General features: G+C 40.1%; 2 protein-coding genes across 3 annotated transcripts; both read left to right on the top strand.

The window, feature by feature from the left end:
- The first annotated feature begins 4,035 nt into the window (after nucleotides 1-4,035).
- QRFPR (pyroglutamylated RFamide peptide receptor) lies at nucleotides 4,036-26,040 on the top strand. Of its 2 annotated transcripts, none has more exons than XM_030027645.2 (6): nucleotides 4,036-4,597; nucleotides 17,901-18,059; nucleotides 18,677-18,738; nucleotides 19,554-19,789; nucleotides 21,349-21,446; nucleotides 23,454-26,040. In XM_030027645.2, exons 1-6 carry the CDS (start codon nucleotides 4,258-4,260, stop codon nucleotides 23,855-23,857), a joined length of 1,299 nt encoding a protein of 432 aa, XP_029883505.1. In that variant the 5' UTR covers nucleotides 4,036-4,257; the 3' UTR covers nucleotides 23,858-26,040. The 2 variants fall into 2 exon arrangements, with proteins under 2 accessions (XP_029883505.1, XP_029883533.1); XM_030027673.2 differs by having other exon boundaries at nucleotides 21,402-21,446.
- A 23,213-nt stretch (nucleotides 26,041-49,253) lies between these two features.
- TNIP3 (TNFAIP3 interacting protein 3) lies at nucleotides 49,254-116,656 on the top strand. Its single transcript, XM_030020783.1, has 13 exons — nucleotides 49,254-49,280; nucleotides 65,209-65,294; nucleotides 74,654-74,786; nucleotides 85,457-85,543; nucleotides 86,921-87,010; nucleotides 88,151-88,216; nucleotides 89,505-89,636; nucleotides 93,493-93,621; nucleotides 99,103-99,219; nucleotides 102,229-102,354; nucleotides 104,401-104,559; nucleotides 107,340-107,400; nucleotides 115,833-116,656. Exons 1-13 carry the CDS (start codon nucleotides 49,254-49,256, stop codon nucleotides 115,862-115,864), a joined length of 1,245 nt encoding a protein of 414 aa, XP_029876643.1. The 3' UTR covers nucleotides 115,865-116,656.
- The last annotated feature ends 14,595 nt before the right edge of the window (nucleotides 116,657-131,251 follow it).

Genomic DNA, 131,251 nt, shown 5'->3' on the forward strand with positions numbered 1-131,251 from the left:
TTCTGTTAGTAGTTTTGTCATCTATTTCTTTTGTCTGAACTAGACAATGTGAATAGAGATTTGGAAGGAAAAGTTTGTTTTAAAATTCCTGTTTTACGATTACACAATAAGTATGTGCTTTCTCAATGTTCAAAATGTGTGCCATTCACAGTTTTTACAAACTTCCTGCTCAGTTTACAAAATTTATGCAAAACAATGTATGCACATTGTTGTTGGCTTTTTTTCACAGCAGCCATACATGGATCTTATTGCTTGCTATTAAAAGGGAAACAGACTGGAATTATAGCTTCTTTTAGCTTTGTAAGAAAAAAGGTTACCACCTGTGCACAAACTTACTGGCAGTATTTTTCAGTCTGCAGAAAATTCACTGTCCTTTTTGAATGAGAATAAAGTGTCATACTGATGAATCATCTAGGCCAAAAAAAAAAAAAAAAGCATACGGTGGCATGAAGAAATGAGTGTTTTTGACAGAGTGCAATCTGGTACAAGTCATATTTCACCACTTTGTATGCTTATCAGTCTGTAGGTTTGTGACAAAAGAATATATAATTTCTTTGAAGTCCAAGTGAAATTACTGGCAAACCCAAGACTTGATCAGTGTTCAAGTTGCAAGGTTGTTTCACTGGGATTCTAGATATAGAAGTAAAAGATTTCTAGCCATTTAATTAGTAGGAAGCTTAATTTTTTCAGTTAAGAAAAATGCAGTGTTTCAGTATAGTCATTTATTTGTTAGAATATTTTGGTTTTTTCACACCCTGCTTTATATTTGTAAATGTATCAGTTTCACAAATAATAATCAGAGGAACAGAAAAGTGCCTTGTAATTTATTATCTATAAAGGTGTGTACAGGTGAATAATAGTCTTTATTTTATAGCACACTACAGCTTCTCAAATTTAGAACAGAGATTAATTTGTTAAGTATTACAAAGATTATGTAAAGGCATGACCTATGTCCCATTGATGTAAATATCAAAACTCTATAGACTTCAATGGAAACAGAAGTAGATTTGGAGGTAGATGATAAAAGATATGGAAACATCATTAAAAACTGAAAAAAAAGTCATGCAGGAGGATACAAGATATGTATATATCTATATTTTGGCAAGTGAGGCAGGACTGAAGTTGCTCAAATCTGCAAATTAAGGAAGTCAATTAAGGGAAAAGAAATCTGTTTCAAAAGGCTGCTTTATACCTCTTCTGTTAAGAACCAAGGCAGGACTGCCTTCTTACACGTGCATACGCTCTCTTTCCAGTTCTAGAGAAAACACGTTTACACGACGGGTCATTTTACCGAAGAGCTGAATGACAGTAGGGAGAGTCAGAGCAGCCCCATATTGCTTTGCTTTGTGGACTGCAGGAAGCAGCAGGAGCCGGCAATGGCCACAGGGTGCAGGATAAGGCAGAACACTAGTTGCCTGCCCTGAAAAGTAAGAAACACTTTTCCCTACCTACCAATCATTTGTAGCCCAGGGAAGCAGAGAAGTAATTTCAGTAGGTTTTAGATGAGGTCACCTTTTGTAACTCAACCCTTTTTACTCCAAATATAATTTTATTCAAGGAGCTGGGTAATGCGATTACTAGTGATTTCCCATATCACTTGTACGATGTCCACGCTGTTATTGCTTCAGCCAAGAGGACTGATGATGCTCATAGAGAATGAAAGTTTCTGTAAATCCTACATTTATCTTCTCCATGTGGGTAAATATTCAAGACAAATGTTATCTGTAAAATTATCTGCATCGTGCCCTTCTTTGCATGCAAAAACCAGCTAAATCTGCAGCAGATGTAATGGCACACTTCCATAGCCTACAGCTTCAAGATTTGTTTATATTATGTAGATTAACCATTCAGACGTTTTTAATTTTTAATGCTGTTTGATTACTTGTAATGAGCAATCATAGTAATAAAATAAGGATAGATGCAAAACAAATGTCCATATTAACCATAAACCCTGATTATTTGCAGTATTTAGGTGAGAGCTTATTCCCATTTTTTAAGTTCTTGATAACCTTGGATGCTTTTGCAATGAACAACACAACACTGCAGTCCACGGTGACAAAGACTGGCCTTCTCCACATTTGGCCCTTCTTTATTTAGAATAGAAATGACATCTGCTGAAATGCATTTGGTTGGTTTGTTAACAGAAGAGCTGCTAAATGAGGTTTCTGTTACTAACACAATGGGCGGGGAGAAGAGGCAAAAGGAAAAAGAGGTATAGGAAAGGGTGTCTGAACAGAGTACATGAAGGTGGCTTTAGGGTACACTTGGTGTAGTTAGTGTATGGTCCAAGGGAAGGTGCTGGGAAGATTGAACCCAAAAGAAGTCTGTCTGCACTATGGAGCATAAACCTAGCAGGATCATTATAGGACTAAAAGAGCGAGCTTTTCTAGCCAACAAGGCAGGCCTAAGAGAAGGTGAAAGGGGCTGTCTGAATGTTGGGAACTAAGTTGGTCTGATGAGCGTTTGTCTTCCAGAACAAGGCTTGGAAAGCCTGTCAGAGAGACAGCCTGATTACATTGGTCTCAAGAGGAAAACACAGGGCCATACTGCACGAAGGAAGGGTGACAAAAGGGCCCTTTCACTATAGAATAAGAAGAATCTTAATTCTTTGCCATAGAACTATATATTAAAAGAGGTTTGTCAGCATTTGGAGGGGTGACTTGTGCAGATTGGAATACATACATAACAGCACAGGCACTGGAACTTCTCTCCATTGATTTTCACTTAACGCAAGTATTTTCTTTCAAAGATGACACAAAATATCTTTGCTCTTGTTGAGAACCTTCATTTTGCTGAGAACGACTTGGTAGTGAACTCCTCCCTCTCCAGTTTTCCTTGGCAAGCCAGCAACGTAATACCTAATAAATAGACAGCTTTTGCTAGACTTTTCTTCATTCTGTTTTATACTTCCCTGGTACAGGTAAAGATGTACCCAGGGCACGGAGCACCTTTTCTGTACAATTTTGCAGCATTCTCCTAAGTGATGTTGTTTTCTTATGAAACATCTATTACTGTGGGGAGGGGGAGTTGTTGCCAGAACAGTTTTCCATATTATTGCCTTCTCTGGATCCTTTTCAATAATATATTACGTGACTGATGAAAAACAAGTTGTTGCTATTAAATGTATTATCATACAGTACAAAGAGGGTATGCCTGCGCTAGTGAGAAAGCTGTGCTGTGCAATTTAAAACAGGTTGGATGACAAATCAATGCATATTTTCAACTTGACCTCTCCATTAGGCCTTAACTCTCATTATTATCCACATTTAAATTGCAGTGGCATTTTCTCGACGACTAGCTGTTGCAGCCAGTTAGCTAAGCGCACCTTAGTAGCCTATGTAACCTTACCTAAGTAGCCTAGCCAGCTAGGTTGAGCGGGATGGGATTCTGTCAAGCCTCCTCCAGCAAGAGTGGTTGTACTGCTGGTGAACGTCTGCCAGGGAAAGGAATCTTCAGGAGCCTCCTGGGATCTCAGTGAGCTCAATGGCCAAAACTTTGGAAAATCGCTTTTCCGTTTGAGCTTTGGCTCATCATCACGCGAGGGCCTGCAGCGGCATTGGCACAGAGGGGGCTGCAAGGGCAGATAAAATACCCCCACTGCCTCGTTTGGGCTGGGCACGGACCAGCGGCAGCGTGACACGCTGCGGGTGGCACGAGTCTCCCCTCACGCAGAAGTGCACGGACCCGCTACACCACCTCTTTTATTTCCCTCTCGGCCTGATCCGAACGTGAGGAGAGGTTGAGCTCGGTAGTTTCAGCTCCCGCCTTGGGCATTTCGAGCCTCCGCTGGGCAGACGCCCGCCGCGAACGACGGGTTCCCGAGGGGTTGGCGGGGCAGGGCTGTGAGGGGCGCCGGGCGCTGCCTCAGGCGCCGAGCAGCACGCGCCCTTGGGAGACCCCCCTCGCGGGGCAGAAAACCGTTTAACGGCCGTCACGCTCCACAGTGGCGGGGTCGGGGCGGGCCCGCGCTGCGCGCTGATTGGCTGCCGCCCCCCCCCCCCCGAGGGGGCCCGCTGGCCACAGCAGCCAGCGGAGGTTGCGGGCGGCGGCAGGTTGCCCAGTTCTGTGAGGCGACGGTGCTGTCGCCCCGTGCCCAGCTTACGGCTCTGCGAGCCCCCGCCTCCGCTCCTTCGCCCCGCGCCCCGGTAGAGCGGTGGAGGGGCGGCGGTCCGGCGATGGCGGGGCGCGGGCGGCGGCGCTGAGGGGGCTGAGGAGGGAGGGAGGGAGGGAGGGAGTGAGGAGGAGGAGGAGGGCGCCATGCGGTCCCTGAACATCACCCCGGAGCAGTTCGCGCAGCTCCTGCAGGACAACAACGTGACGCGGGAGCAGTTCATCGCCCTCTACGGGCTACAGCCGCTGGTCTACATCCCAGAGCTGCCGGGGCGCACCAAGGTGGCCTTCGTCCTCATCTGCGTGCTCATCTTCGCCCTGGCGCTCTTCGGCAACTGCCTGGTGCTCTACGTGGTGACCCGCAGCAAAGCCATGAGGACCGTCACCAACATCTTCATCTGCTCCCTGGCCCTCAGCGACCTCCTCATCGCCTTCTTCTGCGTCCCCTTCACCATGCTGCAGAACATCTCCTCCAACTGGCTCGGCGGTGGGTGCCGGGGCCGGGGCGGGCGGTCCCGGGCCGTTACGGGCTGGGCGGCTGCTGGAGGGAGGGGCGGGGGGCGGACGATGAGGCGCAGCGGTGGGGCAGTGGTTGTGGCCAGCCCCGCCGCTGAGACCCTCCCGCCGTCTGTGAGGGACCCCGAGGGGTGTGGGGTGTCCCCCGAGGCGAGCCCCGGGCAGCCCCGGCCGTTGGGGCCGGTCTTGGGCTGAGGAGGAGGAGGGGCGCGGCCGCCCGGTTGTGAGGGAACTGCTGTCCTCGCCGAGGGCAGCGTTATTGCCGCGCACCCCCGCCGAGCTCTTCGCGCTGGCACAGGGCTTCAGCTCCTCGGTGGAAACTTGCAACGTCTGCTGTCCCCGGAGCCGCTGGTCGCGTTCAGGCGTTCGCAGTCTTTTATCGCAAGACTGGGGCGCTGTCTCCAGGTGTGTAGTTCAGTAACCTCAGCCTGCCGTCAGCTGCTTTTCCGCAGAGTTCAGTAATGGCTACACCACTCCCTCAGGTTGTGTTAAACCCAGTGCGCTTTCATGCTTGCATACGTTAAAAGTCGCAGTATGTGTGTGAGAAACTATACGTTGTCTGGTGCTGATGAGGTAGTCTTGCCGTACTTTCTCTTTTTTTTTTGCCTCATAAATAATGGAATTTGTCTGGCAAGTGAAATATCAGTCTTTATTCAGCTTAAGTTCCTCTGACAGCAGTCGACTTGGGAGTCAGACCTCCTTAACCTTTCGTGAGGTAAAAGAATGTGTCCTTGGAGAAATAGGAAAGTAAAAGAACATGCAGAATTTATGTTGAAATTATGCATTATTTTCAAGATATGCTGATATGAAGGACCTTTGGGCAAGGCCTCCCTGATGCCTAGAAATAATAATTATTTTTTTCTTTTTTGTGCACCCCAGTTCCGAAGTGGTAAAGTAACAAAAAGACAAAGGTGAAGTAACACTGTAAATGGTATTTATCTTCCTTTTCTTGGTCTTAAAAGAGTGTTTGACCATTGTAAGTGGAAAAATAAAAGGGATGGTTTTGCAGCAAGTAGCAGACAACATCTTATACAACTACAAATTGAAATATTTGTCAGAATATTTTAATATGAACAGAAAAGATGTTCATAAAGTTAGGTTTCGATTTCCAAGGCTTCCTGTGCTTCCGTTGTTGGGAGGCAGTGAAGGTTACCTTCAAAGCATGGAGATTTAATTCCAGTACATCCCACGGGCTAGAATGCAGGATGGGAATTGACAGGTCAGAGGAAGCTTGAAAAGCACACGGATACCTAACCCAGTGAGAAATGGGCTTTATTTTTGTCTGAAAAACAGGAACTTTCTGGGAGAAGTGATGAATACAAAACTCCAGGGGCTACTGACAGTAAGGACAACTGTTTTATTTTCTTACAAGCTGTCTTTGTGGGGGGTGGGGTGGGTAACCACTGTTTTAAGACAGTACAGATATTGAACCCCCAAACTAATGAGGATGTGTAAATAAAAATAATGGAATAAATTGATAGCTATACTGCTGTGCCTTCCTTGTGGCTGCTGTAGTTCCAGTTCTCCTTCCTCTGAGATGAATACAGCAGAAAGTTACTGGTGGCATCAAGAGATCTCACATAAAGGGGGGAGGACTGAATTGAGTAGCTTTCCCTATAGATAAGAGGTGTGATTCTCTTCACTCCTAAGGAAGACCCTGATCTGTCAGCCTAACCACTCATCTGACCAGAATCAACTAAAACTTAGGTGGGATGAAGCCTCCACTGGAGGTGAATTACAGCAGATGTAGCACAGGCATGTGCAACAGTATGGGGAAAGTATGTATGTTTATACTTACTTTCTGTTACCGAGGACACTTGACAAAAATCTAGAAGTAGCGAGTGCAAAAGGTATAGCATAGTTGCAACAAATATCTTCAGATATTCAGTAGTTGGATACTTTAAAGTATGCTATTCTGTGGGTTTTACTGTACTTTTTGTCTACCATCTTTGCTGTGCTAGAGCATCTTCAGTACAAATAGATCCATAGGTCCTGTTGACTTTGATAGCTGCCTTTATGGTCCTGGTAAGATAATTAGCTTTAACTAACACAGTATTGGGAGGGTGTTACTTTTCACTGTTGGGAGGTGGGGGTGCGAAGTAAAATTCAGGAAAACAAATGAGATGTAAACTGGCGGTATCCTAAGGGTATCTGATTCCTGAGGCTTACACTGTGAAGCATGAATGGTGATTGCAGTTATACTGCAAATCAGAGCCTGCCAGTCTGGGAGGAGTCTTTTCCTTGCTAGTTTTACCGGTTTAATTTGCCTTTTGCCTTTCATTTTGTAGTCTGAAAAAGCTTGTTCTCATCCACCTTAATGCAACATCTCCAAGTAGTGCAAGCTCTAACTCTGTTAAGAAAAAGGTGATTTGACTATGTAATATATCCCTGCTGGAAAAAGTGGTGGATCCTGAGACACTTCATGCTAGAAATATCTTTGGGTTTCTGAGCATTTAGTCACTTTATATCTTGATTTATTTGTACTTGCATCACTAAAACAAGCATCTGTACTAGGTGATGTGAACTGAGATCTGTATGTTTTGTACTTGTCTTTGATTTGGAACTGGTTCTTTATTTCCATGCTTGTATATGTGTGTTTGTTTCTTTCTCTTCTTTTCCCCTTCAGAAACCCACAGCAGAATGTGAAGGTGAGGGGAAAACTGCAAACACTCTAGGCTGTAGAGGCAGAACGTACAAACATAAGAACAGCTGCAGTTTCAGGGTAGCTGTTATCTTTTAAGACATTATGGGATGCTATCAGAGAGGACTAACTACCATTTTGGCCCTTCTAAAGTGAAGGGTGAAACACTTTCACCCCAAAGGGTTCCATGTGTGCATAGTTTACAATAAGACTCCAAGGAGAATGTTGATAGCTGGTGATGTAAAGTAATTCAAGTTGTGGATGGTAAAGTGGCTCCTCTAATTGATAGCGTTTGTCAGAATTCTTTAGAAACAGAAGATTTCTCAGCTTCACTGCATTACGCTTAGCAGAACTTCTGACAGAAAGGGGAAGAACTAAAGCACTGGCATGACTTTTTCCACAGTATATTCATTAATATGTCTTAACTTCACCTACAATTTAGCAACTGCAGTTTCAAGAAACTGAATGTGTGCCTCACTCTGCCTGGTGGTTATGCAACTTTAACACAGACCTGCTAGCTCTACATAGCCAGCAACTGGGAGCAGCAGCATATTGACCAAAAATGGGTGAATCAGTCTCACTTTTGATTCTCTAATCTCTTAAGAATCTGTATAGTTGTGTGAGGCTCTGATAGTGACAGTATACAATTTAATTTCTGAATTTATACTTTGCAGCCAAAATGGCTGTAATTTCTAGGGGAACTTTTAATAAAAATCCTGCAAGCTAATCTCTCTGTAATGTGGAAGGTACTCTGGAAGAAAATGAAAATTGTAGCTGTGGCATAAATGATCACTGGGATCATATTTATTGGTAAGAGGAAGATAAAATGGGAACTTGAGTAAGGGGTAAATTGATGCATACAGCAAAGGTAGTCTTGGTGCAAACTGAAGCAGTTGAGGATTAGCTTTCATATGATCATTGATAGGAGGCAGCAGTAGTGGTCTCGTCATACTGATGGCAGCACTGTTAAAGATAAATTTGGGCTTTTGTCTCTGGGCCAAATATTACAAGAGTTGCTTTATTTTCTGACACTGCTTAGTCAGTAACAGGGTTATCTTTACAGAACTGCCTGGAGTGAGAATTACTTGTAATGTTGTGTAATATAATAGCCCTGGCAAAAGATAAGGTCAAAACATGAGGTTACAGTAGACCTAGCACTATGCTACAACTTTCTCCTGAATTTCTCATCAGTTAGAATATGTATTCTCAAGACAGGTGTCAGAGGGTGGCTTTTCCTGTGACTTAGAGAGTAGTGAGTCATCTGAGGCACTGCTGAACACACAGCAGCATTTGCAGCATTTGAGATGCCCTTGCATATCTTGTTTGGCTTCCAGCTGCCACTCGAGAGAGAGGTGGGTCTTCTGTACATTGCTGTCATATCTGGTGCTCCTTGACATGGCAGTTTCTTCTTTTTTAAAGGCTTGGTTGAAAACCAAGTGGCATCTTCTACCCAGTTGAGTATTTAGGGTGCTTTCTGTTCTTTACCAAACATCTTGTGTCAAGCAGTGTGTTACCTTACTTGTACCTTTCCTGTATGAGAACGCATAAACATTCCTTTCTGAGGAACTAAAACTAAATCTCAGTAATGGAAATCACTGGGCCTTTTGTGTCTGATATTCTTGGACACCTCTAAGTTCTTCAGAGAGACAGAAACTTCTTCACTCTGACTCTTTTCTGGAATGTTCTTTGACACTGAAGAGTTTCCAAATACTCTCAAACTGCTGACATGCTGTTAGGGTTAATACTAGACAGTAAAGCTGGATGTGAGAGATCCATTTATTTGAATCTCCTGTTTTTAAGCTTTTTTCCTAACTTTCCAATTTAAGTTGTCTAGACTTGCTGTAAATCAGGTCAGGGACACAAGAGCACTCTTCATTTGCCTCCTGCAGTGTGAGAGGTTATGTCTTGGGATTGATCCGCTGCTGTTAAGAGCGGGGTGATTTTGTAGTTTTATCTGTATTGGTGAAATCTTGCATTATCCTTCATTCTCCATGCCCTGCTATTGTGTATTTTGGGTTATTTGCTTATGAGTAGAGGCAGGAGTAAAATTCTGTATGAAGATGGTTTGAGAATGGGTTATGCAGCGAATGCCTCAGTAAAGGAAATAATAGGCATAGTGTTTCAGTGAGGTGGTTATTACGTCCTTTTTCTTGGTAGAAATACCTGGCATTCTCTCCCTTGCATCGAGTGAATCAGGAATGTGCTTGCTATGTCCTGTTTTGCTCCCTGCTAGTGAGTCTCTCTCTTGAGAAGAGATCTGGACCTTTAACCTGTATCCTGGCCAAAAAACCTCACCTGCACTACTTGTTGTTTGTACCACAATTGCAGACAGTAATTTACTGCAGTAGTTTTGTGTTCTAGTAGCAGTGTTTTGGTGCTGCACAGCTATCCTACATCTTTGCATGTTTGTATTTGGATTTACTCACCAATTGCTATGTTTTGAAATAAGCTACTGATCTATGTTTGCCTGAAGACTGTGGTGCCTGTTTTGGTGGCTTTGTAAACCCACTGGCAGAGAAGCTGCATGTGAGCCTTGGAGGGAAGGAGGGTGGATGGTGTGGAATATCTTGGTCAGCTAGCCCAAGGTGTGTGGTCCACACTTTGAAATTGCAGGATAGAGGGAATGATGTGGACTCTGTCGGTAAATAAACCATAGGCTATTTGAGGTGCATGGTCTAATTGTATGGGCTCATGATGTACCATTTTATCTCAGCTGCTGTAGTTGACCATAAACGGACTTAAACTGCCACAGGTCTACTATCAGGTGCTACACTCATGCCTTTTTCTGGGCAGACGTATGTATAATGTTCTTTATCCTCTATAGGTAACATGGGAGAGACTTATGTATCATGAAAGGTAAACTACTAAGGATGCAAAATGCGTGTATACCCAAGAATCGATTTTGCAAAACAATGCATTGCCCAGGTATGAAAGACCCTTAAGGATATCATCTGTATGATGATGACTGACTTGTTTTCTGCCCTGAAGTTAGAAAATATAAGAAAACTTACCTTGCTTTCATCAAGTGAGCTGGAGAGAACTTATTTACAAGCTGTGATAGATATTTCAGTGCAAGGACTTGGTCAGTAACATTTTAATAGAGGAAGGAGCAATTTAACTTTTATCAGAGAATGGTTTCAGGATTTTGCCTTTGTTACTCTAATAAAAGAAAAACTGATCTTTTAAATGCATGATGAAATGGCTAAGTCATAGTTACAAGTGCAACATCTGATAATGAAGGCATGAAGAATTGTTTAAAGGAATACTATTTATCTTTGCAGCCTTCTGAATGTGTTATCATTGGGGAAAACTAATCATTGCTTGATTTAGCAGTGCATAAGGAATACTTTTGGGAACCTCTTAGCTTCTTGAAAAAGAGAAGCAATTAGTTATTTTCATTCCCAATATTCCTCTGCAAATGATTTTCTTTCCCAATTGGAAATGGTCAGTAATAAATGCCGCAGTGCTGTCTTCACTGACAATCTATTGGAAGTGTTTGCTGAAAGCCTTATCTTGTAGAAAGTTAAACATTTTGATACATTTAAGATATTGGGTAAACTATTAATATTGTTATTTAAAATATTCAAAAAAGTCACGCATTTCTGTACTGGGGGGATGTAAGTGGAAATTGAGCAGGCAAAAAAAGAGATTTTTTTTCTTGGAAAGACTTGCTGAAAAAGTATTATTTTTAAACAGCCTTTAAAAAGTGTTTGAAAAATATTAATCAGATTCTTTCTGATTCAGATGTATGAGGCATATTAGATGCATAATTTATAGCTTGCCAAAGGTCTGAAGCAAAATTATGTTCTGAGAGATTCAGCGTAGCCACAGCCAAAAAAACCAAAAAGTCAACCAGAATCTGAGAAATAGTTTTCCCAGTGCCTAGTTTTAGCACAAGAAGGCTTCAGTGCTGGGATCATCTCAAGAGTGCTTAAGTGTGTTTATCTCTGCATTTGGAGGCATTACATAGGTGTTATGTATTTTGTGCAGTATAGTATAAAAATGTCCCAGGTGTCTCAAATACCTGGAATAAGTCTAGCTGTGTGTTTTGCATTGGGAAGCAGAAGGTAGCACCCTTTTCCCCCAAGCTCCATCTGTCTAGGGTTTGGCTCATTTAATGTTCATTAATGACTTCAAGTAGATGGTGTCCACACAAATTTTGGAGTCAGGTTCAAGAATTTAAACTTCAGTTAAAGTGAGGATCTAGCCAGCCTTTTCATATGAATCAAACTAATGTTATTTTCAAGAGTAAGTCAGTGATTGCATTAATCCTGGATTTTTATCATTATGTCCTGATTCTGATTTAGCGGCAAGGGGAATGCCTTTTGTTTTGGCAGTGGCTGGTTAACTCAAGGATGGGATGCACATAAACAGACAATAGAAAGAGGAATTTCTGTTTTGAAGTCACTCTCGCTTTTTAATCCTGTGTATTATATTTACCAGGTGATCTATCATTGTGAAGTCTGAGAGAAGAAATCTAATTTGGGTCAATTAACAGTAATACATAGGGAAGCAGAGTAGTCCATGTAGACTGACTTGTCTTTTGAGAGTGGGTGACTAGGACCAGGAGCACAAGGATGTGTCAGGTGGGCTGTAGCTGCCAAATCCTGAGCTGTATATTCTGCTTGCTTTTTTCCCCTGCTTTTCCCTCTGCTTTTCTTGCATTTCTCTTCATTGAAAGAAGCAGCAAATAATAATTTTGGTTTGTTTTCTATGATTTAAAGGCTGTGGGGATTTAAGATAAAGAATTAGTAATAACAGAACAAGATGGTCAGCTTGGAAAAAAAGTGAGTGATCAAGCTTCTCTTGAATTCTTTCACTTGACACTGAAGGTGGCTTTAGTAATTAATTACTTAAATCAGCAGCTAAGAAACATTGGTTTATATAAATTTTAATGTTGTTTGGAATCTGCACTTCATAGCTATTTTTCTAGAAAAGGGTTGCATTTTGATGGTTAATGATTAAAATGTGATGTGTCTGTTTAATTAAATATAGTTCTTTTACAAGGTAGGAGACTGCTTTTTGATAAGTAAGAGGATATTTTAAATGTATGCGTATATTAAATGCTTTCCCTTAGGGAAACTTAATCACTGTTTTCTAATGTAATTTATTATAGGGTTGTCATTAACTAACTGTCGTGAGGTTGTTGGATGGAAGTTGCAGTGTAACTGAAGTGTAGGAGGACAGCATTGTTTTCAGCACTTACCTGTAGGCAGTGAATGTACTGTTCTAATCGATGTACAAGTCAGATTTATTTGAGGCAAGTAAATCGCGTCATTTCTTACCTCATTTTTCTTCATAGGTTTGAAGAAGAGTGCATACTTCCCTGCTTCTTAATTCTGTTTCTCAACTTTGAAAGACAAATATCTTTAACTGGTTTCTTCCATATCAAAGGCTACTTGCCTCTTCTAATCTGATTATTACAATTTGGGGTGTTGTTTTCTTGACAGCAGCTGTAGGTTTATGTTGATGATTGGTCTGTCTCGAGAACTTTTAGCATTGTTTCTAAAAAATTTGTCTTACACCTTCTTTTCTTTCTCGGTTATTTCTTTTTCAGCATTATTATTCCAGAGCCAGGAAACACTTTATGTTCCCTTCCTTCTGCCATTAAAACGAAGTTACTTCTTTCTTTGGCGAATGCTTCCTTTATCCAAGTGCTGATTTGTTTAATGACTCCGAAAACACTATAAGGAGTGAGATTTAAATAATCTTGACTGAAACTCACTGAAGTGGGCTTTTGTTCTTTACTTTTGTATGTTCCTCTTTCCCTAGTTGTCCTCTTTAGATAGGATCTGAAATTATGTTTTGAAGAATATGTTGTTTAAAAAGAAATAAATAATAAAATAAAGCCATTCAAGTGCCTTTATCATGAAGATAAAAAGAAAATCTAGTCTTATTTTCAGATTGGTTGGGAGATACAAAACTTCACTGTATTCTTAATCCAATGTTGATTTATTATAGGTGAGTGTATCATGACAAGGACATAGTACTTGATACAAATAACTAAAATATCTAGCAGTCATGTTAATGAATGGAAAGAAGACTTGAATAATACTGGCTGTTAAACCATATTACCTCCAAATCATGTTCCAAACAGCTACATTTTTATCAGTTTGATTAGAAATAAGGTGTAAACTAGTACCTCCCTTTAAATCTTCTGTTACTCTGTGATAAGTCTGAACACAAACATGAAAACTAGCTTGACATGTTTTTAATATATCACAGTGTTTCACACAGCTGTTTTTTGCCTGTCTCAGACTTATTTTAATTTCATGGTCTAAACTATGATGTAGTAGCATAATTTGGGTTTTTCCCCCCAAATTTAATATGTCTTCCTTATAGTAAAAATTGGCTTTTTTTCTCAATTTTTCCAGAAGGGACTTTCAACTAAAAGGCATTTGAGAATGGGGTTGCATCAGTTTCTTCTTGCTGCAGGTGAAGCTTGTTTTACACAAATGGGTTAAATACTAAGTGAAATGTGCATGCATTATTGGATCAGGGACTAGACCTCAGTACCTGTTTCCCTAATAGTGACTATGCAAGTTTGCGGGTATTGTGGGGGTTTTTTCTGGCTGTGAAAATCCATAAGTATTCTTGTGAGATGGTCCGTTTCAGGGGGAGGTCCTGAAGGTGGGACCCTAGTGGTAAGGCTTTCTCCTTGAGGTTGGAGAGCCAGGATTTGTGACCCCCTTTTCCACACTTCCTTTGTTCAGTGATTACAGCATTCAGTCAATTTAAGGGAAGGAAGAAGAGGTGCATCACCTGTGTTTTGGGAAGGCTCAGATCCAGTAAAAACCTACCTCAGCTGTTAAATCGAGTCTCACAGGCAAGGCTGTGTTTACGGTCCAGAATACTGTGTCCAGTTTTGGACACACAGTACAAGAAAGATATTGATAAACTGGTATGAGTTCAGCAGAGGGCTGCCCTGATGTCAGGGGTGGGAGCAGCTGCCCTGTATGGGTGGAAAAGCTGAGGGACTGGAGCTTGTTCAGCCTGGAGAAGCAACAGTTTTGGGGCAACCTAGCAGCATTTTGCAGTGCATACAAGGAGGTTATCGAGAAGATGGACCCAGGCTTTTCAGAGCAGCGCATGGCAGAAGGATGAGAGGCAAAAAGCTTCAACTGAAACAGGAAGGTCAGACAGGATATAAGGAAAATCTTTTTCCATGTGAGGACAGTCAAGCAGAGAAAGAGGCTGACCCAGGGAAGGCTCTGCTGTCTTCAGCCTTGGAGATTTTCAGTACCTGAATCCTCTGGGCTGCATCTGGCTTGGTCTGGCTTGATTGCTGATCCTGCTGTGAGCCATGATGTCAGATGAGAGACCACCTGAGTTTGTTTCCAACCAGCATTATTCCACGGTTCTCTAATTCTCTTCTATGCTTGTCAAGACTGACTGAGACAACTCTGCGAGGCCGTGCTGGGAATCTGTAGCCAGAGGTGTCTGAAGGAATAGGGCAACAGAATCAACACTTTGGACATTAGGCAGGTAAATCCCAAAGAATAAAATGGTGATTGGACTTCCATAAAGGACTTCTGAATTCCTTTCAGTAATCTAATTCCAACTCAATGACAGCAAGCTTTCTGTTAGGAAAGAATGTGATTTAGGGCTTGTGGACTTGGAGACAGTGTTTTGAAAAGATCTACTGAAGAGTTAATTTCCATATAGATATTCTGTTTCAGAATATCCCTGGAATAACCAGTGTGATCACTCTGAGCTTTTTAGTATTCTCAAATAATAGTTCCAGGTTGTCTTTTTCCTTTCTCTATACCACCCCAGCCCAACTGCCACCATTCTGAAATAGTTACCTTATTTAACAATAAATGATTCTCATTTTCCATGTGTACAAATTATTTATTTATAAATAAAATAATGAAAGTTTTGAAAACCTAAGAAAAGGCTTTATGTGGAAAATATTCCCTATTCTGTCAAGTACAATGACCCCTGGTATCTCAGGATTGAATCCCATTCAAACAGATTAAGGATGGTGGAGCTGGATCGCTAATCTGTTGGCGTCAGATTTCCATTGAAGTTGATGACTTCTTTTGGCCATGACATTCTAAACACTGTCTGTCTTTCTTTTTTCCGCCCGAACATACCTGTTTCAAACACTCAAGCAAACAAGAGTTGATTTCCTTGCTAAACAGTCATTTAACATTGGTGAAGTGTTGCATTTGAAACACTAGAGTGTCTCATGATTTCAGAAGACAGGAAGCATTTGTATAGTGAGTGACAATCCAGGGCAAGCAAAAGAGCCCTAATGCAATATGGTAATGTTAATACAAGTTGATAGTCGGATACCCTGGACTTGGTGGCATGAGGAGCTTCAGGGAGGTTGAAATACTGTTCTGTTTTTACTGTTGATAAATAGAGGCTCTTTGAGTAGCTTTTAGCTACTGTCCTTTTGAAAATTTCATGTTATTTCTTGGTTAGAAAAATGCATGTGGCTTTTTTTCTTTGGTCACCAAGTCTACCAAGGATCCAAAATGTGTACCATGTGCCTCAGAGCAGGTATTTCTGTTCCAGCAACCATATCTAATGAAAAACATCCTTTTGTTTTTTATTTTCCATCAAACTTTGCTTTTCTGTTCATGTTATGTGTATCAGGAGTCACTTCTAACTTGCCCAGTGAAGAAAAGACTTGAAACCAATAGTGGAAACTCTCCTTTTGATTCAAAGGAGTAGGATTTGGGTTTGGCTGAAGATTGTTTTAGCTCTGCTTTACTCATGGCAGTATGCTGATTTTCAGAAGTGGACAGAGATTGTGTGCCATAGCCTCTTTGGTTGTATTCACCATTTGTCATGTGCAAAGAAGGTGTGATCTGAGCTTGCTTTTTTTATATCACTACAGTAGTTTTCAACACACTGGTTGAAGGACTATAAATTTGACTGAGTGGGTCTTGTGCTTGTATGTGTAGCACATACTGTACTGAGTGTAGTGAGAAAGTGATGAGATGCTGAATTAATAAGATATTGGCCGTGTTTCATAAGGGTTTTACTTTGTGCTTACTGAAGCCAAGGAAGAAGTGGGAGGAATTTTATTGTATAAATTGCAGTTGATACAAGATGTCAAGATGTCTTGTCTTGGTTTTCTGACACCCTGGAAAAATACATACTAGGTGAGAAATAGACTTGCAGCCCAGTGCATCTTCTTCCATGCAGTTCCTACTGACCATGCTAAGATTTCATTCAAGTAGCTTGAAATTGGGCTGCATGGTATATTTTTATTCTGTTTTAAGCCAGATCTGTGTGCAAATTCACAGTGTTGCTGGTGTTGAAGATGTACTTGGAAGGTACTTGACTTCCGTCCTTTGCCCCTTGCCCTCTCCTTCCCTTTTTGAAGCCTCAGAAGTAGTGATTTTTTGGGCAGCTAGAATTGATAAGACCAGTAGCAAACGAGTTCCTTCTTGTAAGCTACAGTGGCTTTTGGCCTGGACTAGCAGACAGAAGCTTCCCTTTTCATTGTTCCCTTCGTGGAGGGCAGGATTAACTTTCCTGTTTGTTTTCTTTCTGTTTTCTATGCTTTTGTTGCTTAAGGTGTCTGTAGCATCTTAAAGCTTGACTTAAAATTGGATCAAATATTCCTTTGGCTATTTGGAGTTTATGGATTATATCTGGGTAAGGCATAATTCATAATCAAGTAAGGGAAATAACCCCAGCTGTTGCTGAAGTGAGTAGCTGATACTGAACTAAGAATGGGAGGTAACTATGAGAATGCAGACATACAAAATTATCTCAGGGTCAGAAAATGAGTAAATAAGAAGTAGGTTGGGAAAGGTGTTAACATAAGATTTTTGAGAGAATAATTTACACCACTTTCTAAGATGGTTGGGATTTGAGGATGGGTAATGGAAAATGACTAATGTGTTAAGAACTGAATATGTACTTTTGGGAAGCTATAGCAGTAATGAAATCTGAACATCTGTGGTAGCTGTACATAAATAATGGGAACTTATACAACTGTGAAAATGCAGGCACAAAATTGCATTTAATTTGGACAGTGTCATTAACGTAATGTGTTAATCAGGAAAGAGGGACACTTGGAGAATGGAAAGGTGATGAGGTTGATTTTCTCCTCTTATGTTACGCCTCTTAGAGGACTCCTATATATCTATATCTATATCTATATATACATATAAATATATCTCACTTGGTAGAATGATGCATTAAGTGACAAAGTGTACAATAGTGGCATTTAAATGAGCCAAAGAAATGTATTTGCAACAGCAGAAAAGGTGAACACTAACAGGTAACACTGAGACCTTCCTAAAACCAGAGAGTAATCTGCCAAGATAAGATAATAAATATCCCTCTAACTTGGCATATTTGAAAACAGATGGTGGAAGACTTGGTCAAAAGTGAAATAGGAATAAGTGTTAGACTGATACAGAGCAAGTGAATATATCCTTAGAAATCTTGGTTTTTGCAGATGTAGTGTGTATGACAGAAGAATGACTGTTGAAAGCTGCATTTGATGAATAGCTTGAATAGGTGACTTAACAGTTTAGCTGTTGAAATAAATCTAAGAATATTAGTCTGTTCTTTTTGCACAATAGCCCTTTGGTAATAAAGTCTATTATTGGTAGCTCTTTCATGAACTGCAGCAGTTGCATACCTTACTTTCTGACTATTGCAGGTGCCTTCGCTTGCAAGATGGTACCGTTTGTTCAATCCACTGCTATTGTAACTGAGATTCTTACAATGACCTGCATTGCTGTGGAAAGACATCAAGGAATTGTGCATCCACTAAAAATGAAGTGGCAGTACACCAATAAAAGAGCTTTCACGATGCTAGGTAAGATTTTAGGCATCTCGAGTAATCGTGCGTATCGAGAAATAATCTTCAGTGTAGATGGCGTGTCAGAACAGAAGGCACTGATATGACCAATGATTCAGAGGTAGAATTAGTAAGTCTGGTAACATTTATAGAATAGCTCAAGGATAGTGCCCATATGTATAGTAATTACTAGCCAAAACCCTGACAATAAACTTAGAATCTGAAGTCAAAGATTTACTTAACCAAGACTCTGATAAACCTTTGGCAAGCCTTTTTTTTTTTTTTTTAAGAAAGATTCAAAATATACAAGCACTGGTAAAGCAATGTCTCAGCTGTAAATGGTCCTTCCATTGTAACACAAAGAGAACATAGATAATGCTGGTCATGCAAATTAAGTTGCCTTTATGCTTGAATACCAATAAATGAGGGTTGTTTGAGAGAAAGAAAACTGATGACAAAAGAGCATGCTGTTATTGATGTGAATGTTGACTGATATATGCCTCATATAGAAAACTTTGTTCTTTATTTAAATTGTCTACTTTGCCTGACTTTTTAAAGATGAAGCTGTTAAACTGTTCATACCAAAACTTATTCTGCTTGTTGTACAAATTATTAAAAAATGTATTTGTTTACAGGCATAGTCTGGTTGCTGGCGCTTATTGTTGGGTCACCTATGTGGCACGTGCAACGGCTTGAGGTATGTTAGGTTAAATGGGAATTTACATTTTAAACTCAGACCTTGCTGGATCTTTTTGTACCTTTAGCAATGAATTGAATAAACTTGTAAGAAATGAGAGCGGGATAAGAGAAGTGGAGCTTTTGTTCTGTGTGCCAGCATGAGAAAGGCTAAGGATTAGGACTTGTATGCACTGGAAGAAGGACTACCAACAGGGACTAGTCATGTCTACCCTCCCCAGTTATGTCAAAGAGTAGCAATTACAGCTCACTTCCATGGTGGTTTCCTTTTGGTTTATAGGTACACTGGCACACAGCAGTGTAGGGCTTAGATGACTGTTTCAGGATGACATAGTGTTCCCCAAAATTTGGAAGAACTGTGCCTAGTTTAAAATGTAATTAGCTGCCCATTATAGTTTAAGGAGTTACTGTACACTTTTGGAGGAAATAATAAAAAAAAAGGCTTGTCAGAATCTGCCGCTTGTGAGTCTGAATGTTAACAGTCTTTTTTTTGTTTGTTTGTTTTGTTTAAGTGACTAATATGCAAGGTTTCTGTATGCCCATCTTTACTTAGCCAAGGTCTCCTTTGAAAAAACTTGTTAAAAAAAAAAACTTCTGAGGAGGATTGCAGGTTAGAGCATCTCCTGATCTCTCTTTGTCAACTTGGATCAACTAAACACTTGATGTGGAAAAGTGCTTGGAAGAATTTTGTCACTTTGAAAAGTCTCTCTGTTGAATTTTCGTTGTTGTATTAAGAGCAAGGAATATTTGAATGTGCTTGGTTTTTACACATGGGGCAAACACTGTAGTGACTCATCTCCTTTACACTTATTACAGGTTAAATATGACTTTTTATATGAAAAAGTGTATGTTTGTTGCTTGGAAGAATGGGCCAGTCCGATTTATCAGAAGATATATACGACCTTTATTCTTGTTATACTCTTCCTTCTTCCACTGATGTTGATGCTTTTTTTGTACACTAAAATTGGCTATGAACTGTGGATTAAGAAACGAGTGGGAGATGCTTCAGTTCTTCAAACCATTCATGGGAGTCAAATGTCTAAAATATCAAGGTTTGTAAAGTAAAATACAGTTGGAACTTTGACTTCTAGAAAGCTTTTTTTTTCCCCCTGACAGTTCTTGAAAACCAGTGCAAAAAAAAAAGTAATCTTGTCTTTCCTTATCCATTGGGAAGTCTACAAGCATAGACCAGATTTTTAAAGCTAGCTAGTTATTTAACACTTAGATACCCAATTTAAGGCAACTTGAACAGATTTTTTTTTTTCTTCAAATTATAGTATAGCCATACCTTGGAAGTCAAGCCCTTTCAATAAATCTCATATTATACGTTGTGAAATGCTTGTTTTTAAAAGATGTCGGCCATGAGTTAGAAGATGACTTGGTGAAAATGCTGCTACATTGTTTCTGTATGTTCTATGGAAAGTTCTTTATATAATTCTGAGACTGTGAACACTGCTTTATGATCCTTTTAGAAGTTAAATTGGCAAATAGGAAAAAATCAGAATTCATTTAAATACTACTTTGGTACAGTTTAACTTGATGCAGCTTCCAAAGAATTTTGAGTGTTCTCAGATGTGTTTGTGTGAGCCTATCCAGATGGTAATGCTCTATCTGAAAAGCTATGAAAATAATTATCAACTTTGCTATTTAGCACTAAATACGGGCTACCCCTAATATTGCCTCATGATTTTTCCTTTCATTTGGCAAATTGATCTGTTGCCTGATGTGCTACAAACCTCTTAACAGTTCTGCTCATTAAGGAGAGCATCACCTTAAGTATCAACTGTAAGGAGAATACCAACAAGAAGCTTAAAAGATAAATGAATCCTTAGATATTTGTCTAACAGTATGCCTAAGGAGGCAGACCCCTGTAAGTCAAAACTGAAAGAGGGTGCAATCTCACAGGAGTTAAGGTGACATGTCATCTTCAGGCTACTCTTCAGTTTATTTTCACACTGGGGAGAAGATCCTGTAACTGCTTCCAGGGAATTGCTGCTTCTTTAGCTCAAATGAGAGATCCATCTTGGGATCTCTAAATGTAGTTATATGAATTATATGTATCAGTTTGAGGATGACAATAAATTCATGTATACCTTGAGTTTGTGAGATATTACAATGGAGGCAGTGAGTGTGTTTCTTGCTCTTATTCTAGCACTTCACCTGCTGGCAAAGGTTGAATGTTACAGGTGTAGTTTCATCAGGTGCTGCAGGTACAGTCAGCGCAGCCAGATCTAGGAAGGGACTCTTGGTTTTTGAGCTATTAATGGAATTTCATGTGTTTTTTTCCCCCTCAGTCTCTTACTATTGAAATTGCATTTGCTAGAATAGAGTGAAAATGGCTTGCAAGATATGCTAACGTCATTGCTTGCTGCAACTGCAAAGTGCATTGTTTTCCCAAAAGAGAGAAATAAAAGGTGTTAATTGATGTGCTGGATTTATATGATGCTGCATTTCTTGTTCCAAAGGGTATTGTGTACTTCTGAGCATTCTTCCAGGGTTTTATTTGCATCAGCAACCTCAGAACACATTTACAGATCTAACTTGAAGAGACACATCTAACTACCAGTCAATTCTTAGTGATTCAGTATGGAATGTCTTGATGCAATTTCAGGAAGAAGAAGCGAGCAATTGTAATGATGGTCACAGTGGTGTTTCTCTTTGCAGTCTGTTGGGCCCCCTTCCATGTGATTCACATGATGATAGAATACAGTGAGTATCTGCCATGTGTCATACAATAAAGCCTTTCTAAGGTTTTTTATTTGGTTGGTTTTATTTGTTTTTTTGATAATGGAACTACAGGTTGTGAAAAGCTAGTGCTGCTGTAGCATTCAGCTATAGAATACCTTCTGCTAGCAAAGCTTAATGTTGTGCCTATAAATCCTGGATTACTGTCTTGTAATAGACATACATAGCTAACAACAGATGAATTACTCTGAAGTCTACAAGGGACAGACAGATCTGCAGTGCTCATAGAAAATGAGTACATTTAAAAAAAAACTATTATCATAGAATTATTTAGGTTGGAAAGGACCTTTAATGTAGTGTTTGGGAGATACCTTATAGCTGAGAGAAACTTTTGTGTCAGCCACCTCTCTTCTTCCCTGCTGTGTGAATTAAAAAAAAAAACAAAACAAAAAAACCCCCAACCAAATAAAAAAACCCCAACTTTGTGTCTTGCTGTAAGCTCTACTGAACTTTGTTGCAGGGTGGGTGGGAGGGAACCCAAACTCTTTACAGGCTCCTTTAGAATGTAGGCTCTTTAGAAAGGAGATTCTTTGCTTCTGGATTTGTACAGCACATAATCCAGTCCTGAAAAGGGTGTTTGCTAGGCCTCACAAGACTCAAGAAAAAGCAAGACTTGACTATTAGGATGGTGAGCATATCTCTGTGGATTCTTTTTTCTTTCCATGTCTGTCGTGCTACCCTCATTTGCTGAAAGGTCAAAAGTACCTGGCTGGAAGGTAAAAGTTATTTCCAAGTATAAAAACTCTTGAACAAGTAACTTTTTAATTCAAATTTAATTTTAATTTAATGTGTGAAGATTTCTATTTGCATCCACTTAAGTTGTCTTACTGCTTTGAGTTAAACTGTTAGGAAATATTTATCCCTTCACTTGCCCTGGTTTTCACAAGGTAGGCGTATTGGAAATATAAATAGTGGTAATGCCCAGTGAATCCAGTGGAACTTTCAATGGTCTCAACTGGATACTGGCTTGGAAATGCCCTCAATGCTTGTTATCTTTGCTTTTTGCTATTTGCCCTATTCTCTGGGGTCTTGCACTGTTCATCTCCCATCTCCTGCATGGGTACTGGGATAGCACGTGGGACTGTGCAGCAGGCCATGTATAGGAACAGGAGGAATTTTTCAGTAGTTGTTGTACTCTACTTGCCAGAGGCAGCAGCTGTTTCTTTGTCTTCTGTCACAAATGAGGTTGTAGCAGATAAATCAGTATTCCTGCAGTCAGTAAGCTGACCCAGATGATGTTTATGCCTGGGCAGAATCAGAAGTGCAGAAGCTGTAACTATTAAAATTGTCTGGGTTGTCCCATGTTAAGGTTGCCCATAACGCTCCATGAACTGTTAGCTCTCTTTTAATTGCTAATTTCAGGAATTATTTCAGGTGCTGCAAGGCCTTTATTTTACTTGTCATATAAACCTTTGTAGTATTTATCCAGAGTCTGATTGCTGAGTATTTGAATTCAAGGAATTCAGAGTGCTCTGTGATCTCAATGATTAAAAAGTGAGAGATGTGACCAAGACAATGCATTTTTACCTCAATGGGCTGATCTGTGTCAGCACAGAGAAAAAAGCCGTGTGTGGTCAGTGACAAGACAGGGATTGGTGTTAAAGTACTTACACATTTGATATGGACATGAAACTCAGAGCCAGAAGAACAACTTGAATAAACAAGGCCAGTACTTAGCAGGCTGGAAGCTCGCTGTTGCTTGGCCATTGGGCAGGTTTTTTGGCTCATAAATTGCCTCTTTTGAATGACTCTGTCCTTATTTACCTATACACAAGGCAGGGCTCTGTGGTAGATTTTGATCTTTCCTTGCTGATCGAACTGAACCCTATTGCTAATACTAAGAAACTCCAGCAAGGTCTTTTGTTGATTTTTAAACAAAAACTTCTAATGCCAGACTGGATATAATTAGGCATAAGTAGTAGGCATTTATGCCATTCCATGCTTACAGCATATTTCCTTTTTCCTTTGCAGGTAATTTTGAAAAGGAGTATGATGATGTGACAGTCAAAATGATCTTTGCAATCGTCCAGATTATAGGATTCTTCAATTCTATTTGCAACCCTATTGTGTATGCTTTCATGAATGAAAACTTCAAGAAAAATTTTCTGTCTGCCATCTGCTTCTGCATTGTCAAAGAAAATGCATCACCAGCCAGGCAACTTGGGAATTCAGGGATTACTATGAGGCGGCAAAAGGCAAGTGTTTCTCAAAGAGATCCCATTGACTCGGACGAAGCCAGGAGGGACGCATTCAGCGATGGCAACATTGAGGTCAGGTTCTGTGATCAGCCAGCTTCAAAAAGGAATTTGAAAAGGCACCTTGCCTTATTCAGCTCTGAGCTTACTGTGCATTCTGCATTAGGAAATGGACAGTAGCATCACAAAGGTTTTGAGAATGGAAAAAGCATTCTCTTTATATGATAACTTTCAATAAGCTGTTTAAAATACTTTTCTACTTTGCATGCTGAAATGAGGGGAAAAGTATTTTGTGGGTTATTATAATGTTGGGATAATGGTTGAGAAAATGTAATATATTTTATAAGGATGAGGAGTAAAACTTTGGAAAACAATATTACTGTATGATTTCCAGGAAAAAAAAAAAATTCTTCCTAAGCTAATTTAGGGCTTGTTTGCCCTCTGCTTTAGGTAAACCAAACAACTATTGCTTGCTTTGTTTATTCTGTGTTTGGATGCTGGCACGCTGCTCAACCATACAGAGCTGAATGCCGGAAGATGGGAACTATGGAGAGAGTGCACACTTTTTTTGGACAACTTGGAAAAACTGACATGGGTCTAACATTGTAAGATCTGCTCTTTGCAGCTCTGAGGACAGAGGAGCTTCAGGTCTGAGTTCAGGAAAAATGTGGACTGAGATGCAATTATATTTTGGAAAAAAAAAATGTGAAAGAGCCAGAATTTGACTCTGAAAAGATTAAGATTTAAACATTGCGCGCATGGTCAGATTTGTTAACAGGAAACATATTAGAAATTAACAATGCATGCATAATTAATGTGCTGTTTCTACAGGTTAATTCTTGGGTACAAATTTAAAGGTCAGCGTACTGCCCTGTAAACCGCATTGTTCTGCTGAAAAATGCAGAAGTTGAAGTACTGTACAAGTGTGCAGGTGCTGGAGGTGTGATCTATAGAGTAAACACTGAGTTTAACTTAACAGTCATGCTTGGATATGTGACTTACAGGTTGAAAGTGTGGTGTTGCCATTTTCTGGAAGGATATAAGGGCCAGTTCCAGAGCCTGTTGGGACTCTACAGAAGCCTTTCAGCTGAATATCACAGTCTTTTGACCAGACATTTCTCTGAAGACATGCACAAATTTTTCTGTCTCTTCATCATCTTCAAAGTGGATTAATTACTGTCTAAGAACAGGGTCAGTGTTCTGTTATTTTTAGGCTTCACAGTAAATAGCGGGGTTGAAATCCATATAAATTCTAAACATTTTTTGCTCTCAGTGGGTCAAACTGAAAAATTGTAAAAGGATGCTTACAAGTGTGGGGCTGGGGAAAAACTGTGATCTAGAATGGTACACTGTGATCTGATCCCATAAATGAGGCTTTGAAATACATAATTTGTAACTGCAGCTGAGGTTAGCTTGGATCCTTTAATAGCCTGTGAAATGTCAGCGCTCTCTTCTGTCATCCCTTGCCTCACCTGACGGACCTTGGTGCTCCCTTGGCAGTGAATTTTAAGATTTTCTTACTTTGCTACTTTACAGTTCATTGTAAATGAAAACTTAGTCTAAATTATCCTTGTATAAATTGGAAGTAATCTGATCCTTCTCTAATGTTCAGAAATTCCCATTGGATAAGGCATTCTGATGGTGGTTTGGGATGTACTCTTTATTTACATATATAGTATTTATATTGTATATGATATACTCCCATGCAATGACAGGGGAAGATTCCTGACTGGTCCTGACAGCCAGGAATTAAGAGCACTCCTATTTACATAAGCATATGTATTAGATAAAATAACAATTTTGGAGAGCTATATCTGGGTAAAACAACATGACTGAGGTCAGGTTTTGCTTTAGACAGTCATGCAGACATGGCCCTGTGCATTATCTTTGAATAATGCTGTAAGCAACAGCAACAATTTTTGCCTGCAGTTACAACTGTGATTTCCTTTGAAGGCCATTTCTGTCATAGCTTGTCTTTCATCCTTCTAGACAGGGGTCTTCTACTAAAAGTTTTCTGCCCTGGAGAATAGGGGCTAACGGTGGTTTATCATCATAGTTTTCCTCAGTTGGTGTAAACTTTATCTGGCTGATGATGAGAACTATGTTCTTTTACAGATTCTATAACTTAAAAACGATTTATTTTAAGCTTCTTATTTATTTGCACTGCTAATTTCAATGACAGATTTTAACACATATTTAACAAGAACTTTGAAGTATTTTGTTTTTGTTTCATCTTATCTGTTTCTTCTATTGTCTCATAAAATGTTATGTCGATGAGTAACTGTTGGAGTATTGTATTTTTTCATTAAAATTTCTCTTTGGCATTGCTGGTGCTGTTTGCACTGGGAGCATCTGCTGTAAAATTCATTCTTTGAGTCTCTTTGTTTAAAGATTCATATAAGCTTATATGTGCTTTTTTAGTGATTAAATTCCAGTCCTTTTACAGGTGCCAGCTGTCACTGTAATCCTGAGAGAAGTGATTTAAAGGACTTTACAGAATAAGGTGAGAGAGGGAAAAAAAACCCTTCTAGTCTCTTGGTAGGAGAGAAGTGGTAAATATTTCAGCACAGGTATATGTGGCTACAGTTAGATTAAATATAAACTAAACTAGTAAAGACAGTTCTCTTACTGTCCTTAATAGTAGCTATATTATTTGTGCATTTTTGACACAATAGTTTTCTCGGAGCCAGATAATCTTGTAAGAAGTCCTAGCTGCAGGGAATAGAAAAACTTTTATTGACTTAAGGAGAACCAAGGTTTTGCCCATGTTTGGTTTTTTTTTTTTTTAATCTGTCAGAGCTTCAGCTTTGATTTAACTAACAAAATAAATTGTGCTATTGAATCAGGTCAATTGTCAGTCCAGGCTAGTAGCCTGTCCCTTGCAGTGGCTCATATCATGTGTTTTTGAGTGCGTGGCTGTAACTGAGTACTTCAAACCAGTGAAAGCTAGCGCTGCTGTGGAAAGAACAGCACTGCTGTCCTCCGAGCTTGCCTGCCTATTCCTATCTTATATTAACAGAATTGCATGGTGAGTCTGATCAGAAACATTTCTGGCTAATGATTTTACTGGAGAACAGAAAAGATAACCACGCTTATTTCTCTAAACTGAGACTATTTATCAAAACTGTTGTGTTCTTTGAGGAAAAATGCTTCCTCAAAAAAGTTTCTTTCTAATATCTTAGTTACAAATCACTTATAATTTCTTTGACTTCGATTAAATTAAAGAGAAACTTATTTTATTCTCAGCTGTAAGGGGCTAAGCCTTAAAGTTACGATGAGGTGATGCCAGGAACTGGCATGTGGATGAAGACAGGAGCCTGAAAGGTCATGTCCAACTGAACAGACACTCTGGAAATTTGAAGGGACCAGGAAAAAGTGTCAGATGTGTGGTCTTGCTCAACTGAAATCAGAGAGTATAAACAAGGAAAACAGTGAGTAGAAGGGAGGGAACCCTCTCAGTAACTTTCCATAACAGTGCATCTGCTACAGAATTCCCATTCTTTGGGAGGAGAAAAAAAAAAAAAAAAAAAAAAAGATAAATATTAAGTGAGATTTCTTCCTGGCAGAATTCTTTTATTGTTTTGTGGGGGGATTAGTTTCAGAGGACATCAGATAGATTCATTTGTGGGTATGGTTTTAAGCTTTAGAAATAGGTGCTGGGCTGTAATACTTTGTGATGAATAGACAGGGAACTATGCTTTTACTGAAGAGACTTGATGCTGTTATGGGCTAACACAATGCTATGCAGGCATTAAATAATCTGAAGATGATGAACAACTAAACAGAGAACTTGCAGGTCCCCTGTAGTGTTGACAATGTTTTCAGAAGACATTTATGGTATTGAGTGAGCGGGGCATTTAGGTGCAGACCAGGAGATGTCCATTTGAAGTTTCATAGTTTCATTCTGTTTTCAAGTAGGCTTTGATTGTTCCCTAAACAAGGATAACAAATACTAGCAGAGAAGATGGTGTGTCTCACTCTGGCAGTGTGTGCTTAGAACATCCTCAGCCAAATTCTCAATAAAACCAAGCTCCAAAGGTGGTCAGTTAGCTGTTTAAGACCTTGGGTTATGGTTAGCATTTTGAGGAGTACTGCCTAGTCTTTGAAAAATGGGTTTATGTAAAAATGTTTGTAGATCAACTGTAAATCTGCAAGTTGCTGGTTCTCTGTGAAGAAGAAAAAACTTGCCTTTTGCTGAAGCTAGTTTGCTCCAGTAGAATACCCACAAGAAATGGTCTCTTTGGAGGGAGTGGTAGTGGTGGTAATGATTTAGAAAGGGGCATGCCCTAAATGTGAGATGTTGGAGAGAAAGGTACACAAATGCTTGAAGGTCAATGACATGAGCAAAGCAGAGATGGGCAGTTGAAAAGCATATGTAAGTAAGTGTAAACCCTTGTCCAGGGTTCAACTGTCCAAGGCTTGTTTATGAAGCACAGATGCAAGTCCTGTGCTCAGCTTTTGCTGAAAAAGTCTTTGAGCTGAGAGTATGTGTTGTAAAGCCATGTAATAAAACAATTACAATTGTTTTGTTTTTCTAAGATAGTAATGGCAACTCACAGAGATGAGAAAAGTTCAAATTGAGGGATGAGGCGAAAGATTGGTTTTGGAGAGTTAGAAGATAGCAATTAAAACATATTGAATATCAGCCTGTTCCAAGGAGTAATGGGAGGCAGCCTTGCTCCATGTGTCTGTCTCATGATTGCAAAGCCAGAAGACATGTGTGATGTGCCTACATCAAGGGGGTAAGTATCTAAATTCTCAGCTTGGCAATGTGTTAGTCCTATCTATATGCTGATTACATGATTAGCTAATATGTAATAGTTGTATATGCTGCTTGCAGAGTCTTTGAATGTGGTAGAAGCTGTTAAAACAAGTCATCCAGTAGAAGGAGACATCTGAGAGATGAGAGAAATATGCAAAGAGCGTTGAAGGTAAGGACTAGATTATTATTGCCCAGGAAAAAAAAAAAAAAGTTAAGTAGATGAAAGGATTTAGTAGAGCTGGTGGCTTAGAGAGATGGGATAGGAAGATAATCATGGCAAGCTATATTTTTATGTAGGGATGATCTGAGTGTTACAAAAGTTGGGAAAGTTTAGAAACTAGAGAGGAATTTTGGGAATGGAACAGCATGTAAATGCACAGGGCAAAAGGCTGGGAAGAGTGAAAGCTGCTCTTCTGGTGCTCCTCTGAGTGGAAGCAGTGGAATGGAGCAGGAGCTCCACCAGGGTGAGGAGGAGACAGAGCATTGGGAGCACAGTCCAATTGCATCAAACTTACCTGGTGAGAACAGGAGGAGGTCTTCTTGAAACAGCGGAAAGAGGAGGATTAGAATAATTTCTCTCTGCATCCTGGTTTAGCAGATTACATCTCATGTTTGTTTTAAGGTTTTTAAAGCTACAGGTTTTCAAAGCAGGTTGTCCTTTATGTTGTAGATGAATTCTGACTAACAGCAGCGTTCTAGAGCTTTTATCTTTCTGAGAAATGGGGATTTAATACAGAAACACAACACGCAGTTAGATTGTATGTATTTCTTCAGAAACATTCATAGAACAATTTCTTTTATTTCTGTCTATACTGAAAGTCCTGCTTTGGCACATCAAAACTGTATTGCAGGAGTCCTGCTGGAAATTCAAGCTATCTATAGCTTCCTCTGTTGAAGCTCCAGTGAAATTGATGGATTATGAAGTTATTTTAAGAATTTCTGGTGATTTGAAATGAGAAAGAATCCATGCTATTAATATTTACTTAGTAATTTATTGCAAGTGGCTCTAGTTCCTCAAAACTCTCAAGATGTGAAGGCCTGCTCAAATGTTACGGAGATTTTATCTGATCCTGTAATAGATTCTGATTTCAATTACTACCTCTGATGCTGCTATTAGGATGTGATACTGTCTTTACCAGCTTCTGATTACTTCTGCTTGCCTGGGTATTGTTTCCTGTTCTGGGATTTCTGGGTTTTGCTCGGTCTTGCCAATAGTGGAAGTTTTTGTCTTACTGGTGGGCAGCTGCAATGATTAGAGCTGCCTCATCCAGATTTCATTTTATAGAGGCATGAAGATGTCAGTTTTAAAAAAATGATGCTTAAATACTTGATGCTTGAATTAAAAAAAAAAAAAAATCACACTGGAGTAAATTCGTGTTTAAGGCACTCCTTGACCTGATGCAACTGTAGGTGAAGCTTGGTGTGTTTCCTTGGATTGAGCAGAACTAATGGTGGAATAGGTGCTTGCCTTGGATTCAGCAAAACACTCTGTAACCCTGTAATAGGAACATCTGGAGGAATAAATTAAGTGTAGTAGTCTGCTCTCCTCGAGAGTCACATACTGTTTTACTATGAGAGCTTAACCCCCCCAAACTTTTCAGCCGCATCAGTACAACAAAACACAGTCAATCGAAAGCAGTAAAACCCGGTTCCTTTCATTCCTAGAAATACAGACTTAACAGTCGGCAAGTCAAGCTGAGATACCATCTGTTTTGCTGCAAAAGTGCTGTCCTACAAGCCAGGATTGTTTTTGAGAAGGCTTAAGGATATTTGCACGTAACATATACATTCATAAAAGGCTTCTAGAAATTTAGTAGAGATACAAACAAACTTCTAGAAATTTGTCTGTGCCCTGTAGGGTGCTTAAAGCTCAAACCAAGACCTGAAAGATGTCTGCTGCCTGAAAAATGTTACTTGAATTTTGTTGACAGATCAGCCGTCTGTGGAATACAAAGCTTTCTACAAAAAGCTCTTATTTCCTTACATTTTCCTTTTTTTTTTTTCCTCAAAACAGAAACTTCTGCTGATTTCTCATTCTTTGGAAAAATAATCTTAAAACCTTTGCCGCAAACATCATCCATTTATGTCACTTGCTGGTGAAAAAGGGGGAAACCTCAACTTGAAATGTTCCCACAAAAAAAAAAAAAAAAGGTATTTCAAGCCATATCAAAAGAAACAACTTCAGAGCTTCAGTAATGTATACAAGTATTTGTGTGTTTTTTGAAGCAGACCTGTGTAGCTGGACAGCAGAAGCACTCTGTATGTGTGTGTGTTGGGGATGAGGGTGAGGCTTGGAGATACTCAGCAGAACTTTTAATTCTTAGTTTTTCTCTAGTCTGCTCTCATTTGCAAAGGTGCCCAGATTCAGATAAGAATGTAAAAACTCCAGGTGCCAGTATAAGTCCTTTCCCTCCTTCACAAAGAAGAAATCATTCATCTGCCTCTGTGTTTTTTCAGTCGTCGTGTACTCATTGCTATATAATTGCTGATCTATAGAGTTACCACTTTCAGGCTTAAGTTCGATGTCAGCACAGTGTCAGTCCATCCATTTCTTCTATTGCTAACAGAAGATGCCTTGTCTCACAGAGCATAGCCAGATTTTTTTACAGATGTCCTTTTATTAAGCACCTGGATAGAAACATGTAATTAGGACCAACTGCTGAAGACTAAGTCTTCCTTGATTTCAAAAATCTTGTTCACATTCAGAAAGCCTTAACTTATTTTTTATACACACTGACACAACCTTTCCCTTCTCATCCAAAATAAATCCCTGCAGCTACATATCACACTGGCCTATAACCTTTCTGGTCCCATTGCACAATGGCCTTACCATGTTTTCTTTTGATTTTTTTTGTTTTTGTTTGGTATAATCCAAGTTAGCCTCCTATAAATTTACTTTGATACCTAGTTCTGTTCAGGATTTTTCTTTCTTTTACATCTATAAATCTAGCTGTTTGTACTATCACTGTTCAAGCAGTTCTTGTGGGTGTGATGTATTTTTCCCAGTTGTTACTAGCTAATTATTGTATGACTTTGAAAGTGGCATATCTTGGAATTTTTTACTGTTGTGAATTTATGGATATTTTTCTTTGTATGATGGTAACAGTGAACACTAAATACAAAGTTAGAATGAAGCAATCATATTTAAAATACTGTATCACCATTTTCTGATACAATCTTATATGGTGCCTCTAAGAGGTTTGCTTGGGAATATATGTAAGCAGTGTAGCTCATTGGGTTCAGTTGCTGTTTGTGGAATATGGTCAGTTTATGAAAGGGACTCTATCCTAAAATGACATAATATTTTGCTTACATTGAAAGACTTCTTTAGCTCAGCACTCCTTTCTTAAAGGACAATCTCTTTTTTTAAGTTTATGGTTGAAATCACTTTATAGCTTTCTAGTTTTTGTTTAATCTTTCCAATGGCAGCACTCATTTTTTCTGAATTAATCACACCAGGGTTTCTTGGAAGTCTTTCTCATCAGGTAAGTTTACTGTTCCCTTGCTGATGGTCCTTGTCTCCTCTATCTGTAATCTTTTCCAAACGTGCATGATTAAATTGCATGCAACATTTCATCTGAGGCTTGAACAGTGCCTCATAGAATAAATACTAGTCTTTCCTGACAGCTATATCTTTGTTTGCTCAGTTTGCCAGAATACAAACGCCTTTGGATGCTTAACTTTCTCCTTGTATAGAATTCACGATGTGTGAGTATAAACATGTACTTTCATGCCTGGTCTTCAGATCTGATATGATTTTGCCTACATCTTAAACTTACACCTTTAATCACATTCAATTTCTTATTTAGACCATCTCTACCCCCTGCCCCTGAGCAAAGCCTTAATGAAATAGTTTAAAATTGAAGGCAAGGTGTCAACAATTCTCTTGTTATGTCTTGGAAACATGTAAGAAGGATTTCAGGCTTTTTCAGTGCACTTGTAGCTAATTTGTAAGTCCATTTCATTTTCCTATCTGAAATAGGTGTCCTTGCTACTTGTATTTATACCACCTTCATAAATATTCTAATGTATGTACATACAACTGTTACAGGATCAGACATAGTCTTCCAGTAGTATCACAGGTGCATTGTTTTATTTAAACTTTCTGCTTCAACAGTTTGTTCAAGCAAAAATTCTACAAGATTGAACTGTATTTTCCACCGCTGAAGAATGAATTCTTAACTGAATAAATAAAGTAGAAGTGCATTGACTTACACATCTGTCCCACTGGAGGGGGAAAAGAGTTTGAATGGCTTTTTTTTTTTTTTTTTTTTTTTAATGTAGTGCAAGCCAGTCTTTGCAGACAGATATTTGCTGATGAAGTTAGAATAGTAATAACTTGTGAAAGTATTCACTGTTCACAAATAGTGAATAGTTAACAATACAACTATTTTAGGAAAGATAAATCTGTTTGTAAAAAAAAAAAAAAAGGTCAATAGATTTTTTTTTTTAACATAACTTTACTTCTTAATTACTTTTTTAGGGTGTATTCATTTGGGACTCTTCCTGATGGACTCCCTTAAGCTGTGAGTCCATCTGGCAAAGTTGCTCATGGTCATACTGCAGTGAAGCTCTTTATATTATGAATATTGAAGGTATTTTTTACTTTGCTCATACCTCCAGGAACTTAACTGATTTAAATCCTTGTTGCAGTGATTATTGTAAATAAGAAGTGTTTGCTTCAGAGGCCAAGTTTGAGAGAGTGATAAAGGGGCCTGAAGGTTTCTTAAATTTTTACAAAAAATTTACAAACTTATGCCTCTGCTTACTAATACCCAGAAAACTAAGCCCCTGCTGGTGGACAAAGTCAGGACTAAAATTCCTGTTGATTTCAGAGCAAGAAGTAGAGTTTACGAGTAACAGAAACTCCAGGATAAACCAAACCTGAACGACTACTGTTTGCAGCACAGTCTGAAGTAAAGCATTCAACAGAGGTGTGATGAAAAGCTAGCAGTATGAATACTGGAAATGTTATTGGTCAGGTTGGAGCTTATATGCTTTCTGCTGTGGAGCAGATTTGATTTCAAGATAGGTGGAGGAAGGGGTGTAACTATGGTAAGATAAGTGTCCTAATGAATATATATTGAGTTGGCATCTAGATGGAGGCAGTCTCTTTGCATGGAAATGTGTACCCATAATGAAATGTCTGAGTAGATAACATAGAATTGGGTAATAAATTAAAAAACAAAACAAGAACAATAATAAACTATGCTGTACTGTGAAAGATCTGCTCTACAAATCAGCTCTAACAAGCTTATGAATTGTCTAATCTTCATTTTAGATGTATTTCTCTAGTGTCCAGATTCTGCTGTGAAGGGTGAGAAAGCTGCTAACTGGCCTGTGTTGGATCCACTCAGTGAAGAGGCTGAATTATAGTTCTCAGTTTGTATGAGGGCTACTTTCTGTACTCTGCTTTTTGATATTCCAGTGACATCTCTGGGAACCTTGTGCTTTCGTAGAGTCACTGAACTCTGCAATTATTGATTCCTTAAGATCACGCTTTCCTAACAATCAGCTTTGTTTAGTGGGAAGTTGAGGTTTGACTTCTGCTTTTGCCTTTGCTCCTTTCCTTTTTCTCGCCTCATCAGTTTGTTTTACTTTTTCACTTCGTCTCTGTCCTTTTTTTTTTCTATTGCTTTCCGTGAAGCAATTCCCTGAGTTCCCTGTGACCCCCTGTTACATCTTTTATACAGATTAGAATAACCAGGCAATGAATTTTGATGAAGAAGTGAAGCAGTGCTGGGTTTTAGAATTTGTATTCCATTAAGGCTGACTCTCAGATCTATGAACTGCATTTGCAGTCCTTGTTTCATGCTGTCTGCACCCTTGGGAAGACTTTGCTCGCCATACTGGTTACATTTGGCTTGCATATGGTAAGAAAACTTGCAGTTAGACACCTGCACTTACCTAAGAAAAAGTTTGCATGTATTAGGGGAGCTGGAGATCCACTAAGAGGAGTGCATGCAGCTGTCAGGCAGACACTTGGCATCAGGCCTGAGTGCAGCGGTAACGACAGTGAAGGTGGTGAGATGGGGCAGCATGGAAAGATGTTCAGCAATGCATGATGTGGGCCGAGCCAGGCAGCACTGGTAGAGTTGTTAAGGCCTCTGTAGTAAAATAGATCAGCTCCATTTGACATCATTGGCATAAACGAGATGTTTTCTGCCTTTCCGTCTGGCCCATTGAGTACATGAAGAAAATGTAACTTGCATCAGCTCAAGCTTCCAGGTGCTTATTAATGCTCTCTTCCTGGTAGCTTGTGTGTAGTGTATATATTATTTCTGAATTTGACTTTATATGTTTCTATTGACATTCTATTTCTAATGCTACTAATTGACATATTTCTATTTATATATTCTATTTCGAGTTTACATATTTCTAATTCCTAGGAAATAAGGCTTCTCAGTGATGTGCCAGCTGCACTGGGAGAGTTGATTTTTCTTGCTTCAAATAAGAAGTGTAGATGTCCTTCTTGATTGTACAGATGACAGCTAAGCTATGGCTTATAAAAAGGCCCAGTAACTTTCTTCTGGGAGTCTGTAAAATACGCTCTGTGTAGTGTCTTGTGTGTGTGTGACAACAGAAATGTAATGTTCTTCTGTTCCTTGCCTCTAACATATGGTTTCCATAGACACATCTGTTAAGCACTCGACTTAGCTATTACCGGGTTTGGTCCATAGCTGGAGAGTCTTAAAGACCATGCGATCTGAGAACAAACAGCTAGAAAATACGTAGCATCTCCATGGGTAAAGTATAAAAATATATCCTACTAAATATCATATTAAAGCTGCATCCTCAGTCAGACTTGAATTGTGAAGAGGAGATTTGTGGCAAAAACCTGTGGAAAAAATCTCTTTGCCTATTGCAACTCCGTATGGTTGTGTTGTGTCCTCGCTCAGGCTGTAGATGGCACCGTTGCTGCACACGAAAAGCCGTCTTGGGTTTGCTCTTCAGTCACTTTACTCCCAAGAGAATTGTTATCCTACAGGCTTTTGAAAGCGTGTATTTGATGATAGGATTTGGTAGGGGTTTGATAGAGCTCCCCTCTTCCTAGAATTAGTATTGGGAAGAAACAGGGAGAGAGGTGTTGGATTTTTTTTTTCTTTCCTTTGTACAATGGTGCTTTGAAATGCATTGGTTATACAGCTCTCTTTCTGTGATAGTGCTAATAAAGACTGGGTCTGTTATTTTGGTTCCAAATGAGAGCTGCATGTGACGAGGAATTTCTTAAAGGATTTCCTTATTTTCATCTTCAGGGTTTCTGTGATATTTTCCGTGATACTGCTAACAAGGCTACTATAGCCATGATGTGTTTTGGAGGATACTGAAGTTGAAAGCCTACACTTTTTCCAATTTTGCCAGCTTAAACATCTAAATCCAGTCTTGGAACTTTAAAATTATGTTTTTCCTTGCAGAAAGAGGATGTCACTGGCAGGAAAGGGAATGGGTGTGCTTCGATATGAGGGAGGGTGCAGTATGAGGTCCTTTGGGCTTAGCCATAGCCTGAAACAGTGAGAGGACAAAAACCTGAGCTAAGGAATTAGAGCTGATGAGTGACCAAGGATCAACAGTATAAACAATCCAATAGAAATTGGTTTTATTGGGGTTTTTTGCGTCTTACCTGAGATGCTTTAAATTTTCTCTTCTGAGACGAGCATCTGAAAGTCATCCCCTCTGCTTTGGAAAACTTCTGTTTTCCAAAACAAACAAATACCACAGTTGGGTCAGTTTGTCTTGTTTTTGAAATTGAGCACTTGAAACATAAATTAGTGAATGGATCTACAAAAAAATAGAGATCTCTGAAATCCTTCAGACAACTAATTTCCAGATTCCCTGGAGTGTACTAAAAGGCCCATAGCTGTAGACATCCTGCTTCCTGAATCTGGTGATATAGTGCCGGGAAGCCAAAGGGGAAATGGAAGGGGGGGGGGGGGTGGGGGGGGATAAAGAATTATATAGTAGGAATCAGGAGAAATCTTAGTTCTGAAATGGTGAACTTACAAATGTAAAGGGTCTCAGTGATCTGTTTTTATTACAGTCTCCGCAGGTATTCATTAAAACATGTTAAGCACAAAAAAAGCCTCTAAAATCTCAAAGAGAGTGGGGGAACATTGCTATTAAAGTTAAAAAAGCAAAAAATACCCTTGGGTAGGAAGCAAATTCAGCACCTGGTCAAGATCAGCTGTAAAATACAAGTCTTGGCATAGTGGTACAAGTTAAAGATCCACAAATACTAGGGCAAATGAACAAATTATTATTTGAGCCTGTCAAGAGTGTAAATGGAGGATAAGAATTCAGGCTATCCAAGGTAACACAAACCATAAGAAAAAGTGGGAAGTCTTTGTCATAATTTGCACCATGCTCGTGAAATGAAGTTCTTCAAAGAGTTGTTGACATATGTTTATATAGTTTGAAGTGGAATAAAACCACATTACTGATGAGGGGGGGAGGAGCACAGAAGGACATAGCTAAAAAAGTGGCTTGTTTTGTTTGTTTGCAAAGTAACCTGAAGAGGCAAAGGAACTTGCTGAGTTTACAGTAAGCAGCTATTTTGAATGGAAATAGTTGATAATCACATGAAAAACAAGGTAAACAGTGGGTTGTGGTGGGGTTTTTTTTGTTTGTTTGTTTTGGTTTTTTTAAGGAACATATTAAGGAAATGTTACTTTTCTTAGCATGTGGTGTTTTTCTCTCCAAAGTAAACTTGCACAGTTTTGAGATTAAAGAGAAGAATATCAAGAAAGCCATTAATTCATTCATCAGCTAGAAAGTGGATCCAAACCACAGCCAGCAGTAAAGGAAGCTTTAGTCCTACTGGTTTTCCTTGGTACAAATTTGGGTTGGATGTTCTTGGAAAGCAATGATATTTCAGTTTGTCACAGGTGCTTGTTCCAGTCAATGGTTATGGGCAATGCCATTTTGCTTCCACTGCTTTTGCAGTAGCCATCTTATTACTTCCTGTTTTTTAATATATTTTAGAGATCACAAATGCTCCTGGAGATTTTGTTCCTAGAAGCTGTGCTGCAGTTGTTGGTATCTGGTTCATTTATGTCTGACAGATGACCCTGAGCTATCGAGAAACTACCTCTGCATAAGACACATGAAGCCTTATGCTAAATTGCCTTATTTTTACTCATCCATGCAGAATAACTTAGTTGCTTATTCTAGGAAATGTAAAATGACTGCTTCTTAGGGATTGTATTTGGACACGTTATAGGCTGTTACTACTGGTATATATAACATGGTTATAATGTACAAATCAATCAGATAAAACACACTAACTCCACCTGAGACCATAGTCACATTTTGTATTAACTGCATACTGGGTAAATAGACCCAATATGATATATGTGCTATACTTTTTATTAAATAGTTTCTATATTATGCTAATGTGTATGTATATATATTATATATCCTAAACTTCTTGTTCCATAAAGCCAATATTTGCCCCATAAGAAAGATGGCACACAAAGCCCTCTTATTTCCCATGTATAAGCTAGTTACAGCTATATTCCCAATTTAAGTGGAGACATTTTAAATTTGATTTTTTTTAATCTATTTTAGCTAGAAGTCCTTCCTATGTAAAATTTCTAATGGCATTTAAAATTATTTGATGTTTAAAGGCTATGCATAAATATAGATTTTTTTTTTTTTTTTTTTTTCCTCTTCTTCCCTCCTCCTTTGATCATGTGCATGTGACTTGGTGTTAGCCAGCACAGCTGTTTCTCGGAGTGGAACTGCCCATAGAGAGCGAGCAGCCTCCCTGCAGGAGTGCTCAGAAGTCTTTTCTCAGCTGCTCTGAACTCTTTGCTCCTATGTGGAAAGTCTCTTCAGTCTCAAAAATAGTCATGGGAAGCACTGGGAGTGTCCTCTTTCTAGCTTTCCTCCCAGTCTTTTATTCAGTTGTTCTAAGCATAAAGGCAGCATGTAAACCTTCCAGTTCTATCATACGGTTCTAAGCCTTTTGTGGGTGGCCAGCAGCTAAGCACCCACACAGCCGCTTCATCACTTCCCTCAGTCTTTATTGCTGAGCATGTTTTTGGGAAGCTTTGTTAAGTTTTGCTACCCAGAAACATCTAGTTAGACATGTCATGAGGACCTTCTGCTGTTTTTTCAAGCTCTTCCTTACACAAAATACTTGCTGAACCATTGTCTTAAAGCTGTATGAGTGCCTTTAAAGGGCAAAATTGGCTGTTCAGATATGACCTTTTAGAGATGTTTTCCTGGCACAATCTTTTATTTCAGGATCTGTAAGGACAGAATACAACACTTTAGTAGACTTAAGCCTGAAGCATGAATCCACAGCCCTAATTCTGTGCAACTTAGTGCGGTTTTGTGATGACAAAATGGCCAAAACCCCATGTGGTTTCATTCTTGTTTAAGAGTTTCGTTGTCCAGGCTGGATTGTGTAGTGAGGGCAAGGTTCATTAGCAGTTACATTGCCTGCTATTGCTTTGCAAAGATTTGATGGGTTGTCTTGGTCTTCCTGCTTCTTGTGAAGAATGAAATGAGGGGGAAATGATCATTTAAGGATTCTATCAAAGAAATAAGGGACAGTCCCTAAAAGCTAAAAATGAGTCAACTTAGGTCAGTCCTATGGATCACAGCATGGGCATGTAGGACTTGGCTGCTTGCACCATGTGGGCATTCTTTGGAAGCTGACATGTAGCATAAGGGTGAGGTGAGGTAACTGATTTCTGCAGCAGTTAACTACAGTGCACTGGCTGCTAGGCAATAATCAATGTAAGTCACTACAGCTGGTGTACTTGAGTCTTTTGGGAGCAGGTGCGTGCTAGGCCAGTGATATACCTCTGAACTGTTCATCTGTGAGTAAATTTGTCATCTACTAAGGCTGTAAATCATTGATTTTTAAGAGAAAAGGAAAAATCAGGCACTGAAATGTAATTTCTGCTTGGGAGCTCTGTGTCAAATATGGTTTTCAAATGTTAATTAACCCTTATCTCAAGTGAGATGTGATTTTTTTCAAGAAAGGGAAATATGGGGAGAGGTGGAAGGTGGAATAACTTTTTTGTCCAACACAGTAGTTTTGAATTCATACTTTGTTCATACAGTGTTCAACAGAAGGGGCCTTAAGTGATAACTGTAAATGAGGATACTATCATGATATCATCATATCTGATGATAACAGATATTTGCAAAACATCTCTAGCTTTCGGGGATAGGTGTGACTGGTAAAAGATGGGTATAAAACTGTGAATGATGAAAATAAAATAAAATGAGACAAAACATCTATCCTGGTATTAGCGTGGAACTGAGGCAGAGCTGATTGATTTTGCTCCTCTTTCTATATTAGGAGTCTGAAAAGGGGGGCAGCACATCTTGTGCTGACTCCCGCTATGTAAAACGTAAAACCCATTGCAAATTTTTTGAGGTAGTTCATTAAAAGTTGATGCCTAAAGTTGATTTGCATTCCCCTTTGATCTGTATGTACTTGGTTCATTCACTGTTCAAATTATTGCCTTGCTGCTTAATAGGCCACAACTTAAAGGATAGCACTGCACAAGCACGCTTCTGCTCAAACATTAACTCTTTTTTTTCCCATGTTTTCAGAGCTGTCTGTAACATGCTTCATAGGAAGGGGAAGCAAAGACTGGGGAGGCTGATGCATCTCTAGTGACACCTTGTGGGATATTTCACATGGTCGTCTATAACTCATTTTCGAGGAAGAAGTAAACTGAAAGGCTTGTTGGGCAAAAAGTTGCCCAAATACGCCACATGGGATACGGTTAAACTTCTGCACCTGTCTATAGTTTTTCAGGATTGTCTTTGTAACTTGTAGTTAGTAAGCAGGATGAAATATACAACATCGAAGATGCTATTTGGCAACGAAGGACAGCAGAGAACTGAAAGATGATACTTTTGTTGTCAGATTTTATGGTGATTGTTGGATTTTCCTTCAATGCAGTTTCTACAATTACTACTTTATGAGCCAAATCTTCAGGTTTAAACTTGAGATTTCAGAACTGATGAAGCAAATTATTTGAATCAGTAGTTAATCAAATCAGCTAAGCAGAAATCTAGCAATTGTTAGGATTTTCATTGCTATAGAAATTCCATTTCTTTATACATTACAAGCAAACAATATTAGACTAGTTGTCCTAATTTTAACTGATTTAATTGTTGTTGATATTCTCTACTGTTGTCTCTTGCAATAATTTGTGCTTGAACTCCAGCATAAAGTCTCACTTTATACCTTTTTAATTAGAATGCTGGAAAGAGACAGCTATACAAACTTGCCTTTGGGTGAAAACAAAGCTGAAATATTTGCATGTTTTTTATTTTTTAACCAGTTCAGTTTAAAGTCTGATGCTACCTCCTCAAGACATCCTTAAACATAATCAAAGTGATTTCTTCATTATCCTTAAACATGATCTAAGTGATTTCTCCATTCTTCTCAACATGCAGTTTTACTTACATAGATCAAAAAGTTCGTATTTACTCCTACAGTCCAGAAATGGATTTGAGTTTCCTCAGGTACTAGTCAGGACTGTGCAATTCATTATGCACTGACAATGTCTGTACAGGGATCTAGCGTTTTGCTCCTCTCTTGAATTGTCTGATCTCGTACTTGGGCCTTCCAACAGACTTAGCAGGTTGGCATACTCCATGAGTGTGCTGGGTACGTTGCCTTGTAAGAAAAAATTTTGCTGTTGCTACAGAGGCAGTTCAGATGGAGAGTCTGTACCCTGGTAAATAGGACTTCTGCTGTTAGTAGTAAAAGGTTATAGGTGTTGTACTGGCCTGACAATGGAGTGTCTAAGGGCTTGTCTGGCTTTTAGCTAGCTTATGCTGTGGATGTTGCTTAATAGGCAATTGTTTATTCCTGATGTATCTGAGCTTTGCTCTGTAAAAACTATATAAATATCTGAGAACCTAGATGTAATTGTTTAACAAACAATAATCCTTTATGTTACTTGGGACTGGGGTGTACTGTGTTGTAATTTGAAACATAAGCTGGTAGCTGAGTATGAGTGCTGTCTGTGTTAAGAAAACATAAACATAACCCAGAGGGACCCCTAATATCGGTGATGAACACCTCCCAGTGAAGAACTTGGGATGCTGCTGATAAACTGCTGTACCCCACTGGTGTTTCAGCACGAAGAAAACTGGTGCTGTTGCCTTCAGGACCCAGAGGGACACTGAAAGAGTGAGTATAATGCCAGAGAAGAAAAAGAGTAGGTACTAGGAAGTTTGTATATGTAAATCTTAACTGTATTATTAACCAAAAGTGTAAGTGGACTAATAATAATAACTTGTGTTCTAGTTAGATTGCTAAGATTCTAATTAGATTAACTGTTTCCCTGGATATTAGACTGGTAGCATATACAGTACTCTTTACTGAACAGCTGAAAGTAATTACTGTTCTTACTGAATTCCTTGGTTATACAATCAGACCCTCAGTCCTGCTCCCTGGAACAAAAAAAGTACCAAAACTTTTAACTGATCTTTCACAAACAGCAATTAAAGTGGAAACTCTGTAAATAGTCTCCTGGCTTTTGATTTTTGACACAGGCTTTTTTTTTTTTTTTCTTTTTCCTAAGGTGAAAGGTTAAAGTGATTTGAAGGAACTTCACCATGCAGACCCAGCTAATTCAATAAGACTTCAAATTAGACTGGTCTTCTAATAACATATTCTCAGCAAAGAGCAATAGAGGGAATGCATCTGAAATAAGCGGGTCCTGTAGACTTATAACTGACACTGAAGCTTATTTTTAACTTGAAACATTAAACACAATACAGGCCAGCACCAAAAAAAAAAAAAAAAAAGAGTAGATGAAGACATATTGGACTGTTCAAAGCACTTTGGCATGCTTTTTCAACTTTGTTTCCTTGTTTTCTACTGCATCAAGGAAGAGTAACTTCCTTTTCATTTCTTCAGCTATGAAATCTAGTAACTCAGCAGCTTTAAAAATAACGACTATCACAGTTTCATCTTCACTAGCTATGTGCCACTGAAGTTCTTCCTAGATTTTGACAACTAGCAGTAGGCTTAAAGCCGTAAGAAGGCTGTAGGTTGAAAGTTGTCCTTTTCCTCTGCAGGGCCTGTGAATGATATGAAAAATAACAGTTAGATGCTTGTTTCTGCTCCAGTAAGGGTAGTAAGGAACTTTACCTCGCAGTTCAGTAGGTTCAGAACCATGCTGTAGATGCAGGACAGATGCAGGGTAGGAGAAGAGGGCTGGAGAAGACCATTCCCGAAGGTGCTCTAAATCCAAGTGTGCACAGCTGATAAGGCAAACCTGGGCGCAGATTGAACAAGGTGAGGGGGTAAAACCAGTTGTTATTTCTTTTGCAGGCTAATATTTGAGAAACCGAATGTTTTATTGAGCCAAGCCTGTTGCTCCCCAGAAATAAGAGTCCTGTGTGCATGTGGCATACCCGCATACAATAAGAAAACATCTATTATAAGCCCTTCTTTAAAATAAAAAATAACTGTTAGCAAAGAATAAGATTAATTGTGGTAATAAAATAATAAGAGAAATACTATAGTTTCACTGAACATGCCTTCCAAATTTCTGATTCATTTGCTTTTCTTTTATATAGAGAGCATTTTTCGGCTCTCTTCTGTTATTTCTGGGTAATTTGGTACTAAGTTTTGTGGTATTTTTTTTTTCTTCACAATGCATTGGCCTGTCCTTTGGCATAACAAGACTTAGCTTCATTATGTAAACTGCATTTGAGTTGGCTGACGTAAAACTCAGTATCTGGCTCATGGTTAATACCAGGAAAAAAACATAGTGATGTAATTCATTCAAGGCCTGCATGAAATGGTCTCACTGAGATTATTTTTACATCTTTTCTCATTAATTAATGCTAACATTTTCTATGAAGGAAATATCTTTCATAATGAATTTTCTTTTCTTGTGGAGCTTTGAGGATAACTTGGGTGTTGTCTTCAGTACAACTCTGAAAACTGTTGCAAACCATGAAAACATGAATGTCAACCTGTTAAAGGGTTGATCCCTCCAGTTATTTGTTTTACATGCTAAGCACACTAAAAATGTCTTTTAAATGCCTGTTGGTGATGGTAAATGAGGGCATGAGAAAAATAGCACAATAGGGGAATTGAAGAATAGCAGAATTCCTTTTTAACACTTGAATCAACATATGACATCACTGGGGTAGTTAGTATAACTGAACTAAAAATGCAAGGGGCAAAATTATATTGATTTCTACAGTGAATGGTATATTTTATATTTAGATGTTAAACAAATGCATACAGTCATGCACCTTCTAGTGAATGTATACCTGCTATTCAGTCAATTCAGTTTGCTGGTTTGATTATAAGCTTTTTCTGAGAGATAACCTGATGAATGGCTTGAATAAGAATTCATTGCTTCCCAGAAGGAGGTTAAGAATAAGCTATAGAGATACACTTTCTCATGTTGGATTTGGTCTTCCTTAGTCCATTGAGGTGTTACACACTTTACTCTGTGTGTATACATATAGTATTATTCAGAAAAAAAATTAACTTTTTAAGATAAAAACATTTAGATTCACTTTCGAGTGAAACATTCAGAAATAGAAATGATGAGAATCAGTTGCAGCTGACATGATTTAGATGAACTCAGTACATAGCTCATTGTCCTGTCTGATAAGATTTGCTGTTCCAAGGAAAAATTGGTAGGGAAAAAAACCCAAACAATTAAAAAACCTTTTCTGTTCAAAACCAAGTATTTTGAAAACTTTAATCAACATCTCACTATCCAAGAGTTCATTTTTTAGAACCTTCTGGTGATTTTCACCTACTAATTGTAGGGACCTTTTTGCCTCTTTAGTGGTACTGGAGTAACTGTTTTGTCTAGACGTGTGGAAGACTTGTTTCCTGTCACTTGCTCTTATTTTGTGAAAAGTGCGAAGTCTAGGGATAACTGAAGTCCTCTGTACAGCACCGCTTATGAAAGGGATCTGTTTTCTGTCCTCAAAGTTATACACTGGTTGCAGCTTCACCTGTCTGGTATCTCAGCCTACTGCCTTGCACCGGTCAGGAGAATATGAATCCCAGCTAATGCTGGGAGAACAGAGCAGGCAAGACTGACAGGCTAAAAGAGGCTGAAACAAGCTCTCACACTAGCAAAAGCCTGATCTCCAGCAGCTCACCTCTTTGCAAATGGCTCTCGATGTGAATTCTCCCACTGGAGCTTTTAGCTGGTAGAAAGCCTTCACTTGGCATAAGCTCTGCCATTTAGTTGGGCACCACAGGAGAGGACTACTGGGGAACAGACCTCAGGAGCTCTGATCCCAGAATGAGTTGCAATCGAGTGTGTTTTGGGTGTATGACTAGTTGATTTCAGCTGAATTTTGAAGCCAGTTGCAATGGTTTTCCAGAAGTGAAGCAGTAATACTAGACAGGAGGAGAATGACCAAGCAGAGCACTCAGAAGCATAAGCACTCAGAAGCAGGTAGACAGCTGGGAATGCAAAATGAGGTGCTGCCTGGTGGATGTGATCAGAGCCCAGCATAAGAAACTCTGTTTTGCTTGCAGGGGGAGGGGGAAGAGTCATTGTCTTTATCTGGATTGTATGATTTAACACAACTGTAGTAATAGGTGGGACCTTTTTAAGGGAATATTTTTGTGGAAAAATGCTGACTTGGTGAAATAGAAGCTAGTCCCACTGTCCCTTGCCATGAAGAAAGTTCTTTTCTCAGGTCTAATGAGCAGTGAGGGAGGACTGGGCTGCCACTGCAGGGCCTACAGGAGGGATGGAGGTGAGAAGGATGCTGTCCCCAGGTGCTGCTCTGCAGGGATTCAGCAGCTGGTTGAGACATGAATGCAGCAAGGGCAGCAACAAATTCATAGTGAGGCTGTTATTCCCCAACACTTGCCTTTTCTCGTGGTTGGGGTAAGGAGGTCAGAGCGCCTGGCTGCATAGGGGGCTGGAAAGGGGGCAAATGGGTAGGCAGCAGGTCCCAGTGTCGAGCTGAAGTACTTGTCCAGTGTGTGTGAAGAGTGGCAAAGAAAAGGCTAGCTGTTGTCTGAGCTAGAGTCCCCGAAGCATATGCATATTGATTGATCTGAGGCCAGTGGTTATATGTCCTACTCCTTCCCTTTGGCCCAGTATTTGTTCCCTTTTCATTTTCACCAGAAAATTAGTTCAGCATCCGAGAAAACTTTTGCTGTAATTACTATGTTTCTGCAGAAGAGTTATGGTTTGAATGAATTATCAAACAGATCAGTTTTTAGAAAATTTTCAACCAGCTTTATTGCTGGGCCTACAGGTGAGGAGACTATAGTAGGGGAGATGTAGCAAGTTAAATTGCTTGAAGAGAGAATGGAAAAGACAACTGAAAAGAGAGTTGAAACAGATTTACTGTTTCTTTCTTGCTCAGCAGAATATTTTATCCGCCTGTGTTTAAATATAATGAATGTAAATTTAGCTTGGACCTTTACTGACTGAGAAGGAAGAATCGGAGACTTCGAGAAAATGCTGTGGATTCTCTTCCAGCATAGCACAGCTCTACTGTTTTTGTTGTTGTTGTTGTTGTTTGTTTGTTTGTTTGTTTTTCCCTTTGTCTAAACACACAGCCTTTCCTTCCCTTGTGTGACTTGTGCCTCTGGCATTCTCCCCCTCCCTTCCTAAGCCACCTCTTTGCTTCTAGGGGGTTGTGTGATTAGTTGTTTAATTGATGCCCTTGATTCCATTGATAGTTTTCTTTGTTTCAATGTCTTTTCTCTAGATGCAAGCATTGGGCCATCTGAGCCTGACAAAAGTAAAAAGGGATCTCTAATACATGAATCTAGCAGTCAATCCAGAGGACCTGTTCCATTAAAAAGCCATCCAGAAAACTCTGCTATCAAAGAATAACAGTTTAGCAAAGGGGTGAGTTTGATCTCTTCTAATTTATATAGTAATTAAGATTTCACAGACAAGTAAGTCAGTGGAAGTGTTGGACAGTTCTCCTGCGGCAGCTGCTGTGGAGAAACGAAGCTGTTTGATACCCCTCATATTGCTTTCCTTTTAATTAATGTATATTTGCACTGCCTGCTTTACCTCTTGCTTTCTATGCCTGGCATTTGAAAGTGAGGTATTGGAATTGTCGCTCAATTTCGTGGTGTTTTGTTTTTGTGCTAACAGTGCAGGTAGATTGACAGAAGACAGATTGACTTTCTGGTATTGCCTCCTATTCCCATCTCTCTCTAGTGAAGAAGTAGAACTTACGTAGCTAAACTCAGTACAAAGATGATACCTAAATACAACCATACTCAGTCAGCAGTAATATCTTTTGTTGGAGGACCGAATGCAGTAGGAACATTAAACTGTGCAATTTTCTTAGGCCTCCTGGACGGAAGTAGACAGATGGTGTGACTTGGTGAGGTTGCACTGTGGTTCAGTGGCAGAACAACCCCCAGTTTTATCCTCTGCCTGCTGATCTTCCCCCCCATAACACAATGCCACTGCAAATGTACTGGTGCGCCAGTGCTCTGTGAGAACCTCATACGCTGTGCAGTCACCCAGTTACTAAAAATCCTAATTGCTGGCATTTGTATTCAAGGCAGAAGGCGTTCCCTGTTTGTACAGCCTACGTATGAAACATCCCACGTAGTTTGTAACCATCCTCCCGCTTTCACTGTGCGTGGGAGTTTATCTTTACTAGAAACAGTAATTGCAAAAATGACCTTCATACTTACTGAAAGCAGTAGACAGCTCCACTCTGACTCATGGAATGAGCCCAGGTATTGGGTAACGGCTTGCTGCTCGATAACGTTTCTCTATTGTCTTGTGCAATAGTTAAACCGAAGCCTAGTTCTGTGTCGGATACAATATTGTAGGAGATGCGTACGATGGTTCTGTCTCTGCCAGAGTCAAGGATGAAGCGAAAACTACAAAACTGCTGCTGACTGATGAAAGCAGCCTTGTGTTGGCTCAGCTGGGTTTCAGAGCGAAGGCTCAAGTTTCAGCATGTCTTCTAGTTTCGATTTTAAAATCACATATCCAGTTTGGATCATGCACCTCAAGCCGAAATAAAAGCCATTACTTTTAATCTGTAATTGTATTGCCTCCCTAGTGGATCCTTGGGGTCCCTCTTTGCTGTCATCTTAGCTGATTTTTGTTTTCTGTAATGTTCATTAGTGTTTTACTTCAGTAGGAAATCCCCTTTTTTAAATGCCTCATAATGAGTCACTGCTGCTGTTTGCTTCAAACTGAAGGGGATTCCAACTATAAAATTGTATTATTGCTAAAATATAATCCTGTTCCATTGTGTAGGTTGTAGTTTAAAACAGAAATGTTTGGAGGAGTTGTACAGTAAGCAAGCAATGTTGTTGCTAGTTTTGTTTATTAAATTGGGGATTAATGGCCATTACCAGTAAGAAGTAAGCAGCTTAGAAGTTTAATAGATCAAAACCAATCTCAAACTGAAAATATTATTCAGCAGTTATGTATCTCTGAAGGTCTGTTAAAAAAACAAAACAAAACAAACAACCCCCCCCCCAAAACCTAACCAAAACCCAAGCCCAAACATAATAGTTTGTGTGTTCCCAGTAATGAATATTAAGATTTGTTCAGCCGGAAGCACGGTTTGGTTTGGCCTTTTTTTTTTTTTTTTGTATGTGTGTGTGTATGCATGTTCTTTATGGATTCAAAATTGAATTGCTTTAAAAGTATTTCTTTCAGGCATGGAAGATTGCTTTGAATTTCCTTCTTTCATTATAAATCTGACTATCCTCATATCTGTATTACTGTTGGTTTAGCCCCTGTTGCTTTAAGCTGCAGTCTTCTGAAACCATTGTCTATTGCTTTCTTTTATCTGGAGTAACTGCTGCAACTCTCTGTGATGCTGGAGTTTTGATCACATTTCAAATCTCCGTGTGTGCCTGTGTGCGCATACAGGAGATGGAAATTTCAATTTGCAGTAGCCTTTGGTCCTGCTTTCTTGTGTCTGTAGAGGTACGCAGACAATCTAGGTGTAGTCTCTGAACGCTTACTTTGCCTCCCCTTTCAGCTCTGGATTTCCTTCCTTGTTTTCAGAGTTTACCTGAGTGCTTCTATAGGCTGTAATCCAGACTAGCCCATTCCACTGCTGACAGCTACCTCCACACTCAGGACTAGGTGAGACAACTTGTTTCTCTGTTGCTTTTGGACTCTGAAAGTCCTCCTGGCAATTTTTTTTTTTTTTTCCCCTTTCTGGCTTTATCTGTTATTTAAACAGAACTCAGGAATTCCAGTTTTACTCTAGGCTGTATAGGAATGCAAAAGAAAACCCCACAAAAGGCACCATTTAAAAGCAAATTGTATCAATGTCTTCGATATTAAGATATGGAAGGTCATGGTTATATATTGAGATATGGTGGTTACTGGGCATTGAAAAGGACCATGAGGTTGCTGAAGGCCCCACAGTAACACTTGAGTTTTAAAAGAGTCTCACTACTGGTTTTACAGCATATTGCTGTAAAGGAAGTAAGTTAATAAAAGCCACAAAGATGTACAATTTCCCATAGCCTTTGACTAATGCTTTAAGAGAAAGAACATTTAAAAGAATACTTTTAACTGAAGGTGAGGGGATTTCCTTAGGAAGAATGCTTTTAAGGGGCCTTGCTCTGAACCAGTGACCTCAGGAGGCAGTTGTTTCCTAACAGCATGAGAAGTGTCTGTGCTGATGAATAGAAGGACATGGACAGCTCCACCCCTCAACCTCCAAAATGCTTTTGGGTTTATGTCTCTTCAAAGGTGTTTAAGTGCTAAGGATTCAGAATCTTACACTAATGCCCTAAATTGCCTAATTTGCTTAGCTGCCATCCTCTTAGGGTAACAGGACCAAAGGAGCTGGGCTGCCCCACAAATACTGCGAACCATGGTGGTATGGTGTGGAGGCACTCAGGTGAGTCCCTGTGGAGACACTCTGGGTCTGGAAACTGACTGGCTTGGCCGGTGCCTGTGAGGCTTCTCCAGTGAAGGTCACTGGTGAGTAAAGCCAGGCTTCCCCTAATTACCCCATGCAGGTGAGGGTGTCTTAGGGTCCAGCAATACAGACTTGTCTCACGTTATGCTGAGCAGCAACTGTTAAGCCCCATCACAGTGCAACACCCACGTGGGTCTAGGGGGCCAAAGCCAGGTTTGGGTGGAGTGATTTGTCTGTGTCTCCAGGGTCCAGAGGCCTGGCTATGGAACTGAGACGTTTGTGTGAACTGGCAGCATGGTGGTCCATGCTGGCTGTTCACAGGAGTCGAGTTGGGAATCTGTGTCTGTGGTCTGACTCAGACTCAAGCCTGGGTAAAACGTGGCTACTAGGAGCTGACCGGTTGAGTGCGCTTAAGACAGTTCCATATGGTGTTTAGGTACATAGCATGGAGTCTGGCTCGTTTGGAAAATTTGGACCTGAGTGCTTTTGTCACTTCTGAAAAGGGAAAAGATTCCATGCATCCTGTAGAAATTTTGAAAATAGCACTCCATTTATGTAGTGAGATCTCTACATAGACCATTAAGGTCACCTTGGCACTTTGGTTAGGCTGTGAACTACTAATAGTCAAATATTTTCTTTTCATTTCTATGACCATTACTATTTTTCTCCTGTGGTAGAATGTCTCATCTGAATAATCCTCTCATATATATTCAATTGCTTTTCAACATCCATCTTTGGTTTGCAAATGCTGAATATGCTTTTTTAGGAAATTAGATTGAACTAAACTTGAGTGTTTGCAAACATTTGAAAGACTTACAGGTAGTAATGGGGTATTTATCAGACTCACTGGCTCTCTGCTGTCGTTTAAAGCTTCGTTACAAGTAGGATGCACAGACAGGTACTGCAAAAGTTTAGAGTAAGGTTATAATTAATAAGTAGATATATATCCCTGCTTTATAAAATAATCTTCAGTATTTAATTTTTTTTCTGGGTTGTGATTGTGGGAAAGTACATAAGGGAAGTAAAACTGTATGTTTGCTACAGTGTCCTAGTGCTCCAAGCACTTGTCTTTTTTTTGTTTTGTTTTTTTAAGGTAAAAAAGAAAAGAAAGGAAAAAATAAGGACCGTATCTCCACTACAGCAAATGGCTTTTCCTTACATCATTTATGAAAATTAATCATTTTAACAACATTTTTCTTTACTGTTCAAAGAATTTTTACATTTTTCTTGATTGTTCCCCAATGCCTATACACTGCCTCTGTCTATGTTTTATGAGTAAAATCTGAATAACACAAGGGTACAGTTTCCATAAAATTAAGGTCATATGAGGTGGAAATAGCAGCCTAAGATCAGGAGTTCCTTCATTTTTATAGCCCTTTCTTTTGGTAACAGGAAACAGCTCTAAGGCAGTTTTCTTGTAGGACGATATGTAGGAATGTTTGCCTTTATAGATTCTGTGTGTGTGTGTGTGTGTCTGCATGCTTATGTGATGGAGAGCTGCATTAGATATATTTGGATCTGGCTTCTAACAACGAAAGCACTCTCTCTCTAATGTGGTTATTAGCCTTACCGCACACTTGTATGTCTTGCACAACCATATAGCAAAGTTGTAAGCAGATATTATTATTCTTGATTTCACAAAAAGGGAAAATTAGATTCAGATGCTTGGGTGGGTGGAGGCAGGAAAACTTCCGCGTCAGTGTTACGAAGAACATTAGTGGTTGTGAAAAGGTCGTCAGAGTCTCCAGAGAAGCTGAGAAAGAGTACAGTTCTCATCTGAAATGTAGTAGACATGTCACCCCTCACCACCTTCCTCTCCTCTAAAGTGCCTTTCTTCCTGTCCAACAACAACCAGGATACCTCTTATGAGATACCTTCACTTCCCCCGTTTGCCCTTGGTCACCTGCAAACCTAGGTGAAGCCATCTTTCTCTATCCAGCTACCCATACTGATGGCAAACACTAGCTCTCACTGGGTACATCAGGCCTTACTTCCTTTTTCCTTTCATTTTTAACCCAGACTTTTGTAGCTCCTGTGTTCAGCTGACAATTTACAACCTGTAATAGTGGTGGGAGCTGACGAAGGCAGGCTAAGCTTACTGTTCAAGGGAGCGGCTTTTCTGTACAATACGGTTTTATATTATTGTGTATTACCTTATTTAGTATCATTCTAGTGTTTCCTTACCATGATCAACTTCCAATGGTGCTTTAGTTAACGTGACCAAAACCTCTGCTGTGCTTGAATTCCACGGAGCTCTATACAGAGGTACAAGCAAACGTAGTGAAGAAAGTGGCTGGTTTTTGTGAAGTCTTTTGACATATTTTGAAACACATTTTTGTACCGTCCATTTTAGGCTAGCATCAAGAGTGTGCGCCTTAAACTTAGGGTGTGCAGCAATGGGGTTTGTGATAATCCTTCATTCTTTCCATGATCTTGAACTTAGCTTTGAACATCTTGCAGTCTATCCTTGGCCCTTTCTGTGGAGGTATCCACTGTTCCAGGTGAACATAGTAACTCACTGCACTCCTTTGCTGCTGAGAAGAAAATCAGAGACCAGGAACTTAGTTTTGTGGTAGATGATCTTGTTGAGAAAATTCTCTGTAGTATTTTGTAGTAGTATAAGGTACGCAAGTCCTCAGGCTCAGTGCCTGATCTTATTGTTGTAGCTCAGCCAGAAAATAGCAAAGGCAGAAGAGTGATTGCAACTTGCAGTTTTTGGCAGTCCCTGAATCTGGGTGAAAATGCTTTGCCTCATCCAGAAAAACCCTGTCTCCATGAGGTAAAGGTCACGCTTCTGTCAAACCACTAGATGTTGCTTTAAAATTTCACTGACATATACAGTAGGAAACTTAGTACAGCTTCAGGGTTGACTTTTCTCTTTTGTTAATTGGCAAGCAGGTTAAACTATGTATGGATAGGAAAGAAACCTTGCTGAAGCTTATGCAGAAAGAGAAATCCTTTTCATGGAAGATTCAGACATTGCCTAAAATAGGATTTAATTCCAGTTTGGACAAGAATTTAAACACTGCAATATTTCATTAAGATAATTAGTGGTAGGCAACCAGCTAGTGAACAAGGTGGCCTTATTGGCCAGAAAAAAGGTTTGTAATCAAAATTCCTTGACACTAAGCTGCGTGCTTAAATTTTGTGGAATTGACAAATGTGGTGGAAGTGGTGTTCTGCTGGAACCTGCTGCTGGCCTGCAGTTTTCATACTTGGCTATCCTATCAACTTCGTGAACATCTTCAAGAAAATCCAGTGAAAAAGCATAAGAATATATCTGAGTAATAATAAAGAATTGACTGAATTGCCATCTAAGACCTCATAAAGGAGCTGTGGCATTTCCAGCTTTTCCATAAGAAAGGGAGCATTTATTGTGGGTGGTCTTTCATTTGCGTCTAAGCAGTAAGCCACACAGGGAGCAGGAACAAAATGGGTGGGAAGTGCCTTGACTTTTACTATATCTGAGGCAAAAACTTGAGTCCAAACTAAAATCAAAGTGATTCACTAAAATTTAGGGTAGAACTGGGTAGCAGTATCCTCCTCACTGGGAAAGTCACTTCTGTGAGAACAAAAATGTATTTCAATTCTGTATGAAGTGTGGATAAGAGGTACCCTCACCTTTAACTGTTTAGTTTACCTCAAAAACATGACAACTGGGACTGACTGTCTCATATTGCTACTTCTTGGTCTGGAGCATGTGAACCTGTTTAAGAAATATATAAATAGAAAAGAAGATAGCGGCCAACCTATTTCTGAGTGAAGCAGAAGAGAGTATTTTAGCTTGGCAAAAATATAAGTGCGTGGGAGCAGTTCTCATTCACGCACCAAAAGAGAGGAGGGCAGCTGTAGACAGCCAGGGAGTAACGCTCGTGTCGAGGACAGCAGGCTGCCTTGTTTCAGCAGAATGAATTCCTAATTCCCTAAGTGTGGTATCAAAGTATAACTTAAAACTAAATCTCAGAAACTTCCTGGACAGCAAATCTGTCTTCAGCTTCCTCTCCAGAATACTGGAGTCCCAAACTGTTTTGAGCACTTCAAAATTGCTTTTTTTCCAGTCTCCTTTCTTCCTTGTAGTGGTCTTTTCTCTCCTGAATAATACTTACATGGCAATTAAGCCCTTTACAAGTCACCTAGGATCTGGTACTTTAAGCTGCTGTCTTTGCATTATATTAAATTTTCTCTAACTCATTTCCTTATTTTTCCCCTATGGAAAGCCCCTAAACAAACAGTTCTTCAGTGGACAATAAAATAATTTGAATGGCAGCCGTCCAATCTGGACTTTCTCTAGATAAGTGGCTTGGGTATGCATAAGAAGCAATGAAACTTTTATTATTCATTTATGTATGGTGTAGCCAAAGGGGTTTTCCTCTTCTGGAGGGGGGGAGTGGGGAGGTCAGGTAAAAAGATGCATATGTGATTTCTGCTGTACCCCCACAATTTTCCACTGGAGGTTAAGAGAAAGGGTTCCCCCTTCAATTTTTCCATTGACTACTTTTCTCTGCCTTCAAAAAATATTTTGTGCCTGCTTTGATGTGATGAAAAATGTCATTACTTTTGTATCACTAACATTTACAGGAGTTAAAAATGAAACCATATAATTGTTTGAGTCAAGGTGGCTGTTAAGGTGGTGTTAACAGGAAAGGAAGAGCCCATGTTTTCAGCTCCTCTTCTCTGGAAGCAGCAGGGATGCTGTTCCCTATTATGATCTGCAGAAGACAGCTGTTGCTGCCACAGACAGAACAGCACATCCCTCCCCATGCATGCTTTGGACGTGGCTGTTGAGAGGCACTAGAAGTAGCCCAGCACAACAGTAAATGAGTGCGGCTCAGAATGACTCCAGTTAAAATGTTTGTAAGCATTTTGCATTTTATTCAGGGAATGCTTCCCAGAATAAATTGGCATCTTTGGTCACTTCTTTTAACTCATGGGATGGCATGCAGCCTTTCAGATAAGAAGGCACCCAACTTTAAAGGCATAGCAGTCCTGGCTTTGCCTGGTCGTGGATGAGGAGAAATCTGATTATTCCTGGCCTCCCTGGCAGAAACCATAGTGCTGCAGTAGAACAGGTGATGGACATTAAACCCAGGAACAGCACACATGGAAGGTTTTAATTTAGCCCCATCACTGTTGCTGAGCTGACAGATGATGACAAAATGACAACAACAACCCCCTGAACTATTTCCAGTCCCATAGAAATTAAGCATGGTGGTCAGTCCAAAGTTGAAAGCTGTGTTTGAGTGCAGTGAAAGCCAAAAACGTAGAAGGCTAAATTCACTGTACTCTGTGTGAATGCATTTCTGAGGAAGAAGTAATGCTATTCCCTTGTTACTCAGTCATCCAGTCGAACAATCATTTCCCCTGAGAGGTGTATCTCTTGGCTTTGATTTCTTTTGCTGCTTGGAAGGATATGAGTACATGCCACTCGCCTCCTGAGACACTGCTCTAGTAGTTTGCTACTGAGTTTTGCTGGTGGGTTGCTTTCAAACCTCCGCTGTGGAGGCTGTTCTGCTTTTTATTAATGCTTATATAAAAACTGAACTAGAGATCAGAGTAAGAAAAAGTGACTGATGTGAAGCTGAGTGAATAAGACGCTGTTCTGAGAAGTGGAAGATGTTGGTGCTGTTGTGTTTTTTTTGTTTGGTTGTTTTTTATTTTATTTTAACCGGGCAGGCAGTAAATCTGAACTCTGTTGGTAAATATCTGAACCATCAAACTAAAGTCATTAACGTTTTCTCCAACAAAGTAACAGTAAATATTTCATATGCAGTGGAAGACTGTTATTACAAAAGACTGGAGAAATCACCCTGCAACTCCAGCAGTTAAAACTTTTATCCAGGAGGTACAAACACAGTTAAACTCCCTTCAGGAGTTCAGGAAAGGCAGGGGAAAGAGCTGAACCTTGGTCTCCCACATCCTGACCCTGGCCTGTTGTTTCCTCTGCTATAATTGCAAGTGTCTCCAGAATAGTTACGTTTCAACACAACTGCAGTGAACTGAACATGAATTTGCAAATGATTACTGTGAGAAGCAGCGTGTAAATGGTTTGACAGAAAAAGATCCAGCCTGGTCTACTGCGCAGTTGGGATATTTCTGCTAGGAGGATGAAAATTCTCTCAGGGAAGTTACATCACTAGTATTTCCAACCCAGAAGACAACAGGAGTCTCCTAAAAATGTCAGAATGTTTTCTACTCCTTGGTGCAAAACCGCACAGGTTTTGTTGTCATCAAAACCGAAACCAATACAAGAATCAGGCTTAAAGATGAACTTTTTTCTGAACATACCTGTCATGAATCTTTCTAGATAAGAGTGTGACAATGTTAGTTTGTATCACCTGTGAAACTTGATTAATCAACTCCTGTGTGCAGTGGACTATAGCCTGAAATGAATAGTATGCTCTTGAAAATGCTGCATCACTTCTTGTCTGGGTGAAGGGAAGGCATTTCCGCAGTCTCCACCTCTATACGCCCTCTTCCTCAGAGTGAAAATCGATACGATAACGTAGTGTTTCTGGTTGGGGGCAGACCTGAATGTCACTTCTGATGAGGAGACTGTAGCTGGTTGAACTGAGTGCTGATTCTGTAGGGAAACCTTTAGAATAAATTCTAATTAAAATGCATTCCTAGAAATGGGTCCCTGACCTATCTGCCTCTTACAGTAAATTATTCTACTTCTAGATTAATATTTGTGTTCTATACCTTTTGAGTTGATGCAACTTTTCCACTGTGCTAGACCGCCGCTTTTCCCACAGAGCAGCTTTTGCTGGTGTGTGGGCGTACCATTGTGTCACTGTTCCATGGTAATCTGAAGAACAAGAGGGAATCCTCTGTGGTCTCTTACAAGCAGTGCTTTCAAGTAGATCTGTGTGGGCTGTGTTTGTTTGAGAGATGAATATGCTCTCAGTTAGAATGACTTTAAGAAAGGGGTTTCCCTAAGCCTGGTGTGTAGGTTAAACCTTGAGAGAGAGATATATATTTTTGCCTGCAAACCACTTAGTTCTCATTTGATTCAGAGAGCCTTTATTGAGACTAGTGCGCCCTAACCTAGCAGCACGGAGACGAACACCTTCCCTAAATATGGTGAGTAACTTCTGCATTAATTTGAAGCTCACATCAGTGGGTCTCTGTCTTGCCTCAGAATGAAGTCATGTGCCTCTTTTCCCTTGTTATCTACCAAAGAGACCTCAAATCCAAACCCTGACATTTTAAATTTTTTTTTCTAAATGACTTTTTAATTTCTTCATGATTTTTATATAGAATAGCTATAGCAGAGTTCTTTTACTTTCTTTTTTTGCACAAAGCTGGACAATGAAAAGTATAGAAATAGTGAAGGATTATTGCCATATAGAGCATTAAGGCTATGTCAAATAGTTATTTTGGGGTAAATCTAGTGATACAAAGATTCAGTGCACCTGTACTGGGTTTAACCCGCATTCCTTCCTTGGATAATGCTTCTGCTGAGACCTTTGGAAGTTTTATCTGTTCTGTAGAGTTTGGGATGTTCCTTGTGCTACTGACTCTGGAACAGGCACAGGATTCCCTTATCTGGGTCTGTCATTAGGAGGTGGGCCCTTTATCCACATCTGCTACGAATTGTTTTCTGTAATCCACATAGCATTTGAGGGTAGGCTAGGACTCTGGTCTAGGTTGTATTTTGCTTGCCTTGTTGCTGTAAATTGGCATTAATGCTGTGCCTCAGAAAAAGTTTTGATGTATTCCAACCCTGAGTAAGGAATACTTGGACCCACAGTATTATAAATTTCAGGTGATGTTTCCGATTAATAAGTTTAAATGAGGTGAGCTATGAGGACTAGTGAGATGAGGTTTGTGTAGAGGGCGAAGAAAACAAATGTGTGTGCTTTTTCCCCTCCTTGTTTTAATTACTTCTTTGATAAAAATGTAAAGCTGCAGTATTTCTATCCATTGTAGTGAGAAGCAACCCTTCTGTTTTCAGAATCAGTGTTGTTCGCTGCCAGAGGGCATGCATAGCCATTGTGCTAGGGCAGCTGTAGGAACCCCAGACTGCTCTACCTTCCCTCTCTCAAAAGGAAGCAAAAGTTGTTGGTACATCTGTGAGGATTACAAAATGCTCACAGCAAACCATTTAGAAGCCTGGAGAAAGAGAGCTTCTTAAAGGGTCATCTTTCCTTGCCTTGCTCCTGGATCCTTAGTACACCATGATATGCTGCTGGCTGAGTTCTAATTTCAGCAGCGGTACCGCATTTCCAGAGGTAAGGGCATGCTAGAGCGTATGGAAAGCAACAAGCATTTCTGAATTGCAGAGGACTAGTGTTCCTGTCAGTCAGGAAATGCCAAGGTTTTTTGCAACTGGCTTGTTAGATTTTCCCTACCTTTCTATGGGCTGTCCTTTCTCTTTTTTGTACTGGGATTTTGAAGCTTGGCTGGAGAGTGGGAAATTTAAATAAAACAGAGCTGCATTCCTCATCTAGATCAGATCTTTCTTACCTTCTCACCGTTAAACTTCTGTTCTTGTAGTTGCACAACTTTTTGTAGGTAGGTCTGCCTGTATCTTGAATTCTTTTCTCAGAGCCTCGCTTCCTTCCTAGCCACATGGGCCCTGTACTTGGAGTGATCTCCTTTCTGTTACTGTGCTACCTCTTTATACTCCAGAGACTCGATTCCAAAGTCATTGGAGTTGATAGATCCTAAATCTTTTCTCTCTTGGCTTGGATTGCACAATAAAATTCCATCATTTTGTCTTTCCTATCACAACATCACAGTTTCACTGTAGTGAGATGTGCATTAAAAATTGTTCAGAAAGACCATCCTGGGCACTATCAATGAATATCATAGTTACTAATCTTGCTTTTATCCTGCAGCATTTTTCCTTTTCACTCCTGTATTTTATCTCTTGGAAAGTTTCCTGTCCATTCCTATCCATACTTTGGCAGCGATTAATAATACAGAACAATTTTTTTACCACATAATTTAAAGCTGACATTTAACAAATACCTAAGTACTTCCTTACTATATTGCCCACCTCCAAATAATCTGTCATGCTAATTAAAGTTGGATATAGATGATGAGAAAATACTATTGGAGAGGCTCATGCAGTGCTATTCCATGAAATATGCCTAGTTTGCGAGTGTTTTTCTGAAGATTTGTATACTTGGCAGATTTCTATATATTTGACAGATCTGTGATTGCCTGTTAAATGAATTCTAAACAAATCAAAGATATTTATTGTTGAGGGTTTTATTTTCTCAACATATAATTTTTTGGAACTAATTTGTACTCTATTAACAATTTGCTTTCACAGAAATTGTGTACGATAGGTATGTTGAAAGTGTCATTGACTTTGCCCCCAGACCTATGTACACTAACTGGCTTCAGTCGCACCTGACATTTTCCAGTGAAGAAAAGGTCTGTTCTACATCTATTAAAAATGAGGAGTCTACATGCAGTATTTGAAAATCAGGGACAGGCTGCATTTAAATATCAGAGGGGCTCAATTAACTCGAAAGTTAAAATTTGTTTCAAAACACAGAAAAATTTTGGGATTTGCTTTAGGTGACAGCTTTGGTTGTCATCATACATCTTCTAGCAACTTCTTAACAGGTTGTAAACCTCCCCAAAACAGAAAAGCTTAAATCCTCCCAACTCCCGAACTCACAACTTTGTAATAATTAGAGGTTAGTATTTTCATTATTTTTTTTTTTTTATGGTCTCCAATGCTGGAAGAGAGAGAGTGACTACAGGAATCCAGAGGAGTACTGAGGGTGGTTTGAGGTATGCTGTGTGTGGCTTTGATGGCTTGATGATATTTATGACTTCTTCTGGTCACTTCTTATGTGACTCTTTTGCATGTTGGAAGTGTAGTCATGGTATTTTTGGCACTGAACTTCTGTTTCGTAGCCTTTCAGATTAGCTTGTATGCTTTGAACTCATGTGAGCAGATGCCTGTGTGGAGTGACTGACATGGTAAGCTCAAATGCACAAGTCTGTGTCACCCGAGCCCTGGGCATGACTGTGGTTGCCTTTTGGTAACGTTTGTGCCACAGATTTCTACTTGAAGAAGGGATGTATACTTGAGATCTTCAATCCAAAGACGTTTAGAAATTGTTAAATGCACCGATTTCCAAAGAGAGAAATATGCCTGAAAATTGGTTTTCTCTCTGTTATAATTTAAGAAAAAAGCAATATATTGATTTTTAACAAGATCATGTAGTTTAAAACACTGTTTTGTGTCCACAACTTAAACTAGTTTGTGTGTGTCAACGAAAGCATTTTCAAACGCCCAGTGGTGGAGGACCAGCACTTGTAGGACTGAAGAGCTATACAGCAAGCACTGTCTATCTGCAAAATCACCCTGCTATATCCAGTACGACAAAGCAAATGCAGAGATTACGCTGCACATTTTTCTTTCCTGGACTGGAGCCAGAGAACCCACAGTGCAGAGCCTCTCTGCAGTCCCATCTGCTCTATGCCGAAAGCCAGGCATTCAGTTCTGGGTAGAAATAGTGTGTTCAGCCTTTAATTGGCTCATTCCTCAGTCTGGTCCACTTCAAGGGGTTTCTGTTGTTTTGGGTTTTAATTTACTGCATAGTTTGAGATAGTTGCTGCATAGTTTGAGATTATCTCAAGAAATGTAAATAGACTGCTTATCAAGTTGTGGATATCACAGCTTCGTGGGAGGGCATCTGTAAATTGAGTTCTTTGGGGTGATTGCTGTTCCAAATCTACTGTTACCCTAACCAAGGAGAATTGTACTTAATGGTGAGATCAGTTTTAAGTACTCGGCATTAACTCTTCCTGCATCACACAAAGCAGGTATCAGTTTCATTTTATCTGAACCAAATCACGCAAGACAGAACTGAAGAACCTAACTACTCTTTATTTTTGGCAAAAATCAAGCTTCAGATTTTGAATTTTGGTTAGAAACTGTCTAAAATTGAAGTTTCAGCACTTAATCAGGAAATAATGGGGGGGAGGAGAGAACTGGCAGATCTTGCTGTGTTTGTCTGTGGCTTTTTCTTGTGCTACATTTACATGACTGAAGCTATGTTTTCAGCAAAGAGCGTTGTATGCAAAAGCAGAAAGACATGTAATGCAATGGCTGGTCCAAGGCTGGCTGCACTGCATGCTAGTGCTATTATGGGTACCAAACCTGGGATTATTTAGGTAGGAGGAGATCACAGAAATGTTATATGTTTGACTTCTTCAGAGCGAAAAAATCTTGAAGGCTTTAGTCCTGTTTCAGATCAGTTTCAGTGAGTGTTGCTTAGGACCTCTCTCATCAAATGCTTTTTTTATTTCTTCGATTGTTCTTCCATTTTGATCACATTTACAGTAATAATCCATTTCTCCCTCCCACTCCTCCTACACAACAGCCACACACAGATAATGTATAATTTGCTGGCTTGTTTATCAACAGCATTTATGATTATATATGTTCCATTTGTTTCGGAGGTATTTTGCAATATGGGTAATACTTAAATGAGGTAACTTTACTTGTCCTGGCTGTGACAGGCCCCAAATCTTTTGCAATACAAAAATAGGTATCACTGAAAGGGTAACTTGTTAATGGGCTTATTCCTTAGGTGTAATTTGCTAGTATGTACTTCCATTTATTTGGTATACTATGTGTTTTCTGCTCCCTCCATTGTGACAATATGTCCTCTTATGGTGGTGGTCTGTAAAATTGAATCATTGAGCCGATCTAGGCAGGAAAAACAAAACACCAAAAATCTCCTTTCCCTTCTCTGCCTCTTTTAGGCTGGCTCATTTCTGACATTCATTTTACATTGTATTGCCACAAAATATTGCTTTGGTACAACTGAAGAACAAGCGAATTACAGAGCAGGTTTGAGAAAATAAGATGCTCTTAAGCTAGAAATAGACTTGGAGAAAAAAAAGAGAATGGGGCAAGAGCAGTGCAGGATTTAACATTTACAAGACATATGTTTGTGAAATTCATTTTGGATAACATTTTGAAACTCCAGCGCGATGAGTGTCTGTCTGTGTTTTGGTAATTAAGATGTTATTAGAATTAGTGAATCTTGTTGTCATTCTTGAATGATGTATTTTTTTTTCTCTCTCCAAATATGTTTTTTGTATGTGGAAAACTTACTTGTTTTTCAGGCAAATTAATACTCCAACCAAAAAGCGGTTTTTTTGGCCTATTGGGTATATCTAGGAGTACTTAAGGCTTGGAGCACAGATAAATTTGGTGGGTGAGCACCAAGGGAATTTTGCACGCTTTTTACCAAACATTTTCAATTATTACGAAAACCCATAAATCTGTGAGCAAAACTGATCCTGTTTTACTTCAGGGTGTTCCTGTTCTTAAAAGCCTTGACAGAAAGCAGAAAATTTATGTAATTCTGAGCAATCCTTTACATGACCATTATAACCCCCAGTTTTCTGCAGAGCCTTAATTCTTTGAAGTAGCTGAATTTTATCCATCTTGTCTTCAATTTGTCTGATCTGATAAAAACCTACAGCATTATGTTGCATATTATAGTTGTAAAAACTTATGGTTGTTTTACTAACAAACACTTGCACATGGTACAATAACCTAGTTGCATCTCTTTTGTTCAGATTCATAACTGTGGATTTAGATTTAGCACAACTTGTGCTGCCAACACAGGTCAGACTCATTGCAGTAAATTTTTTGTTGTGAAGAATACAAAATGATTTAAAAAAATAAATAAATTGAAAAAGCCTTTCAGAACTGACACGCTTTACCAAAAAACCCATAAGAAATGAAAGGCAAAGCTATTGCTCTGCACCAACAGCCCCTTGTGCATCAGCAGTTTGGGAAGCAGCGGAGGCAAATCAAAGCAGGTGGCAATGCTGCTTAGCTGGCACTAGCCTGACCACGCTCAGCTGGGTGTATCATGCCAGCTGTCACTGCAGATAACTTTTTACTACTTTTTCCCATATCTTGGACTGGATAGAAGACAGTGGATATACTCCTGTACTATGATAACGAAATGGCTTCTGATAGCTGGGCTGGCTTGTATAGACATGCATTAAATCAAGGTGCCCAGCACTGAGGGACACACTGCAAAATCTGCATAATGACTAAGAGTCAGGAGATATGTACACATGGACCTTGTTGAGCCACAAGGGAGGGGACCCCCCCACCCCAGCAGATGTTAGCAGTAGGACTTCTGGAGAACTGCTTGTTTATGCTGGCTGGGTGTGCAGCTGGGCCATGCAGTGATTTGGGAATTGTTGGCTTTAGCAGTTCCTTTCTGTGTGTTTCCCCAGCTTGGTGGAGCAGGGCCACAGAAAACCCAGAGCGCCCACTATGTGATCCCAGAGCAATCCCCAGCAGGGAGTGTGCAGCACCCCTTCCCTGCATGACCCCGAATCTGGCTTGCCATCCTGTCACTGAAGAACCAGGAAGTGACACGTCTAATAAATACCTTTTTCTACATTCTTCACTGCTTTTTTTCTTCTTTTCAGTTTTTCAGAACTTTCTTGGCTTCTTGCATGAATTTTTACCAACATAGTTATCTTTTTTTCAGTAACAGGTAACCTGTATCTCTGTAACATGACCTGTTTTTCAGCACATGGGCTGCAATACTGTGTGTAACTTTGGAAATGTATCTGAGTCTGCTGAAATGTCTAAGACTAGTGGGATGAATTAGAGATGGAGTAGCAGTCTGAATTCTGTGTCGGTTTTTGGTTTTTTTTTCTTCAGACAGGTATGGTCAGATTTCATTTAGTAATTTCATTTTATTTTTTGTTGTTTCAGTGGGGGTAGGGAGTGTTCATTCTAGGTCAACATTTTTCAAATTTTGTATCTTTAAGTTAGGCACCTGAAAATCAAGTCTAGGCACTCCAAAGTAAGGCTTAATTCTCATTAGTACCTGGTGTCTGCAGCTCCCATTGTAATCAAACGAATACAGCTTTCCATACTTCAACATGTTTTTGTTCTGATTAAACAGACACTCATAAAACTCAGACAAGCTGGAATCAAGTTTCACATGAAACTGAATTGACATTTTTTCTTAATAGGATCCTTGTAATTAGTGATTACCAGATGCATTTAAAATGTGTGAAATGCCTGCAGGAATGGGAATTAAGAGGGGGGAGGGATGCCAAACACCTCAGATCTTCTCCTGGCAACCTTTCATTTTAAATTTCTGTTCTGCACATAGATGAAGCAGCATGGTTTCTATAAAATGTTCAGCTGTGGTTTCACATTAAGTTGATGTTACCAATAAAGAGAGTGACTTGTAATTGAAAACTTATTTGGTTATAAATAGCAGGTTTCGCTTTTGATGGCTTCCCACTTTATTTCAGTGGTCACATTGCTATCCTTACAATAGGTGTTATGTAATCACTTGTGTCAAGATAAGCTCTAACCTGCCAGTTTCCTAATTCCAGCAACTATCGTAATGCTTTTGTTTGTTGTTTTGTTCTAAAGAGAAGAATAAGACTTCTGGGCTCCTTTTCTGATGAACTAGAGATGTCCTACATAGCCTGAAGAAACATACTCAGGGCTGTTACCAGCCTGCAGCGCAGGAACAGAATGACTTCTAGATGAGGTGGCATTGGCTCGCTCTTTGTACCATCTGTTCTTCCACTTGTGATGGAGAGGTGGTGGTATCAAAAAGCTTGCTTGCTTCCTGTTTGGAGTTTTCATCCAAAAGGGAGTATCTAAATGGGGACTGCTTACTGTTATCCCAATGCTTGTCCTTTTCTCTGGGAAGGGTGTGGGTTTTTTTCCCCCTCTTTGGAAATGCAGTGCTGGACAGTAGCTGGCCTTAACCAGAGGGAAGCTTGTTAGGAGCTTGTACAGTTCTTGAACAATGCAGTTGTGCACAATAACTCACACATAGCTCATTTTCTCTCCAAATGATCTAGATCAGACTCACTACTCAAATTCTCTTAAATCTGGAGCAGTAGTTTTACTGGACCCTTCCATGAAGCACATGAATTTCTGGTCAATGTAAGGACATGCTCGAACTGTAGAGTATTTAAGATAGTTGATTCTTTTAGGATGAATAACAAAAGCCCTTTCTGCAACACTTCCAATGTTCCTGCAACTGCTGACAGCTTTGCTCCCTGGGGAGATTCTTGCCACCACAGCCAGAGTCTGTTATTACTCCTACCCTTGCAAAACTGTCCCTGACACAGTGGTGGACTTAAGATGATGCTGGGAAGGAGGAATTAGATTCCTGGCTTACTTGTCAGCCATTTATGGATGTCGTGGTTTAACCCCAGCCAGCAACTAAGCACCACGCAGCTGCTCGCTCACTTCCCCCGCACCCAGTGGGATGGGGGAGAAAATCGGGAAAAAGAAGTAAAACTCGTGGGTTGAGATAAGAACAGTTTAATAGAACAGAAAAGGAGAAACTAATAATGATACTGATAACACTAATAAAATGACAACAGCAATAATGAAAGGACTGGAATATACAAATGATGGACAATGCAATTGCTCACCGCCCGCCAACTGATGCCCAGTTAGTCCCCGAGCGGCAACCCCCCCACTCCCCCCAGTTTATATACAAGATGTGACGTCCCGTGGTATGGAATACCCTGTTGGCCAGTTTGGGTCAGCTGCCCTGGCTGTGTCCCCTTCCAACTTCTTGTGCCCCTCCAGCCTTCTTGCTTGCTGGGCATGAGAAGCTGAAAAATCCTTGACTTTAGACTAATCGTTACTTAGCAACAACTGAAAACATCAGTGTTATCAACATTCTTCTCATACCGAACTCAAAAACATAGCACTATACCAGCTACTAGGAAGACAATTAACTCTAGCCCAGCTGAAACCAGGACAGTGGTACATGAAGAGGAAAACAGAAATGCAGGCAAGACATGGTTATCTCTTCTCATTGTAATCATGTACTTAAATTTTTCTTCCTAGATTGTTAATCTTTTTATTTCCCCTTTAAGTCTGTTTTTTTTTCCTCCCTGTTTCTAATAGATTCACTGTGAGCAGCTCAAAAGGAAGAATAAAGATGCACAGGATCATCTAGAATTGTGCCCCCATCAGTGTGTTGAGATGGAAAGGTATTAACTATTTTAATTTTACGTGGAGAAATTTCTTTTATTTTTATTTTTTAAAAAGTAATTTACGTTACGTTATTGGAAATATATATTATTGAGAGTTTCCTGTATATGTCAATCAATTCATCTTCCAGAGACCCAGGTTAATGTGTTTTTTTTTTTTTTCCTGCTTTAATCTGTCTTGTGGAGATCTGTATCAGTTCTGTTTAAATAAGTGAAACATGGAAATTTTCTGTACTGAGAACAAAAAAATCATAGAGAATAGTGTAGGCTGAAAGGGGCCTCTGGAGGTTGTCCGGACCAACCTTCTGCTCCAAGCAGGGCTTGTTAGGTCAGGTTACTCAGGGCCTGTCTGGGTGTGTATGAAGATTTCACAACCTTTTTGGGCACCTGCTTCTTCACGAACTAATATTAGTTCTACTGATAATGGCAGTAAAAGAGGTTGTACTGTAGGTTATAGAGATAAAGAGGTCACATTATGGCTACAGCCTCTAACGAGGCTGTGATGATGGCAGCCCCTTTCTAAGACTGTAAGTGAGTAATAAGGAGCTTTAAGAAAATTAATAGTGCTGACTATTGCAGTGAATACCACTGTATTCAGCAAGATTAAAAAAAAAAGTCAAGGTAGCTGAGAAATGTTTAAAAGGTAGGTTTAAAAACTATTAAGTATAGTGTGTGGATTTGAGAGATAAAAAGAAAAATTGTTTTAAGATAACTGTAGATTGTTTGGAGAAGCTTAAGAAATAATACCCTACCCTTCTTTCTTCCTGTAAGAAGCATTTTTTCCCCAGGTTAGTTTATTGTGAAATAACTGGATTTGAAATCCCTTGCGGATTGGGATTTCCCATTTATTCAAGACATTGTGAGCTGCTGCCAGTGTAGTTTGACTCCAACCTGTCTCTGTAAAGGGAGGAGGGTGCCAGGTTCCCGTCTGGCGACGGCATCCCTGGTGAAACCGGATGTCAGTCGCCGGCAGTTCAAGCCCTGGACCTGTGATGCAGACAGCCGTGCAGTGAGCTTCCTCTGCCTTTTGGCTTGGCTCCCTAACAGCTACCACAGACAAGAAGTTGGCTTGACTTAACAGAGTTGTTTGTCCTCCATCAGCTACTGTATGTTAAATTTCTTGGCTGCATTTCCAAATGGTATTCATCTGTTTATTCTGCTTGCGCTGTTAGTAGATCACTGAAAGTATCTCAGGTCCACGTGGGAGGCACTGACCCAAATGAATCATGGACTTGTTTTCCTCCAAGGGTGCAGCCCAACTTTGAGCCCAGGTCAGTAAGGTGTTGGTGACGCATCTGCGTCCTGGCCAAGGCTGAACTAGGAGGCAAAACGGGCAGTGCGTAAGTCTTGCTTTGTTTGTGGTGATGCCTGATTTAGGAAAAGAAAGAAGAGTAGTATAAATTACTAGTTAAGAATATCAACCATGTAATTGCATCAGAATCACAGCTTTCTACAGAAATGAGTATGTGTAAGATCCAAATAAACTTGTGGTGCTCAAGCTATATCTGTGGGTGAGCAGCCAGTCCAGAAAGCACTGTGGGAGGGTGACCACTTCAAAAAGGTGCCTGCTGAGGCTAGTGGAGTGTCCTAAAAGGGGTGCAAGCTTTTCTAGGTATTGGTCTTCATAGAAAAAGAGCAGGCACTTGAAAACATCTAGATTTGTCTCCCATCTTGTTTTTTAACTCTTAATTTTCAGTTCTTTCAACACTTTCCTGCCATCTCCCACCAGCTTTCTGCATGTGGGCATTTCAGTGGGGGAATTCATCTGCTCAGAAAGCACATACTACTTGGTGGCTCTGCTTGGCCAACCTTTCCATTTGATTGATTTTCATGGCAAAACTTCAATTCCATTTCCACTAGTAATCCACAGGGAGCTACTTGAGTCCTGGGTGACGAGTCTGGGTGACCGTGCTCCATTTATTGCTTCTCCAGAGAGACAGTCATCTGTAACTCACTCATGGCTCATTTAAAGCCTGAGAAAGTTGGTGAAAATAATTTAATTGGCTTTCCCAAGGTTTGAGCTCAGCCCAAATGCTGTCCATCGGAAAGAAATTCAATTATGGTCTTGGCAGTATAATTAGGCAGAAGATCCAAGTGAAAGGGCAATAATGTTATTTTCCTGACATACAGGCTGTATAGGATACAGAAGTGAGGTGGCAGCATTGAAACCCAGTCCCAAAGGACAGGAACTTCCAGGCACAAAGGGGAGCAGCACCATGTGATAAGTAATGTGTCATTTAATGCGAACCAGCTAGTTGTCCTCTTCTTGCATGTTGCGTATTTGTTGAGGGAAATAGTCAAAGACTGGGAGATGCTAAGTGCCTGTATATCAGTAGCTTTACTTCTCTCTTCACTGAGATGGGACAGATTATAGGTGCGGCTTCACTTAATCACTGGGTCTTTTTGGTGTTTTGGCTTATTTTCAGAGAAACCAGATGTGTTTCCATTAAGAATATGTACCTCTTTTGTTGTTGTGACTTGTGTAATTCTTAAAATTAAGCAAAACTATTAAAGAATAATTGTTTCTGTTCACATTAACAGCACACAGCTTCTCCAGATGTGGCATTTGACAGCCAAACAGCTGCTGGCTATTAAATGTGCCTTAAAAGCTCCATTCCTTTGTCGTAAAGGGAACAGAAGTGTAGGGACGTTTATGGGGTGATAGGCAGATGTTTTGGCTACATCAGATTTGAGCGAAAGTTTAAGTGGTTTCTCTGCTATAGTTGCAGTATGTACATGTTTTAACCCCTGTCATACACCTTGCCTTATGGAGCTCTCTTCTTGGGACTGGAGTGAGATTATTTCTAATCTCACACTTACCTCCCAAGCACCAGCGCCAGCACTTTTTTCGCAACATCTGGGACATCTCACTCCAAAGACAATGCAGTTCTTCTGCTACGTGGAGCTCAGCTGCTGCTGGTGGCTGGCTTTCTAGCTATGGTTTTGAAATAGTGGGTGAATTTTTTTGGTGAAACTTGAGTTAAAAAATTAAGTTGGAAATAACTTGAAATAATGTGTTGCTTTTTTTTTTTAACTTTCTTTTTAAGTATATCCTCATAATCATCAAAGGCAGGTGTTCTTTTTGTATTTGTACCGGCGCAGTATGCTTTATGCCCAATAAACTTTTTCTTATAGTGGTACATGTGAGGTGGAACGTAGAACTAGTGGAGCTCAATTTCAAGAGATCTGGCTCAAATTTCCAAGCCTAAACTCTGAGCGGAGATCCGCTCGCTGGGTGTTGAGTACTGGAATAGCGCCACTGATCCTTAGGGAGCTTCACCACATTGTAACTATTCTCTATCAGCTCAGAATCTACTAAACTTGTAAGAGCTCATGAGACTGCAAAAAATTTTTGCTGTAACAAAAGTCTTTTTGTTTTCTTGGCAAATTTTTGTTCTTCCCGTTGCTTATTGGACCGGAAATCCTTTGTCATTTAGTCTTAACTGGGTAAGATTTTAATATAAAAACCCCAATGTATTTACATGAAAAAAAAAATCTAAGAATTCTACAAAACTGAATTAAAAGAGAGCAAAAATCCTGTAAAATCGTATGGAACATAAAAGAATAGGCTAGTTCTACAGACAAACTGTCATTTTTAAGAATTATATGCCTAATTTTATTCCTATTTTAAGTCTATTTCTAGTACAAGTTAGATAAATATTCTGTCATCCAGGTCTCATTGTCTCCCATATTCTAAAGGCCTTTTTCTGAAATGAAGTGTGTTATCATAAATAGGGGAAATATTAGCTGAAACAGTTTGCCTTGAAATTTGCCATGTTTTTTAATTTATCCGAACTGGTTCATCCTCCATAATTCAAATGCAGAAATTTATTTCTTTCTGTGGATCTGCTCCTTAGGCTTAGCCAAGCAAGAATCCTACATCCCAAATGCCCACCCAAGGGGATGAAGCATGTGTTTAACCCCTAGACTCTGGAATTCATTTCCCGTCAAAATATGACTCTGTGGTGTTGGCGTCTGGCTGTAAATCCTGGCTTAAAACCTTTTTTCCACAATTGTTTATGGTGTGTATTTGTGCTTTCACCAATCACAGGAGCATGACCCCAGCACACCAGCCTTGAAATTATTATTTCAAATAGAGTTATATGCTTTTGATATTAACATTTTGCAATAAATGCTCTGGGACATGTTGTAGGTATGTCCATTGTTGCCACATAACTGCTATTAGTAAGTAATAATGCCAGGTTCCACTGAAAACCAGGGACACCCAAGAGCTCACAAATGGTACCTACCAGCTGCAGAGCTGGGACTCTGCATGGGGCTTGTACCTGGCTATTTGATAAACATGTATTTCTTGGCCATCAGTCTGTGCTGCCACAAGCCCAAAGCATGTGGCTCATCAAAAGAGCATGGGGCAGGCCATCAGGAGCTCGAACTGGTTGCTGTTCCATTACAAAAACATGTATTAGTGGGAGTTGTTCTGTCTTCTGCTTCTGCTCCTGACCAGGAAAAGATGGATTGCAAGGAGTGCCCTTGATGCTATTAGAAGCCGCCGGTGTGTCTACATCTCACGCTTCCTTTCTGGTGCCATCATACTCTGGCTTTAGTTTTGGGCCAAATATAGGTTTTGCTCAGGCTCAGTTACATGCATGATTTAATAAAATTCACTGTGCGTATGCAGCCAGCACTTCATTGCCTAACCCTGTGAGGACAGATGGACCAGCACTGTTTATTTAGCTGGGTGGCGTTGATCTGCGTCGGAATTCCAGTCCCATTCACATACAAAGCATGTGCTGGGTGCAATTTTTGTTCTGGCTCCCAGCTGAAAAACTGATTTGCTGTAAAAAATATGCAACCATTTATAAATAATTAATTACAAAAAGCCAATAGAGCCTAGAAATTGAAATGGCGCTAAGATGTACCATAGAGCAAAAAGTGAAAACCAATTTAAAGGCATCTAGGTGAATATGTGGAAGAAATGAAAATATCTTTAATGTGGTGCACAGTTAGTCTCTAGCAGTGAAATCCTGCATGAATGTGGCAACTTGCAAACCAAAGAGAACAGACCTAATTTCTTATTCTTGGAGGACATGGGTAGAAGGATATTGGCTACTACTTTTCAGATATGACATGGAAATTATGAGTAAGGTTGGGCTTTCTCCTTTTCCCGCATGCTGCTAAAACTTAATGCTGGGAGACCAGCTTCCTTCATTACGTCTGTAGGTTCTGCTTCCATGTGAAATGTCTTAATTTTCCCAAAAAAGGAAATTTAGCAACTAACCCAAAGTTTACAAAGAGGAGTTAATATTCTAATCTTTTATTGGCTTCTACATTAATCATAGCATGCTATGTAAGTAGGATGAGTTGCGTATTTTTTTATATCTTCATATACTTTAGAAAGATTTTGCACATACCATGAATATACTTTGTCCCATATGAGCACATGAAAATGCTTTTAATACTCTGATGATTGATTTTACAAAACATAAAAAACTATATCTCCCAAATTTGAATGGATTTCATTTTTCTGATTTTTTTTTCTGCCAGATTGCCTATTTGCATAATTTAATTATTAAAACCGGAAATACCTAATTTTACAAAATGTTGGTAACAGCGTAGAACAGTAAGGCTATTAATGGTGCAGAAATGTACCTGCGAACTTCACAAAACCAGACGTAGTTTTGAAAAAAATTTGCTTTTGCAGATGCTAAATGCTGTGTGCCCTCTAGAGCTCACCAGGGGAAGCTCAGGTAATCATCAAGAACTGTCTTGCCGTGGGATAGCTCCTAATCACCAGTATCTTGAAGACTTATTCAAGCACTCAGATAATCTGTGTGCTTTGAGAGTCCAGACTGTAAATGGATCTATACACCAGATATGATTGACGTTTTACATCACAATAAATATGTCCTTCTAATTATTAAAATGGCTAATATTAAAATACAGATAAACAGAGTAATAGTTTCTGGTCAGAAGACCTTAGTCTAAAAACTGAGGGAAAACCAGATGCACTGAGAAATCCAGTCAATGAAGTAATTTTCTGACTTTCGTGATGATGTCGAAATGCATGAGTATTACAGAGCAGCAATCAATTTGTAGGGATTTGAGTCTTTTGCGGTTCCCTTTCTTTTACCCATGCACAGCTGGTTCCTGCTCCTGCCCGGGTACTACTAAGCCCAGAAAGGAGAATGCAAAGAGACAGGGTAGGAACAGCCAGAGTGAACATCATTTACAGCCACAGTGTCAGACAAACTGTGGGGAGGAGAGCAGAGGAATGAGCACCTCCTGACTGAAAAGAAATATTTAAAGCCAACCCACCATCTTTATGGGGTATTTCCCAGCTTGATTCACGCTCTGATCTCGGGAGGCTGTGGTCACATATCTTCTCCTGCTGTGGCTGAACCAGCAGCAGAGAGGAGTGCAGCAGCAAGTATTTAGGCAGGCTGCACTCCTGCCAGAGATTGCTGCCCATCTTTTACTGTCCTCAGGACTGCACCTAGCCATTGCTTCTTTATTTTGAACAGCTGTTTTAGTCTAAGCTGCTTTATTTAGCTTAAAAGTGTTTAAGAAACCCTGACTACTTTGACCAAGCCGGGTGAGTGGGTTGTGCTGGCAGCTGGGGATGGTAATTTGCAGCAGAGAAGCAGTGAAAGTGGAAAGTGGCTGGGGCTGTAGAGGAGTTAGACTCTGGCTGGCTCTGCTGCAGCTTGAGCAGGATGTCTGACTGCAACCCTGGGCAATGAGCAAAATACCCTTTACTAGAAGTCACTTGTAGGCCAGAGTTTTTTCTCTCGGCTAAGTGGTAAGCTGGTTGCTCTACTGATCTCACACAGGAGGTGTGTGGAGCAAGGAAAGAGGAGAGCAACTAGCCTGCCTTTGGTTGGTTGCCTAAGCACAGGTAAAAAACTGAAGTTTTGAAAGCTCAGTCTGAAAATATTGGCCTGTGGTTTTAGCAGCTCTGTCCGAAATCCCTCAGTGCTGCTTAGTAACGTTTCACCTCGCTTTAGTTAACCTCTCCGTTCCTTTTGCCATGTTTCTAGGGGCTCTAAGGAGGCTGCAGCAGTAATTTCTCCCTCACTATGTAGATAGAATTTCATGCACTTTTCCTAAAACTGCACCATGAGCGACTGCTTCCATGCTGTGGCTCTTCAATTCTTCCGAGCGTCCTCAAAAGCACTGAGTGGTCTGCACAGTGTGTATCCAGTTCTGTCTTGCAAAGCCAATCTCAGGCTGGGTAAACCATGGGAGTGCGAATGAGCTGAAGATGCTGTTCTCCGGGGAAGTGCACTTGAGAGAAAAGGGGTGTTGCTACTTTTGTTGCAAAGTTTGCATTATGTAGCTGATTAAAAATGAAGGCAGAGCACTTGGTCATGCTGCTGCCTGAGAATTTATTGTCCAGGAAACTTATCACAGAATTGCTTAAAAAAGAAAAAGTGCTACTTGCACTGGTCTATTCAGGATTTTGCAATATTTAGCAAGACAGAAAAGGGCTGGATTTCTTTCGCAAAGTTTTGTTGTTTTCCTTCTGTAGTTTCTTCAGGAGCTGCCATGTAGGGCCTGTGCTGCTGGGGCTCACCTGCCACCCACGCACAGCTGAGGCTTTGAAAACTGCCACGAGCGTTCAGAGCAGCTGCAGCCTGCTGCACCGCCATGAGGTTCATGGAAATGTGCATCAGGAAGGTCTTTCTCTTAATTGACATGGCTTTGAAAGGGAGTTATGGCCAGTTGAAGTGGTCTAACAAAAGACAATACCCTCTTCAGTTGGGTAGTCTGTTTCTTTGAACTGGCACTAGTTGCTATATTGGTTTAAAAAAAAAAAAGGCAAAAAGTTAGTACAAAGAAATATCTTTCTAAAGAGAAGAAAAATCATGTGATGCCTTCTAGTGTTTCAGGACCTTCCAGTGCTAAAAAACTCTGGTCTTGCTTCCTTGTGTAAAGGTCCTATTTCCCTATGCAATAGGGCTAGCTCTCAAAACACATCCAAATATCTTGTTTCTGCCATGAAACTTTTTCTTGGTGCAGGCAGGCTTCATGGCAGCTCTAAAACTGCCATGAAACTCCAGCTTGTCCAACTACTAGGCAGCAAGTCAAAAAAAAGCATCTGAGTTTTACTTGCCCTTATTTGCTACTGTTAGTATTTTATTGTAGTACCTCTGCAAATGATTTTGTATTCATGCTTAATGAAAATACATTTCTGTTATAGTCTCTGTGTTGTAAATATTGAGAATAAAATGAATAATTTTATGCTATCAGCACAAAATTTGCCGCTCTTATTTACTCTTATGATTAGGATAGATGGGTTTGTTTATTGGATAATTTTATCAATTGCCCTTCGAGAGTTTCCTCAGAACCTGCAGCGTGATCCCTGTGGATTGCCTGTCTAAACTGCAGTAAGTATAACTGATAAATTCTTACTGCTTTCAGTTTTTCTGGTAGTTGAAATGAAGAATTTAGTATTTTCTGCCTAAATCAAGAAGTAATCTTGCTATAACAGGTTGGTAATACTTTTGAGCCTTGCAGTTTGCTTTCTGGTCGTGCATTACTTATATTTAGAGTTGGTTTAAGATGATTAGGGGATGAAGGTCTGAGCTTGCAAAAGAGATGAGTATTTCTTGAAAACTTGGGTTGGTCTAGGACTTTCGGGGGTTTGTTTTAATTACGTCTTGGTCCATTCTCTGAAATTCACATTCCACCATTATGGTGTATCAAGTGAATCAACCGTAATTGCTAGTTAGTTCTGCAAATTTGGAGCAAACCCTTAAGTGCATGTGAAGTCCTGTGTGTCCTTAACAGAGAGACTGAAAGAAAAGAATTTTCCCACCAAACAACTATCATTTTAGTGTTCACAACAGAGCAATTTTTACAAGATATGAATGTTTTTAGAAGGAACATGCAGGAAAAAAATAATTGAAAATGCATGTCAGGTATCTGTTACAAAGTGTTACAGAAAACAAAATGTGCCATCAAAAAACTTTGTGAACTGAGCACCTAGTTTTGGAGTTCAAAACCAATTTAACCATTTTGATTGCATTTTTGTTAAAGTTGAATATAAAATTCTTGAAACTGCAGGTGGGTGGCTGGGGTTGAGGGCACATGACAGTCTTCCTATAACCCCCCAAAAGGGTTGACTTGGATTTTGTAGACACAAGGAGGTAAAATGCATAAAGACTGCTTGCTTAAATATTTTAAATGAATTTCGGCCACAAAGTACTTAGAGATTGCTTGTGTGACACAGCTCTAGTGCTCTCTGATTGCGTACCAGGAAGGAAGGTAGCAGGAGCTCGGTGCAGGACTAGCTCTGCTGTCTGTGCTGTCACATTCAGAAGACAGCCGACAAATTTACCTTCTCTGTGCTTCAAGTTTTGGTGTAAAGTTTAATGTTGCTATTTCTTTCTAAGCAGGTGTGAAAGTAAAGAGCTTGATGTGGAAATAAGGAACCTGATAGAGAAGAATAACACTTATCAGTCATGTGAGGACCCTAAACCTATTGCCCAAGAGAGTCCGAACCCTCAGAGAACTTCATGTTCCCTTAAGGTAAATGCAGTCTGCTTTTGCAATGTTTATCTGCCAGGAAAGAACTTTCAGGGGATGTTCCCTGGGTGACTTGATTATGCATGAAACTTTTTGATTTCTAAAATGATGCAATGAACTTGCTACACTTTTTTTTTCTTTTCCTGATATGGCTACTTTCTGTGATGAGGAAGACTGAGTGAGAAGATATGTTTTATAGTGCTTTAAAAGGTCAGCTAAACCCACTGATTATCCAAAGTGCCACCCTCTGCAGCCAGCTATGCCTTTTGGATAACACGGATCCACAAAACTGTATACCCCAAGAGCAGTGACATTTCTTTAGGTTGTTGCGTTTGGTAGTTCTGATTTAACTGAGGCTGAGCAGACGTGTGGGGGACAAAGATCTTTGGGAGTGTCAGAAAGGCTTTTAGATAAATAGGAAGAAAGAAGAAGAAAAACGATGATTCAAATCCACACTCTGTGGTATTACAAACAGAAAATTGTAAGCCACCTGCTAAGATGGTCATCTTTGCTTGCAGTGAAGCAGCAGTTAACAAGCATGACAGAAACTTGTTCTAGGTTTCCTTCTCGGTTTCCCTCCTCTCCCCTGAAATAGCAAGCTGCTTTTTATCGTGCAGTAGGAGGACAAAAGGAAATTTCTGTTTTCTGCAAACTGGGAAAGAGAGGAGTGAGAGGTGTGGAGGAGAGGAGTGATTAAGCCATGAATGCCATCCATCTGCAAGGGATGACACACTTACTTACCTGCCTGTGTGACTCTGCTATGGGGCAGGGGGTGGGGGGAAGGAAACCTCTGAAGGCTGCACCCCAAAGCGTGATGCAGGAAATTGATGCGGAGGTAAAGGAGAGATGACTCTTCTATGAAATCCGAAATTACACATAGTTCCTTTCACATGTAAACCGCCATCATCAAAATGACTCATGACCTTGGGGCATGGAGCTGAGCTGAGCCTGAGGAGATGTCCCAGGGTCAGACTGGTGGGATTAGAAACGGTGAGAGAGAAGCCACAGGGAGGAATGGGGATTCCCGGCCCCAGGGGAGGAATGAACACAGTGAAACAGAAGTCTGCAGAATCAGGTATCATTGAGCTATGAAAGTACAGGGCAGAACAGCAAGCCACAAATGGTCTGTGGAAGCACCTGGTCCCCCCATGTTAGCTTCCCTCCAACAGAAGGAGATGTAGGAAAGGATTTGTGGGTGTGGGGAGGAAAAAGAAAGGATGTGCTCAGCTCAACTGTTACCGTGGAGTGCTTCAGCACTTCACACAGAATACTGTGGCAGTGTTTCATCTGTAGTGCTTTTATGCTTTTTCCATTTATAGCATTTGTTTGCCTGTGAAAGATGTGTGTGTGTGGTTTTCATAGGTTAAAGCAGGAAGGTTTAACTAGAAATATACTGGCTATTTTTTATTTATACTTTTAAGTCAAACAGTTTTTCACTTGGCTGGTTATTGACTTGGACTTCAAGTGAGTGACAGCTTGACAGTTGTGATGATAAGCTCCAACAACCTCAGTATAAGATGCTAGGAGTACGTGTATTGGTTTGTATGTTTTGGAAAAGGAGGTAATATTTTTAACAAACCTACTTTGCTTTCAATAACGAAGGTTATAAAATAGTATTTTTTAAAAAACCCAGAAAATGTTAGTTTGTGAAACTAAATGCTGATTTAGACTTAAAATGAGGGGAAAATTCTATATTTAGGAATTAGGAAAACGTTAATAATGTAACAAAAGTGTACTCTTCCCTATAGTGTTGGTCATTCATCAGGAAGCTATTTGCCAGAACCAGCAAGTAATTTTTATTATGTAACTTTTTTTTTCCTGGAGCGAAGAGTATGAATTGCACGCTGCAAAACGGCATTTCCTTCTGAGCTTAAATTGCTTTTGAGTCTGTTATCTGGAAATGTCTGTAAACAAATTCCCTGTCTCACCAGGATTTTTTTCCATGAAAGTACGTAATATTATTGGGGTTTTAAAGGCAAATATTTGAGAGAGAGAAAACGTAGGTCTGCAGAATAAACTAATTCTCAGCACACCCTTCAGCCTATGATTCCTTTATCTGTAGTACTTTAATTGCAGCTTGTCATGATGCTACGTTCCCCACTCTAGGAGAGGGAAGGGAGGGAGGAGATTGCAGAGAAACATCCTTACAGGCAGGTCACAGCAATTAGAGCCTGTTGGTGTACTCGGGTCCCTGACACCCAGATATGGTTCATTGGTCTAATATAAGGGACTTGAGTGCCTGTGTCCCTATATGTAATTTGTCGAGGTGAGCAAACTGTCTGGTTTTTTTTAAGTGTTAAGATGAAATGAGAGGCGAGATATTAGTGTGGCATCATTATTTTACACTGATTTTTGCTCATCTTAGTTTAATAACATGTGTTTACTTTTGCTAGAGCCATTGACCAAAAAAGGGAAACATACGATGAAATCTTTTACTGATTAGAACAATTGGTAATTTCTAATTCACATCTAGTTATCTATTCCCCCTTTCTTCTATAACATCACTTATTGCTGCCATGTGGAGCAGGAGTGTATGTGAACAAGAAGGATTGCAAACTCCAGTCCTGCAGAGGCCATAGTCTATGAAAATGCCTGTCCTCTAAAGGTGCCTCAGGAAGGAAAGGGTTCCTTGTTCTGTCTTCTACAAAGGGGGAAACTGAAGGCCAAGAGGATCAAGCAATTTGCTATTTTAATATAAGAAATTGAAGAAACATATTTCTTACCACAAAAAAGCAGCTTCCCTTTTCAAATTTAAGTATACAGCTGATTACATTCAACTGGAATAAGCTAGACTAAATATTACGCATCAAAATACAAATATTACTAAAAAGTACTCATGCAGAGTGTTTTCAGTATGTTTAGGGCTTCATCAAGATTTTACACACCAGAAGGATGTTTTCTGGGAGAGGTGAGGGCAGATAAAAGTATCAAATGGGAAGGGAAGAATAGCAACTAAAATAATTAGCAGTGTGTCAACATGAAGTTGACAGAGATAATGTATTTTATGGGATCAATTGGTAAAAAAAAACCAATAAACTTTCGAGCACCTAAACTGTTTTGGGCGTGAAGCAAGAAAGAAAAAAATTTCATTTGAGGGCTATCTGTACTTGCAGCACCTGTGTTGTAAATCTCAAAATAGTCTGTTTGCTACAGTTACAAATTATCATCCAACTATTTTTCCATGAAACTGGGATTTTCATCATCAGGCCTGAGTTTGCAAATGCTTAGGTACTTGAGTAGCCATGCCCTTATGGTTAGTCTCATTAGCAGTGGTGGAAAACAGTGGATAAAGAAGCCTGTGCTGTTTTACTTACTTTGAAACCATATCTTGCTCTAATTTTATCTGGTTCCCACATATTAAGGCACACATTTGCATCTGCACATATTTTTCTGTCAGAGCGAGTACCGAACCGAACAGCACAAAAGGTTGAGGCTGACATACATACTTAAGGGAAAATCCCTTTCTACCACACTTCTCTGGGTGAAGCACGTGGACCAAGTTTAGACAGGAAGAGGTAGATTCTTCTGCTTAAAAGCTGATTTTATTCTTCAACTAAAATATCTCAGTTTTTACCATTTCACCATGTGCACCAGAATGGGAAAAGGGGTTGCAATGGATATTGCAGCTAGTACTGCTGGCGTAACAGCAGCTTCAGGAATAAAGCCAAAAGCAAAGCTCGAGCAAAATGTAAGCAAATAAAAGGGTCCCCAGAAGCCACCAAATTTTATCCCAAGTAATCTGAGTAAATCTAGCTTCTACAATTCTGCAACTGAACCGTACAATAAATAAAAAAAAACTTAACAAAAAACCCCAACAAACCTCACAGCAGATACCTGATCGGCTAGGAAGAAGAAAAAAAAAAAAAGATGATTTTACTATTTTGTCATCATCAAGGAAAGATTCACTTCTACTTGAATCAAGCATTTTAATGGTTCTTGGTTTCGCTGCAGTTACTGAACAGATGAAATTTTCAGAAGTGACGAGTGGCTTTCATTATCTTAATTTGAGAGTGTCTATTTTGTAATACTGTAACAGAAGCCTTTCCCAGAATAAAGATCCAGCACTGTGAAAATGAGAAGTTTTATCTTCTTGTGCTGCTGATGCTTGTGAGAGGATTCAGTGTTGGCCGCAGCTCCAAGGCTTTGATTTTTCTCCCATTGCAGGCTTCCCAAAGATGACCAAAAGGCTTTTACACTCAGAAAGGTTAGGTCTTCGTAGAATACAAACTAAAATAATTCTTGTTTTTAAACAGGAAAAAAAACCCCAAACTCAAAGCTGCTACTAATAGAAATTATAGAATATCATAGAAATAGAATAGAAACTAATAAAAGGCTTCTAAGCAGTTCAGCCACCTTTGCCCTTGCAGATGGGATTGTATGGTGCCACTTACGAGTTAATTCACTGAATTTCTGAGGGGCAGCAAATCCTTCCTGGTCCCATTTGCTTCCTGGGAAGCTTTTTTCATACCTGGTAGCTGACTGGCTTATTCCTGTTTCTCAAGGCAGTCTCTCTACAGGAGCTCCCAGCTCCCTGCCAGGCATTCCTGGCAGCCACACTCCAAAGTATCTGAAACTTTCTTCCCTGAGTGTGCTCAAACTGATTGCCATAAAAGAGGATGTTTAGCTCTTCACCCCATCTTCAAAGTAATACAAGACAGCTGTGGACAAAAATGAAAGTTAAAACAGGTACTATCTGTCATAATGACCACAGCTGCTTGAGGAGTTTTGAAAAACATATGGCCAATTCTCTTCTGTCATCATTGCCTGTAGCATGAACAAAAATCATAAATGCCAAGGATAATGCTTCATAGGCTAAGTATGTGAGTATGAATGGGGAGAAAAAAAGGAGTGTGAAGAGTGGGAGAAAGTTGGGTAAAGGTTGTACTAAGAATTCATGCTGATTAAGAGAATTTAAATTTTTTAAATTATGATTCACAGACATTACAGGAGGTTTCAGACTATTAGTCAAACTTGCAGGTGCAGGTTTGCTTGCTATAATATTTTTTTAATACGTTTAATCATGTTTTGATCAGTCACTGTAATAAGAGATAGAGCAGTGGAAGCCAAGGAACAGAAGGGCTCATGTGGACATTAAGGAAGCATTTTTATAATACACACAAAAGAGAAGTTATCAACCGCTCTTCTAGGAGGAGCCAGATCTGACCAGCTCTCCAAAGACAGAGTGATCATTCTTGTTGTATTAACTTCATTTTCTTAAGCTAGCGAACTTCACTTGCTCATCTGGAGAGGAGACCCTGCTCCGTTTCTCTCCTTTGTTTTCCATGTTTACTCCAACTGTGCTCAAACATAAAGAAAAGTTTATTTATATTCAGTGGTGGTTCATGCTACAATTCCATGTCACAGCCCAGCAGGAGGAGTAATGACGTTTTGTTTCTTTGTTCAGGACAGATAGAGGGAACGTGTGAAGGAAGTGACTTTCTGGTGAGAGAGAGTGGAAGGAGAAGTAAGGGATGAGAAACAGATGAAAAGAGCATGTGAGTTAGTTACGCTCTTGCTCTAAAACGTGTGATGGACTGCAGCTAGATAAAGGCCTGTATGTCTGTGTATTTTAGGGAGGCTATAAAAAGTCCACTGCAGACTATGATGTGTTTTTACACGTGTTTATGGAGAAGTCAGAGGCAGTTATACTGTAAGAGGTTGCCCAGTTTGTATTTTTCTACTCAGACTATTCCCAACAGTCTGTTTTCTCATGGTTTGTTTTTTTTTTTTTTTAGTGTAACCAGTAAATGCCATGACATTGACTTGTTCATTTAAAGAGGAAGAGTTGAAATAATCAGGGAAATTAAGGTTCATGCAAGCATTACATTGGGATTTATGAAACTCGCTGACCAGTTTGTCACTGCTGTTACATCACATTTAGCAAGTCTTGATTTTGCATGTTAGTGGCTAAAGTAGGTATGATTTCACCACAGTAAAATCTGATTTTTAGTTATCTGTGTCAAGAGAGTGACTAGATTTTCCCCACAAGCCCTTTACTGCAGTGTTAGAGATGGTGCTAATTTGCATGGCAGTGTCCAGCGTGTATGTAGTCAGGGGTACTGCCCATGTCTGAAGTGCCATTTCAGTCCATGGCTGCAAGAATGGCTCAGGCAGCTCCTGGGGAGCACTTGCCTTCGTTAGCACCGATGGACGTCCTCTCAGCACACCACACGGCTGACATTGTTCCCACTGTGCAGAACAGGCACACTTGGTTTCTCCTCGGGTATCTTCTCTGCTTTTCTGTAGACATTTACCAAACAGTGCAACACCTAACAAACACGCAGTGCCTTGCCTTTGGACAACACTGCTAAGCCTGTGTTTTCCTCTAAAATTTACTTTCCTGGTGCTTTGTGCAGACCTGTTTGCACTTTGCAGACACCCTCTTCAGCTGTCATTTTTGCTTTCTGTGAAGCTTCCTGACCTTCCTGTGACTGTGTAGCACTAGGACGAATCTTCCTCTAGAATCTTTAACAGATCTGGTTATGTTTTGCCGGCGGGAAAATTTTAACAGCTTTTTTGAAAGTTTGCTTGGATCTGTAAACGGTTTTTTAGGTTTGTGACAGCATTTACAGTCTGGTCTTCAACTAGGATTCTCCAAGCCATTTAAAGCTGCATATTTGATTCAATAGCTTCAAACCAAGTATAAATGCCTTAAAAATATTTTTCTTTTTTTGACCTCTGAAGTCAGATAGTTATCAAAAAAAGTCCTTCTTTCAAGGATTTTTGTAGATCTCAGATTTCCGACGTGCTGTTGTGCAACTAAGTTGTTCTTCATTGTGTAGCAGTAGACTGATAAACAAATGCAGTGTCGTTATCTCCACAATACCAAAGAAAATAAACGTTGTCATCTCCTTGTCTGTCTTTTCAGTGCTATTAACTGTTTTTACAGAGACAGACAACAATTTTGCTTCAACCCCTCCCAGCTTTTGCTGGAAGAATACCACCACCTCTGAAGAGTTTGAGCTTTTGTTCCCTACTCATTGGCATTTCTTCTATTCATATAGATTTCAGACATTCTCTTCTATTTCCAATACCCCGTACTGTTCTTATGTGGCAATCAGTACAGAAAAGCGCTTGTGAGGGAGGGAATAAGGAACCTATCTCCCACCAAGGTGCTCGCACAGCTGAACAGCACCATTGTTCTTGAACAGCACATTGTTGCCCTTCAGATGCATTTCCTATAAAGTTTTTTAAAAGGCATTTGACTTTAGGCACTCTGCAAAGGAACTTCAGTGTTATCTGTATGAATGCTAAGCTTGCCTATCTAGGCACTGAAGAGCACTTAATGTCATTTCTATTCTGTCATATTTTGTGTAAAATTCTTGTAGTGCAGAGCAATAGCTAAGGTGGAGCAAGAAAATTTGGCACTGTTTTTCATGTGTATATGTAGGGTAGAAGGCCAGTAACAAAGCTAAGAGCTTCCACACAGGCATGCCTAGCTTGGAGCTTGTTGATTGTTAGCAGGGAGCAATATGTCTTTCAAACAAGATGTTAATGTTATGTGAAAGATTTGCCCAATAAATGAGGCCAGTATAAACTGCATTCACTGACAGTGCCAAAATGCATGCAAACAACAGCTATTTCAGCAAACAGCAAAACTTGACTCAAAACACTCATGTATAGCCCTAGTGTGGGAAAGGACAACGGCTGTTGCTGCTCAGTCACTGTGGTAGGCTCACAGAGTGAAAATGAACAAATGCGGGTCATTTTGTCGTGGAAGGGGTGGGGAGACATGGAGATGCTGTTGCTGTTCTAGCCTGTACTCTTCGAGCAGCTTCACCTTTCCCCCCAGGTCTCCCCAACTCTCTCACAGCATCATGGGGGGCACGCGGAGAAAGCGGAAAGGAACAGTGTTGCAACTAGTTAAAATCCCTATAAATGGCACCTTCAAATCCTCCAGTGCAAGAAAGAATCATTCACTTTCAGTTGTTAATACAGTCATTAAGATATCACAACAAAGAACTTGCTGTCCTAAAGTCCACCTAGCTTTTCAGGAAACTACTCAGCTTTCCAGGAAACTGTTTTGAACTAAATAACAGTAAGAACTGTGTGCACTCCAGTGTCTTAGCCTCATCCTCTCTTCAAAGTAATTTGAGCACTAATATCTTTCAAGTAGAAGCTGTGATTCACAAGTAGGGCTGTGCCCTGTTTTTGCTTTTCTGTCCCTGCTGCAGGGACTGCTCAGCAACTCACGTAGCACATCGCACCGCGCTGTTGTGAGGAAATCGGAAACTGGGGCTGGTTTACCTTAGCAGGCCAGACCATAAAATGCAGCTGTTGAACCTAAGCTTTCTCCCAAAGCTTAGCTGCTGCTGGAACGGAGATGGGACTGCTGAGCATGGGAGCCTGGATAAGGGAGGGTGTCTGTGCTTGAGAATCATTGCCCTTGGGAGCAGATGTGCAACGTGGAAGTTTTCTGATTGTATTTTTATGAATCAGCTGCTCAGTGTTGGTACTTTATAGACAGAGACAGACTCTGTTTCCGTGAGTTTATAATCTATAGGACTGTAGCTGGCCAGCGCAAGGTAGCGGGACGTTGTGAGAAGATGATAGCTAATTGCTATTCATGTCATTTGTGTTTAGTTACAGTACCCTCTCCTTCAGCAGCTGACTCTTGACTTTTCATGTTCCCTAACTTTAGTACAGTCAGAACACAAAATTATGCAGTGACAGCCTGTTAATGGATGCTGCAGATGCAGCTGTGACAGACAGACGGACAGACCGTGGGTGAAAGGAGACATCATCATTCTCTGATCTGACACTAACATCTGGATGACCTTTAGCATTCAGTTGGTCCGTTTCACTATGTGTATAATAGGATTATTGCCTGCTTCTGCAAAGAGCTTTGAAGTCATTAGGTGTAAACTTTGATTTGACACAAACTTTTAATAATATTGTAATACTTGGTCTCATTTTTAAAATGCGTGGTGCTTGCTCTTCCTTCTCCATTATGGGGATTTTACAGTTTAACTATTACTGTGTTCTTTCAGGTAGCACAGTATGTTTATTCATTTTTAGAAGTTGGCCTTCTTGCATGTCTGTTTCCCGGAGGATGGCCTTCCTGTTTCACTCACCTTGCTTTGGTGGTACAGAGGTTTACTTTGGTTTATTGCCTGACAGTTACTGGCTCATATTTCTTACAATATATTAGTCACTATAGAAATGTCAAGAAATGCAATTGTGGAAATTGCTGTTGTGTTATCAGCCAGTAGTTCTTCCTTCTTTAAACCAGTGCTGTACCTGAGAGGGATATGGTCAAGGGTTAGTTTTGGTATAGGTACAGATGAATTTTTTTTTTTTTTTTTTTATGGGTGGGATGACACCTAAGTAGAATCTAAAATGTCTTTATTAAAATAACATTTTTTTTTTTAATTTCTCTCTTTATACCCCATGAGTTTTCCAACCCCTCCATAAACCAGAAAAAAATAAAAAGAACGTCAGGGTAGGGAGTATATATTTCTATATGCAATATTATAAAACAGTAGCTTTCTTCCAAACTGGGTTTTGTATATTGCAAAAGAGGAGTTGCTTAGTCACACATTATGAACCAGAGATCTGGAATGTGGCTGTTAAATTCCAGCATTTCACAGGATTACCTTACTTTGTCTAATTCCTTTTTGGAAATTGAAAGAGCTCACGCAGATTTATATTATTTTATGTAAAATTTCACAGGCTAGCTTTCATTCCATTCCTTGAAAAGGAAGTAAGCAACCTCTGCCCCCACTGAAAAAGCCTTAGACCCAGGGATCTTTCCTCAATAAGGAAAATCATTTTTCTTTCATGCTTCCTTCTGAAATCCATCATTATTCACAATTCCAAGGCTGAAGATGACAATACTTTGCACTTTTCTATTTTGTCCTGACTTTGTATGTGAAGTCTGTGGAAGCCTTTTCTTTGTTAAACTTTCTTGTGAATTTAACTTGGTAAGGCTAACCTCTTTTTCCAAATGGGAAACTAAGACACAAGTTTGAAGTGTTGGGTACATTGAGTAGTCAAGTGAAGACTTGAGTAGCTTGAAGCTAGATCCATGCTTAGGTAAGGTAAGTACTAGAACTGCAAATACGACGTCCATATAACAACACCTAGCATTCGTCATCTTTGTGCAGCTTTTCTTCAGGGAAAATAAATCAATTTTCCAGCTACGGTTTTCCCCTAAACATCTTGGAGTTTGTATGGGTGTGCTCTTCCCCGTAGCTGTTAACAGACTTCAGTATTAGTCCTTTGTAAGCATGACTCACTAGTTTTTCTGTCATGATAGTTCACACTGTCCTAGTGTCACTTAATCCTTGTCATACTTGTGTAAGTCCTTTTTTACAACTGGAAGCAGGGATAGAAAACCCTGTTCTCTTATTTACTGAAAAAACTTGCCCTTCCTTCCCTTACACATGCAACTTCCTCTCTTGGAGTTAACTGGCCAGTCGATTGCGATTTACATGCACACTAAGCAAAGTGCTGCCTTGCCCGGCATATTAGTCATATGCAGTGTGCTTCAACCCTTCTGGAAAGCCCCGGCCAGGAAGGAGGAAAAGGTTAAAATCAAAATTCCACCACTTATTTCTGAACCTCAGCTGCCTCCACAGGCAGCACTTGCATATCTTCTGGGTCTTAATGCAATTCTCCTGCTCCTGTAGCCAACATAAAATACCTGTTTCATTGCTCTTCTTCTTCCAAAGACCTGTAGTGAAACAAATGCTCAAGGCCGTCTTGGATGCGCGTGGGCAGGTGTGAGTGACATGGAAGCCCCAGCAGACCCACTAGAAGTAAGTGACTGTTTTGGCTGTCCTCTGAAGTGCTGTCTGATGAACAGAAGTGGCTTGAGCTGGTGTAGGTATCATGCATGTCACTTTGTAGATTGACAGTTATGGGCTCAGTTTTGTTTTCCAGGAGATTTATCTGAATTATTTATGCTGTTTAAGAGTAGAAGGAAATGTTAGAAATATTTTTGGATACAGCATTCTTGGAAAGAAAACCTTCCCTAGTGGTTTTTCCCCCCCCCCCCTAGAAGTATCTGGTCATTTTAATTTACCATTGACTGTCAGGTGATTGCTTCAGATACTTGAAGTTAAACATGTCAATGAACTTCTACAGGAAGAGGGATTAAGTGTTTTCTGGCATGGAAGTCAAGTGCTCCACATTAGAGCTCAGCAGGACTGGCCATGGAGCAAATACATGGTCAGGATTTTTGCCTGTGAAAAGACACACCAAAACTGTTCTTTGATCTTCTTCATTGGTATTTGGCATTAAATTCTGTACCTGAAGAAAATAAATGTATTTCAGGAGATTTAAGACCTCAGAAGTGCTTGTACTTTTATTCTAGTTTCTCATATATTGGTTGAGAATTTAGGGAGGGAAAAAAAAATAAAAATCCCTGACCAGGTATCTGAACATAATATGTTTTATCTTTATGAGTATGTATCTTTTTTCCAGTACAGTTCTCCTGATATATATCTCTATATATCTCTAATAGATCACATGTTTATTTTCGTGACAATCCATAGAAACTTCTTGGAAATTATGATCTGTGACATTCCCATTATAAAAATGAGGGTTTAGCTGCTGTTGTCCTGCATGGGCAAAACTCCACACTTTAAAAAATGGAACAATTGCAGACTGATTTCCTAATTTCTCCAAATAGCCTATTCATTTTCTGTATTCCTTGTTTTGAACCCATTGTGCTGAAGCTTATTGCCTTGGGCCTGCAAACACTTACCAGCAGCAATACTACTAATTATTCTATTTCTTGTAAATGAAGGTAATTACTTATGTCCACTTCAACTTATGCTCAACTTTTGTGGCTTGTACTACTTGTTTGTATTACCATCTGTAAGATAATTAAAATGCTATTTTGTGTTCTATGTCTCAGATGGTACAAATAGACATGATTTTGTTTATTTCAGTGTCCATTTGCACAACGCTTCAATTAAAACATAGACTAAGCAGTGTTAAAGCAGATGTACACTTCAGAATCTGCTGTCAGCAGGTGCAAAGGTACTGAAATACAAATGCAGTGTAAGAAAGCGTTGCTGTTTCAGTTTCTTTACCTGCGCATGGCAGGGTGGATGGGAGTTTTATATGATAATCTTGACTTGAAGAGAGGATACTGAAAGCATTCATTTTTGAACATTTCTGTCTTCCAGTCAAGGCATGTATTACTGACCAAAAAGAAGAATATATCAGCCAATTCTCCAGAACAACAGATCCTCTCACTGGAAAGACAGAGACGAGAGGTAATCATAAGTTTACCCTTAACTTTTACAGATATAACCTTTAAGACAGACATTGCAGTATCAATAATATGCCCGGGGCAGGAAATCACTGAGTGTGTTATCACTGTTACTTACACTGTGTTTATGCTGCAGTTGCTTTTACCTGCCAGTCCATCAAGGCCTATGTTTTCCTGTGGGAATCTCATCCCGCGCTCGTGCAAGACAATTTCTATGTGGACACTTTCTGCTTTGCATTTCTTCACAGCCCAAAGTGTGAAAGCACTTAAAATTATATTTAAACTAGTTCCTATAGTCCTACTTCTCTCTGCCAAGCTAGGCAGAGTTATATTTGGAAAACTGTTCCTTAGAACAAATGATGACTTATTGTAACGCGGCTATGAATCTAGAGGAGCAGAGATTTATATGGTACAAAGGGCAAGTTTTCTTAATGATCACTACTGTAAAGGCCAAGGAACCACTATGAGTAGTAGCCAGTGTTGTCTTGGTCACTGGTAGCAGCAAACTGGAAGCCATTCTTTTGCTGAGCATCCTAAAGTGTGACCCTGTATCCTGCAAAGCAAAATGCTTCAGAGGGACCTATTTGGCTTTCTCCAATAAAAACATACGCACGCTGACTTCACTCCTACCACTTACATATGTGGTGTTAGCTGATCTTCCCATCCTGCATGTGTACGCTTGCTCGGTTTAGTGGTACTGAGAAACGCAAGTGGGGTTTGAACCCAGTAGTAATTGCAGTCAATAAGAGTCTTCAATTCACTTGTTTGAAGTCAGAGACCTTCTGATTGGAAATATGTTTATGGAACTTAAAGCAAACTAACAAGAAAGTCCGTGGCCGTTTAGGAGTTGCAGCTTGGGATTTGTATGGTGTCACAAATGATTCACCTGTAGCTTATTGTGTATTTGCATGTTTCCTGAATTTTACTTCTTGAACGTTCATGTACTTTAACTGAAATACCAAAGCACTGGCAGATGGGCTGTAAAGCTTGCCAAACCTTTAACTTGCTTTTCCTGAAATGAACTGGCCAGATAATGAGGAGGTTGTGAACACTCATTGCTGGAGGGTTAGAATGCCAGTCTATTTTTTATTTATTGACAATGTTGAAATAAGAGTTATTTACTGTGACTTCCTGATAATTACAGCTGCTGGAGGTGAACAAACAATGGGATCATCAATTTAGAAGTATGAAACAGCTTTATGAAAAACAGGTAACAATGTTGACTACTTCTGTTGGATTATGTGTGCTACCTGCTGATAGTTAAGTCTGTGCTTAAACACCAATGAGCCATAGCTATAGTAAATATCTTAGGGGGGAAAGGCATCATGTTTACTTTGTCTTTAGCTCACAAATTAAAAAAGCTTCATCACATAGAAGTAAAGCTAATGTGTGTACAATCTTCAGTAGGACAAAATAGCTAGAGAAGCAGGGCGTCTCTCAAATAGTAGGAACGAGGGTGGACATGACAGCAGAGATCTTCATGCCCTCCACAAAGTAATAAAAATTGCTCATACTTCAGAGCACAATTAACTGAAAATTAGCCTGCAGTGCCTGGTGTGCCCAGCCACTGATCTGCACCATTACATGTATGTCGGTTCTTGTCCCATCTCTTGTGGCTGGCTTGTGAAACCTGGAAGCTCACTGGGGCTCCCTGTAATGGGGGAGCTCTTAGGTAAGTCCTCCATGAATGCTGCCTTCCTTAAGCAGAGATACTTTCTTGCTTTTAAGAAACTGCTCTGTACAATATCTCTTCATTTAAAAAAAAATTGTAAATAAATCCTTTTTATGTCTTTTTTTTTTTTTTTTTTTTGTTAAGATCCCATTGGCATAGCTTTCATTCCTTGCTTGTGGCTGTGTGGCATCTTTGCTGCAGACATTATAGTCAGCTGCCTAGTGAAGGTGGCTGCTTACAATTATTCCCAAAACCAAGTTGGTTCATTGACTGACACTTCTCATCTCCTGTTTCCTTCTATGAAAAGGAAGTTTGCAGAGTGACCTCATGTGCTTATCAGGAAAATTTTTTCTCTAATATTTTCCAGCAAGCTTTTCTGAGATCTGGATCATTTCTTTGATTTATTTCTTTTTTCTTTCCCCAAAGAGAAGAGGAATTTAAATGGCTCTTCCTCATTTAATATGGCACCGTTTTATGCCTCTGGCTAGATCATTTGGATGTGCACCACTGCAGAGGGAGTCCGAGTTGCAAAAGGAAAAAAAAAAAAGCACATTAGCTGTCCTTTGGCAGCAAAACAGTACGAGACCCAACTGGGTTAACACCAACAGAGAATTTGCCCAGGGTCATTAAGAGTCTTCACTGCAGACAGAGCAGTAGAGCTTGGAAGTGGGGAGGGGAAAGTCAGTGGCTGGGGACTTTACATGCAACCAGATCCATTCCTTTACAGTGATCTGCTGAGAGCTGAAAGGATTTGAAGGCACCTTCGAGGTGCTGTGCCTTTCAGGATCCCCAGTCAGGCCACCATGGTCTGTCACTTGCTTTTCAGCTGGCAGAAATGAAAGCAAAACTGGATGTGTCGGAGAGGAAAATCAGTGAGCTGGAGGAAGAGAGACATCGACAGCATCCAGAAGCTGAGAGGTTCCGAGCCCTGGGCAGAGAAAGGCCGTTGCAGGAAACGGTAGGAGGATGCACTCTGTTACTCTGTTTGTGCTCAGTGTTGAATGCTATCTTGCCTTTCCTCTTTCTCTTCTCATGAGTGGCGGAGCGTGGGTTGTCACACAGCTGTAGATGAGATTGTTGTGTTGAGTGGTTTTCAATGTTGTATCTACGGCAGTGGCTGATCTTCTGTCTAATGAGAGAACTATGTATAGAGAGCGAGCCATTTCAATAGAAATTGGCAGAGGGCACAGCAGTAGTGTGCGTGGGGGAGTAAAGAGCAGATTGATACAAATACTGCAGAGATTTCCTTCCTCACTGTTCAGTTCAGGGTGAATTTCTTTGTGAACGAAAATGCTACAGTGATTTCAAATGGAGTAGGAATATCATTGCAGACATTGCACAAAGCACTTGGCAAGAAATACCTGAAGGAATGAATTCAGCTCCAGGCACCCACATTTTGGTATTGACAATATAGGCTTTTATACGTGTGCTAGCTATCTCAGCTCCCTGTAAGTATTAGCAATGGTATCAGTGCAGTTATTAGGGCTGAAAGTGCCTGGGCTGATCAGCTGCTCTACAGTGGCGTTCACCTCACCCTGAGAGTGGTTGAGCACCTCTCTCAGGACTCCTTTGGCACTGGCTTTTGTGTAGCATTCGCATCTAAAGTTAGACCCCTAAGCTGAATTACTACAACAGTAAAACCACCAACCTGAGTGATCAGCATATATATGCCCAACGTATACTTAAAACTTTGTGCCCCGTTTTACAAGCACCACTCTGTGGTACTTCCTATTCTTATTCTGCTTCGTGGTATCACACACTTCATAACCTCTTGTAAGAGTTTCTGACTGGTGCCCTGATGGCTGAAGTTGGGCTTCGCTATTCACTTCATAACCTGAAACAAACCTGAAAACAAGCGGCAATCGCATCACTTCCAGGCTCAGATAAGATGTAAGTTAGCTGCTGCAGGAAAAGAAATGCAAAGACCTTAGCTTTTATCTTCATAAGCAGAACATTCATCTTACTTGCTTATCAATTACAGTATGGTCTTAGCTAAGCACGTGCTTGATTTCCAACCAATAGGACCGTTCTCATGTTTTGAAGCAAACTATGTTGCTATGTACTTGCTGAATCACTGCCTATATTTGCTCCGAGTGTGGATTTAATGCGAGACAATCCATCTTTCTGTTCATGTTACTATGGTTTTTACTGCCTGCCCTTTAATATATGATAGCTGTGAAAAATAGCCTGAGCTACCTTTTTGAAAAGGTAAGGATGAGCAGTACACTCTCCCAACTTTTTTACTACATACATGAATAATGGACTAAATGACAATATTATCCAAAAATCTCTTAGGGGACAGGTTAACCTGCATGGAACTTTAGCCTTAGATCAGCAATTTCTTTACAAATTATATACTCAGCCAGTAAGTGCTTCTATTCACTCTGAATTTCTTTACTTTTTGGACGTCATGCAGGGATGCAGGGCATCTAAACCTTTGCAGAGGTAGCTGCTAAAAGTAGAGATTTTTGAATGAGCAACAAGGATTGTAACACCCGTGTCAGCAGCTGTGCCAGCTCAAATTATCCTATGCTGAGCACAGGGCAGGATGAAGAAAAAGCAGTGCCAGGGCATGATTCAGAAAAATGCATAAAGATAATGTTCAGCTTGAAAGCACGTGAGCAGGCTCGTTGCTTTAAAGTTCAGCAGATGCGGAAGAGGCCCAGGCTGACAGATCTACCAAGATTAGGTTTTTAGAGCTTTATGTTCGGGTTTTTTTTCTACAGCAACTAACATTCTTCATACCTGCATTTCTTTTTATATATATATATATATATGTGTGTGTGTGTGTGTCTGTCTTTTTTTTTTTTTTTCTTTTCTTCAAAGGTAACAACCCTTTCTTTTTTAAATGTTTTACTTACCCCTGCTGTAGCCATGGAGCTGGGATGGGCTATACAGGGCAATTGCCAGAGCAAAGTAATAAGATGTTTGTTCTCTACTTGCTTATCTAGTCCAGCAGCCTGAAAGTACCTTTTAAATTTGTTTACTCACAGTGGCAGTTCTCTGGGTGCTCTGCTGAGCCATTTAGGAAAACCAGCAGCACCTAACAACCCTGAGACAGATTATATGCTGCTGCTGTCTTACAGAGCTGTCTTATTTTTTTTTTTCAAATGCACCTGGAGGTATGGCTCTCACAGAATGATAAAGTTGTGAACTTTATCTGTCCCCATGTCCTCCATGGCCCACAGAGGAAAACTGTTTTGGAGATTTAATTTTTTTGTTTTGTTCTCTCTGGGCATGACTATGTACCCACAGACAAGAATCAACAAGAGCAACCTAGTCATTAGAAAGTCTAGGTGCCATAACACCTAAGATTCAGTGTCGAATATGAAGCAATAAGAGGTAAGAACTGAGATGGTTCAAAAACCTGAACAAACTGGAAATCTTTAGTTATAGACAGCCATCTTCCTGGAGGTGTCAGCCTCCGAGAAGGAGGATATGTGCTAGGAGCTAGGAAAAGAGGATGGCAAAGATGAAGAGAAGGGCATAGCTAAAAGCCTATTTGGATTTTAGTGGTTTGTTTTTCTTTAATATCTTAAAACATACATGCACATGCTAGCTTGAGTTACCTCCTGGGTGAGTTCCTATACTTAATGCAGAGATACGCTACTAATCTTGCCCGGTTTTCAGAGAAAGTGAAATGTTCCAACTAACTTAGAACAAAGGAAAATAAAGCTACCTCATGTGTAAGCAACAGTTTCTCAAGAGTGTTTTTCACTGGCTCAACTAGCACATGGTGATGCACTTCTCATGAGCCCGAACTGTAAATGCCTGGTAGCTGGCTGCACAGAGGTATGCCTGCTGCACAGAAGAAAAAGCATTCATACGGTGTCCTGTGCATGTGATTGTTGGATCTCATTTTTTTTAATCACATAAAGCCGCTGCAGAAGAATATTTGAAATACTTTTGTAGAACAGGCCATTCTGTTTCATATGTCTAAACAGCTTTGGTCTAAGTCTGGCAAAAGCAGGCTAGTGAGGAAAACATTATCCAGCGAGAGAAGCTTACACAATGCCATTTGCTTCAGGGTCTGATTCAGATCTTAGCTTCCTTCACTGTAAATTGAAAATAGTCACGCTGAAAGTGGTAGAAGAGAATCAAACTTAGTTTGGCAAATCTGTCCTAGTAATTCTTGTAATATCATCTTGAAAGACTAGTGTGTAAATCCTGTTGCAAGTAGAGACCTCTTCCTGGTAGTTTGCTGGGGTGGCAACAGTGTAGGCACATGCACTAGAAGGGTCAAGCTCAAGCCAAAACCAACTGTGATGGGGTCAAAGAAAGTGGATTTTTAAGCCTTGGTTGGTAGCTTGGTAATTCTTGAGAGAGACTGAAGCAGGTCTCAGCCTGCATGTAGTGGAAAAAGCCCTCAGACTATGTGATACTGAGATCTGGTTTTGTCTTTAATGTTGTATGACACTGGGAACAGCTGGGATTCCACCAGCATTTAGCCCTGGCCTTACACTGTGAGTACATAAGAGTAATGCAGGTTTGGGATAATCATCTGTACAGTACTGATCTGCTTGGCCTGCCAGCTTTCTCATGCCTTTGTGCAACTGCAGACTGTAGAGAGCAGGGATTTAGTCTGGTATGTTGTCTCTGTCTCATCATATGGTGAGTGGTCAAAATAATTTCAATAGACTTTATCATATCTGGGTTTTACTAACCATCCGCCTTCCTGTTGCCTCCCTTCCCAGCTGTGTTTGGGACAACAAAAATGCAGCACATCTGCCAGACAGCAGATATTCTGAAAATTATTTTTGAAAAACAGTTCCATCTGCATTTCAGCAGCATCTCTCTGTATTTTTGCATCCCAGAAAGAAACAAAGGTCCTTAGTGAAGCTCTCCATGAAATGAAAGAAGAGAACAAGCTCCTGAAGCAGAAGAACGCCTCCATGATCAGAAAGAAAGAACACTATGAGTGTGAAATAAGTCGTCTCAATAAGGTATGAACAAGAGTGAGCCACTGACCAGGACCTCTTCCTTTAATTCTAGGGTCTGTGTTGTCAAGCAGTGACACTACCAGCTGCCCGTCTTTTCAGTCCTGGGTGAAGAACCCGTTTGTGGTAGCAAACGCATGATCACCATTTGGGAGCTGGGGAAACAAGCAAGAACTTACTTTAGCTAATACCTGTGCATGCTGTTCTTGGCAGGCAGTAGGGTTGCACTGTAAAGAGGAGAGTTAAGAGAACCTTTGGCTTCTCCTGTGAAACCTGTCTACGTGTCATATCTAAGCTCTTTCTACATTCTCCCTCCAAACAGAAGGGAAATGACACAAAGACGCTTTCATATGCATCCAGTGAAACATTGTGATTAAAAAAAATTCAGACAGTTTAAAAACTGTTGGTTTACATATATTCTGTGTTTCAGAATAATAGCTTCTCTTCACAAGACATGCTCCTGTCTTACTTTTTATATACACATACAGATATATATTTATACATGTAAGTATTGGGTGTATATATGTCTCATTGAGGAAATTGCCATAAAATAGCTAAATGGTATTTATTTTTTTTAACTGAGGGAAAGTAATAAACGTAACTTTGTTTAATCAAAAGATCACATAAAGCAGTGGGTGTTTTCTAACAATTTTGTATTTCATGGTGAACCACAAACACTTCCTGAGGAAATGCACTGCAGTAACCATTGCTGTGTAACTTTAAGTGATGCACAAGCTAAAGGGCCACGATGTGCAAAAGTCAAGGCAAAAAAGTAAAGTTGCCATATTAAAAAATCTGACAGAACATATGATCTCTAGCTCTTTTTGAAATGCATTGACAGGGCTTGCTCAAAGCCTCAGTGTAACTTTCATTCAAGGTCTTGTTTGTAAAACAACTTATTTAAATGTTTTATTTTGCTGTCTTATCTTACAATGTGGTTGGAACTAAGACATATGGGTAAATAGACCATTCTTAAATGAAACGTCAGTTTCAAGTAACACATTTTCCACAAGTAATTTACTGATTTTCTGTGTATTTGCATCCTTCAAATCTCATGTCATGAATGCACGTAAGACTGGAAGGGACCCTCTGTGCCCTTTTAAGTCTAGTCCCCTGCTATTGCAGGTTCAGTGACTTGAAGTTCTTACAAATTCTCTGAAATCAAACTACTTTTCCCTTAAACATATTTAAGCTCCTTCTGCTGTGCTTCTGTTGGAAGGCTGTTCTGGAACTGTAACCCTTCTTTCATTAGGTGCTCTCATCTGTTTCAATTGGGCTGAATTTATTCTGGCCAGATGATATTCATTTTTTCTTCTGGTAGTAGTGTCGAACAGATCTGGTTCACTCCTTGTGTGAAGCGGATCTGTCCTCTCGGTGAAGCAGAACTGTCCTCTAGTGAAAATACGATTGCTCTCAGGGGCTCTTGCTCTTTCCCTATAGCTACAGAGAGCAATCGTATTTTCATGAGAGGACAGTTTAGCTAAGCTGACCCAGCTCTTTTGGTCTTTTAAAATGCAACTATGCCTGCTAATATGCATGTTTTTTCATCTCAGTCATTTTAAACTGCTTAGTTCTCAGTCTATGGAAGATATTACTACTTGTTTCGAAGTACATTAACCTTTTTACTTTAAGTACATTAACCTTTTTATTTTTGGCTTCATCCAACTTTGATCCAGTCATCCAGAGTACCCAAAGTATAGAGTCTGATCTGATTCTTTGATGTCTGCAGCATGAAAGTGATGTTGCAATGCCATAATAGCTTGCAATGCTATATCCCAAGATTATTGGCTTTCCTGTGGCTGTTTCCTTGTTCACCATATAGTTCGAATACAAGCCAAATTTTTTTACCTATTTCATAACTTTGCTGCAGCACTATCTCAACTGTTATTTAAACATAGACTAATAAGATCTGATGTATTTCCCCGATAAGAAAATCTGGGTTTTTTATGAAAAACATCAGGTTAAAGAGTGCTTTACTTCATCCCATTTCTCATGTCTATAAGGCAATCCTCTTCAAAATTTCCACCCAAGCCTAACACGCTCTTGAGGTTAAATTAAGAGGTTTCTAGGTGCATGGACCGGTTATCCTTTTTGTGGCTTTGGAAGCCAAGGTAGTTATTTTTCATACAGTTCCATTTTTGATGTTGAAAAATTCAGAAAACCTCTGTGCTGCTTGTCTTGAGATTTCAGGTTTCAGTTCTCAGTACTTCTGAATGAATGTTATTTAACACAACATTAAGTTAAGCTCAGTTTAACTCGGTGAGCTGTGAGTTCTTTCTCATTGGTACATCTTCCTTGGTGTTAGCCATCCTGCCACCGCCACAGTGCTCTACGTTATCCTTGTTATTGGAAATACTGTATTTAGTCTTGCTTTCCTGTGTAATGCCTTCCTTTTACTCATTTTTACAGTGAAAAAAAATTTATAATTATATGTATATAATTTATAGTTAAATTTCTTTTGCAACATACAGCTCAGTGTGACTGTCTCTCTTACCCTGCATTTTAATCTAAAAGCTACCAAAAGTGATAGCTTTTGTTGGGATTAAATCCTTTCTCCAGTCCCTAAAGGCATTTTAATTTTTCTTCTTGAAATTTTTCATCTAGCTGTCCCTCGAGCATTTTCCTCTACAATTTTTTTTCAGCTTCCTTGAGATATGATTTTCTGGGGGGTAGGGGAGTGGTTTGTTTGGTTGGGGTTTTTTGTACTTTGACTTTTAATAAAGTAGGAATAGCCAAATGATCTGAAAAAATTGCATGCAGGACCAATTATAGACGGTGCCTAGAAGTTCTTTGTCATTTCTCAGATTTGTTAATTTGAATTTACAAATCTTAGTTACATATTTAAAATAGCTTATTTACTTTTAATTTCAAGTGTCTCGTGACAGTTTTATTCACTGCTGTTTTTTAAAACCAGTGGAACAGTAATATCTTCATTTCTTCCATAAATGACTCTAAAACAGGCCCCACCTTTTATCAGTTCAGAGTGATGGGAATTTTGAAAGAAAAATATTTGTTATATCTCTGAGTATTAGCTTTAGTAGTATTTAGTCTCTGTTTTATACTTGGGAATCCAAATCTCCTATAATGACATAGTTCTCAATAATTTGCTATTGATCTAATAGCAACATTACAAAATTTTACCTTTTCTCCCCATACCTAGCACTTCTCAGAATGTCTTTTACAATATTTCCTCAAAGTATGACCCTAAACCAATTCAGTGTTATTCATGCTGCAGTTTCTTATTTTATTTGAAATGATAAAACAAGGTCTCACAGTATTGATTCCAAATGTGGTTTAAAAAAAATCTTCACTTTTTTTTCTCTACTGTTAACCTTTTGGAGAATGAATTTTCTGGATTTTTCTATTTTTTTCTTCCGTAATTCTGAGATGTAGAACCTCCTCAAAAAAAACCCCAGATAAACAAAAAAACCCTGAAGAATTGCCCAAATACCTAATAAGTCTATATCATGATATGTTTCTACGAAGTGAGCTGCAAGGAAGATAGTCAATATAGTCATATTTGTTCAAGAATTAGGAGAACCATCAACAGCTTATGAATATACATACTTCAATTGTAAAGATGCGTTACCATTTGGTAATGTCAGGATGGCCACAATCAATAAGATACATCCTAGTAAAGGAGTTTTAATATAAAAATTGGGTGCAGCAGATGGCTGGGAAAACAGTATGTTGTGAAGGAAGCAGGACATTCAGTGATCATTGAAGTAGGGCATCTGAAGCACTTTCTTTCGAGGGTGGTCCAATATTAGAAGAGGTTGCCTGGAGAGGCCGTGAAATCGCCGTCATCGGAGGTGCCTGGTACTCAGTTGACAGGCCCTGAGCAACCTGACCTCCCTGGCCTGGCTCTGAGCAGGGACTTGGACCACCAGAGGTCCCCTGCCACCCAAATGAGTCTCATGATTCTGTGATTGTCAGCAAGATTGAGCTGTATCCCGTGTAGGCAGCGGGAAGAAGAAAAGCATGCTTCACTCATCACTGTCCCCAGCAGTATGCTTAACAAACCACACGCCTGGGAAAGCTGGGTTGCAGTCAGCCAGGGAACGTATCAGAGGTACCAAGATGTTGTCAAACTTCACTGACTCTTGCTGCTGCTGGCAATTCCTGCCCAATCTAAACACCAATGTGAAACTTGGTTTCAGTACTTGTTTTACTGTTTGTGCAGAGCACTGCAATGTCATAACCTAAAAGGGATTAGCAGTGGCTCAAAGGGGCAAAAGGAGGATTAATCAGTAAGCTATGTGTATCTTCATCATCCCATGTTTATATTCAACTTTATTTATGTATTGACATGGCGTACAATCTTTACCACTATTATACTAATTTATCTTCTGTGCGATTCTTAGGGTCAGTAGCTCATCAGATAAAAAGCCTCCCTTTTCTCTTCTGTGCTCTTCATGGGAAGTGCTGATTTATTTTTTTTTTTTGACCTTTTGATAATTAATACTAATCCTTGGATTACTTTATGTACTGGTTCTCCTTCTTGGCTGCTTCCCCCTCTGCCTCTTTCCGCCTCCAGATTATCTTCCCTTTTTCCCTTATGACATGAATGGAGTGTGGTCAGCAAGGCAGAGCTGGGGATCATTAGCAGGAATTGAACTTTCTAAAATGGATGAACTTAGCGGAGTCCATATCTTAGGTGAGAGACATTGAAAAGTACTGAATGGGGACTATTTTGTGCTAGAGAAAAAAAAAAAAAGTGTAGTGTGTGGTTATAGACAGAGAGGGGTAAGAATGATTTAAAAATTATTCCAGTCCAAGGGAGAGCTGTGTAATACTGTTAAAAATAACCAAAATCTGCAAAGAACTATGGCAGAATTTGGCTGAAAAATAGAGTAAGAGCGTTACCAGTGTAGTGTGTGTGTGTGTATTCGTAACTCCCTCTAGTGACAAGCTGTAGAGACTACATAACCTCCTCTCAACTGGAGGGTTTACTTCAGTCCAGTTGCAGAAATTTGTACTCAGTGCAAAAAATGTTTCAGTCAGACTTTACTGCAGTCACATTTTTAGGCAATCTTTGAATATTGCTGTTATGTTCTTTGGTTTTTTGTTTGCTTGTTTTTGGGCTCAGCTGAGTTTAGACACCTGTCTTTGTTTTCCCAAATTCTGACTTGCACAGGGAAATGGTGTTTATGAATGAGATTTGCAGCTGTGATTTACATAGGTAAATGTCGGTTATAGTTATAAGTAAAAGCACAGTCCCCTAAACGACACTGTCTCAAATTCATGGATGCAGTGTGGGCACTTTGAAAATTTGGACCTAGTCAGGCACATATGTTATTCATGGGGTTTATATCCAGTGTATATAATTGAAGCAACTGCAAATAAAGGAAAAAAACCCACAAGTCCATGACTTACTCTAATCTGTTTATTTAGAGAGCAAACATTCTAATCATTTAAAAGGATTTTTTTTTTTTTTTTAATACGTAGTGAATCTCTGTTTAGTAATTTTGCTGTTTGACATTGTAGGCCCTTCTGGATGTGTTGAAAAAGCAGCACTCACCTGTTCTTGGGACTCCTTCAGAGAAGGGTGACAGGAAAAGCCTTGAGGAAATGAGAACCCAACTTGAAGTTCTCAGGCAGCAGGTGAGAACAGCTGGAAGTAAGCCTGGATGGATTTCATACGGCATAATTTTGCCCTTTCTCCCAAGAATTGTGCCTGGTTGACTTGCTATGTAGAGCTTTTGAAAGGAAGAACCAGTTTAGCCATAACCCGTTCAAATGGTGTTTCCTAAGATTCTGTGATCACAGCAGTGTCCACGAAATGAAAAGGAATCCTTGCAAAAGACTGGAGCAAGGACTTGTGTAGGACTTGAAGCAGAAGAATGGCTCCTGTGGCTCTTAAAGACACCCTGCCAGCTCTCTGCTAGGGGCTGAATTTCATCCAGAGGGAATGCTAAACTTCATGAGTTACTGATTGTGTCTTCTGCTCCTTTTTTTCTTAGAAGTTGAAAGTTTAGTGAGTTATCTAAGAATCCTAGTCTTGGAAAACTAGAGTGTTGGCATTGCAATTTTTCAAAGTGGGAGGCAAAACGTTTGCATCCATAACCTGCATACCAATCACTATAGAGAAGTGTATTTGGTTTTTTTTAGTCTTTGTTCTGTGCAATTCAAGTGCTTTGTGCACTCTTTTTCTTTCCATATGAAAGAATCTGTTTAAAAACATGATACTTTTCAGATAATTTTACATTTTAGGTCTGTCATCCTGGACAGTGTTAGGGTTAACATTATTGACACACAAATGGATGTGATCAGAACGGGAATTTTATTCAATGGGAATAAAATACTTGTTTCTGTCACGTTTGACAGCAGAGCCAGATTTTGCTCTCTAATGTAATGCTTGCCACATGCTGGAGAATAAAATCCTGTACTTGATTGTACAGTAATGAGTTATTTCATTCTACACAATAAAATAGAGTAAACCAATTTTTTTCAGAATTCTCTTGGGGTATCCATTTTATGAATGTCTTTTTCTAGTTGTATAAATCAGTACAGTGAGTCCAGACTTCCTTCTGCACGAAATGGAGCAGAAGGCTCTAGCTGTACGGAGGAGGGACTCTTGGGACAAACAGCAACGTGACAGAGTCTCACCAGAGCTTGGCTGTCATCAGCCCACCCCTGGCCATGACAAAAGAGATGAAGGCATTCATTCCTTGGGATATGCCCCCCTGTTTCTCAGGGTAGCAGAATATACAGCAAAACTGTGACAAAGTGGTTCCCTTGCAGCTTCAGCAAATTGCACAGCTGGGGAGCGGGAGAGAGGTGGGACAGCAGAGAGGGAATCGGGAGAGAAGAAATGAGGAAATACTGAGGAGAGAAGCATGTAGATGGACAGGGGTACAAGAGACCTAGATTTCTGCAAGTGACAGCTTGGCCTCTGCTTTGGAGGGTCAGGGGCACGCATGGCTCCTCCAGGCACAGGCTGCGGAGCTGAGTCCCCACGTGGCCACACAGAAAGCCTTTGTTCCTTTTACACAGTGTTATTCAGGAACAGGGTTATATCTAGTGGGGGACCATCAGGGCCAAAAAAAAACCTTGCAAAAATTAGCTACAACAGGCAAGTCGTGAAAATAATTGAAAGCCCTGTGTTGACTTTTTTCTTCCCCTGAGGTATTAACATTTCTTTAGTCCTCCTGTGAAGTTATAGTGCTGCTGCTAGCAAAAAGAAAACTGGATCTGTATGATGGGCAGGGCATCAGCCACAGCAAGGAACTTCTTTGGAAATAGACTGTCAGCGGTCTTCAGTGAGCAACCAAGAGGACATGAAAGGACTTCTGAAAGTTCTGGTGGTTGTTCCCACCCCAACATGCTTTTGCTGTTATTTGTCAGTAGAAGTGCCACCAACCTCCAGCTTCTTACCAGGTGGATGCCTGCCCTTTATCTGAAGGATTAAGCCAGTCAACTTAACACAAATTAATTTACTGATTTGTGTTTTGCTTCTGAATCCATGCGCTAGCTGCCTGTGCCTGGGGTGGTCAGATATTTTTTAATGGGATGAAGCACTATGATTCCTGGTGACATAAAAAGAGCTAAGCCATTGCATCCTTCAGTATTTCAAAGGCAGCTTATCTTCTAGGAACAGGGTCAAACCTCGGTATTTCAATTTTGAATTGTGTACATAACATTCCCCTGTGCTTCTACACTGGGGCAGGTAGGTTCTCTGGGCTGCAGTTTGAGAGTATGAATTAGAAGTCCTATATTTTAGACAAAAGGTACATGGGCCAATTATTTTTTCCACATACAGTTTCTAACATCTGGGGCACAACAGCCTCCTACAGGTTTTTTTTTTCCACAGTGCTCCAGCCAAGGTCTAAATTCCTTGACAGTGCTGACTAGTCCAAGTCTTCTGGTCATTAATAGGTGACCACAGCTCTAAAGACTATCACTTATTCTGCACAGATTAGTTCTTTGGGCCACACCTTGTTAGACAGGGCAGTGGGTAAGGTAAAGCTGCAGACAACTACGAAAAGGTGTAAAGCAAAGCAGGCTCAAGGCCAGTGGTGTTCAGTGGGCTATAAAAAGGCAGGATGTTATTTGATGATAGTGGCTCATTGTTAGGTTGGATAAGGTGATAACGTTCTGTCAGACTGCATGCTAGAAGTCGGTTTTTTTGTGCTGTGCCAGCACCTCCCATTTCTGCCAGGATGCTAACTGCTTGCTATCTGAGATACAAGGGGGAGTTGAAAGTGCTCATAACTGAAGAGAAAACTGGAAAACATTTTTGGTAAAATGTTTGTCCTGCTGCTGTTTATCCCTTAAAAAGATCAATGTCTTTTAGTATTTGCTATCTTATTTATTGTGTTTAAAACTGATATCTGCTAGCCAGCCTTTTAAATTGCAAGGGTCTACAAATACTGAAGCTGTGGACTGTTTCGACTAATGGGTGCCATTGGAGAACAGCCCTTGCTTGTCATTTTGTATTGGTCATAAAAAAGGTGAGGGAAACTTTTGGTTGCAGGATTGTGAAGAGGCGGGATCCCTTTGGAATGCACCCTGCTGCTTGGCCAGTCTTTAAAAGCAACCAGACAACAAAGTGGATGAAAATTTCCATTGTGGCTCTGCTGAAATTCACATACTTGGTCATAATGATTGCAGGTACAAATATACGAAGAAGACTTCAGAAAGGAGAGATCTGACAGAGAAAGACTTAATGAGGAGAAAGAAGCATTGCAGAAAATTAATGAGAGATTACAGTCTCAACTGAATAAACTAAACTCTCAGGTATGAGTCAAAACAAAGTTGCCATTGCCAACACATGTGTATTTTATTTTTATTTTCTCACTTTCCCCACAACCCAAGGCTTTCTGGCTTCCATTAATTGATATTGGATTTTATATGAGGTCACCACCTGGGATGAAATCATTCTGAAGTAATGCAGTAAGAAGATGAGAAATGGTTAGAGATGACTTCCAAATTAAGTAGATGAAGGGAGTATTTATTGCAAAAACTCTTCAAACGTATCTTAAAATGGAGGGGGGGGAACCAAAAACAAATCCAGAGGACTGTTGATTGTTTCACTGGCACTTGATATAAGAGTTGTAACATCAAACCAACTTTTGAAATAAAAAGCTTCTGTAATTAATCCTGACCTCTGCAGTGGAATTAGAGAGTAATGTTAATATCACTGAGGAAAAAAAAAAGTCTCCATCCAAATTAGTTGAGCAGCCACTGCAATAGTTTTTTGTTGCAACATCCTTTTTATCTCTTCACAGCAGTGACAGTATTCTGTTCACAGACATTCAGGAAGCCATAGTAAAATCATGGCATGCAAAACTGAGCTTTCTCAATCCCCATTTAAAAATGATGAAATCTCGAGGTTTCCTGTCTTAACAAAATTGTGCAATGTTTTAAAAGAATGGCCAATTACCAAAATGTTCTGTGATGATTTATTGTTCTCCCCAACATTGTTGTGAAACAGAAACTTCAGTATTGGCTTATTCTCAACCAACCCATGCATCAGTACTGGTAGGGTCTTGCAATGGTATCAGAGGCAAGGTGCTGTCAATTGCCCCTCACTCCTGTTGGCTTCAGCAGGACTGGAGAGCAGGTTGGGCATCCTGGCCGATGCTGGGCACTGCTGCAGTAAAGCCCCAGGCTTGTCAGTGCTTTTATGGGTACTTGGAAGCGTTTTGTGCAAGTCTAAGAATAGCAATGCCAGAGGGAATGCCATGATTTGCCACTCAGGGTATCCCAGGCATATAGAAATACCTTGGACAAATCTGCTAGCATTGCATGCAATAACTTTCAGGTATATTTCCCCCACTCACCAGCCCACTCCTGGGTGATTCAGTAAGGTAAAGAAATTTTTTTGTAGGAGACAGAGTACTCAAAGACACCTTCTTCCTATATTTTTGTATTGTCTAGAGACTGTAAAAGACTAAATTTCTTGCACAACCCCAACGGGACAATGGATGCTGTGAGAGCTTCTCACAGCAGTGACAGTGAAGAGGGGGACTACAAATGGGACTAAAAAGCTTTTCCCACTCCTCTCCAGCACTCTGGACCAGGAGAAATGCCGACAGCACTGCTCGTGTACAGCATACCCAAAGGGCTGTACAAGTGCTGTGTAACGTGTATGTACAACTTGATTGTCCCTGTATTGCATCAACAGTTTACACTACAGATCTTCTTGTTTGTCTCTTCCTGCCTTGGGATTGGATTAAACAGAGCTTGTGAAGGCTTTTAAACATGAGAGGAACCATATAGAATTTTTATTAGTTTGTTTTCTTAAGTGAAATTATTTAGTTGTGACTCATAGAATAGAATCATAGAATGTTAATCATCTTTTACCCCTCCTTGCTCTGTCCTTAGGCAGATTACCATTGACTCTGCTGGGACACAGAGGGCCTAAGAAAAGGCAGACCCAAGTCTCATGGCCATCGACTTTGGTCCTTTACCAAAATTATTTTTCTTGTTATGCAAGTGCCTGTCCATGTAGTTCTGCTTCAAACTACTGAAAGCTACTGTGTGTAATGAAAATGTTTCTTGAATATAGAAAACATCCAGAAATGTGCTTGACATATCTTGAAACCTATATTTTCTCACATAAAGAGTGTCAAGACTTTGGTGTGGCACAAGCCAGCTTTCTTAAATAATTTTTTAAATCTTGAACAGTCTGAAGGGGCTAAATGAGCAGCATTGCAAAACATGCTGAGAGAGGAGGGTTTCTTCCCCATTGCTTTTTAATGATGAATTTGTACATGAATATTCTGTTGGTCGTCATATCCTGCTGCTAATGCATTTCTTCTTTTTCTTATTTTTTGACAGACAAAAAACCTCCCAGTACAGCCTGAGAAGCCCAGCTACCCACCTCCGCTCTTCCTCTCACCATGTGTTAATTATGGGAGTTGTGGGTTGGTTCTTCACTATCAAGATCCTCGAGTACATCCACCATCACACAGGGCACGTGAGCAGCAACAGCACTCAGTAAGGTTCCCACCGTCTCCCATTACACATGGGCACTGATCTTCTCAAAGCATGGTGACCACTGGAGAATAACCTGGTGCCATCACAGGGCCATCCTCACCAGTAACTAAATCTGTTGTTTCCTAGTTTATTCCAGATCAAGATTTTGTACTGGTTTTAGGATTAGCCCTAGGTCTGGAACAGCCTTGGTGATCTCTGTGCAGTCTCCCTTCCCTTACTATCTGCCTCAAAATGCTGGTTTTCTCTTGATAGTTGTGTTCTTTTCTTCCTTGCTGTTCCAGTGTCTTCAGTACTGAATTGCACAGAGTCCTGCTTCTGGGTCAGGCAGACAAGCTGTTGGCAGGATTCACAACGTTGTTATTAAACTGTAAGGGTGAAATCCCAGGTGCTGTTGCTTGTACCCAGTAGTGTCTTCCCTCTGGTACACTGCTGTGAAATGGGATTACATGACGAATAAGGTTCTACTGAGGTTGAGGCACTCCGGCTGTGAATGCTTTAGGAATGCAATTTTTCCTAAGCAAGCCTTTGTATTGCAAAAAAAATAAAAAAAAAACAACCACAAAAACCAGAAGTCGAAGTTATATCTGAGCGTGGCGAACACAATGGGAAATTTGCCTTTTTTCCTGGCACACAACAGCATCCTGTCTTCCTCTGCATGAAGAATAGCTTTGCACTAGGGCAGGTTATGTGAGGAGGAGTTATCTATTTCAGGGAAAATACTGCTTTAGAGAATGATATTTTTGAAGTGCTTTGGGTTATCTAAGAGGGCTGTGCTTGTTCAAATCTAGTGAGAAAGTATTTAAACGTGGTGAATGTCATTTTAAATACACAATATCTGTTTCTGGCTATAAAGCTGTCACATATGGAAAGATGCTCATTATTTGAGAAATTATAGCCAAATTTTTGCAAAACACATATAAGGCTTTCAGACTGTAGAAATCCAGCGGAAAAGCTGTGGTCAAACAAGTCATTTCCATGCTTCACGAGTGTGCTTATCTGCCTATTTATCAGAGTTGGAAGTATTGCAGAATGTTTTTCACTGCAATTTGGACACTGTCCCAGATTATTTTGGCTCTTCTCCCTGAACTTCCATCATCTGGGTTTCTAATTCTGCGAGGGATCACTGGGTTTACAACTTTGCCATTCCTGCCGGAGCGACGGGGTCAGTTTGACTGGTTGCTTTGTAACTCCCAGTTTCATTCTGAGTTTTCTTTGAAATTCTTTGTCTGTGTGAGTGCAGCGTTGCTGCTCTGAGCTTTTGATACCTCCCTGAGCAATTTGTTTAGCAATGAAGAAAGGTGTTAGAATTTAATGAGTGTCCTGAGTTAACGTATGTAATCCTGTGAGTTTAGTCTGTGCTTTTGCTTTTTCGTTCTTTTTATATCCTGCACCTTTTCGTTCCTTTTTACATTGTTAGTAGAAACATTTTGTTTAGTCTGACATGAAATGCACCTCTTGTTTCTGAAATTCATTCAAGTTTGCATAGTGTAAGTACATATGAAAGAGAAGAGTAGATCAGAGAACAGAAAATTCAACAGAAACTCAAAAAAGCAATGCACATAAGTGTATTTTGAGCCATCGGTGGAAAAACTACCTGTGCTTAAAGCAAAGCAGAGTCTTGCTTTGTATCAAAGCCTATTTTGTTTGCCCACAAACACAGAATTAGTTAATAATTCCTGTGGATGGTATAATTAAGTGAAAATAGGATAGCTCCTTTTTTCCTGACAGTGTATGAGAGTGATTACTGCTATGTAACTACGAATGACAGCATACAGAAAAGTTAAATCTATTTTCTGTATCTACAGCTTCATCCTGCTATTTTAATTTAGGCAAAACTTCTTTAGAAGTCTATGAAATTTCTTCTCTACAAGTTGAAATCTGTAAGAGTCTCCTTGGGACTGTTCAGGGTTTTGTCAGAGTAATTTCTGCAAAACAAGAATTATTTTCTGAGTTTAACTAATTTGAAGTAGTAATCACCTGGAATTTGACAAGCTTGCATGTACTACTTGAACCAGGTAGACAGCTTAATACAGCTTCAACTGAGACGTCTGGTCCCAAAATTGTTTTCTCTAGTGGTAATTTGCTACTCATTTACCACAGTGTGTGGTATAAACTACAATGCACTATTTATTTCTTCCAGGATTTCCCTGGACAAAACTATGTTTGCATGGACATAACCTTCCTAATACTTTGTCTTATAAGAAAGATGGGAATTTTTCCCATCCCACAGTATTTTCAAGAAGTAATTTGGTAACAGCTAATGTTATAGTAACACTAATGCTAACCTGTGGGGAAGGGAGGAGGGGAGAGAACTTTATTAAATGGGTTATTCCTGTCACACAGAAACATATTACAGATGTTACATGTATTCAAAGTGGAACAGCTTCACCTGTCAGATCGATGTGTACCAGGTTTTTCTGGGGTTCTTTAGTACAGAGAATGTGATGCCTGCTAGTATCTTCTAGTGCACTTTATTCCTTAGTCCTTTTAAAATCTGAGTTGTTTCTGTTAATGTTTCTTTTGATTTGTGGGATCTAGAAAGGTTTTCACCAATATTTCTAATGAGTGCAGCATCTAAACCACGTCATAAAAAAGGAAGCAAGCTGAAAGACTTGATCAGTGGAAATATAAAGCTAAATATAAGATTTTTTGTAAACTACTTTTATATAACTAATAAAAAACTTCACAGCACAATTATATTTTTATCATGTCACTATTCTTTTGTTTGAAGTGTCTATGAAGTCCATATTGCTGTAATAATGTTTTATTGTTCTGTGCAGCCAGACTATCAGTGGTATGTTCCTGACCAGTTTCCGCCAGATGTGCAGCACAAGGCAAATGGTAAGACAACAGCTGTACAGAGCATATTTTAAATGTACTTTTTAAAATGGGGGCCTTTGAGGGATGTAGAGTAAACTTCCCTATTTATCTGTTGAGTGCTTATGTGACAGCTTTGCCTCAGAGAGCTGAGGTTGGTGTATGTGCAACACAGGTGAGGTTTCTAATGTAATACCATCTACATTACGGCTTTCAGCTTCATTGCAATTTGTAAGATGTCTCTATTACACATTATAGGATCACACACTTGCCTCATTAAATGCCTAGTAATAGTCCTAAAGAAAAGATATCCTCAGAGTTGTCCTTACAGCTTCTGTTGCTCCAGCTAAGATTAAATTTAATGGTGTGCCGAACCTAGGGGCCAAGACAGGGCAGATTTTAGAAGTCCTTGGTAACACAGTACAGGCTTTAGGATGTTGTTTCACCTTAAAGGCAAAATGCCCATTGCTGTTCTTGATCTGCTCTGATAGTTCAAGGTGGCAGGTCTGAAAATAAAACCATGCAAATGGACAAAGTTAATTAGTTGCCAAAGTGTTGGTGCAAACTATCTTTTGGAAACCAGGAGGAGTATTTAATATTCATACCTGGATTTGAAATCATGCCAAGTTCCTGGGTGTTTCAAAGTACTTGTTTCAGACCACTCAAAAGATGGATGCCAGAGAGCACAAGGAAGAAGAGACGTTGTTCTGGGTGGGAATCTGTCCTTCCGGATCTTTTCCTTCAGAAACTCCCCTAAACCACCCCTTTTCTCTCAAAAGTGGTTGAGAATTACGGCACCTAAAGTTTTGTGTTTTGCTCTGTTCTCATGTCTTGTGTCCTTTTTGTAGAGATACCATCTCAGATGAATGATAGATCATCCTGTGCTGCAGGGGGACCAGCAAAGTTTGCTGGTGTGCACTGCAGGAGCGTTTGTGGTTCATGTGTCTGCCGTTTCACAGTGCGAGTGGGTACCATATGGGGTGGCAGAGACTCATCACCAAAAGCTGTTTTGTAACATCTAGAAGAAGATGATGGCTACAGAGGAACTATTCCATTATTTATTGTTGTCCACATTTGCACAGAAGAGAGGGTAGGGTGGGAACGTAGCTCACTGAAATGGAGAATGAGCTTGCCATAATTACATGGCAACTGTTCGGAGGGTTCTGATGTGGTCGTAGGGAAAGTAGTGCTGTGACTGCAAGAGAGGACAGGAGATTAATTTTGTAGTTCCTCCCACTTAAACTCAAAGTGATTTACTGCACCAGAGAATACAGGGAGGATGTTTATAACAGTGAATGAAACAAGTCCGGCCACCAACTGCAGCTGTGGTCCAGGGCAGTACACGTAGGGGATCTGAAGAAAGAGAGTTCTTTTACGCTGCTTGATTATATGACTGGACTTCTGGCTCCCTGAAAAAACTTTTTTAAAAATCCATGCTCTGTCCTTCTATTACTGTTCCTTGTCCAGAACATCCAAATATCTCCTTCTCAATGGGACAGTGAGTGGGACACTTGAAGACTTTTCCCTTCAGTCCCCATAAAGAGGAATTCTCATGAGTCCCGTCACAGCTCTGTGTAGGATGTCTGCTTTAACATCGCCAGGGCTCTTACTGTTTTTATCTTTGCTGGTAAAACAAAGGTTATTTTAATAGCCATTGATCACAGAGAAGTCCAACTTCTACTATCAGTTAAAAGGCACTAGCCTGGGTTTATGTATAATATATAGTCACCTATATTAAATCTGTATTTAAGTATTTTGAGAAAGGTTTCAAAGATAGAAACTCCAAGAATATGTGATGAAAGGATTCTTGATGTTCCAATTTCTTTGTTCTATTTTGTACGAGTGAGAATTACAATGGTGGGTTTAAATGAGCTAGTATGTGCAGCAGCATTCCCGAGTCTCAGTTCTCATCTTTCATTTCCTCATTAGGTGATAAACTGACCAATAAATCTTTTCTCTTCTGAGATAGGGCTTCATTATAGAAAAACAAAACAGCAGTGCAGCAACTTTTAGGTGTGAGGCAGTTTCCTTTAGGAATGCTATTTCAGTAGATTGATGTTTCTAGGGAAAACCCTTAAGTTTTCCTTAACTGAACAAATGTTCCTTTGACACTGGGTATTTTTTCTTAAGGAATAATTAAAAAATACAGGTCACAGGTTGTAACTTTAGAACTGAACACAAGTGAATTGAATCGGGAAACTGATTTTTTTCAAAAAAAGCCTGTTTTAAAGATACCTGAAATCTATGAGAGTCTTTACATCAACTCTAACTAGTTTGCTATAATGTCATCGGGACTGCAAAGGCATATTGTCATTGAGGAGGAATTATTAATTTTTTCTGCAGTTTTGTACAGATGTACCTAGATTGTGTTTTCCTCCCTCTCTGCCCTCCTTTGTGAGGGAGGAAGTTATCTGCACCCAGTGTGCTTTGGCATTTGACTTAGCTTCTCCAGGTCCTTCTGTAACCAGCAGTAATCTCATGTTTTCTGCATCTCGTGTAACCATATCTGTACTTTTTCTTCTGACTGGCACCACTTTTGTTAGCTGCTCCCATATTCAAAGAAGGCTATCTTAAAGGACTGCTGCCTCTATGAAGCCTAGTTTGTCTCTCTTTTTTTCTGTAAGAAACACCTCTTTGCCTGTATCTACAGAAATAGGATAATCACTGAAATATTTGTTAATTTTTTTTTTTTTTTAATTGGCTACAGAAATTTGATTAATCCTATTTGATCCTATTTTCCAAAGTTTCTACTCCAGTCTGTTATTTTCCCCACAGATCTATGTTTTGGTAGTTGGCAGAGGATCACTTAGGCACAAGTCTGAGGAGCAATATTGCCTCCAGCACTGAACTTTCATGGTAGTGTGATGGTTTGGATCTGGCACTTTTTGATTTGAGGCCTTTCTAATTAGCCTGGAAATAACTTCATCAGAATATGGGAAGGATGAGAGGAATAGGGAGGCAAAATGAGAAAAAAAAACCACCCAAAACCAAACTCAAAAAACTCTGTTCTTTTTTCCATTAAGCCTTTCTTTCCAAAATGAGAATGAACAAGAGATGTTCCACAGTAGCAAAGATAATGGTAATTATCTAAATGAAATCCTTGCAATTTAGCTTTATGAAGAGAGTAAAGCTAAGGGGAGCTGCTAAGATTGCAGCTATGAAGTATGGCTTTATGCAAAAACCTTATGTGTCTCTTCAGAGTTTGGAGTAATGAACACCACTTGTTAGTTAATCAGGGCTACATCAGCTCCCTCTTTCCCAAGAAATTTGTCAGTTAAGTGAGGTTGAGCAATGTGCTGAGCCATCCTCAGTTCTTTGACTAAAACACCTCAGAGCTACCCTACACTTCTTGTTGGTGAAGTAATCTGTGTCTCTCTGTATTTTGCAGCTGGACTATTTAGGGGCCATTTAAGGATTTAATCCTACTGAAAAGAGCTTAAGTTTGTTTTAGTGACCTACCTTTCTCTTTTACAGCTAAGTATCTATGGACCAGATAAGAATCTGGATGAAGAGAAGGGTCTTGTAGCCCTTGTGGTGCACAAGGCTGAAGTTGCTCCATAGAAACAGACAGTTACTCCCAGAGTTGCCACAGGCTGGCTGCTGTGGCTTGAGAGACCAGTCCTCAGCCTTGAAATCACATCAGCATGCCCTTGAACGAAGCGTTCAGAGTGTGATGCAACAGCGTGCTTGAGTATCTTATCCCTGCCTTGGTTCATGTAGGGCATGGAAATGTGATGGTAGGCATGTGTGTGTATGAATAAGTGCAGGTGACCAAACACAGCTAGCAATCCTAGTATGTGTGTTTGGTTACATTTACTTAACATTTTTACTTCTCTGTGTGCCTGAGTAAGTAAAATAAAAAGTACTAGCTGTATGTAGACATTCTGGCATCCAGAAAGGGATTCTGTGGATAAGACTTGGCCTTTCTTTATATTTTTGGTTCAGTAGCCAAGATTTAAATTATTTTATCAGTGATTTTTTTTTTTTTTTATTTGTCCACAGTTGCCCACAGTTATTGTTGAATTGCCTTCTTAAACCAGAAGTTGATGATCCCCCCTGGCTCCATAAAGCAACTCAACTTGTTTTTAAAGATATGTCTCTGGCTTTAGGGAGTTTACTTAAAAGTTAACAAAGAACCATTCAGGTCACTCTGGCTTTGGGACCCTAGAAACGGTTTTAGTAGGCTTCATAGGTTAAAAAAGCACAGCCTCTCCACTGGTAAGCATGGAAACAACTTTGACTTGCCAGGGGTTGCATGGGACAGTGAAGAATTACTAACTACATAAAATAGAATTTTCCCAAAAGGATGGGAAAGAACCACTATCCTTGATGATATGTCTAGTGAGTTGATGTATTCCACACCCTTGCACGGTCGCAGTGCAACAGGTACTAAAGGCATGCCCATGGTTTGGGGTGGCTTTCATGCCAGGCTGCACTGCAGGGTGCAGTTGCCTGCCATCTGTATGTCTGCATGGCCACAAGAAGGTGAGGGTTTAACCTGGTTCCTCTCCTCCTGCTCTTTCATGCTGCAATCTCAAGAGTTCAGTTTTCCACACTACCACTGAGATCTGAACTGAATCCAGAAGTATTCAACAGGCGGTTTGCAAATAGGAGGGTGTGGGCTGTATTCAGGTTTATTGGTCTGATTTTACTAGCATTTTCTTCCCATTTGTATCCAGAAAGTTTCATGTTGCACCTCTTGTTAAACTGCTTAAAAACTCAGATAACTCATACCAGAGTTCAGCTTGTCTGTGAACATAAGTATTTCTTCTCCATATCTTCCCAAACATGAAATACTCCAGCTGAAAGCAGGCAGGGCGAAGAGACGGATAGGAACGTTTTGTGTCCAGCCATGCTCCGTAGGTGGGCTGCAATGGAGATCAGGCTGCCAGGGAAAGACCACTCAGGTAGTCCTCACAGAGCGACGACCTGTCTGCAAAGCAGGATTAAGGGAAATCATCAGGCATCCAAAAAAGCAAAGGTATTTCCTTGAAGGTCACAACAAAGAGAGAAGGGCAATGTGGAAAGGTAAGCAATGGGAGGAAGGTAGGGATTAAGGAAGATTATGAGATGAGATGTTGTCTCACTGCACCGGCAATGTATTTACAAGAGAATAACGCTTCCTGCCTGCCTCTGGGCTGGTCCCTCCCAAGGTACTTTGCTGTGCAGAAAGCCTCGTCCTAAACTGTGCTTAAATTTTTCCAGCTTAGCCTTGTTTGACCAGCAACCCTGCCTTTGGAGAGACGTTAGCCCCTAAGTCTCTCTGTGCTCTGTCACTTGATGTTCCTGCAACAGGTTTCTGATCTTTTTGTTCTTGGTTGTGGGTTTGGGGGGTTTTGTTGGGGTTTTTTTTGTTGTTTTTTTCTTTTTAAGGAGCAAGGCAGAAAGATTTCCAGCAAGTGTACTTAATGTCACTTTATTTGGCAAGCAGTGTTGACTTCCTTCCTTATCCAACTGTGCAAAATTGAAAAGACAGTTGAAAAAAAGATTGATTTTGGAGATTTTCCCTGAACCCAGTTTTTTAATGAAAAATTCTCTGGAAAAGAGGTTTATTGCTCAAAGCCTCCTCAGAGCAAGAACCCTTTTGCATGCCACAACTGCTGGCATGTATTGCCTTTTTCACTTCCAAAATTAATCTTACTGTATTTGTTTTCTTGGCAGAAAGATTCTCAGTACATGTATTTAAGAACCCTGGTTACCCCTTCAGAACATCAGATACAACTACCAGATTTCTTTGACCTAAACTGTACGTTTTTATTTTGGATCCGGTTATGCCAGGCGCAGGGAGAAGCCAAAACGTAGCCCTTCACCTACATCTCAGTTCAAGGGTGAAGCTCTGGAGGCTTGTGGGAGAGGGAAGAGCAGCTGGTCACCACCTCATCTTGGCATGCCTAGGGAAAGCAGAAATCAACCTGCAGAGCCCTAAGGATGCCCTGATGAGCGCACGAAGAAGCATGATGTGTCCGCTTACTTTCATTATAATATCATCTCTTGTTCCCTTCCACACTCTGCTGCTTTCCAGATTTTTGCCCTCAAGGTACCTACTTGGCTGCTAATGTTGTTATAATTACAGCTATTTGGAAGAAGAGGAGGGAGAAGTGTGGGGTTTTCCACTGAAAATAATGACATCTGTAGGGAGGGGGGGAAAAACTGAAAAATGGATTTGTGGAGGTCTTCAATGAAAACCAGACAGAAAAATAGTCAATTAAATGACATCTTAATTTTCCTGGAAAAAATCCCAGACCCTAAATATTTTTGGTATTAGCCTGTCCTCAGTGCATACATTACATTAGAGATTATCAGTGCTCCCAACTAGTCAAGACAGATTTAATTAGCAGCTTGCCATCCCCACTGGGAATGAAAATGTGATTATTTTCAGGATTTTAACTGATACAACTTGATTTCTGCTACTGCAGTGTGACAAAAAGGCAATTAGCACACCTTTAATTTCTAACTCCAGAACATGAGAAGTTGCCTTTTTTAAAAAGGTATTGCTTTTAAAAGCTCACTTGAGCTAAATACTACAGAATGGGTTGTAGTTTTTCAGAGTACCAGGCAGAAAAGTCTCATGTGTAGAGGAACAAGATATGTAATTTCAACAGCTGCATGATTTGATAATTTTATTTCCATGAAAAAATGTATCGGGATTTGTCATTCAGTACCTGTTAGATTTTTAAATGGCTTCACACACACTGGCTTTTTTTTTTTTTTTCCTTTGAAAATGAAACATAGGGAAGAATCAAAGCATTTAAGGGAACTTGCCTGAAAGGGGATGTCAACGGTGGTCTTCTGGTGATAGGTGACGTGGTGGCTGTTTTGATTAAATCATTCTCTTTCCTGGTGACTTGATGAAGCATCCATCTGCTGTCTGGAAATATCCTTAGTTCCTCATTGATCGTCTAAGGAAGCAATGTAAAAATTCATTCCATGCCATTTGCTTGTTAAAGTAGCAGCCAATCGCTACCTACTCTCGTTACATGGAGTCCATCTTCTTTTGCCTGTTGTATGTGTGTTAAGTGTAAAAGTACTCGGTGCTGGGCTCTGAAGCCTGCTCGTACTGCGAAATATCCAAAAGGTTTTGTGAATGGTTAATGCCATCCTAGGTGAGAGACACTTTGTTGGGAACGACATGTTATATCATGTTTGCCTTTCTTCTGTGGCAGACCGTGCCTGCAATGCTGTGGTATCTGCTTATTTGCACTAGCTGGGCAAGAACTTTAGGAGCCAAAAGCATCTTGGCATAAGCAGGGTGACCTCATTGTGTCCCAGTGGGACTCGGGACTGGGAAGGAACAAAAAAAATTGAATGACATCCCCACTGTATAGCTGCCTGAGGTGTTTGAATATCCAAGTCCTCTCTTTTCTTTTTTTTTTTTTTTTTTTCCAAATTATGTTGTTATATGAATACCAACATTCGATGTGAAGCTTGGAAACACATTTCTTATTAGAAGAGTTTTGTTCCACTGTCTTTGTGGACACCACCTGCCCCGAAGAGGGGACTATTTGCATTAAATGAAATAAACACACAAATATCTATATTTATCTATCTAGCACAAAGAATCAGTTTGCTAATTGTCCTTCTTCCTGGCTTTTGTGAACAAATAACATGAATTTTAGCTCTGATACTGCCTACAAGGAAAACGTGTCACCAAAATTGGTGATTCACAGTACTGCTGCTTGCTACAAATGTGGACCTTTTGGATCAAGTTTTCTTTCATATACATTTGGATATCATCAGCACTGTGGGTTTGGAAGTGAATGATGGGGTTACTGTGTAGCAGCTGCAGAGCAATTCTCCTAGGCAAATTCAAAACCCTGCTGGAAATATTTCACTCTTAATGTTTCTCTTGTAAGCAAAATACTGTGTGCACTTGCGTGTGTGCTACTAGTGATGTGTTACAGCATTTCCAGAATCTTTTGAAACTTCAGGAAGGAAGTATGTGTTACACCAGCAATAGTATATTTCCTTTCTTCAATTTTATTTTGTTTTCCTAGCTCGAGTGAGTTACTATCAAACACATCTTTGAACCTCAGACACCTACTTAGCTGTAGGTACTACTATCTAATTCTTCCCTCTGTCATACTTACCTACTCTCTTGGGTGCACCTAGTGCTAATGTATATCTATGAGCACTGCTGAATGTCAGCTGTTCTTTTTAGAGGTCTAGAAAGATTTTACATGGGGGCTTTAAGTTACTAGACCCTACTGTTTGCTCCGTATCTGCAATCAGGACTAGATGAAAGTCGAGAGAGAGAGAGGCTACTAGTGCGCTGTATGGTATCCCTACCCTCTTTTGCTTCTTCACACTGTCATTTGTGTTGGATTGATTACAGGCTTGTAATGATGTACAGTATTGGCTCCGGGGGTGGTGGATGTGTTACAAAATAGAGGGAAATTAATCATAAGCAAGTTGTATTTCTCAATGTCAAAATAATTTGTATTGATTTACTTTTGCAGATTCATCCTCGGAGAAGGGAGCCCATCGCTGACAGCCTATAACCTGGAGAAGCGTAGACCAAACGCTGCAAGCTCGTCTTGCAACTTCATTATTCTGTTTCATTCTGTTGTTTTTTTCCCCTAGCTCCTTATCTCTTCAGTGCATGTTATTTATGCCTGGTGAAATAGCCGCAAGGACAATAGAAAAGCAGATCATACAGGCTAGTGATCCTCAGGATCCAGTTAAACTCTGCTGGGAAGCGTTATTGCCCTTTGTTCTGAAGATGCTGTTTGTGCTGCCTATGAGAATCTGTTAAAAAGCCTTATGAGAAAAGATGCAGCTATTGCTGGGGATTCAGAGACAGTCACATCTGGTTTGAATTCAAGAGCTTATAAGCCCGGTAGTGTTGTGATATTTTTTTTGTTTGAGAATTATAGTCTTTTTTATTTGATTCCAGGGAATGATTTGTTGATATACCATCTTGAACTCTGTACTCTTTTTCTTGGTTGTTTGTTAAAAAGGAAATCTGCTTCGCTGTTGTAACAAATTTGTGTTAATTGTAAGCAGGGTACCGCCGATGCCAGACCAGGTGGAAGGTGCCTACTCCCCTTTTTGAGTCAAGGCCAGCTCTCCTTTTGTTTTGGCTCCAGAATTATATGAAAAATGTAATCACAGTTTTTTCTTTGTGTACTTACTTGTATCAGAAGAATTTTAGTAGAAATATTTAATGGGTTTAACTTCTAAGTGAAAATGGCTTTATATTTCCAAGTGATTCTTGTAATGAATCTGAACATCATTGTGTTAACCTCTAATCTGAGAATAAATCCTGGCTTTTAAAATGAAATTGTATTTAGACCATGAATTTTTTTCAGAAAATTGTGGTGAATTGGTGTTCAGCAAACATTACTTGATAATCTACTTGCAGGATTGTCTCTTCCCTTCAGGCTTTTAAGAGGGCAGCTGTTGGGAGGCAGGTACGTGAACCTGCTGGGATCCCACCTGAAAGAAGGAATTGAGATTTTCGCACCATAAGGCCCCATGAGATGTCCTGTGTGCTTTCCTTATAGCTCAGAAGCAGTTAATATGAGTTTAAGTTCCCACACAAACAGCTTTTTGAGCTGTGCAAAGGCAGTCTCGTCAGTTACGAGACCGCCTGCCTGTGTTATTTCTGCTTTTAGAACAGGTATTTCCATTCCCATCAATATACAAAGGCCTGTGCATTAAAATAATAACCTTGCAGGATTAAACATGTTCAGCATTTCATTTTGGACACAATGGGGAATGGTCCATGGGAAAGGACTTTTCTGCTGTTATATTTTACAATGATGCTGCTTTTGCCTACACGGATCAAAGAAACGACACTCCTAATACAGACTCAGGAAGAACATGAGCAAAGCACTGAGCAAACCGGCCTCTGCAGAGAAATTGCTTTTTCATGAACTATTGAAAATTAGAGTTTGACTGCAACTTTAGCTACAGAATAAACTCCCGAGTCTCTGTTAGAGAGATAGGAGTTTTTATCTCTGCATGAATTTGGAGCTGGCTTACAGACACTGTAGCAGCAGATAGTTTAACCAGCAAACAATATAACCGCGCAACTCCTGATTAGTGATTTGGCTAATAAGGGTGAGATCATGGAAAATGCTAATGCGGTGCCTTCGGAAAATCCAATTATAATGTAACCTAATTCAATGCGAGCTCTCAGCAGGTGACCAGTGCTGTGGGCAGAGCACCCTGCACTCAAAGATGTTGTGAATCCTCAAAACAGACAAGCTTCTGTTTTGTTGGTGTGGGAGGCAACAAACCCCCGTTTCATTCATTTCCAGTGTTTTCCCCAACTTACCACGAATGTTTGTGCCTTCCATTTGTGGCGCTTAACTCATTATCTGACAACTTGTGCAAGCATTATCTGGCCCAAGCGGATGATTCAACGCCACCCATTCACAGTAGGAAAATAGAGTTTGCAGGGCTATCTTTTTTTTCTCTGTGTAGTCATGGGTTTTTAATGTTTGGCTGGCTTGGGCACAAGACTGTAAACCTTGACTCACACAGATCCTAATCACATTAAGTGTGGGGTATTCCTTGTATTATATGATGGCGGATTTTTATCTTTCAAAATGCATATAAAATGCCTGTACAGTTGATTTTCCTCTTGATTTTCTTGTAATGATGTATGTTTCCCAAATGCAGGTGCTGTCATCTATTTGAATTAGCATTGTCAGACTCAAACACCCCCAAAGGATACGCTTTCTGCAGTGACCCAGACAAGTTTGAGGGGGTGAGTTATTTTAGTTAAAATCAATCATAGTACTCATAACAGGCGTTTTTCCTTCCTTGAGCTTTGCCGAAACTGGGTATCAGCACTCCCAGTTCTTCCTCTGGCCTTTTAAAGAACGTTCTGGCATTTCCCAGTCTTTGTTACATATTTTATTTTCCATCTGATTCTTTCTATTTAGCTTTCTCTGATATTTTTGAGTATCAGTAGTGAGTGGACCAATTTCACAGTAAGGGCTAATGCGTTTGTGAAAGGCCTTTTCTTTTTTCCTTCCTTTTCTTGTAGGGACTGCTCAGGGTTTGGGAATATTGGAATTATTATGCACATTGCAAGAGGAGCAATTCATATACAGAGAGTAACTTTCTTTTCGTACCGGACCAGGCACTTATGTGAATACCCAAACCTGTAACAGCAGTATGAACTACACTTGTGGTTTCTGTCCCATGATTTCATCTCTCACAGTGGCTTGGGGAAACAAGACAAGCATAAAGTGATTTTCTGTCAAAACTTCTCAGCAGTTTAAGGGGATGTTTTCACTCATCCAGCAGAAAGACCAGTGTGACCTGGCCATGTTTGTCCTGCATCAGTGCTGGCCAGTCTGCCCACCAGGCGAGATGTATCAGGAGCGCTTGACTCGTATCCCTGTGTGACTGCCATATTAAAAATACTTACAAGGTGATGAAATTTTAGGTATACGATAAGGAACTGACCCATAATGAAGCTGATTACTCAGTGTGTTAAAATGATGGGGGAGATCCAGGCGTTGGTCATGATCAGCCCTTGGAAAGCCTTGTACTTCTGGTGGGAGTGTGCGTGTTGACATGTGTTTGTACAGATTCTGAATGACGAGTTATGACAGCTAATAGACACATGAAATTTTATTAAATAACAGATGTGGGGGAACATTTTATGTATGTTTTGGCATGAGTTTGTGTAGACTTTTCTTCTAAACTGAACTTTTTCCATTTGGTTGCAGCGTTATATACTAAACATGTTGTGGAAAAATTTTAATTTCTATGAATGAGAGCAAGTGTTTATATGTCAAGTTAAATTATCTGCTTACAGTATTATTTTACATTATTTTCAACATGATATGCTGGATTCACTAAATGATGTTTTGATTACCATAACAGTAATTATCCAACATTAGAATAGGAGCACGCTTGAACTCATGGAGTCATTAACACAAAAAAGGTACTTAAAAGCTTGGGGTCTTTTGGGAATTTTTGTCCCATGCTTTATTTTTTATCTCTCTCTCTTTTTTTTTTTTTTCTTTTCTTATGGAGCTAGCAGATGTGACACCAGCATTTTGCTGACTTGAAGCTTTTTGTTTTGATTCACCACTATTTTACTTCTCAGGTATTTTAAGCTCTGTGCCTTGTCAAAAATGTATGTTGTTTTAAGATTGTCTTTTTCTTCTGAAGGCCTGAAGTGACAGTCATGCCAATGCTTATTCCATTCAATTTCTATAGATATTTCTTTCTACTTTTATACATAGATAATATGTGGCACGATATGAAGATTTTATCGGTGATAAGCAAGATGTCACTAAATAGCATCCTTCCTTAGTCTCAGGCTGTCATTAGTTTTAGGAAGGAAAAACTGTTACTTTGAAATTGCTGGTAAAAGCTAGGACCTGTTTTAATTTCCTCAGAAACTCTGGATATAAGAGGAATTGGATTCATGATAATGCTGTAGGCAAAGCACATGGGGTGCCCCAAATACACACCTATGCTGTCCTAGGCTGGGAAGGCTAGATACCACAGCTGAGGATGATTTGATAGATTACAAGCAAAATCCTGGATGACATTACTTTCCTCCTTGAATCCATTCACTAGTTTTTTGTCTTTTACTGCATCAATATTAGATTTCCTGTCCAAATAATAAACATTCATCTCTCATTCATCTCCCACATAACATTTCACTCTCTCAGGCTCTCCCAGTTTCTTATCTTTCCTCTTGCCTTCCGGAGCACAGCTTTTGCATCCTATATAAGATGATGTTGCTGTTGGAGTCTTCAGCTTCTGCCTGTCAGAAACGCTCCTGTCTTCCTTCAAATCTCTCCTGTAACCCCACTTCCCAATTTCTCTGTATGATTGATTTCTAAACCTTCTTTACTTGCAATGGCCTTTCAAATTTTTCAGCATACCATTCTTGTTTGTCTTTTAATAATATCTAGGAGAAGGTCAGGGCTTTAGTTTCTAGATCCACTGGCAAGGAATGCCATTCTACAATCCCGTAAGAGGGATTAATGTGTTATCCACTGCAATGCAAAGCGTTATATATAGTCATGTGAATTATAGTAAGAACACATCATCAACGAAAATATTTTCTTCTGACATGAAATGAATTATATAAATAGTAGAACTACATATGCATGGTGAATGCTGTGGATGAAAGAATGCACTGTACCCTTTGGCTGTGGTTCCCCACACCCAAAGACTTGCACTTCATTAGCTCTATGCCATATTCCCAACCTTCTACCAGTCTTTGCTCTGTCAGCATTTCACTTTCCATGACAACATGTTTTGGGGGAATTAGGATTATGAGATGCCCCAAATTTCCAGTCTTCATCCCTCTCTCCCTTTCTGTAGTCTAGAATACAGTGAGAAAAAGCTGGTGGTGTGTGACAATACCTTGTGGTCAAGCAAGCTCAGCTGCTCCAGCTCCCCCTGTTCTTCCCCTTATAATAGACTGGGAATGCAGCCGTACCCTAATGAGCTGGGAATTCTGCCTCGCCCATACCACCCTGTGCTGAGCTTACAGAGTATTTCTAATCAGGTTGAAGTTCTCTCTTGTTTAAAAAAAAAAAAAAAAATCCTCATGTTTTAAAAATGGTTTCTGTATTTTAACTTTGTTGTGAGAATGACAGAAGAATTTCTCTGATTTTTGCAGATGCAAGTTTAAAGGTCTGCAAGACACCACAGGGTGGAAAGTATTTTTTTGATTAATAAAACACTTTCCCACCAGGAGCCAGGATGCCGGCTAATGCTGTGTTTTCACTTACGGCAGCAACGGCCTCGCTTCCACCTGCCCTATAAATGGGGAACACCCAGGTGCTTCCTGTTCAAGGGTTGCTTATGCGAGAGCAAAGGGTCCATGCTGGCCACCGACCGTGAAATGGGCTGGTGGTGGTGAGAGCAGGGCTGAGGGCAACGATGGGCGGCAGGTAGGGTACGAGATGGGGCACGGTTCCTGATACAATCTGTTGATCGATGTAGGAGTCAAGATCTTGCAAGACTGAGACCGTAGACTGCAACTCTGTTAGGCTAGTGGGAGGTATCAGACCAAGGTGGGGTCTGGGGCTCTTCCCATAGCCAAGGGAAAGGATTTGGAGAAGGGAAATCTTGTGGAGCGAAAGCAGGATGTGTGCCGCTAACGTTTGTATCGCATGACTTAAGAGAGAAGTTACAGCTTTGATGAATGGTAAAGCTCCTTTGTTGGCATTTTCATCATCAGGTTGGTTTCTTTCATTTAATTATTTGATTTAGTTGAGAAGAGAGAGGGAGATGTTTTAATTTTCTTGGAGGAAGTTTTAATTTTGTGCCTTCCAGTGTTCAGGCATCCTGTATCTCAGCTCTTAGTCATGTAAATCCCAAGTTAATCCATTTAAGGTAATGGCATTACCCTGCAGAGCTGGCACATGCATAGGTCCTTTGTAAGGTTTTCACAAAACCAGCTATCTCTTTGACTAAATACACCAGTCACTAAACTGTTACTTAAGGCTAGGCATAAAGCACCAGCCAGACTATTTCCCTATGCTAAAAGTTGGGAAAGAGCTGCATTTTTCTGAAGTTTGAAATAAGAGCTGGTCTTTCTGTAATTCCTATTCTTTTACCCTTTTTCTCCGCAATGCCAAATTTGCAGCCTGTCCTTTCTAGTCATGACCCAGCATGGAATCTGTAGAAATAAAGGGTCGGAAGAAACAATCCTAGTCGTGCTGAATGGAAGGACTAGCAATGTTACCAGAAAAACACGGTCATCAACACCAAAGATCAGGTTATTTCAAATAAAATTCTTTCAACATAAATGACCTTTTCAGACACCAAAACAGCTTTGGAGGGTCAATCAGTCTCCCCACATTTTCAGCTTTCTTTTGGGAAGGAACATTATGGCCATACAGGAGAAAAGCCGATCGCTTATTAACTGGTATAACAATGCTCTCTTACATCGGCAGTGGCAAGGCAGGGATTACTTTATTCCCTGTTATAATTCCCCTGTGGCCAAGAGTTAGTGAAGGTGGGGATACCAAACAGGGGACTTGGAGTGATGTACTTGCTCTAGAACGGAAGGGAACTTGCTAAAATCGGGTTTGAGGCATGAATATTGCATTACAGCTAAAAGCAGGCTTGAGTCTGGCTCAGTAATGCCAGCAAAATTAGTTGCTCACAGGGATTGTTCCTAATCCTTAATAGTGACAATTAAAATTCAAAGCGTGTGTGTGATGTTGTTATCTCACTGTTCATGACTTCTGAAGAGACATCTGACTTCCCTGAGGATTTGGGTGTGGTTGGGTCAGAGCGCTGTAGCTGCTTTTCTATTTCTGTCTGATAAATTAATAACTCGGGACTGTGAAACACAGCTAAGAAAAAGTTGCAAAACCAGAAAACCTCACCACCAAATCAAACCCAATGCAGTACAGGGTGACCTCTGTGAACCACAATTCTGCATTACAAGATACCTGTTGGGCAACTGAAAAAAAAATCCCCAGAAAAAAAAAAAAAAGGCAATTAATCTGAATGTGCTGTTAATTTAATAGTATTCCCAGGGGGAGCCTTAGACAGTGCTACTATTCACAAGCTTACCATAACTTCCTACTGTTCCACAGATGCTTGTGACAGGCTCCACTTTTCATGCTCATTCCTCTGAAGTCCTTTACTTTGGAGTCAGCAAACCATCTATTTGTATTTTATGAGTCAAACGAAGTTTATGGAAAGTAAAATTCCCATTGGAAGTGAACTTAGAAAGGTGGTGCTGTACCGCCAGGAAACTTTCCCAAATAATTGAATTCTTTTAATAGAAGTTTTCACTTTGATGAATGCAAACATTCAAGCTGTAGCATGTTGTGAGGCTCTCTGTATCTGAAAGCACAGATAAGAGACGTGGGAAAGGCAAAGAAAAAAACTTCTGAGTAGTACCAGGGAGGGGGAGGATATTAATAAGGAAGGAATATCCCTCATGAGTTTCTTGTTTGTTCTGATTCATTCAGCCTATTTCGCCCAATTTTGTTTAGTTTCTGTATGTAAACAACACCGCTGTTTACGAGCAGTATTTCATTTTGTTTTAGAACGGCTTAATCTTACGAAGTCTGTGAGCCTTTCTTCATCTGAGAAGAAAATGATACAGACATTGCACCTTGATTTATGTGTGCTAGTAGGGTGTAACACTGACATGATGTTTCATGACTACTAAGCAGATGCCACTCATTTTGGTCAATCATTCTCAAAAATACTACATTTCAGCTGCAGACATCTAAATCTCCATTAAATTCTTCAGGCTACTTTAAACTTCTACAGATTAGTCCCTGAAATTCTGCAGGCTTTCTGCCTCTGAAGTCCCCAGAAACCTGGTGGGACTCTGCAGAGTCAGGCTGATTCTGGCTTTGCTAAACTGCACGGGTTTTCCTAGGAAAATAGGAAAAATACATGTAGATAACTCAGATTCTTCCAGGTGGTCTAAGGGACTGTATGTGCAGGTGGTGACGTTAATGCACAAGTGAACACATCCCAGTTTGTGCTCATGTGCGTACTTGCATATTTATATTATACACATAGAAAATAAGTGTTCAGTTATGAAGGTTTGAGCGTAAGACCTGATTATATAAATATACATGCTCTTTCCTCTAGGAAAGAAATCTAGCAGGATTGCTAAAACTTTTAACCTGGCCACTTAACAAGAGTCAGTATGCTGTGTCCCCAGGGGAGAGCGTTGTAGTAAGAAAAAATGAAGATTTCTTTTTAACCTGGACTTTAAGCTTCACTAGGCTTTAATTTTTAAGTCTTCCCAGGCTGAGAAGCTTTGCTTGTGTTAACGATGCGTTGTATTCAGGGCTGGCAGAGTCCACTCCCTGCCACCATGCTTGCTTTCTCAGCGACGGCTTTCTGTTTATACACTGGTGAGGGAAAAGTGCATTTCCGTTGCTTTTTATTTACTCTTTTATAAGAGTACTTTGAGTTTACTAGAACAGTTTAATTGGGCTCCAAAGCGGTCTGTACCGCTCACAAAAGCATACTGTTGTTCCACTTCTATTTTTCCTTTCGGGATGAGGGGCCTCCAGAGCTAAACCACCATCTCCTCTCTTCCCGCAGGCTGCGGAAAGGCTCGTGGTGCACCTCCGTGAGTGTTGCTGGAGTAGCAATGGGCAGCAGACGCCTTTCCTCTCCTCGGCCTCCTTCGCCCAGCGGCGTGTGGTATTTCAGCAGGAGGGAGAAGGTCAGTGCCTCTCCGGCAGAGCTGTGCTCGCAGCCGAGAGGAAGGCTGGATTTGTCTGAAACTACACGATTTTAGACAAGCCTGAAAAACCACTCTGGGCAATTTAAACACCTTTCCTTTGTAGTGAGAAAGTACAGTATAAAAACTGGCTTCCGCAAAGGCTTCCCGGGCCATTCCCTCACTTCACAGCATTGGTTTCTGTTGCGCAAGGCACAAGCTCTTCATTACAGGGAGGGGATTGTTTTTAGGAGTTCCCAAACACAGGTATGACCCTGCCTCATCCTTGCACGGAGGGGAAGGGACACAGGCAGAACAGGTCCATGCTCTTTGCCTGGTTTCCTGTGGAGCAGTGTTTATGAAGCTGTGCTGGCTGCATGCAGGCATGTACCTGACAGTGCATGCACACGTCTGCCAGGCCTTCCCAGTGACTTTGTAACATCTATTAAATGTCACGTTTGCCAGCTTCAGTCAAATTTGATAGAAAGCCAACAGGTCTCAAGGGTTTTAGCTTCCTAGAGGTGGGCAGGTAGAAGATAGGGGAACCTCTTCGCTCAAGGAAATCGCATCATGTGCTCCAGCCTTATTAGACATCAGAGAATCCACACGGAACCGCAGCCAGGTGAGACTTGTCCCTAGCAGACCCAACTTCATCGACTCAGGGCCTGTTCGATCTCCATCCCTGGTCCTGCAGAGCTGGTGAGATTTTTCTGAGGGGGAGAGGCAGGTTGTAATGAAAAAATGTGGGGTGTGTATGTTATGTACTGTGGACACTCAGATAATTATGTCATTAGTGTGATGTTTTTCTTGATATTGCAGTCTGCATGATCTGAATCTTGCAGAGTTAGGCACGTGATCAGTTTCTGCCTGAGTGGTTATACTACAGACCATACACATGTTTTTCTGATATATGTATTGTTTCCATAAGAGTATTATGTTTCATACTCTTCATTTTGTATAGGAACAGTTGTCTTTCAGAAGGCTGTCTGACAAAGCCATAAAAGGCAGATAGGTGGGTAAGAGTGATCAATCTTTATTTCCATTATGGTCATATAACACAAGACAGGGTTACATGAGGTTACACTCATGTAACATGATAGGTTGGTTTTCCACTGTTTCCAGTTGACTAGTGTTCCAGTGAAAGAAAGCTCCATCTTTATTCAGGACTCTGAAGATGTATTACAAGGAGTGCACACCAAAATAGTGTAACCTCATGTATAAAATTAAGCCTAGTGTGTTCCTCTATTTAGGAAACTGAGGCTTTTGTATTTTTGGTAGTCATTCATTGATGAAATTGTATGCCAGCAGAACAGTAAAATAAGAACATAGAATGTCAGTAATATATGTGCACATTTGTGTATGTATACATAAAAGTCAGGACATGTTCAGAAGATGGAGTCCAACCTGTATGTTTTTATCAGTGGGAACTTTGTCTGAATAAGGGTATCAAAATACAGTCACTGCTGTACAGCCTCATCTCTGCTTTGGGGATCATAAAATTCTTCAAACAACTGCATATGTGACTTTCTGCTGGGAAGGAGCTTTACTGACTCTAGAAGGAGTGAGCATGTAAAATGTAGAATATTTGTAATCCAGATCCAGGCCAATTCAGAGGAAATCTGTCATGTTATCAATAAAGCAGGAGAAGGTTATAAATTAGCGCATGATAAATGAGTTGATGGGCTGGCAGCTAATCTAGACAATAAATTGTAATATCCTTATTGATGCCAGGCTGAAGTTAGCACAGCTGAAGTGCTTTGGTGCTGGTCTTCCCTTGATTCGGCAATGGGAATTATGTGGACATGGTCATCATCATCTTGATGGTTTCACAGAGAAACCACGCTATCTTCTCTGGAAAAGTGGGGTGTAATAAGCAGCACTCGAGGATGCTGCCTTGTCTGTGTAGTGCCAGACCTTTACTGAATTGGCATTGCGTTGCTGTGGCTAAGCTGTAGCTGGTGCTAATGCTGTCTCCCTCTTTAGTTCTCCATCATCCCACTTCTTTCTTAACAGGAGTAAAATATCTTTTGAAAACAAATGTGCTGTATCTTATCCCGTTTTCAAAGATTGTGATGGTGATGGGGAAAATGAATGCCTTCTAAGCTGTACGTTTCCTATTTGGCTTTTGCTTGGTTTTAAAATGCTGTTTCCTTTCCCTTTCTCCTTGCTCAGCCAACACTCGCCAATCTTAGAAAGCAACCCTTCACCCTTGAAAGACCTGTTCTCTCAGCACTGCTGGGGATATTGCCAGGTAGTGGATGTACTTATTTTTTGGAACTTGTCCTTGGGATAACTGGTACCATCAATTGTTGGTTGCACATGAAGGCATTGCATGACTGCCCTCTCTGCCTGCGTTAGCTGGTTAGCACTGCGCAAATACTCTATATACAGTGTGATGGAGCGCTTTCCTCTCCCAGGGGGTATGTGTTTGCCACACGGACCTCCTTTTCCAAGTTTGGATTCTGACTATTCTTGGAAACATTAGCAAAAGAGGAAGAAAAAAAAGAAGAGCTACCTGTGGACCCCAGGAGAAAGTAGATTCCAGGAAGAAACTTGGGGCCTGTGAAATTTTTGCCTGCACGTTTCTTGGATTCAGTGTAAGAGTTTTTTAAGCAGTGATCTTAGTAACATTCCTCAGAGCCTTCCAGCACAGCAGGTCATGGTGTTTACAGACAATAAATGCCAGTTCTGTGTGGAGGGGTGGGAGAAGAAACTGGGGTTGGAAAGTATTTCATTGGCTTGTACGAAAAACCTTAAAGCTGGTGCTGAGAAAAATAATTATCTTTAAGCAAACAATTTCATTTGGGGTAGTAATACCCCAAAAGTGTTTCCAGCCACTTAGTTCAGGGGTGCTCTTTCCACACTGACTCTTTGATTTAGTTGACTCCCTGTGTTCCTCCAGCTGGTGTTGTAAAAACGAGAGGAAAGATTAAATAAATGTATCCCGTCAATTCCTCCTTGGCTCTTATGGCTTCAGTAGTAAGCTCATCTGCACAGATTTCTTAATGTCTTGAGGCAAGCTCTCCCATGGGCTTTCCTGAGGACCACACACAGACATTCAGTTCTCTTCGTGCATTTTTCTGTTAATTGCCCATCTTCTAACAAGCAGTCCTTGAGCTTATCAAGAGTCACAAATAACTTCTTTTGAATAGCTCTGATGTGCTTAGCTACAAGGAAATTGTAAATAGAAAGCGTCTCTGTTGTGCCTTTTGCTCCTCACAACATATGAATACTATGAAAAAAACAGACAAACTCGTTGGGCTTGTTGACTACACACACACACATCTGAGGCTATGTGCAAGGCGTTCACATAGCCATATGAATCCTGCTACCCTGTCCAATTTGTGGAGGCTCCTACCAGAGACAACACAGCGGGTCCTTCTGAAGGCAAACAAGTTACGTGCGTTCCCACATGCTGTGTTCTTTAGTCAGAGACAAATTTCTCCTGTTATATAAGATGTTGGGTTTTAAGCTTTGCATAATTGTGTTCTATATCATTTCGATCTTGTGTGTTTTTAAGTTTTGCTTTCCTGGCCAATGCAATTTATTGCAATTAACTTTTAATCTTCTGCATTGGTCTTTATCATCTATTCACTTGGGATGGGAAGCAATTACAGATCTTTGAAATAGATGTCCTACTTAGACTCGGCAAAATATCTCTAACAGGATCCGGTGTTTAATAAGAGAGGATTAAAAACTATGGTAACAACCTAAAGTGCAAACTTGGGAACTTTGTTGTTCCTAAGCTGTACTGTCTCTTGTCAATGCAGCCAGGTGCGGTAGCTGGAGAAGGTGCTTAGGGATCAGGGCTCCTGTCACTGGTTTGCCATGTGACCAGAAACAAGTCCCACCTGGCTCTGTTTGTTGTCTAAAGACAGTCACCTAGTGCCATCTGAGGGGCCACTGGGTATCCAAAACGTCTGCAGATACGGTACTGGGCAATGGGAGGCTTACGCCCTTCAGTATGGGCAGCTGTGGCCAAATAGGACACCCAGAGATGTCTCAGAAGGTGTTAGGTACCTCTTGTCAGGAAACTGAAGTAGCCTTTAGTCTCCCTGTGTCTTGTTTTCTCCATCAGTAAAGACCGTGATACTGGTTGCACAGGGAGGTTGTAAGGCTTGACGTCGGAAAATGCACTTAAGACAACTCCACAGGTTATTTTCAGAGGACAGAAAGTCAGAGACTCTCTCTGACACAAATCTGGTTACAATTTCTGGTTCACCTCTCACCTCTGCGAGAGGTGAACAGCCAGGCAGAGTGAACTTTTGGTTAGTTGTCCTTTGAATGCACAGTCAGGGTGGACCGAAGCAAGACCAACTCTGTGGCAAAGTGCTGATGCTGGACGGCCGGTCCTGTCAATTCTCGTTGGAGGGGTTTGTAACTCTGGGTTTGACCCTGAGGGCCAAAATCCATCCCCTGAAGTAAGTTATGGCTGAAATTCCCATGTGTCGTTGGGGCACCTGAATTTGGCCCCGAGAGGACTGGCTGGCTGCTTCCACGTTTTGGGGAAAGTCCACCAGATGGAGCTCTTGTTTGAGGGATAAAGCTCCAGCAGGCTGCTGCAGAAGCTGAGAAAATAGGACATAGACCTCGTTTTTATTGGATTGTTTCATGTAACGGGGTTGAATTGAGCAAGCCTGGCTTCCCAAGCACTTGCTTTTAACAGGAAACGTTTGATGCTAAAGATGCGGAAAAAGGAAATGTATTTTTGCAGCTAGAAGTGCTTGAAGCTTTCACTGATGTTTTTGTTTTCTTATCGCTGACTTGTTTTGCAGAACTGTTATAGCACTCATTCCCTCAAATCTTTCTGTCCCTTAGTATGCTTCCCGTATTTAATTATAATAATTACACCCCTTAGCTATTAAACCCATATAAAATCAAAGCACCGGAAAACTTGCTTAATGGTTCAGAGGAAAAAAAAGTACGATTGGGGTGTGAGAAGGAAAAGTATTCAACCTTAAACTTAGTTACCTAAAAGACAGCTAATAAAACTTTGGAATGTGGCAAAGAAAGCAGAATTAAGTGTGGTTTAGTCTGTGAAGTTTTCTGAAAGACGTAATCCGTGAATTCAGAGGTCCAGCTACACGCCATTGCCACCAGGACCGTGCTAGTTTGGTATGCACGTCACCTCTCAGATTTGTGCCTCAAAAGCTTTTAAAAACACATTTTTAGAAGCACATTTGTTATTCACGTAATCAAACAACTACACTAATACATCAGAGCGCAATGTAAACACTCCGGCTATGAGGACATTATGCTTTTCTTCAACATGGGTGGTACGAGCACCAGTGAGATTTGGCCCCTGCTCCATGCAGCGTGAGGTAGTAATAAGCCACATTCTTCATGGAAAGCAAAATGAAGGGATATTACTAATTTCACCTTCTAATGACACGGGCAAGTCATTGCAGCCCACCTCTGTTCTCTGTAACACAACGTAGCCATCTTGATGGCACCGGGGATGTCCTGGAGGTAACATAAAGCTGAATTTGACTCACTTGCTATCAGATTTATTTTAAGCTCCACCAACCAACCAAAAAATGTGTTCATACCAAACAGCCTCTAGTTTCAGACGACATGAAGCAGGCCTACTGCCTCGTACCATGGGATTTCTGGGTTTGTGAGACTAAAAACAGTCAGATGATCTTTTATTCTAAATCATGTAGGATGAGCTTCCCTTCAATAATGCCTTTAGAAGAACTGTTTTGTAGCTCGCCATCCCACCCTGTTGTTGCCTGGAGCTCTCCTCCACTCTGTATAAGCGAATGCCAGCACACAAAACATCACTGCTAATTGCTGGGTGCTGTTGGATACGCTTGGATAAGAAAAAAGGAGCATACGTGAGTTAACGTAGCTGGATGTATACTATAAGCATTGTGTGGCGGCTAACTGTAGTTTTACAGTAGCCAGACGTTGCACCATGCTTAATTTAACCTCTTTTTGTACTGTGACAGCCCATAGTGCAGACCTTGAAAATGGATAAAGTTGAAACCTGGGGCTCCCCAGAGGAGAAAGGTTAAGAGTGCATTTCCTCATTGGTCCTTATCGGTAATTACAGAGAATCAAATCTTAGCTCTGAGATATTTCAGATTTCTCCCAGCAATGGTGTCATCTAGTCAATGACTGACAATTTCCCTTTTGCTCGCTCTTTCTCAGTGTTTTCTGTCTATTAAGAAAATTGCATATTCCGATTTCCTAGCAATCGTGGGTGTCTGCTGATTAAATACACTCAGTGACATGGGTCAACGCTTATTCTATCAAGAGAGCGCCATGCCTACTGCACACAGCAGCATTATGTGCCGTAGTTATACAAAAATGCTAAGAATTCTGAGCATCTTCATGTTACACTCAGCTTGGGATCTTCTGGGAAAGTCCAAAGGGAAAAATGTTATCATGAGGGTGATTTGGGTGCTTCCGCTGAGTGGAATTTGTAATTTTTTTTCTTCTTGTCATTGGCTAACCAGAAAGGAAGAAGTCTCAGTCTTGAAATGGGAGCTGAGGATATCGAAGGCTGGTCTTCACCTTGAGGGAGGAAAGAGAAGAAGAGGAGGAGGAGGTTGATGCTGGGGACTTTTCAGTAGCATGGAAGGAATTAGGATACTACAGAACCCCCCTTGTCTGTCCTGTGTGAAGGCAAATCCTTCTCGGTCAGCTGTCATCAGATAAACCTGAAATCAGTTCTTCAAATCGGTTCTAGTTTTCTGCCACGTAAGTTGCAATCTTTTGTATTTCACAGGT

Source organism: Aquila chrysaetos, chromosome 1 (assembly GCF_900496995.4).
Source record: "Aquila chrysaetos chrysaetos chromosome 1, bAquChr1.4, whole genome shotgun sequence".
NCBI classification, from domain to species: Eukaryota; Metazoa; Chordata; class Aves; order Accipitriformes; family Accipitridae; genus Aquila; species Aquila chrysaetos.

Bases quoted from the DNA above. Each gene is read 5' to 3' on its own strand.
- QRFPR (XM_030027645.2), top strand. From the start codon at position 4,258: ATGCGGTCCCTGAACATCACCCCGGAGCAGTTCGCGCAGCTCCTGCAG. The intron at 18,739-19,553 runs GTATGTTAGGTT...CACTTATTACAG, and splicing joins GGCACGTGCAACGGCTTGAG to GTTAAATATGACTTTTTATA. The intron at 21,447-23,453 runs GTGAGTATCTGC...TTTCCTTTGCAG, and splicing joins TCACATGATGATAGAATACA to GTAATTTTGAAAAGGAGTAT.
- TNIP3 (XM_030020783.1), top strand. From the start codon at position 49,254: ATGGTGGTATGGTGTGGAGGCACTCAG. The intron at 49,281-65,208 runs GTGAGTCCCTGT...TGTTTCTAATAG, and splicing joins TATGGTGTGGAGGCACTCAG to ATTCACTGTGAGCAGCTCAA. The intron at 88,217-89,504 runs GTAACAATGTTG...CTTGCTTTTCAG, and splicing joins AACAGCTTTATGAAAAACAG to CTGGCAGAAATGAAAGCAAA.